The sequence below is a fragment of the Gigantopelta aegis genome, chromosome 6 (genome assembly GCF_016097555.1).
Source record: "Gigantopelta aegis isolate Gae_Host chromosome 6, Gae_host_genome, whole genome shotgun sequence".
Classification (NCBI taxonomy): Eukaryota; Metazoa; Mollusca; class Gastropoda; order Neomphalida; family Peltospiridae; genus Gigantopelta; species Gigantopelta aegis.
The window spans coordinates 75,245,394-75,389,572 of NC_054704.1; the positions used below are offsets into that span (position 1 = coordinate 75,245,394).

The window sequence follows — 144,179 nt, forward strand, 5'->3', positions numbered from 1 at the left end:
ATAAGATTTGGGTCACCAAATAATAAAGTTAATATTTTACCTATAACATCAACTGAAAACTGTAAAGCTAGGTAAAATTAATCTCCATCCATTCATTTGTAGTACATATACCACATGATCCTAATCAGAAAGAAAAATAATGAAACTGTAATTTACCAAAATCAGGAACAAAATTAGGACAAATTAAAAGTAAATTAGCCAGTGGCAAAAACATTTCCATCAGTAAAAGTGAAGTCCCTAACCTACGGCAATTAATATCACAGCTACAACATATTTGCCGTTGGTACTGTCATTAATTTTGATCCCTGAGATGACTTTGTAAATTATAGCAACCAGTATGTTGAGCCTGCCAGCCCAGTATCTTTAACAGAAGAAACACGGACAGTATACCTTCTGGTGCATCTGTGCGCTGTGTTTATAGTTTTATCTACATCACTGATTGAAGGGAATGTTGCTAAACATATTGCCAAACACCCTGCATCCTAGCCAGCTCACACACAATTACACGGCTTGTTAGACAATTCTTTATGGCTGATTATGCACCGATCCATTGATTAATTTATACATGTTAAATGGGTAACAGGCCTGCATCTGTAGGAGTGAATGTTTTTACAGGTAATTAGCATGACTTGTTACGTCTGACCACTGCCTGCGTGCTCAGCTTCCGTGCAGTATTGATTGTTTAATAAGAACCGTTTTAACCGCAATGTTCCTTCAGCAGATATCCCTGACAAATAATGCTTTGATGATATGGCCACAGCAGCAGCAGTAACAGGCGGAGTTTAAAAACATACCTAGCAACTATAGCTACAGAGGAAGGTGCATGGTCAGTATATAGTGAATTATAGTACAACCTGAGTTTAAACATAACAACTAGATGCAGATCTATGAATCTTATGATGGTGGTCAGAATACAGTGAATTATAGTACAATCTGAATTTAAATATAACAACTATAGCTACAGATGATGGTGGTCAGCATATAGTGATCGAATTATAGTGCAGCATGAGTTTAAACATGAGAACTATATAGCTATACAGATGAAGGTGGTCAGCATACAGTGATATATAGTACAGCCCAAATTTAAACAATTAGCTGTATACAGATGAATGTCGTCAGCATATAGTGAATTATAAGACAGTCAAAGTTTAAACATAACAACTGGATGCAGATCTATGATGGTGGTCAGAATACAGTGAATTCCTGAGTTTAAACATACCCACTGTATACAGATGAAGGTGGTCAACATACAGGGAATTATAGTGCAGCCCGAGTTTTAACATAGCAACTATAGCTACTGATGATGGTGGTCAACATATAGTGAATTATAGTGCAGCCCGAGTTTAAACATAACAACTATAGCTACTGATGATGGTGGTCAACATATAGTGAATTATAGTGCAGCCCGAGTTTAAACATAACAAATGGCTTCAGATGATGGTGGTCAGCATATAGTCAATTAGTCACTGGTAAGTAACAAAACTGTGACTGCATGCATGGCTGTGATAGACATGTTGCAGTGATTGCTGCTATGATGACCATCCCGGCACCAGGCGGCTCACTATTATAGGCCCTGTAATGACTGACTATCGTGTCCACTGAAATGAGTTTGGCATTGGTGATCACAAAAATGATTATGCATTGAGGACCGAGATGCTCCCCGGTGTATTGAATGTCATTGGTCTGATACAGCCAATAACAGCAAGAAGAGCGTTACCACGAACACATGCAGAAACCATGGTGATGTTGACTTTCTTTTCCTCGACAAATAACACAATGCCGATGTCCTGCTGAAAATCAAACTCTTTTGTGTGTGTGTCTGTGTGTTTCTATTAATTTTATCATTAGAATGTTTTACAAAACAACATAGGGTGAATTTTTTATTTAAAAAAAGAATCACAACAACAGTGTTGGTGGAAATTATGACGATTACACAGATGTACAACAGTTATTAACTGATTATACTTGGCAGAGTCGTGTTAAAATATTGTTTTTACCCATCACGTCTCATTTTACAAACATTGACTGTCACTAGCTGTTGGCCATTCATCAAAATGTGATCTATAATGTGAGCAGAGTTGATTAATTCCTGCAAACCACACAGATGTTGGCATTCGTACTTAGAATGTCATATAGAGCGAGGCCGAGGAAGTGAATTAAAAGGTGTCAACGCTGTTGCATACAGAACAACACACAAGGCTTGTACTGATTGGAGTTACAAATGTGTGTAGGGGTTCTCTTTTCACTGATGAGTTTTTAGTGGCCTCAGAGGTATAAAAAAAACCCAAGGTAAGCAGAATTGAGTTTTTGTAAATTCATTCATTTATACATGTAGTTATTTCTGTGCTTATATATCCAATTAGATTCAAGCATGCTGTCCTTAGGCACACACCTCGGCTATCTGGACAGTTTGTCCGGGACAGTGGGTTAGTGAAAGAGAAGTCTGTGTAGTGGTCTTACACCCTACCCACTGAGTCGTTAAAACTTGATCACTCTGGGTGGTACTGGGAGGCGAACTCAGTACCTACTAGCCTTATGTCCAATGGCTTAAGCACAACATCGAAACTGGTAGTGTTGTAAAGCTTGCATGCTGAGAGATTATAAATTAATGGGAAATTTGGGGGCGGGACATAGCCCAGTAGTAAAGCGTTCGCTTGATGCGCGGTCGGTCTAGGATCAGTTTCCATTGATGGGCCCATTGGGCTATTTCTCGCTCCAGCCAGTGCACCACGACTGGTATATCAAAATGTGTTATCCTGTCTGTGGGATGGTGCATATAAAAGACCCCTTGCTACTAATCGAAAAGGGTAGCCTATGAAGTGGTGACAGCGGATTTCCTCTCTCAATATCTGTGTGGTCCTTAACCATATGTCAGATGCCATATAACCGTAAATAAAATTTGTTGAGTGCATCATTAAATAAAACATTTCCTTCCTTCTACATTTTGTTTAATTTATTTATTCAGAATAATTAAATCTTTATAAATATGAAGTAGGAAATATCTCGGGTAGAATACAATACTGACCATTGTATAGTGATTAGACATATATTTCAGCCATCATCTATAATATAGCTGTCACTGATTAAAATGTGTACAGGAAGGTGAAGTCTATTCTCGAGGCAGCCACACCCTTATTGAACACTGCAGCCAACAAGATTAGTAATTATATGTTATATTCAGACTTGCTGTAGTTATTATTAACACTATATTAAATCAATAAATAGACAAAAATGCTGCTGATTAACTTCAGAATACAATGTACTAATTGGATTTGTTTTTAGCATTTCAGAATTTAAATTTATATTTGTTTCATAGGTAATTTTAACAAATAATAATTATTAAGGTCTTAATAATTTTAATTTCAGGGATATGAGAGCTACACAGAAACCCGTAAATGCGCTTTTCCATTTTGTCTAAAACAAATCCACAAAAACATGATGTTCAATACTGTTGACCACACAAGGTTCATTTGGGGTTTTTTCATGGTTTCGAGTTTATGATGTGTGTCTTATATTATAAGTTATAACCAGTTTAGATTTGTTAGCGTTGAATGCAATTTTTGGCAGTTCCAGGGGTTGCAAACAACAATTTTCCTTCAGGGGCCCTTGAGCGGCCCCTGGACCCCGGCCGCAGTAAGCTTTTTTTGTTTCAGCCTCTCTCACATTCTTGTAGTTTAAACATATTTCAGGCTTGACCTGCACCATGGGGCTACATGTACATGTATATTGAGGTGAAATAGTCACACTATATGGTATACTAAATGTTGCCATGTTTAATTAAGCTAAAAAGCACAATCTGCCACACCCAGCCCTATATATGCATCTAATTGTTGCACAAGAACACAATCTATCACACCCAATTGATTTTGCTAAATAAAAAGTTATTTAATGCCCTACACACAAACACTGGATTAAGTCATTGTACAAATGAATTCTATACTCATTTGCATAGTTCATTACAGTAATGTGATAGTGTAATTCATTAATGTGATAATGGCCATCACTGCTTTTTGACAATTAATTACACTTTTTAGCTTAGCTAGAACATTATTGATTGTATATCCAATATGCCTTTGGTCATAATTAATGTTTATAATTTATAGCTTAAAGGTAGACTGAACTCCAACAAGAGCCGTATGTGTTGGAAAGATGCATACCCAGATCACCAAGACATACTGACACTTTAACAAATTAAAAACTCGTAATTTTAGAATTAATAAAAAACCGTGATAATTCCTGCTAACTGGGGGAAGCCATTTTGTTTTGTTTTTGTGATGTCCGGTGGTGTAGCTTGGGGCGAAGTGATGTCAGCTCAGGCCAACTTCTCTATTATGCACAGTGTAAACAAATGCTCTAATTTAAGACAAGGCGCTTCGCTTTCATTAACCTGACTTGTAAAACAACATAAATGACTTGATAGTATAATAAACTATTTAACTAAATATATTTCAATTTGCATCAATATAACGAAATGGAGTTATAGTAAAAAAAAAAAAAATTAATCCAAAAAAAAGAGAGCATATTATTAGGCCTATTGGTAGGATACGTTCGAGCAAAAACGACCACTCACGATACCCATGTGATAATTTTCTTTTCTCAGGGACTACGTAATTGGTCAGTTTTGTGATTTTAGATGGGAAAGTCTACTTAATCAAGGGTTTTACAGAATTACTTACAGTAATAAAGCTGGTAAAGTCCATTACTATTTGAGGTTATCACACAGTACCCTGTGATCTTTATAAAAGAGGCATGTCTTTTTAGTGTGTCTAGACACAGTGTTTAGGGACCGTCTAAATATACACCTGCCAATCAAGAACCACAGGTACAGGCCACAGAAAGAAAAGACCAATTAAGCAAGAAAACACTCTGACTATTATATCAGTACGTGGGTTAATTTATATACAAAATATAATAGTTATTTCAACACTTTGACAATGGTGGTTTATTTTGTACTGAAACCACATATTGTCATATACATGTTGCTGTGTTACTGGGATGAATATTATTACAGAACATTGCGATGCATCCACAAATATCAGGTATGTTTTGTTTCTTCAGTTCGAAGACTGATTCCTGACATGACACGTTAGGTATTACGTAACCACCAGCTCGCCAGAGGGCGTATTCACTGGGATGGTACAAAATGGCTGCGCCCGTTATATATAATAGCCGTCACATTTAACCGTTTTATTAATTAACTATACGATTATTCTTGTTGATATTAAGCAATAATGTGCATTATGTATCATTGAATATGCATACCAGTCCAAAAGCCTTGCTTTAGCATTCCTTTAAATTACATTTACTTAATAAAATATTTTTCAATCTATACAAAATTATTAGGATACCCATTGCTAGGTAAAATGTCTGCTAAAATTAATTTTTATTTTGTTCTGGAGTTTTCTTTTTTCACCATGTATATATTTCCAATTTCACTTCCCTTAAACTAATTTCTGGAAATTATCTCACCAATTTATGACTGGAAGGAAGGAAATGTTTTATTTAACAACGCACTTAACATATTTTGTTTACGGTTATATGGCGTCTGTTATATTGCGTTGGTTATATGGCGTCGGACACATGGTTAAGGACAGGATAACACATACCATGACCTTTGATATACCAGTCATGGTGCACTGGCTGGAATGAGAAATAGCCCAATATGGGCCCACTGACGGGGATCGATCCCAGACCGACAACGCATCAAGCGAGTGCAGTACCACTGAGCCACGTTCCGTCCCCTTATGACTATGGAGTTACATGTATAGAAAGTTAAAGTTTGTTTTATTTATCGACTCCATTATACAGCACTTTCAGTTATGAATCATCACAATTTGGTAATTCTGACATATATACAACTGTAGTCTTAGAGGAGACCTGTTACTTTCTTCCATTAGCAGCAAGGGATCCTTTATATGCATTTTCCCTTAGACAGGATAGCACATACCACTGCTTTTGGCATACTACTTAGTAGTGTATGATGTTTCACTGGTTAAAGTCAGTAGCCATCAGAATTTTTTTTTTTTTTAAAGTATGCTGTGCAACTGAAAATTGATTTTGATAACATATATTGATTAAAAAGACGGTTTCATAGAGATTGGTGGTAAAAATGAATATTGGTAAATATAAAAATAAGAAAACCCCCAGACTGATAATTTTGGCAATTTATAAAGAAAAACCAAACAATTTGGAAGTTAAAGTTTGTTTAACTAGAGCACATTAATTTATCAATCATCAGCTACTGGATGTCAGACATTTGTTAATTGTGACATAGTGTTACAGATTAAACCAGCTAATTTTTTTCCATAAGTAGCAAGGGATCTTTTATATAGAACATCCCACAGACAGGAATAGCACATATTATGGCTTCTGATACACCAGTCATGGTGCACTGACTGGAATGAGAAATAGCCCAATGGGCCCATCAATGAGAATTGATCCCAGACCGACCATGCATTAGTCAAGTGCTTTATCATTGAGCAATGTCATGGCCCCTTGAAAATTGAAGATAAATTGATTAAAAAGACAGATTCACTGAGATTAGGTATTAAAAATTAATGCTGGTGGAAAAAACTTATTGTTTTGGCAATTTATGGCACAAGCACCCAATTCTGAGGTGAATCTGAGAGCCTGACACGTGCAGAAGTGATGTCGGTCAGTCTCTTCTGACTCTTATAACATTCATGATGACTGTCGGCTAAAATATGCATTATGGTAATTCCCCTTAATATTTTTTAAAGGTTTCATGTCATGCGCGTTTCAAAGTAATAATGATTAAAGAGAAAAACACAGGCTCTAGTAATAGTTTTCCCATGTTTCGATGGTGAAGGAATAACATTCATTAACTGTGGGTTTTTTTTAAATGGTCCCGAACGTTTCTTATGGAACAGAACAAATTGGTAATTTGGGATACCTCGGATGATAAGGTGTTTTTTCTTGTGTTGTCTAAAGTGGAAGATATTAAATATGTAGAAGATTTCTGATTTCAAACTAAACCTGAGTGCAGTGATTGCCAGCTACAGTGCTAACATTTGTTAACAATTTGAAACAAAACCACCACCACCACCACCACCACCCAAACACACACATACTAAAACCCCCACCTAGGGGCCATATAACAATTATGTAATGCAAAATTTTGCATTTTTATATACCCCCTCCCCAGTTGTAACTTCTGTAACACTAGGGCTATCCTCCTATGAAATTATGTAATGCTTATCAGTAACCCCCCCCCCCCCCACCCCAGCCACCACAACCACCCCTACCCCCACCACCACGCTTTTTCAAACAAACAGCAAAAAAACCCCACCTAGGGGCTATTTAACAGTTATCTGATGCAAATGTTTGCAATTTTATACCCCTCTCCACACACTTTTGTAATACTAGGGCCATCCTCCTCTAAAATTATGTAATGCCTATCAATACCCCCCCCCCCCTCAATTTCCCTGTCATAATGACTTTTTTCAGTAGATACAAAGACTACCATATTTCAAACTTGTTTAATAACAATGACAGTTTTCAATGTTTATTTCCCAGCCCACTCATTGGACAAACATAGGTTTCATCTCCATCCTTCTGTCCATCTGTCTGTCTGTCTTTTTGTCTGTCCATCTGTCTCGCATATAATTTTCCAAACTTTATTTATGATATTTTTCTGTATAGCCTTAAGTTTCACTTTCACGATGATTTACCCATTTTTGATAGAGTTATGGCTCTTGAACTTATGAAATTTTATTGGGCCCAGTAGAATGCTTGTTAGTATTGGTCAATCACTTTCCAGCATTATATGTGCTCGAGGCATTTTTGCAGGGCACAGTTAATTACCAGTATCTGTCTACAAGCATTTTCTAATTTGGTACGTTCAAAACATATGTAGCCATTGATTATGATGGTATAATCAGCTATAAATTGCCAAAACAATTGAGGTGAACCTGAGAGCCCAACACGTGCAGAAATGATGTCGAACTCTTCTGACTTTCCCAGCATTAATGCCTAACAGTCACCTAAAATATGCATTATGGTAATTCTCCTTAATATTTTTTAAACATTTTATGTCAAGCACCTTTCGAAGTTATGATGAATAAAGAGAAAACACAGGCTCCAGTAATAGTTTTCTCATGTTTCAATGGTGAAGGAATAACATTCATTAACTGTCTGATTTTTTTTTTTTTTTAAATGGTCCAGAAGGTTTCTTGCAGAACAGGATGAATTGGTCATTTGGGACACCTTGGGTGATAAGGTGTTTTTCTCTTCTATTGTCTAAAGTGGATGACATTACCATAAATCAGCAGAAGGTTTCCAAGTGAAAACCAAACCTGAGTGCAGTGATTTCCGGCAACAGTACTAACATTTGTTAACAATTTGAACCAAAATCACCACCACCACCACCACCCGACACGCACACATACCTTTTATCCTTCTGTCTGTGTGTGTGTGTATGTGTGTCTGTCTGTCTGTTCATCTGTCCCACATATAGTTCTCCAGACTCTTTCTTTCACAGTGCCTCATAATATTTAGCAAAAATTTTGCGTATAGTTAACATGTACTGTTACAGACTTTCATAGCGACTTACCCATTTTTGCTAGTTAAAAAAGTTTGTTTTGTTTTGTTTAACAACATGACTGGAACACATTGATTTATTAATCATTGGCTATTGGATGTCAAACAATAGTCTTACAGAAGAAACCTGCTACATTTTGTTATTAGTATCAAGGGATCGTTTATATGCACTATCCCACAGGCAGGATAACACATACCACAGTCTTTGATTGGACTGACTGAAATGAAAAATAGTCCAATGGGGCCACCAACAGAGACTGATCCTAGACCGACAGTGCATCATTTGAGCGCTTTACTACTGGGCTATGTTGCTCACTTTTGACAAAGTTATGGCCCTTGAACTTACAAGTTATGCAAATTGTTGGGACTGCATGGTAGGGACATGTATTGCTTTAGCAGTACTCTCAAAATGCTTGTCAGTATTGGAAAGAAGAAGAAGTGTTTTATTTAACGACGCACTCAATACATTTTATTTACGGTTATATGGCGTCAGTGTCAGTATTGGTCAATCACTTGCCAGCATTATATGTGCTCGAGGCATTTTTTGTAGGACACCGTTAATTACCAGTATCAGTCTACAAGCATTTTCTAATTTGGAGCTTTCCAAACATCAGAAGCCATTGATTATAGTGGTATAATCAGCTTTTACTAGAGGGCTGGGGGGGGTTTTAACTTGTAAAAATTGGTATAACCCAGGGTTTTTGTTTTTTGTTTTTTCACTTTAAAAATATTTAAACCTGTATTAGCCTGTGTGTGTGTGTGTGTGTCTGTTTGTGTGGTGTGTGTGTGTTTTGTGTGTGGTTTTTTAATTAAAAAAAAATTTAAACCTTGTATTAGCCAATTTTTTACATTTTGTTTTTACTTTTTAAAAATGTTAAACTCGTATTAGTCAGGGTTTTTTGGGGGGGTTTTGGGTGTGTTTATTTTTTTTGTGGGGGGGGGGTACTTTTAAAAGATATAAAACCTGTATTGGCCTCTTTTTGGTGTTTATTTTTAAAAGATGTAAAACCTGTATTAACCTGTTGTGAATAAGAACCATCAGATGGTGATCTGTCTGTGTGTACATGTATTGTGACAGCGTGTCTGCTTTGTGAGAATCAACTAGAGATATTACAGATGACTGCAGTTTATTAACTTCTGAATTATTGCTCACGTATAGACCGTCTTGACTGCACGTCCATCATTGTGTCCAGTGCCAATTTAAATTAAGATCAGGCTTCAGTCTTGCTGTGTGTGAGAGGCAAGGGTGCTTTAATACCATGACCATGGAGGTGGGGACAGGGTCATGGGGTTTGAATGAATACCTAAATATTGTCAGAACCCAGGCAGTTGATATGACCAGGCATGGAGATTGCTGCAGTGTTTTCAGTTCACCATGGCCATGGAGGTGGAGACAGGGTCATGGGGTTTGAACGAATACCAAAAACTTGTCAGAACCATGTAAATGTGTTCCATTGTAAGGTCTAAGATCTCGTACTGTACCCAGAAACCAGGCATGAAGATTGCTGCAGTGTTTTCAGTTCACTGTGGCATTTATTTTGCGGTGGAATTTCCAATTTTCTGTAACACTTTTCTTCATTCATTCATTTTTTTTTTTTAGAATACTGATGAATTAAAACTTCTCTCATACACAAAGCTGGAATGGAAAGTGTTGTTGAGACTGTTTTACCATGGAATACTTTTTGCTGTAATCACATTCTCTTAATTGCCAGGGTTAAAATTGACCTAAATGGGAAATAACCTGTAATCCTACACACACACACACAAGCGTGCGCACGTGCATGCACCCCCTCACACACACACACATGCACACATGCATACACACACACACCACATGTACACACCACACACATACCACACAAGCACATGCACACACACACACACGCCACATGCACGTGCACATACCACATGCACACATACCACACACACACATACCACACACACATGCACACACACACCACAAAAGTGTGTGTGTGTGTGTGTGTGTGTGTTATTTATGGCACTTACAGTTGACTTACCAGTATGGATCACAGAGCAATAAGTTTCCGATTAATTTATATGTCAAAAAGCAGTCAATATCAAATGTGCTTATTTCATTGGATGGTTTGGCTGTGATATTACAGAGTCATCACCTATGAGCAGCCAATCATGTATTTAAATTGATAAAACACATTGTGTGTATGTTATTACCACTTGATTTCATAAAAAACAAATAAAATGGGTGTGTAATAAAAATAATAAATCTATTAAATGCCTAACAGTAAAGAATATAAATATATGAACTGCAAAACTCATATTTATAAATAAGAAGAAAATTAAGTCTTAAATTAATATTAGTATGCATTTTGTATTTATATATCTCATTCATTTAATTTTATAAATATAATTATTAAGTGTATCATCAAACTTGCCAAGTTAAATGCCAATATTACAGGTTGGTAGTTCCACATTTAATTCCTCCATAAAAAAGAGCCACCACACAAAATCTGCAGTGCACTTTTTAGTGCAGATTACATACCTGCATCACGACTGTTCCTGTAGCATAAAAATAAATTGAAGGATCTCTGATATTTGTTACATTTGTAAAATTCTCTGTTGGATCGATGGAGCTATTCATAATGAAACTGAAGAGATGTTTTACTTCCTGCTCCAGGCTGTGGCTACAGGTTTTAGAATCCATCAAACAGCCCGACATTTAAACAAGAGCCTGGTTCATGCTGGGATTTTTAATACTATTTTTATAGCTTGTGATGCACTGCGGAAAAATGTCTTTTCATACATGATTAATTTTGTTGAAATAAACATATTTTGATGAAAAGTATGAAGCAGTATTAGTTCTGATTTGGTGCCATAATACATGTATGTTTGTGTTTTACATGTAAAGTGATTTAAGTTGACAGTAGTTTGTTAGTGTTTTGCATTCAAAATGATTTGCAATTTAGTATTAAATGATTTTGTACAGTATATAGTAAATTTGTCTTTTGCATTTAAAGAGATTGGCTACATTTAAAGTGATTTGATACAGTAGTATATGTTTGTGTTTTACATTTAAAATTATTTATAGGACAGTAGTATGTTTGTGTTTTACATTGAAAGTGATTTGGTACTTTGTATTTTGCATTGAAAGTGATTTGGTACTTTGTATTTTGCATTGAAAGTGATTTGGGGGGGGGGGGGAGGAGCAGGACATAGCCCAGTTGTAAAGCACTTGCGTGTGCTTTAGTGACATCATAGCCTCCGGGACGGGACATAGCTCAGTGGTATAGCACTTACCTGATGCAAGATCGATCTAGGATCAATTCCCGTCAGTGGACCCATTTGGCTTTCTTGTTCCAGCTAGTGCTCCACAACTATGTACTATCCTGTCTGTTTTATACATTTAAAGTGATTTAATTGGTACAGTGGTGTGTTTGTGTTTTACATTCAACGGTTTCTTTACAAGACATTTTCATGTTGTCAGTGATACTGCCAGCAGTATAATGCCTCATCTTGTTTTCAAACTGAAGGTGGTTATGGTTTATATGTACAAACATAAACAAATCGGTCATTTTTGTAAACACTTTAGCTTAGTGAACATCAACACTGGAAGAAACTGAAACATTTTACACTTGAAATAGTTGTGTTTATAATCAGTGCAGGATTTAGCTCAGTTGTTTGAGTGCTCGCCTGAGGTGCTTGCGTCGCAGGATCAAACCACCTCAGTGGATCCATTCAACTGATTGTTTTTTTTTTCATTCCAGCCAGTGCACTATAACCAAAGTGGTATGTGCTATCCTTTCTGTGGGAAAGTGCATATAAAAGATCCCTTGCTGCTAATGAAAAAATTCAGCAGGTTTCCTCTGATAACTATAAGTAATAACTGCCAAATCTTTGACATCCAATAGCCAATAATTGATCAATTAATGTGCTCCAGTGGTGTTGTTAAACACATCAAACTTTAACTTTATAGAAAAAGAGAAATATTATGAAATTGAAATACCTGTTAGTCATGTTGCTAATACACACACATGTAGCTAATATGTGATTTTGTTTTCTTTTTTAAAAACTTTACTTCAGTTTTCTTGCATGACACCCAATTGCCAATGTATTTTTCGTGCTGGGGTGTCGTTAAACATTTATTCATTTATTCATTCATTCAGTTTTCTTGCAAATCATAGTTTTTTGGTTACTAGCTGTTTTCCAAATTCCACATATTTTTGTTTTACTTACCTGTAAATGGGTGAAGTGTATTTATGTAAACACAAATTATGTGAAAAGCTGTTAGAGGGCTCTGTCAATTAACAACTGTTTCACAAATACATTTGTTCTGACAGTAGGTGGTGTTTGAGGTTGGGGGCCGGGGCAATGACAGCAGAAGAGAGTGATCTTACATTAATTATAATGGTAAAATCTTTCCAAACTGGATGTTTTCATTAATTGGCCATTTGTCTAGGTAAAATTCCCTCTATGCCGTGGAACGCACGTTTCCGCCTTATAAGCTAAGTCGTTTGTCAGTTAGTGCGAGTGTTAAATGGCATTAAGCTGATGGGCACATATTGATTGAGCAGAATTTACGTTTAAATGCCATTAGCTTCAATTGTGTGCGCGTCAGCCGGGGTCCTTGGGTGGGTTTAGAGGGACCTTCGGCTGGCTAATGGCGATATCTGTTACTTGAAGGCACTTGCCACCGCTGTAAACTCCTAAGTGTTGTAAATCTTATTAATTACATTCTGCATCCCAGCTACATGTTTCTGGGTAATCTATGACGTACCTGACAGTATACCCTTAACCAGAACATCGTATCATCCACCCTTCTTAATAAATGAATCCAAGCTACACATTCCTGAGTAATCGATTATGTACCTGACAGTACTCTCAACCTAAACCTCATGTCATCCACCCTTTTAATAATGAATCCAAGCTACATATTCCTGGGTAATCTATTAATTATGTACCTGACAATATACCCTCAACCAGAACATCATATCATCCACCTTTAATTCTAATAATGAATCCAAGCTACACATTTCTTCGTAATCTATTATGTACATGACAATAGCCTATACTCAAACCTCATATCATCCACCCTTTTAATAATAATTCCAAGCTACACCTTCATCCAAAAGTTGATGTCGAAATTACTTTCTTTTTTTAATATTATTAAATAGTCCGATCCTCTCTTCTTTCTCTTATTTATTTTTGGACTGTCCTTCGAAAATGCTCCAAATTGTATAAATATTCAAACGAGCAGTCAATTCTTTTTATTTTTGGCTTGTAACTTTTTTTTTTTTTTTTTTTTTTTTTTTAAATTCTATTAACTTTTTTACTAATTGCCATTTTCAAAATTCTGCCCATTTTCAACTCTACCCCTTCCATCTTATCTAATTTCTTTTTGACCACCCGATCTAATCTAGCGACCAAATTTAATGAGTAGAATTTTCTTTATTAATTATATTAGAGATGCGCATCAAAATTTTAAAGGCCTACTATTTAATTTTTGGATGTAAATTTCTAAATTGTCCGCTTAATTTTTTTTCTGTCCCGGGACAAGCCCCTGGCTATTCAGAGACAGGCCCCGGGACGGATATGCTCGAAACTCTAGTGGTATATGAGCATGTAAAAATTGTTCACACTCGCGCCAAGCTACACATTCCTGGGTACTCTTGATATGTACATGACAGTACCCTCAACCCAAACCTCATATCATCCACCCTTCTAATAATGAAAGTTTTTTAAAAATAATTTAATCACACCACTATAGAATGAATGAATGAATGTTTAATGATGCCCCACCATGAAAATACATCAGCTATTGGGTGTTAAACTATGGTAAATGCAAAATTAAGTGGTGAACAGCATCAATATAAAAATGCAAGAGGTAGACACCACTATACATGTAGCTAAAGCATATTGGTTTATTAAAGGGATAGGCCCTGGTTTTTAAACACTAAGGCATATGTTTCACTTTTAGAGCTGTTTATGATCACTGAAATCAAACATTACTTGTATTTTATTGTTTAGATTATCCATTTCTGTACAACCGAAGTGTTTCTGGTCATCCTGGTGTTTCTAATACCACAAAATGCATTTTTCATATTTTAACGCATGTGCATCAGAAGTAATGGTTTTAGTCTATTTTTAAGTGTATTTGAATGTCACAGACTGTTGTTTCACTTTATTGTATCCAGATTTGTTACAGGTTTGTAAAATAACCAAACTTAGTGTCTATTTTAACAGGTTGAAACTAGGGTCTAGGTGAAAAATATTCTATAGTGTTTAAAAAGTTGGGATTGTCCCTTTAATCATCGGCTATTGGATGTCAAGCATTTGGTAATTGTGAGGTATAGTCTTAGAGAGGAAACCCGCTGTATAGCAAGATATCTGTTACATGTACCATCCCACAGACAGGACAGCACATACATGGCCTATGATACACTGGCTGGACCTAATAATGAAATGTATTTTGTTCTTTTTGTATATTTTATTCTCTCTATATATTCAACCTGAAATGAGCCCTAAGCATTTCCAATCTGTCCAGGATGACATTATTAAAAGAAAACATTTAAAAATAACTTAATAATTATAATTATTGCTTTTACTTTTTACTCTTGCCTATTTATTACATCAGTTCCTCCCTCTCTCTCTCTCTCTCTCTCTCTCTCTCTCTCTCTCTCTCTCTCTCTCTCTCTCTCTCTCTCTCTCTCTCTCTCTCTCTCTCTCTCTCTCTCTCTCTCTCCCTTCCCCCCTTTCTCTCCACATTCTTATTTGTATATATCAAATTATTATTTTTATCATCTTGGCCATATATATACTACTCAAAAGAATTTAAGGGTCAAAAATTGATAACCAAATAAGTTTCAGAGTGTATTAGATTGATGATGTAAACTACACCAAAAATTTAATTTATTGTTCCATATTTACAAAAAACCACAAATAAACGTCACTGTATACAAGAAAGTCACATGACATGCTGTCAAAGTTGAAGGTTGTCAAACATGGATTTTACACATTAGAACATTCGTTTAATAGTGTGTGAATCCACCCCTGGTGCGAATACACTCGACACATCGTTGCCTCATGCTGTTGATCAGACGTCTGAAGAACTCTTGGGGAATGGCCTGCCACTCTGCCATAAGAAGTTGACCCAGATCATGAAGGTTGGCTGGAGGGGCATGGTTATCCCGATCTCTCCTGCCTAATTCGTCCCAGGCGTACTCTATTGGGGCCAAGTCAGGCGAATATGCTGGCCAATCCATCCTGGCGATACCTTGTTGTTTGAGAAAGTCCATTACCACCCTGGCGCGGTGGGATCTGGCATTGTCATCCTGCAGAACTGCCCCGCCGCCAATCTGCTGAAGGCCTGGGAGAACCAACGGCCGGATAATCTCATTCAGATAGCGGATTCCATTCAGATTGCCATCCACCACATAGAGGGGGGTCCTGTGGTGGATAGAGATGCCGCCCCACACCATGACGCTGCCACCACCGAACCGGTGACGTTGTCTAACGTTAACGTCAGTGAAGTGCTCCCCAGGACGTCTGTAGACACGAACCCGACCGTCGTTGAACTGGAGACTAAACCTGGACTCATCAGTGAACATCACTCGACCCCACTGAACACGTTGCCACCGCAGATGAAGTGTACACCAGTGACGTCTGGCCATTCTGTGACGTGGTAGGAGTGGTGGTCGAACAGCCTGGCGACAGCAGCATAGATTATTGGCTCTCAGACGATTGCGTATGGTTTGATCAGACACTCGAGTTCCAGTCGCAGTCCGCAGATTGTCACGTAACCAGCGTGCAGTGGTTGTGCGTTGACGTAGAGCCATATTGGTGATGTAGCGGTCCTCTCTATTTGTAGTGCTTCGGGGTCTTCCCGAACGAGGACGATTTCGAACAGAATTCGTTGCTTGGTACCGTTGCCACAGTCGGCCAACGACACTCTGACTGACACCAAGTCTCAGAGCAACATTTCTTTGCGTATTGCCATCCTGAAGCCAAGCAATAGCCCTTCCTCGATCTTCGATAGTCAGTTGAAGTCGTACCATTGTCGAATTTGGAGTGTGCACCGTACACGAACGCAAGCTCCAATTATACGGAAATTCAGCATTGGGAACATGGAATACACATGCAAAGCGTGCAAATGAAGCGCTTTGTGAAAAAGCAAGTTATGGGCACTTAGCAGACCTTTCGCTTTCGCCCTAATTTACGTGCAAATGTAAGCATGTTTTCGCCATTAGAACTAGTCGACAGTGTCAATGACAGTGGATTTTAATTCATTTATGGGTTGCTTAGACCCACTTTCGTCAAAATGGAACAATACCATGCGTGACATTATGGTCTAGCTAATATAATTGACATTCAGAAAATAATGTCGAAAATATCGTCTGACCCTTAAATTCTTTTGAGTAGTATATATGAAACATTTGTAAACAATTAGGAACAGGCATATAGGCATACACCTGTTTCAAGACTGATAAAACTCCCCCACAAATATGGTGGTAATAAATATTATTTAAATCAAATAAGCCTTTAATCTTCTGCAAGTGACCATTCTTCAGTGCAGTGCATACACATGTAGGTGGCAACAATTTGTTTTAGGTTTTACCACGAGAGCAGACATATAGCACACATTCTTAAAATTATGTCTGCAATCATTGTTCTGTAATAATGTTTTCATCACTGATGAATTGAATCGATATAGATAAGTGTTCTGTTGTTGCATTTTGGTGTAATAGACTGCTTTTGATGGTCAGAAGTGACAGAGTGTATTGTTCTTGTTTGTTTGTTTTTTTGTTGTTGTTGGGGGTTTTTGTGTGCTTTTTTTTAGGGTGTGTGTTGAGGAGTGTTAATAGCCAATGACCAATATGCATCTTGTGATGAGGTGTTTCAACCAGAGGGGACTATAGATTTTATCTCCATCCTTCTGTCAGTCTGTCCATCTGTCCCACATATAGTTTTCCAGACTTTTTTTTCACAATGCCTCAAGATATTAAGCTGAAATGTTGTTAGAGCTTTATCATGTACTGTTACAGATCAAGTTTGACTTTAATGGTGATTTGCCCATTTTTACAGTTATGGCCCAGTTGGGGACATGTATTGATATAGAATTTCTATTAAAATGCATGTTACTTTTCCATTTATCCATCCAAACAATCCAGATCATCTATCCGTCCATCTGTCCATCCATCCATCCATCCATCCATCCATCCATCCAAGATCCAAGATCCATCCATCCATCCATCCATCCAAGATTCAAGATCCATCCATCAATCCACCCATCCATCTATCTATATATCTTTTAAAAATCCATCTATCTACATGTATATCCATTCATTCATTGATTCATTCTTATGAACAAACAGTGAGAAATTTAGTTCAAGGTTTCGCAGTTTTCCAATTTACTTTGGGAGATACGGTACTTGTATAAATGGTACTTGAATATTTTATAGTATATTACATTTATTTATGTGCTCAATTCAGCTAAGTATGCAATAATGTAAAATCTTCAAACATAGTCAAATCTTGATTAGCAGAAGATGGCCTGTTATGTGCCACAGACAGGACAGAACATACATGTACTTCAGACTCATTGTTTTACTGTGAAGTACATAATTTACAACTGAAAACAATGTGTTGCTGGTAGTTAAGCTCAGCAAGTAGGTGTGATCAGTACTGGGTGATAAGAGTAGAAACCCTGTTTTACACCATAGTTATGGGAGTTGGACCCCCTTTCGATATTGCATAACTTAATGCTCAAATCATTTCTGATTCCAACTGAATAAAATAAAAAGGGAAACATTTTGTCAATGGAACTATATTTGTAGGGTTTATTTACTGCTAAAATATATGACAAATGTTTGGGGGTTTTGGGGTTTAAAAAAAAATAAAAATATTTAATGACTCACTCAACACGTTTTATTTACGATTATATGGGAATTGATCCTAGATCGATCGCGTATCAGGCAAGTGCTGTACCAGTAATCTATGTCCTGTCCCTCTAATAATCAAATGCACTGTCTTCTTTTTCTAAATGTTATTCTCTGATGAAATGTTGTGTATTCAACTGACACCATTGTGATACTGGGGTGGGATATAGCCCAGTGATAAAGCACTTGCTTGATGTGCGGTCGGTTTGGGATCGATCCCCGTCGGTGAGCCCATTGGGCTATTTTTCGTTCCAGCCAGTGCTCCACAACTGGTGTAACAAAGGCCGTGGTATGTACTATCCTGTCTATGGGATGGTGCATATAAAAGATCCTTTGCTGCTAATCGAAAATAGTAGCCCATGAAGTGGCGACAACAGTTTTCCTCTCTTAATCTCTGTGTGTTCCTTAACCATATGTCCGACACCATATAACCGTCAATAAAATGTGTTGAGTGTGTCGTTAAATAAACTATTTCCTTCCTTCCTTGGTTATTAGCATGGTGAGTGTTATGAGGTAGTTAAGGTCATTAAGAGGGTGTGACTAATATAGGGTGGTGCAGGTAGAAATATTGAATGGTGTTAAAAGTGTTACTGGCTGTTAAGTTCACCAAGTGGGTGTGATTATTAATAGCCGGTGATGCAGGTAGAAAGGTGGAATAGTGTTAAGTGGCTCTTCAGCCATGTGGTGTGATGGTAAAACAGTCTGCAATGTTCTGCAGCTGTTAGTGTGTCCATCATCGGCCATGTAGCTCCTGTCAATGAGCGAACATATAAACCCAAACAACACGTTTACTACGTCTTTGTACTGTTAGTTCACCTTTTGTCTGCCACATTGTTGTCTACAGGGCAGACAACTCTGTCTTGTGAATAACACCTGAAAGCCTCTAGCCTATAATTTGTATATCAAATTAAAGGCCATTGACATCCACTAGTCGATGATTAATTAATCAATGTGCTTCAGTGGTGTTATTAAATAAAACAAACTTTAAACTTTCATCAAAGGTCATGGTATGTGCTGTCTCATTTGTGGGAAAGTAACTACAAGCCAAAAATTAATAAATGTTTGACATCTAATAGCCGATGATTAATAAATTAATCTGCTCTAGTAGTGTTGTTAAATAAAACAAACTTTAATTTATTGTTGTGGCAGGATTTAGCTCAGTCGGTTGAGCACTCGCCTGAGGTGCTTGCTTCACAGGATCGAACCACCTCAGTGGATCCATTCAACTGATTAGGTTTTTTCTCGTTCCAACCAGTGCACATCACACCTGGTCAAAGATTGTGGTATGTGCTGTGTGTCTGTGGGAAAGTACATATAAAAGATCCCATGCTACTAATGGAAAAATGTGGGTTTTCTCTGACTATGAGTCATCTCTGGCTTCTGAATAATACTTGCAAACATCTAGCCTATAATTTGTATACTAAAGACTATGGTATGTGCAGAATTACCAAATGTTTGACATCCAATAGTCGATGATTGATTAATCAATGTGCTCTAGTGCTGTCGTTAAACAAAACAAACTTTTAACTTTAATTTGTTTTGTTAGTTCACCATTTGACTGCCACTTTGTTGTCAAGAGCAGACAACTCTGTCTTCTGGATAATATGCTGTTATGAATGTGCCCCATAACAACAGTAACTCACAAGCCACTACTAGCCTGTAATGGACGAATTGATGATGATAAATGCACCAGCACAACAATACAAATACTATTGGGTGTTGAATAAAGATAAGCTACATGTAACCTATAATATCAGCAACAATATCACAATATATGCAATGACTAAAGTCAAAAGAAAGAAAGAAATGTTTTATTTAACGATGCACTCAACACATTTTATTTATGGTTATATGGTTAAGAACCACACAGATTTTAAGAGAAAACCCGCTGTCGCCACTACATGGGCTACTCTTCCGATTAGCAGCAAGGGATCTTTTATTTGCACTTCCCACAGGCAGGATAGCACAAACCATGGCCTTTGTTGAACCAGTTATGGATCACTGGTCGGTGCAAGTGGTTTACACCTACCCATTGAGCCTTGCGGAGCACTCACTCAGGGTTTGGAGTCGGTATCTGGATTAAAAATCCCATGCCTCGACTGGGTTCCGAACCCAGTACTTACCGGCCTGTAGACCGATGACCTACCACGACGCCACTGAGGCCGGTAAAGTCAAAAGAAACATGATATTAAGAAGCAATAATTTATTTTGAATAGTTTGGCATGAGTTAAACAGATGATGATGGTGACATTATAGGTGTAAGTTATCCTGTTTTCTAAATAAAGTTGTTTTGTTTAATGATAACACTACATCACACTGATTTATTAATCATTGGTTATTACATGTTAACATTTAATACCGTAATTCTAGCAGATCACCTTAGAGGAAACCAGGAAAAATTTTTCATTAGCAGTAAGGGATCCTTTATTTGTGCTTTCCTACAGGCAGGACAGCACATACCACAGCCTTTGATATGTCACTCATGGGGCATTAGTTGGAACAAGAATAAAAAAAAAAAAATAAGAAAATGGGATAAGAGGGGCTTGTTTCTTTGACAAAGGGGCGGGACGTAGTCCAGTGGTAAAATGTTTGCTTGATGTGCAGTTGGTCTGGGATCGATCCCCGTTGGTGGGTCCATTGGGCTATTTCTTGCTCCAGCCAATGCACCACGACTGGTATATCAAAGGCCGTGGGATAATGCATATAAAAGCCCCCTTGCTGCTAATCGAAAAGAGTAGCCCATGAAGTGGTGACAGCTGGTTTCCTCTCTCAATATCTGTGTGATCCTTAACCATATGTCTGATGCCATATATCCATAAATAAAATGTGTTGAGTGCCAAAGCTACATCCCACTCATGCTTGACGATATACTGATGGAGAGAAATAGGATAACACATGCAATTGTAGACCAAATTTAATTGACTACTAGTGTAATAATCTCTGTACCTCATACAAACTTGTAATGTGAGATTGAATGTCAATAGTGTCCATTTGATTACCAGGCCTGGTGCTTATAAAACTTTTACAGTCTAGACTCGAGACTCTGATAAAGTCTGCAACACTATAATGTCATGACAACGACATACAAATTGTATGTGAGTGACGTCATTAGAGATCGAGTCTTATAAGCATTGGCCCAGTAACATGGTCAGCTTCTTACACTTGAGGGGTTTTGTTGCATGCAGTGACCATTTGCAATTACTATTTGTGTGATCCCTAAGTTCTTTCCATTCAGTATATAATCATACATTACTGAAATGTATGGGTTGCCAAAATCTCAACAACAAAATTGCTATTTAAAATCACATGGCAATCGAGGGACATATTTTGACCATTTTGTTTGTTTTGTTTAACAACACCACTAAAGCACAATGATTTATTAATCATCGGCTGTTGATGTCAAACATTTGGTAATTTTGACAAATATAGTCTTTGAGAGGAAACCTGCTACATTTTTCGATTAGTAGCAAAGGGATCTTGGATATGCACCATCCCACAGACAGGATGGCACTAGGGTCTCCACGAGTACTCGAGTACTCAGGCATGGGTCGAGCCTAGCAAGACTTGAGTCCATTCACATGACTCGAGTACCCATGCAAGGAAGAACACTCATTTAATTATATTTTGTACGTCATTTTGCCATATGCTTGCCACCATTACAGGGCTATGAGCCATTTAGGAAAAACAAAAGTCGAATATGTAGAATGCAATACAGTAGCATGATTCGGCATCCATGTTCAGCGCTGGAATTAAGCTGCACAATGCTATTTTACTTATTCCTTAGTCTCATTATCATCTAGTAAATGGCGGGTACTTGGGTCTGGGTTGGGTTTGACCCTCAAGTACTCGGGTCTGGGTTGGGTTTGACCCTCAAGTACTCGGGTCTGGGTCGGGTTTGACCCTCAAGTACTTGGGTCTGGGTTGGGTTTGACCCTCAAGTACTCGGGTCTGGGTCGGGTTTGACCCTCAAGTACTTGGGTCTGGGTTGGGTTTGACCCTCAAGTACTCGGGTCTGGGTCGGGTTTGACCCTCAAGTACTTGGGTCTGGGTTGGGTTTGACCCTCAAGTACTCGGGTCTGGGTTGGGTTTGACCCTCAAGTACTTGGGTCTGGGTTGGGTTTGACCCTCAAGTACTCGGGTCTGGGTCGGGTTTGACCCTCAAGTACTCGGGTCTGGGTCGGGTTTGACCCTCAAGTACACGGGTCTGGGTCGGGTTTGACCCTCAAGTACTCGGGTCTGGGTCGGGTTTGACCCTCAAGTACTCGGGTCTGGGTCGGGTTTGACCCTCAAGTACTCGGGTCTGGGTCGGGTTTGACCCTCAAGTACTCGGGTCTGGGTCGGGTTTGACCCTCAAGTACTCGGGTCTGGGTCGGGTTTGACCCTCAAGTACTCGGGTCTGGGTCGGGTTTGACCCTCAAGTACTGGAGTCCAATATTTTTGACTCGTAGAGGCCCTATAGATAGCACATACCACAACCTTTGATATACTAGTCCTGGTGCACTGGCTATAGACCGATGAACAACCCATATCTTGACATGGACATGACTACTATACAGTGAATCTCTGTTGTATTTTGTCTGTAGGAGGACTGCCACTATAGGATGAGGTACGTTCTTCTTTCTTTGTCTATGTAGGACTTCATGTCATTCCCTATACTGGTTTCACAAATCTTAAGCTTGCACAAGACAGAGCTTAGTGGATATATACAAAGTGTCATAGTGTGTACTCATAAATCCCTTAAATTGCTTATAAAGCCTAAAATTAGTTTATGACATACCCATTGGTGAGAACACCATTCATTATTTATGATAACACATACCACTAATATACAAACATGTATTATCATGACTGGCTTTTCCTTGGTGATGACCCCATCATGACAGTCATATTATCCAGTGAAAAAAACACAACTTGTCTCAAAATTTATTGTACTGTGTATAAGTTAACCTGAAATGGATTTCACTATGACGTATAAGTTACTGCAAGCCCATTGGCTGTAAATACGCTTTGTTTGAAATTTTTGTTTGTTTGTTTAAACCAGGTTTTTGAGGATATATGTAAGAAACAGAAAAATACATTCAGTCCATATGATACGATTTTCCTTAACACTCACGTAAAAACATTAAACTCACTTTTGCTTGTTGGATAAATTAATAACAGCTCGTAAGATAAATGGTATCTAACGGATACAAATGAAGTATTCTTTAGTTAGCTAATTACTATTTAATAACATCTCAAATACGGCACTGCTTGACAGTACATTTCAAACTATGACATCAAAGTCCCTAATTTAGTGTGAGTGTCAGTGTTACATATGTAAAACTGTTTTTGATTGGTTTAATATGACAACGTGAAGTGTGTTCTTGATGTAATAGTGTTATTGATTGGTATAATCTGCTGAGTTATGGAGTATTATTTGCATAAACTTGATATTGATTGGTTTAATCTGTCTGTGTGAAGTGTGTTTAGGTAATATAGTGTTACAACGACTAGTCTGGGGTGGTTGTATTATAATTAGACTAACAGATGTGTGTATGCACTGGGGCTTGGTGGCACCAATCTACAATTACGTCACTATAGCAGCTGATATAATTTGGTATTCTGTTAATAATGGATTTTTCCTTGTATAGACACCCAACATCTGTGACTGCTTATATAAATGCAAATTTGGGGGGGAGGGGGGGAAAACAATGAGCAGTATGTTTTATCAAACTATAGATCTGTATTTGTTTCTCAGTGAATGGAATTAACAATGCAGTCAGCATCAAAGCTATGTTTGACATATGACACGGTAGGAAATAAATTTAGTAGTGTTTTTCAATTATATATATATATTAAACATTGTTAGGTTCCTATCAATTAACAGTCATGAACACTTTTATTTCAGACAGCTATTAAAATCTGGCCCTCTCCATGAAGGGTGTATACTACCAAATCAAATCCCATAGACGACAATAGTAGCATGTGGCTAAAACTCCTACCTGCAGCATATTAATCGGCATAAACACAACGGATATAAATACTACCATCCCTCATCCTTAAAGTGAATCAGAAAAAACTGGGAGTCAAGATGCTCACCCTAGTTCCGCACAAAATTTAAGTACTTTTTTTTTACAGGTACCCCATACATGTTTCAAGCACAAGGCTACTTGACACAGTGGTACTAGATGAAATAAAATTGCATACATTTTTTGCCCAGATGAAACAATTTTTTTTACAACCAACACAGGACTTGTGGTGTTCACTTCTCTTTCAAAAGTTGGGTGCACCTCAAACTTTGATCCAGCCAGAAGTTATTTGGTTTAGTGCTACCTGAAAGAATTGTAGATTCATGTAAGGCTTTACAGCTGACACAAAAGCATTACAACTGTTCCACAAAAGAACCTTATATAGTAGTTGTGTTTCTCTAATGATTAAAATCTTGTCTGTTAAGTGTGAAGAAATATTTGGAACATCTTTGATTTATTTGTTGGTATCCGATATTCACCAAGTAACTTTGCCAGTTTATTTTGCGAAACGATAATTAGTGTTACGGTCGTATGATTTAAAATGGTTTTCCTCTAAACCTTTACCTTTTGGTATTGTGAATATATTAGATTAATTTTAACACAAATGAGTTTGTTCCCTTAGAAAATCAACAAGTCATCATCACAATTTGACATCTAGTATTTTTAGTGGCTTACAACTGCCTCAGATCTATTGTACTTTTTCAAAGAAAATTACAATTATTTTAAACTAATCGGATTCATGACTAAACTGGCTGATGATCATAGGAAAAACTTAAGGTTGTGATAATAGGTATGTTTGATTGATAGCAGGAGGACATTCATAGACCAGGTTTGTTTAAGACTGCCAATCCTAGACAGGATCATTTAAGTCCTTAGCTGTTTAAATCCTACACCGGGTTAGTGCAAGACTTGCTTGGTCAATCATAGTCTGTTGAACTTTTGTGTTGTTTAGCAGCACCACTATAGAGCAGCGGTGGGGAAAAGCCCTTTTCTCCCGGTCTGGGACCGATTCTCGATCTCTGAGACCGAAGTATAGTATAGGGCACATTGATTTGTCACTAATTGGCTATTTGGTAATTTTTGAAACATACTCTTAAAGGAAACCTGCTACATTTTTCGATTAGCAGCAGGAAGGAATCTTTTAACATGCACTTTCCCACAAATAGGACAGCACAATCCTATTGTCTTCCGGCCTCGGTGGCTTTGTGGCAGGCCATCGGTCTACAGGCTGGTAGGTACTGGGTTCGGATCCCAGTCAAGGCATGGGATTTTTAATCCAGATACCGACTCCAAACCCTGAGTGAGTGCTCCGCAAGGCTCAATGGGTAGGTGTAAACCACTTGCACCGACCAGTGATCTATAACTGGTTCAACAAAGGCCATGGTTTGTGCTATCCTGCCTGGGAAGCGCAAATAAAAGATCCCTTGCTGCCTGTCATAAAAAAGAGAAGCCTATGTGGCAACAGCAGGTTTCCTCTAAAAACAGTGTCAGAATGACCATATGTTTGACGTCCAATAGCCGATGATAAGATTAAAAATCAATGTGCTCTAGTGGCGTCGTTAAATAAAACAAACTTTACTTTACTTTTAATCCTATTGTCTGGGTCAATCCTCTGCTGTGTCAATGTTATTTTGGGACAACCCTATATTAGATGGACATGTATAATTCCAACAGTCATAAGAAGGAAGAGAGGAAATGTTTTATGTAACGACACACTCAACACATTTTATTTACGGTTATATGGCATCAGACATGGTTAAGGACCACACATATATTTAGAGAGGAAACCCGCTGTTGCCACTTCATGGGCTACTCTTTTTTATCAGCAGCAAGGGATCTTTTTTGTATGCACCATCCCACAGACAGGATAGCACATACCATGGCCTGTATACCAGTTGTGGTGCTCTGGCTGGAACGAGAAATAGCCCAATATGGGCTCACCGACGGGGATCGATCCTAGACCGACCACACATGAAGCGAGCCCTTTACCACTGGGCTACATCCTGCCCCAACAGTCGTAGATGCAGGGATCTATCCTAGACTAGATCAAGACAAGCACGGAGAGGATGAATTATCAGCATAAGAGTGGGGCACCACAGTGTTGATTATCTTTGAATTGGACGTTAAATTGTTTTTAAAAACTAGGCAGCTAAATATAGTGTTGTGTATAAGTGTAAGCTTGAAATTTGGATGAAAGCACCTGCAGAGAATAGCCACCTATACCATTTACTGGTGAACATTCTGCATCACTCTGAAGTTGACCAATTCTAGACTGGAACAGTCATACACCAGGTCATTCCAAGACTTGAGTCAATTTTAGAATGGATATGTAATACATCATGGAAAACCAAATTTCTTTGTTAAAATGATACCACCTATAGATCACATTGATTAATTCATCATTGACTATTGGATGCCATACATCTGGTAGTTCTGACATGTTGTCTTCAGAGGAAATCACTACATTTTTCCATTAGCAGCAAGTAATCTTTTATATGCACTTTTTCATAGACAAAGGGCAGGATGTAACCCAGTGGTAAAGCGCTCACTTGATGTGCAAGTGGTTTGGGATCGTCCCCCATCGTTGAGCCCATTGGGCTATTTCTCGTTCCAGCCAGAGCACCATGACTGGTATATCAAAGGCTGTGGTACATGTATGTGCTATCCTGTCTGTGGGATGTTGCATTCAAATGATCCCTTGCTACTAATGGAAAAATGTAGCAGGTTTCCTTTCTAAGACTATATGTCAAAATTACCAAATGTTTGAAATCCTGTAGTCAATGATTAATATATCAATGTGCTCTAGTGATGACATTAAACAAAACAAGCAAAATGTTTTCCATAGACAAGACAGCACATACCATGGCCTTTGATATGCCAGTCATGGAGTGCTGGTTGACACCTCTGAGGAGGTTTGATCCTATGACCCAAACACCTCAGGCAAGCACACTTCCTGCAGAGTTAAATCCTGCCCCTAAAACATCAATAACTACAAATTGAACAACCAACATGTGCCAGGTTTTGCACAACAGACAAATGAAATTAGTGCACCATCTATATTTTATTGTTAACCAATTCCTTTGTAGTTGACAGGTGTTGAAAGATATAGTCCAGTACCAGAATATGTGGGGCAATTATACTTCATAAATTCACTCAATACTGAACAAGAACAAGGAGTCTTTTAACTAGACTGATGTTCAGGCTACATTTACACAATAGTAAACAAGAACAATAAGGGCCGAATTTACGAAGCCTGTTTTTCTCAAACACAGGTGTTTAAACGTTGTAAATGTGTTTTAGTTACACGTGTGTAAGACATAAACAGGCTTTGTAAATTTGGTCCTAAGTCTTCAACTAATGTCACAGCTAGTGCTGGTCTGCAATTTGTGTATACCGGGCTGCAAAACCTGTACCTATATCAGCCTTATGTCTGATGGTGTAACCACGACACCACTGAGGCCGGTCCTAAGTCTTCAACTAATGTCGCAGTGCTGATCTGCAATTTGTGTATACAGAGTTGTAGAGAAAGATAATTATGTTAATTTATTCATACCTCTCTTTCAGCCCTGGGTGGCCTGACGTCCAACCATGGACAAGGTGTATATGCAATACAAGCAGTCGCTGAGCAATGCCAACAAAATGATGGATGAACTCGGGGTAGACGCTGACGGTGACAGTTTCGGGATGGGCATCATTCGCAAGGAACAGGACCTCAGCAATGAGGAGAAGCAGTACCTGCTCGCTGTGGAGCGTGGGGATGTCCCGAGCACTCGCAATGTCCTCAACAACCTGGCCGTCAACAGGATCAACATCAACTGTGTCGACCCGCTGGGCAGGACAGCACTGCTCATCGCCATAGAGAACGAAAATATTGAGATGATAGAACTCTTGTTGTCCTACAATGTCGAGGTGGGCGATGCCTTGTTGCACGCCATTAATGAACAGAACGTTGAAGCTGTGGAGTTGTTGCTGAATCACGAAGTCGCACTCAAAGGAGAAGAGGTAGGTAGTTTTCATTGTTCTCTCTATATATAGCCATGTTAATCTTAAATACTGCTAACTATTTTTCAAACATAGAAGGATGAAATTTATCTCCAGTGAAGACTGTCCTCCTATAGATTAGGCACTAGATAAAGATTCATGGAATCAACCACTACAAATGTATTTTGCCAAATGCCCATTCGATTCTGCATTTTGCAGAGATATGGCACTGATCATGCATAAGTGTACTAATGTGGGGTTTTTGTTTTGTTGCACATTGATACTTGTTACTGTGATGCGTGTCTGGAAAATATGCACAGTAGGCCTAGAAATAAAGACATTTTTTTTACAATTAATATCTTTTGAAGAAGGAGAAGGGAAAGGAAGTATTGGTGAGAAGAGGACAAAGGAATCGGAGCCTATGCTTGTAAAACTCGAGAGTCTAGAATCAAATCTTTAATACATGCAATTTGTATGCATTGCCATAATATTACAGTCTTAAGACACTATTTATGTGACATTTTAATCAATTAAAGTTATGGCACCTTCATTCTGGGTGCAGCATCTGGCATAGCCAGTGACTGAATCTGGGACAAAAAGTAAGTCTACCTGGAGATATTTGTAGACCACTACATTTTTCATTGTTCATAAATAAATCTTGAACTGTATAATTAAGACATTATCTTGTCAATGTTATTGAATATATTCACTAAATCTTTGAATATTTTCATGTTACTTAACACCTTTCACAGATTCTCTGTTAGTACTTTATATTGTCCAGTTGCAGTTCCTCATCATGTTTTACTATTGATTTGTCAGAAGTTCTGTGTTAGTTGTACACTATACAGTACACGAACCAAGTGGCAATATCGGCAATCGGCTCGGCGGTGTCGGCGGTCTTGGAAAAGAAAAAAAAAGGTTTCCAAAAATTCGCCAAACGGCGGATCAGGAATTTTGTACATTTTTTATTTCAACAAGAATTACGTTTGCACTTCATCCGACATGTAGAACTGTTCATTATTATTATATTGACCATGTTTACATGCACATTGTAAACAGCTTCAAGTCATAAAAGTGAAACACCAATTATTTTAAATAAATAAATTGTGAAACTGACTCACGTGCAACTTGCGTCAGCTGTGGAAGAATTCATTATATATAATGACCGGCCTCGGTGGCGTCGTGGCAGGCCATCGGTCTACAGGCTGGTAGGTACTGGGTTTGGATCCCAGTCGAGGCATGGGATTTTTAATCGAGATACCGACTCCAAACCCTGAGTGAGTGCTCTGCAAGGCTCAATGGGTAGGTGTAAACCACTTGCATCGACCAGTGATCCATAACTTGTTCAACAAAGGCCATGGTTTGTGCTATCCTGCCTGTGGGAAGCGCAAATAAAAGATCCCTTGCTGCTAATCGGAAGAGTAGCCCATGTAATGGCGACAGCAGGTTTCCTCTCAAAATCTGTGTGTTCCTTAACCATATGTCTGACACCATATAACCGTAAATAAAATGTGTTGAGTGCGTCATTAAATAAAACATTTCTTTCTTTCTAATGTGCTCTGGTGGTGTCAATAAACAAAACAAACTTGCTTATATACTGTCATTTTATATACTGTCATTTTATATACTGTCATTTTATATCAGGTATGAAAGCCACTAAGGAAAATATTTAAGTGTTAAAAACAATAAAAAAAATTAAAACTTTCACAAAGTACAAAATAATCTTAACCCAACACTAAATCATTTAACCATGTTACCAATGACCATGACCTTTTCTTAGTGTTACATTTATTGGACTACAGCTACAAAATGCAGGTGCAGGACTCTGGAAACTGTGTGAAGTGTGTGTGTGGGGATGGGGAGTACAAATTCATATTTAAAATTCATGTTACTATCAATGTCTAAAATCAGTCAGTTCATAAAATGACTGAAATTTTCAGACAATTAAATTGAAAAGTGACTGATTCACACAAGGAAGGACCACACAGATTTTGAGAGGAAACCCGCTGTCGCCACATAGGCTACTCTTTTATGGCAGGCAGCAAGGGATCTTTTATTTGCACTTCCCACAGGCTTTTTAATTGAGATACTGACTCCAAACCCTGAGTGAGTGCTCTGCAAGGCTCAATGGGTAGGTGTAAACCACTTGCATCGACCAGTGATCCATAACTTGTTCAACAAAGACCATGGTTTGTGCTATCCTGCCTGTGGGAAGTGCAAATAAAAGATCCCTTGCTGCTTGTCGTAAAAAGAGTAGCCTATGTGGCGACAGCGGGTTTCCTCTAAAAAAACAGTGTCAAAATGACCATATGTTTGATGTCCAATAGCCGATGATAAGATAAAAAATCAATGTGCTCTAGCAGCGTCGTTAAATAAAACAAACTTTACTTTTTCATTATATATGATGGGGATCAATTTGACTTTTCGATGTGCCGCTGATTTAAAAAGAAAAGAAAAAATGGGGAGGGGGTGCTTTGAGGGACAGATGTTTAAAACCAAATTGGCTATCAGACTATTTTGTTCCACACCAATAACAACTTGCTGCGATTCTGCAAATTCGCTCCGGTCACTTTGCTGCGAATCTGTCGGTTGTTGTCAACTGCTGATATGTTATAAATTTAATTTAAAAAGAAAAACCCCAAAAAACAAACAAACTTTTATGCCGCAGCATTGACATTTTTTAAAAGCAGAATTATTAAATTATTATCCTAAAACTTATGTTATTGATATGTTCCGATTGGCATCTTAAATCATTCACTCTATACTGACTATAATAAATTTTAAAACCAAACACATGATGTAATTTAACTGACCGACAACCCTTGTAGACAGCTGAAAAAGGAAAACTATTAGTAGTAATAAAGGAAAAGGAGCGTCACTGCATGTGTCGGGGGGGGGGGGGGGGGGGGGGGGGGTATTGTGGTTTCAAGAGAAAAGAAGTGAAATTGACAAATAAATGTGCATGTGGCTTGCCTACGTAACGTCTGTCACAGGCGGCTAACAAAAACTTCAGTGACTTGATGATAGTATTTCTGCAGTTTCTACCATACCCAAGACAAACAGATAGTTTCCTACTATATTTTTCGACCTATTTGATGTCTCTACCATCTTCATGTGATTATACTCTTTAAGACACAGTTTATTAAGCAACTTGATTATGTATTTAACTGTAAAATGCAACTAAGTAGATGGCAGTTATCATTATTCATAACGGATATTATAGTGGGAGGTTACAGCTGCTGTTTGATGATTCCGTGTTGTGTATGAGGTGGTAACTTACCATTAAGGTGTAATGTGCTGTGTCAGTGGTCCATCAGTGTACGCGAGACGCGGGCTGAAAGTGGTGGAACAAATGACCTTTACACAATTACTGGGTGCCAACTCGAGAGGGGCGGAAATCGTGTAAGGAATAAAGTGGACTTGAGGATTCATTGATCCAGTTCATCTTTTGTCCTTTGCCAGGATGTCATTATGTGGGAAGCCATTACGGTGAAGAGTCGATTTGAAATGAATCAGGACCGGTGCATCACAATTTGCTTAGCGGTGAACGTTGCGCTTTTGAAGGCTAACGCACCGTAAACCGTTGCTCATCTCTGCAGATTAGTTCCTGCTGGGAAAAGTCACTTTTCAAATTTGTTTGCTTAAATTAATAGACCTGACCAAACTCTGAATTGTGCTTAAGTCCTTATTTATTACAATTATTAATTATGGCTTGACCACTGCCTACAGCACTCAACAACATTGGCTGCAGCATGCATCCATTACCGTGCCTGTGGTAATAGTAGTCATCTGCTGCTGTTGGCCATAGCACTGAACTATTAACTATCATGCCATATTGGTGATAGTACGGTACTTCTAAAGCTGTTACTATGCCATGGTTATAGTACTCTAGCTACTAATATCATGCCACGATTGCAGTACCTAGCTGCTATCATGCCATTGATAAAGTACTCAACTATTGTAATGTCATTGGTTAACTTTCAGTCAATCTGTCAAATACATTTGTAAAATGACTGAAATATATGTAAGAAGTTTGTAAATTCTTTGTGTGAATCACCGGCCTCGGTGGCGTCGTGGTTAGCCATCGGTCTACAGGCTGGTAGGTACTTTCATGAAGTTCATCATCTAAACGTGACAATGCACTTCATGATACATGCAATGTATTTGTAAGGTGGTTTCTAAATTGGTTCTTTTTGATTAGCAGCAATATTTATGAAATTATTCAAATTTCGTGTACTGTATGTAAAGTTTCTTTTGAACGTCAGTATATATCAGTTCTTATGGCTCACTCACACGTGCTCATGCAAAATGATTCTCACATTAGTTAAAAACTGCTTGCCTCACCACACATGCTGATATCACTGATTTATTTTACTGATAATTACTGTGATTTTGACAGTGAGAGCAATTGCTTTCCGACATAATTTCTGGAGAGCTGTTTATTGCACTACATGTACATCAAGCCAAGCCATAAGTACTGATATATATATATACCATTGGTGTATATTGATCAAGCACAACATGTACAATCCATTTAGGATGTGGTTATCTCCATTTTTCCAAATTTGGTTTCACAAGTTTTGTTAACATTAATTCTTCAGTTATGACACATACTCTACAGGGAGTGAGGTTGTGGAATGTTTTACAAAATGTAGTGTTAGCTGAGACTGTATAATGACTGCTGTATCCAGCACAATTTCAGGTCTCGAATTTGCAAATGAGAATTAAGACACTTGACCATTTGGCCTAGAGATTGGGATATTGTCACCAGAAGGCAGGGTAACAAGGCAAACTTAATTCAATAAGTGTATTAAAATAACACAATAACACACATTTAAAATAAATAAGTGAACAGTTTTATATTTTTGTACAAAAAAAAAAAGGTTTCAGGAGTCAAGTTCGAATTTGATATGACCAGTTACTAACAATAAGGCACACCCAGTTTGACTGTGAGACTGTTTATTTTTCTGGGCATTGGAGCATATGACTAGGGCATTGTGGTATTTTGTTGTTACATTTTAGCCCTGTGTTTTTAAAGCTACACATGTATTTATGCAGCTGTGGATTGAGCTGAGACTGTAATGCCCAATATATGTGCCTCGTTTTTGCAGCTATAGCTATCCATGCGGCACTCATATACATGAAAGAAAGAAAGAAAGAAATGTTTTATTTAACGACGCACTCAACACATTTTATTTATGGTTATATGGCGTCAGACATATGGTTAAGGACCACAGATTTTGAGAGGAAACCCACTGTTGCCACTTCATGGGTTATTCTTTTCGATTAGCAGCAAGGGATCTTTTATTTGTGCTTCCCACAGGCAGGATAGCACAAACCATGGCCTTTGTTGAACCAGATATGGATCACTGGTCGGTGCAAGTGGTTTACACCTACCCATTGAGCCTTGCGGAGCACTCACTCGGGGTTTGGAGTCTGTATCTGGATTAAAAATCCCATGCCTCGACTGGGATCCGAACCCAGTACCTACTAGCCTGTTGACCGATGGCCTAACCACGATGCCACTAAGGCCGGTACACATTAGGACTGAGTTGAGACTGTATAATTCCCAATATATCTAGCACATTTTCCAGCTATAGCTATCCATGAAGCACTTTTGTACATGGGGACTGAGTTGAGACTGTAATGTCACCCCTGCCCGTAGTGCACCACAACTGGTACATCAAAAGGCTGTGGTATGTGCTATCCTGTCTATGGGATGGTGCATATAAAGGTCCCTTGCTGCTAATCAAAAAGAGTAGCCCATGAAGTGGCGACAGCGGGTTTCCTCCCTCAATATCTGTGTGGTCCTTAACCATATGTCTGATGCCATGTAACTGTAAATAAAATGTGTTGAGTGTGTCGTTAAATAAACTGTTTCCTTCCTTCCCCTGCCCACTACTGACCTGGTCAGGCTGCTTGTGCTCACTTACTAAGTGAGGTCCCATTTCCAACCCCCCCCCCCCTCCCCCCAACCCTTTTCTGGCCTGGACAGAGGAGTCATTGTAAGTTGACACCTGCACCCCTTGGCAGGCGTGTGCTACAACAGCTTTCTCTGAATGTGCACGTTAAAACTTGGGACCTGACCTGACTCGACTGTATAATGCCCAATATATCTAGCACATTTGTATAGCTATAGCTATCCATGCAGCATTCAGATACATGTGGATTGATTTTTTTTTTCTCTATTTCCCGTAGTATATATGTCTCATAACATGTGAGCCATCATGGCAACTCGCAGATTTGTCAAAGCTTAAGATGGATCATTGATTTTCAGTAATTAGAGAATCTCTTGGAGTACTAGCAGCCATGCTGATTATCTGGTGATGCAAGTCTCTACCAATTGTTGGAGAACATTCATCAGCAGAGCTAGTCATGCTATTAGATGTTGTTAAGTAAATGCCAGGTGTTATTTTCGTTTTGTTAATTATTGATATCTTTTGTGTCGATACATCGGTGTGTTTTAATAGACAGTCATGACAAAGAGACCTTCAGGATGTTGGCATGAATTAAAGAACAGAATTTAGCTCAGTCAGTAGAGCACTTGCATAAGGTGCTTGGATCGTGGGGTCGAACCTCCTTGGTGGACCAATTGGGTTTCTTCCCATCCCAACCAGTGCCCTAAACTGGTAGGTGAAAGTGCATATAAATGCATATATATATATAAAGATCCCTTGCTGCTAATGGAAAAATATAGCAGATTCCCCCTGAAGACTAGCTGTGTGCCAGAATTACCAAATGTTTGACATCCAGTAGCCAATGATGAATAAATCAGTTTATGTATGTATTCTAGTGGTGTTCTAACAAACAAACCTAAATCTTAGTATGAAGTCATTTATTTTAGGTAAATCATGAAATAGGACATTCATCAAACAGAGTTTGTGAAATAAATCTAATTAGCTGTCAAACTAGGCCACCGAACCTATAGGATGGATGGTTTTCGGTAATTTAGTTCAGTTCGTTAGTGCAATCACCCCCTAGACACTGAAACGGGGAATTAAGTTAGGAGAAATTTCATGCAGCACAATCACCCCCTAGACACTGGGTGAAAGGTAAGGACTATAAGGACAGATTTAATTTTTAATTTAGTTTTGTGCCTACTTGTATATCTGTTTATTGTTGAAACATGCAATCAAGAATTATATTAATCATTGTCTTGAGAGACAAGTTGGTATAGAATGCCTTTCAAATGAGCCATTAATTAAAACCAGGCAGGCACAAAACAAGTCCAGAATGGTCATTCAGGTTACCAGGAGGTTACCACATGTCAAGAAAGTTCAGAATGGTATGGAATCTTACTAAACAAAAACAATACCAGCTACATTTTAATAAAAATGTGTGTTTTTGTCAAATTCAAGTATTAATACAATTATAGAACAGACACACATTAATAAAGAACAAAGCATAAGTAGTTGTAATAATGGGAATTCTAATGTCAGGGACATGTAGGCTGGGTGGCTTCAAGGGATTGGGGCAGACCACCCCCACCCCACTAAGGCCAAAACAGGTTTTTTTCAAAGTGCAATATTAGGAGATATATATATATATGTATATATATATATATATATGTATGTATGTATATATGTATATATGTATATATGTATGTATATATATATATATATATATATATATGAAGAGTTCAGGCCAAAATGCGATATAAACCATTTTCTTTCTAGTTTTTAGTTAAAACCATTATTGCATGTTAGTAAGGGCTAATCGTAGGCTCGCTGATTTGCTGCAAAACGTGATTGATCCTTATGAAATTGTATTGGGTAAATCCCGGGGTTTTTCATCAAAACGCGATATACGCCAATTACAAAATCCATTTTTACTGAAAATGAAAAATGGATATATTGCGTTTTGCGACTGAACTCTTCATATATATATATATATATATATATATATATATATATATATATATATATATATATATATATATATATATATATTCAGGTGTTCAAGAAAAATGTAGATAAAAGGGTCTCTTTTACAAAATTTTGCCATAAGATCACCTTAAGTAATTATGCACTTAAAGGGACAGACCCTAGTTTCAACCCGTGAAAATTAACACTAAGTTTAGTTCATCTACAAACCTGTAACACATTTGAATAAAATTACAAGTGAGTGAAACATGAGTCAGTGACTTTGAAATAGACTAAAACTTGACTCCATAACTGTTACTTCTCAGACACACGTGCACTTTTAAAAATATGAGAAATGCATTTTGTGATATTAAAAACACCAGGATGACCAAAAACACTTCGAATGTATGGAAATTGATAATTTAAACCATAAAATATAAGTAAATTATAATTTCAGTTATCAAAGCCCTATAATAGTCAAAAATATGTCTTAGTGTTTAAAAACTAGGTATGTCCCTTTAAGTTGATCTGAGCATTAAGATTGATTCGTTAAATGAGACCCATGCAGGTCCAGACCACACTGTACTACTGAATGTCTCACCAACTATAAAGGCTCATATAGACTGTTGCGTCTAATGCATCCACATCTTGCATCATGTCATGTCATGTCATAGGGTTTTACGTGTGCACATTCAGAACAAGCCATTGTAGCGCACGCCTGTCATGGGCACAAGAGCTGGCCTTGGCCGGCTCCTCCATCCATGACAGGAAAGGTGATCTTACATCTAGGGCATTAGGCTTATATACACCAACTGCATTCCAGCTGGCTACATGCAGATTGCAGATGCGCACTTCCAGTTTAGACACTCTCTTTGAAACTAATATATTTCGATTTTAATTTAGCTGAACTGCACGCACATGCCACATCCAGTCTATATGATCCTCAAGTTACTAGGTTCACGTTTAGACCAGCCTTGGTGGCGTCGTAGTTAAGCCATCGGACTACAAGCTGGTAGGTACAGGGTTTGCATCCCGATACTGGCTCCCACCCAGAGTGATTTCTTAAAGGCTCAATGGGTAGGAAAGAAAGAAAGAACTGTTTTATTTAATGACGCACTCAACACATTTTATTTACGGTTATATGGTGTTAGACGTATGGTTACGGACCACACAGAGTTTGAGAGGAAACCCACTGTCGCCACTACATTGGCTACTCTTTCCGATTAGCAGCAAGGGATCTTTTATTTGCGCTTCCCACAGGCAGGATAGCACAAACCATTGCCTTTGTTGAACGAGTTATGGATCACTGGTCGGTGCAAGTGGTTTACACCTACCCATTCAGGTTTTGGAGTTGGTATCTGGATTAAAAATCCCATGCCTCGACTGGGATCCGAACCCAGTACCTACCAGCCTGTAGACCGATGGCCTAACCATGACGCCACCGAGGCCGGTCAATGGGTAGGTGTAAGGCCACTACACCCTCTTCTTTCTCACTAACCACTAACCAACTAACTACTAACCCACTGTCCTCGACGGACAGCCCAAGTAGCTGCGGACAGCATGCTTGAACCTTAATTGGATATACGCACGAAAATAAGTTAAAATGAAAATGAATGAAATGGTCTACGTTTTGTCAAAACTTGTACATGGGTTGACACACACTGTGCTCATTTCGATCCCTGTAAGCCTCACTGTGGATTGGAGCCAGCTAGTGCTGGGATATGAACCCAGTACCTTCCAGGCTTTAGACTGATTGATTTCTCACTGCACCACTGAAGCTATTGTGTATAGAGACAGATTCCATTACACAAAAATATATTTCCACAGGAAAAGGCTGGCTATAATGACATTTACATTTACATTTACTGTGTTCTGTAACAGTTTCACAAAAAAAAGGCCTCAGGAAATGAGAAGTGAAGTGTTGAAGGACTTAATTTGTACGGTTATATAAGGACACAGTTGACATCTCCTCTTTGATATTTGCTTTCGGCCAAAGCTAAAGTCATCATAATATTGATTTTCTGTGGCTTAATTTAAATTGATTTTTTTGTGTATATATATGTACTGGGTTTAGCAGGCCTCAAATTTGTGAAATAAGAGGGCAAGGCTATTTGGCATATATTAAGGGAGATTTGGGTGAGGGGGTACGAGTGAGGGGGTGGGCATTACAGCCAGATGACAGGGCAACAGGGCAGACTTCAACAAGTGTCTTAATATATCACAACTGACAGCAACCATTCAGAGTAAATAAGTGTGAACAGTTTCATGTTTTTCAAATAAAACAACTTTCAAAAGTCTGTTTTACATTATTGGATGATGACCAATTACTAATATTCAACATAAGGCACGGCCACTTTGGCCATGAGACACTGTTTTATTTTCAGGGCAGTGGAGCATATGACAGGGCATTGTGGCAAGTTGCCACATATACAGTGCTGTCCGGTGTATCAGCGCACCTAAGCTTTCAAGGACCATTTTCTATGTGAACATTGTGAAATATTTAATAAAATGCGTCTCTCATCAATGAAGAAGTGCATAATCTGAAATACACAACAAACTGTTTTATGTCTGTAGTAAATAAACATTTTAAAATGGTGCATAAATATAGGCACCCCTTTCTATCCAAAACGATTTGCATGTCCGGTGATTCAGCGCAGTAGATGTAGATCGTTGACCCCGCTATTTATAAACCGCCCATGACCTCACTTTTAGCCCATAAACGCTACACTATTGTCCCAGAATTATTTTAGTACTTTTTTGTTTTGTCTTGTTAAAAATATTACTTTGAAAATGAATGATCACATATGACCCATCTCATGATCAGTTTCAGAATCGTTTTCTTGAGTGGCACAGTACTGCAGATGCATACATGTTCATTAATTATCATGCATGGCTAAGATGCCTACATGGATTTTATTTTTCTTGGGTAGATTGTGCACACACGTGGATCTTATTTCGCTTTTATTTTTTATAACAATGTGACAATTGTGAACTGGAATGACTGTCAATTAAGGTGTAAAATTTTCGTTTTGTTTGCATTTGCCTGTGTTTTCTTTTTCGGTTTAAATAAAAAAATAATTACATTTATACTGTTTACTATAATTTTTAAAATGCGGGAAAGGTGTTTTTAGACTGGTTTTAACATTCATAATATCAATAAGGATGTCCTACTTGGCGTTTATAAACACGAAAACAGGTGAATGATTTATTTTGAAATTATTATATAATTATTGATAATTGTAAAAAAAAAAAAATTGCACCCGTAACAATAAATATGTTGATACTTGATTAACCATTGAAAAAGGAATTGAACTTTAATTCGTTAAAAACTCTGACAACATGATAACTTCCTAAGCATACTCAAGCAAAATACCAAGTGTGCCGAATCACCGGACACGCCGATACACCGGACACGGTTGTAGCTGCCATTAAATTTGAGCCCTGGTTTAGGAACATAACAATATATTGTTATTTATGTAAGTATAATAAGTTGTCCCTTAAACTCTATGATTGCAAATAAAATTGCATCTATTTGCTTATACAGTGAAACCGGACCCTCTGTAAACCAGAATTCCATCAAAACCAGATATTTTTCAGTCTCTCTTAAATATCAATACAGAACAGAACCTTTCAAAACTGAAAAAAAAATTGTTTTGTTTAATGACACCACTAGAGCACTTGATATATTAATCATCGGATATTGGATGTCAAACATTTGGTAATTCTGACTCGTAGTCAATAGAGGACCCAGCTACATTTTCTTAATGCATCAAGGGATCTTTTATATCCATTTTCCCACAGACAGGAAAGCAGATACCACGGTCTTTGACCAGTTGTGGTGCACTGGCTGGAACGAGAAAAAACCCAATCAGTTGATTGGACCCACTGAGGTGGTTCGATCCTGCGACACCAGTACCTCAAGCGAGCACTCAACTGATTGAGCTAAATCCTGGCCCCTCTAGAAACTGAATACCTCTTCGGACCAGACTTTTCACTTGGTCCCTTTTGTGCCTGGTTTACAGGAGTTTCAAACATTAAAATTCCACAAAAAGTCTTTGTAATTTAATGTCCCTAAAGATATTACTGATTCTCAAACATGTATATATATATATGTACATGCATGGTGCTGTCATAAGCAAAGCAAAGCAAATCGAATTGAATCAGTTTATTTATAAATGCATGAACAGCATAAATTATTATTAATACATGTTCAAAAGCATAAATCTGTCTGTCTGTGATTCTCTTGTTCCAGCCAGTGCACCATGGCTTGTATATCAATAGCCATGGTATGTGCTATCCTGCTTGTAGGATGGTGCATATAAAAGATCCCTTGCCGCTAATAGAAAAATGTAGCCAGTTTCCTCTCTAACACTATACGTAAAAATTACCAAATGTTGGACATCCAATAGCTGATGATTAATATATCAATGTGCTCTAGTGGTGTCATTAAACAAAACAAACATTAACTTTTTCTATCAAAATGAAATCAAATCAAATCAGTTTATTTATAAATGCATGAACAGCATAAATGAATTGTGCCACATATATATTATTAATACATGTACAATCAAAAATATAATCAGTTTATGTATAAATACATGAACATCATAAATGAATTGTGCCACATATATATTAATAATACATGTACAATCAAAAAAGTATAATCAGTTTATTTATAAATACATGAACAGCATAAATGAATTGTGGTACATATATATTATTAATACATGTACAATCAAACATATAAATGTGTCTCTGTCTGTGTGTTTCAGGCCTTGCACTCAACAGAAAGTGTTCCATCCAGCTCGTTCACCCCGGACATCACGCCCATCATTCTGGCTGGACACCGAGACAATTATGAAATCATCCAGATCCTTCTCAACCGAGGATACCGTATTCCGAAGCCCCACAATGTGCGGTGCGACTGCGACGACTGCGTCCGCGGCATGGAGGACGACAGCCTGCGACACAGTCGGTCGCGGATCAACGCCTACAAAGCCTTAGCCAGCCCGTCACTGATTGCTCTGTCCAGTAAGGACCCCATTTTGACTTCGTTTGAACTCAGCCGCGAGTTGAAGACTTTGAGCAGGCTGGAAAATGAGTTCAAAGTGGATTACGAGAAACTTGCTCAAAAGTGCCAGGACTTCGCTGTGGATTTGCTGGAACAGACTCGTGGCTCCCGGGAACTTCAAATCATACTCAATCACGACACGTCAGCAGCGGTGGCCAATGAGAAGGGAGCAGAGAAAACGAAACTTAGTCGGTTAAAGTTGGCCATCAAATACAAGCAGAAAAAGGTGAGTTCTGTTTCATTTATGATTGATGCCTCAAGAAAAGGTGAATCATTCTTTTTGTTTAAGATTGTTGCCTAAGAACACTGAAGAAGGTGAGTTGTTGAGAATAATCTTAACATGAATCCTAACAAAACGTGAGTTCTTGTGTTGTGATTATAAGACCCAACAATACTAGAGATTCTTGTGTTAAGATGTGAAAAGAAAAGGAATAAAAGGTTAAACTAATTTCAAAACCAGGTGAAAGAGAAAACCTGATGCTCCCAACCAGGTTACTCATACCAAAAGACAGCAAGAGATCCAGCCTTTATATTAAATTTCTTATAGACAGGACAGTACCTACCACATCCTTTGAAATACCAGTCATGAGATACAGGTTGGGATGGGAAAAACTATGTAGATCTACTTAGGGGTGGAATCTAACTTGCTCATTAGAGTGCTCACCTGAGGTAGTTAATTTGGTTCATATATGTAGGATCAAACCCCATGATTGGTATATCAGATGCCATATGTGCTGTCCAATCTGGAGGAAAGTGCATATAAAAGATCCCTTGATGCCTTTTGTATTGGCAACCTGTATGTAATGGGGAGCAGCCAATGGAAAAATGTTACATGTTTTCTGTAGGACTAATGTAATATCAAAATTATCAAATGATGATTACCGGTAATTAATCAATTTGCTCTAGGGGTGTCATATGAAAGAAAAAAACCCCCATTTAATTACGGGTCCACCAAGGTGCGTGGTTGGATTCCATGACCCATACACCTCAAGCTAGCACTAGCTGAATGAATTAGATCTTGCCTCAGGCTAAACTTAGTTCGTTTGTTTTGCTTTTAAAACAACACAACTAGAGCACATTGATTTATTAATCATTCATCAGCTATTGGATGTATTTTGACATACAGTCTTACAGAGGAAACCCGCTACATTTTTTCATTAGTAGCAAGGGATTTTTTATATGCACCATCCCAAAGACAGGATAGCACATACCACAACCTTTGATATACCAGGCTGGAATGAGAAATAGCCTCTAGATAAAGATATACCATGCCTTTGATGCACCAATTATGGGGCACAACGTGCGATATGCTGCCTTCCACCATTAACCAAATTTATGAAGGGTGATAGCTCCCACAATTGATGCCATTGCTAATGCACACTGGCAAGATACACCGATATGAGGCAACATAAAGTCTAGTTATTGTACTTGCTGCAACAGCCTTTTATTGCAATATTGTATGAGTTGTTTTATTTTTATAACCCATCACGTTTGATGCCATTGCTAATACACACAGACAAGACACACTAGTTATATGAAGCATAATAAAGTCAAGCTGTTGTAGAAAGTGCTCTAATATCCATTCACTGCAATATTATATAATGTGATTGGATTTTCCCTACAATCCATCATATTTAATGCCACACACATGATATATATACATGTATAAACTGATATGAAGCACCATAAAGTTACGCTATGTAGTAGAAAATAGTGTAACACCCATTTAATGCGTTATTTTATAATGTGACTAGTTTTTCCTATAAGCCATTACATTTAATGCCATTGCTGATACACAACAGAAAAAGATAACTCTGATATGAAGGAAGGAAGAAAATGTTTTATTTAATGACACACTCAACACATTTATATGGCATCGGACATATGGTTAAGGACCACACACATATTGAGGGAGGAAACCCGCTGTCACCACTTCATAGGCTACTCTTTTCAATTAGCAGCAAGGGATCTTTTATATGCACCATCCCACAGACAGGATAGTACATACCACGGCCTTTGATATTCCTGTTGTGGTGCACTGGCTGGAGCGAGAAATAGCCCAATGGGCCCACCGATGGGGATCAATCCCAAACTGACTGTGCATCAAGCGAGTGCTTTACCACTGGGCTACGTCTCGACCCCTCTGATATGAAGCAACAAGCATAAAGTTGAGCTAATATTATAGAAAGTATGGTGATATGCATTTATTGTGATCTTATATAATATGACAGGGTTTTTCTTTCTTGTAGTTTGTGGCTCACCCGAACTGTCAGCAGCTTCTTGCCTCTCTGTGGTACGAGGGTTTGCCTGGATTCCGGCGTCGGAACATCCTCACCAAGTTGCTCATCACTCAGACCATTGGAATCATGTTTCCTTTCCTCTCAGTCGTGTATCTCATTGCTCCTAAGTGTGCATTTGGAAATATTATACGCAAGCCCTTTATCAAGTTCATCGTCCACAGTACATCATACCTTGTGTTTCTATGTGAGTATAAAAAGTAAATCTTGACTTGTGTTTGCATGGGCTCAGACTTAATTGCAGTACTGATGGCATTTGCCATGGATGCGATGTGAAGTGCCATAGGTCTTCTATTTTTTAATTTTTTTGCTGCTGGATAAAAGCTATTGCTGTCAGCGTAAGGATTTTTAATCTTTTTTAATTGTATGTATAAAAGCTGTTGGTTTAAAATTGCTGTAAGCTGGCTCAAAATTGCTATGGGGCTATAGGAAAAACATTTCAAAACTGCTGTAGGTAACAAATTCATAAGTTCAAGTCCTGTGCTTGTGTTTCTATAGTACATCATACCATCTTTTTACTTTTGAGAATATCTCTACTTTTGTTTCAGTTCCTTTAGTTCATCACATCTTATGTTTCTATGTGAATATATATATATATATATATATATATATATGCGGTTATTACCAGAGTGTTTTTCGGTATCGTCAATATCATATATTAGGAATAAAAATTGTATTATGCAAGGCTCTGGCTAACATTTTTTGTTTTCTGAACACTGGACAGCTTTCAGTGTCAAATTGCCATTAAAATGTTTTTATTTGATGACTATGCATGCATACTTCAATCATGAAGTGTCACCCATGTACATTTGCTTAAATGTCAATAAATCTAGTGCCGAGACCTCGACTAATTTACAGCTAATTTGCAAAGTTATCAAATTCTTAAAGTATGTGATCTGAAAAATATCACATACTTTGATTGCACTAAAAATGTAAGATATTATATGATAAATATATATATATATATATATATATATATATATATATATATATATATATATATATATATATATATATATACTTACTTGTGTTTGCATAATTCTAGGAATCTTATCTTGTGTTTCTATTTGGGTATGTCTCTATTTGTATGTGTTCCTCTAGTACATCATGATATTTATACGTGAGTGCACTCTAGTACATCTAGTCTTGTGATTCTATGTGAGTATATCCCCAGCTGTATTTTTATTTCTAAGTTAAAACTACCTGTGTTTTTCTTTCTCTGGCACATCATACCTGTTAGGAGCTTGACTGATTCAGTATATTGAGTGTACCTCAATGAATTGATCCCAAGAACTCATGGGTTCTCAGCCTTCTGAACACATTACTTGAGGTCCTCTGTACATCTTTAATACTACACCTTACTGTTATTTCTCGTTCCACACTCAGTTCAATACACTCACAACAAGTTACATGTAAGTAAATTCACTGAACATCAAGTTCAGGCCTTATTCCATGAAGTGATCTTAGTGCTAAGGTCACCTTAAGTGCGTAACTATTGTATGCACTTATGGTCGTCTTAGTGCTCCGATTGCTTCGTGGAACAAGGCCATGAATACCATCTACCAAATTCAGTATCACCTCCTCCAAGTCTGGTGCACCCTAACTCTATCAAGTTCAGTATGCACAACACTAATTTCATTATGCACTGCACTAAATTCAATACAAACATAACCAAGTTCAGTATGCAAGTTACAAGTTCAGTACACACTATACCAAATTCAGTATTAATACATAAAGTTTGGTATATGTTTTATTATATTGTACAAATAAACAAAATGATGCTGATATTCTGTAAAGCTGTTAACAATACTGGAATGTCTGACAGGTTTTCATATTTAGAAGAAAAAAAATGGTGTCAAAATTATAAGAAATAATTTTATAGAATTAGAATTAATCTTCTTTTCTTTTCTTATTTCCCCCCACATAAACAGATGCCAGTTTTTGGTATTTGTGATCACTGTAACTGACTCACAGCCTGAACAACCAGTCCTATATCTTAAATCAATTGAGCCCTGCCTACATTAAGTTGAGTACACACATACTTCATCAAGTTGAGTAAACACATACTCCATCAAGTTCAGTACACACATACTCCTCCAAGTTGAGTAAACACACACTCCACCAAGTTCAGTACACACATACTTCACCAAGTTGAGTAAACACATACTCCATCAAGTTCAGTACACACATACTCCACCAAGTTGAGTAAACACATACTCCATCAAGTTCAGTACACACATACTCCTCCAAGTTGAGTAAACACACACTCCACCAAGTTCAGTACACACATACTTCACCAAGTTGAGTAAACACATACTCCATCAAGTTCAGTGCACACATACTTCACCACGTTCAGTACACACATACTCCATCAAGTTGAATACACACATACTCCACCAAGTTCAGTACACACATACTTCACCAAGTTGAGTAAACACATACTCCATCAAGTTCAGTGCACACATACTCCATCAAGTTGAATACACACATACGCCACCAAGTTCAGTACACACATACTTCATCACGTTCAGTACACACATACTCCACCAGTTGAGTAAATACATACTCTACCAAGTTCATTACACACATACTTCACCAAGTTGAGTAAACACATACTCCATCAAGTTCAGTACACACATACTTCACCAAGTTCAATACACACATACTCCATCAAGTTAAATACACACATACTCCACCAAGTTCAGTACACACATACTTCACCAAGTTCAGTACAGACATACTTCACCAAGTTGAGTAAACACATACTCCACCAAGTTGAGTAAACACATACCCCACCAAATTCAGTACACACATATTTCACCAAGTTGAGTAAACACATACTCCATCAAGTTCAGTACACACATACTCCATCAAGTTCAGTACACACATACTTCATCAAGTTGAATAAATACATACTCCATCAAGTTCAGTACACACATACTTCACCAAGTTGAGTAAACACATACTTCACCAAGTTCAGTACACACACACTCCATCAAGTTGAATACACACATACTCCACCAAGTTCAGTACACACATACTTTACCAAGTTCAGTACACACATACTCCACCAAGTTGAGTAAACACATACTCCACCAAGTTCAGTACACACATACTTCACCATGTTCAGTGCACACATACTCCACTAAGTTTAGTAAACACATATTCCACCAAGTTTAGTAAACACATACTCCACCAAGTTCATTACACACATACTCCATCAAGTTTAGTAAACACATACTCCACCAAGTTCAGTACACTTCTTCTTGAATTCAGAACACATAACACTCAATTTCAATACACACTATACACAGATCGGTTCAGTACACACTACAATAATTCAGTTCACATCAAAATTCAGTACTCACACTGGAATAAATTGTGGTTTAACAAACTTTTAAAAATGTAGATTTTTTTTTAATTATTATTATAAAAATGTGGTCAATTTAAGGAATAGGTTATTGGCCAAAACGTAGATGTTATAGCCATTTAAAAACATTTTCTTTTAGCATTTGTCAAATTTGACAATGGCAAGCCTTAGGATTTCAAATTTCATGGGAAACACTTTCTCGGTTCAGTGCCTTGTGATCATGGGAACCCATCGGAAACTGATTTTAGGTTCCGTGAAAACAAGTCATGGGAACCCAATTTTAATACCATTGATTTAAATTATCACAAAAATCGGTGCAAAAAGATTGTTTTCAAACTCAGTATAAAGATGAATTTCAAAACCACTCTCCATTGTGATTTTGACAGCTAAATAAAAATAATAGTTTAGGCCTACATACTTCCTCCAATAATGAAACCACAGGAAATAGTGGGGCTTATTTGATTGTCACCCTCAGTACTCAAGAACATGTGTGATGTCGACTTTTGTTAACTTCAGACAGTGACAGTAGTAAGGTTAAATATTTTCTACAAGATTATTTGAATTTAAATACTATACTCTTCAAAAGAAGAAACGCAAAACCACATTGTCGTAACATTTGGAGAATTGATTTAATTATTGAATGGTGAGTCCGATAATTACCAAATGTTGCAGGATTGTTCACAATTCACTCTAGTCCATTGTGAGTAAGTGATAGGACACACCACCAAGGTCAAGGTCATCTGGAGTCAATACCGGGTGTGGCCTCCGCGTGTGTTGACAACTGCCTGGCACCGCCTGCCCATTGAAGTACGGATGACGTCCCGGGGGATGGTGGCCCACTCGGCCTGCAAGGCTGCTGCCAGCTCGGGCAGGGTCTGGGGCTGTGGTTGTCGCTGTCGGAGGCGTTTGTCCAACTCGTCCCATAGATGCTCAATTGGGTTCAAATCCGGTGATATCGATGGCCAAGGAAGGACATTAATGTTGTTGTTCTGTAGGAAAGCCGTTGTGAGACGTGCTGTGTGAGGCCTGGCGTTGGCATGTTGGAACACTGCGTTGGCGTTGGCCATAACTGGAACGATGTGTGGTTGGAGGATCTGGTCAATGTAGCCCTGTGCATTCAGGTTGCCCTGCACGTGGACCAGGTCAGTTCTGCCAGTGTGTGAGATGGCTGCCCACACCATGACACTACCCCCGCCGAATCTGTCCATTTCCTGCACGCAGTTTGCGCATAACGTTCACCACGACGCCTATACACGCGACATCTTCCATCATGACGTCGGAGCAGAAATCGGGACTCGTCACTGAACCACACCTGTCTCCATCGCAGTTGAGGCCATTGTCGATGAATCTGGCACCACTGCAGTCGGAGTCGACGGTGTTGTGGTGTTAAGATGACACCTCGAACTGGACGTCTGGCACGAATTCCTACCTCACGTAGGCGGTTCCGTACGGTCTGGTCGGATATCCTGCGCAAACCTGGTATTGCTGCGGCTGTGGAGGTGGCAGTAGTCAATCGTTCCCGAAGGTGGCGTACCCGGATGTAGCGGTCCTGCCCGGGGGTAGTGACCCGTGGTCGACCGGATCTAGGGAGGTCACGTGTTGATCCATGTTGCTGGTAACGGTCCCACAGTCTGGAGATGGTGCTTGGGGACACATGGAATGCCCTGGCAACGTCCGTTCTGGATTCGCCTGCGTCTAGTCGGCCGATGGCATTGTTTCTCTGCGGTTCACTGAGACGTGGCATGTCCTGGATTGTCAACTGTCGGCCAGATACAGAGGCCAGGCAAGCGAACACCCTGCACTTTTATACTGTCGGTGTTCATGTTGCACGTGCAGACAACGCACGTGCAGTGGTGACATGGTTTGCACGTGGCTGCGTTTTTGCGAATATTCACATTTTGGAACTTTATTGTACAGTAGCTGCGTTTTATCGAATGTAACCGTGGGAATGTGTTTGGGACATGCAATGACCTTATATTCACAAAGCATAAACCGGTAGGAAACATAAAATCGGAGTTATAACCCATTTGTACCCTTTTGCGTTTCTTTTTTTGAAGAGTATATATTATTTTCGTTGAGTAGTTGTACTCGATATAATAATGGGAAATGAACTTTCGGTTCCTTGATTTTACTGACATGCTACCGATGCGGTACCGGAAAAAATCATTACCATGAAATCCGAAGGCCTGCAACGGACAGGATGAGGTGAAAGTTGATTACACATTACACACTATTCAGTTCGCTACACACCAAGTTCAGTACAAGCTCCACTCCACCACATCAGTACACAGTCAGTGGGTCCATTGGGTTATTTCTCACTCCAGCCATTGCACCATGACTGATACATCAAATGCCATGGTATGTGCTATCCTGTCTATGGAATGATGCATATAAAAGATCCCTTGCTGCTAATCAAAAAGAGTAGCCCATGAAGTTCGGACAGCGGGTTTCCCCCCCTAAAATATCTGTGTCGTCCGTAACCATTTGTCTGATGCCATATAACCGTAAATAAAATGTGTTGAGTGTGTTGTTAAATAAAACATTTCCTTCCTTCCTTCATCTGAGTACATAATCTTCTGAGTTTTGCACACCTACACCACCCTCAAAATCTGCAATGGCTAAAAGTGGTGCTGCTGCTAAATGCATTTGACAAATTAATTGGCAACAGTATTTTTATCATTAATGGGTTATTATTTGAACAAAACTGATGTCAGAAGATGATCCGAATTTCAAGGCCTGTCCACTGATCATTGTACACACAAACTGAAATTGGGGAAAAAGTCCAACAATACCATGCAGACACTCCAACGATTCATTTCCTGTGTAACACACCATGGCAGCAGATTGCCTCTTTTAATCAGTCAAGGCAGAAATGTTTTAATTTCCTCTTAATGTTGACACTTGTTAATGAGATTTTGTAAAAAAACAGAGTGAGAACACCTGCTTATAATGTCACACTTAATGTCCGCTGAGTTATTTCATGAGTTTGTTAATAAGAACATTTGTATGCTGGGAACACAAAAAAAAGTAAAGCTCTAAAGTAAAGTAAATTGCTGTGACTGTAATTCGGTCACATAAACTGCTGTCACCATTCTCAGAAGTCCATTATTTGTCTGAAACTAATACATCATGCTAATACATATATATATACTCAACAACGAAAGTTTAGCAAATATCTTTTACGACGTCTACATTTGGCATGGTTAAATAAACTTAAAAGAAAACCAGGTTCTCCTGTTGTGTTAAGGCAAAGGTTGATAAGTTTATGTTGTGATGTGAATACTAATTAATAAAAATAGGTTAATTTATAAATGTTATGCCATTTCTTTTAACATTAGCTAAACTTTCGTTGTTGGGTAGACATACATGTATATTAAGTTAAGGACCACATGACCACTGCATCTTGGGTAGGATACCAATGGTATGGACACACTTGCAGCCATTGAATGACATTCATTCATTTTAACTTATTTTCATGCTTATATCCAATTAAGGTTCAAGCACACTGACATGGGCACACACCTCAACTATATCTGGGCTGTCTTTCCAGGACAGTGATTTATTTGTTAGTTGTTAATGGTTAGTGAGAGAGAAGAGGGTACCAGTATATAGTGGTCTTACACTACCCATTGAGTCATTAAAACGTGCTCTGGGTGGGAGCTGGTATCAGGCTGCGAACCCAGTGTCTACCAGCCTTATGTCCGATGGCTTGACTACGACACCACTAAGGCTGGTAATTTGAATGATAGAGTTAATGGGTCACTACAGCCAACATCTTGCTACTTGTCTCATGAATATACCATCATTCTGCCATGCCAGGACTCTGCTACGATACAGAATGCTCAGTTTATGTCTTGTTGGCATAGACATATATCGGAAACCAGCTCCAAGGAAGTTTATACCCTCCTGATCCTATCAAACATGAAAAGTGTTAAAGTGAAGAAGTTTCATGTGCACCATGCAGTTTTTAGGCAGTGTCCTGTTTAGTCAGCAATTTGGTTGTTTTTTTTAAAGTCGGTTAATTAATTTTTTTTGTTATGTATTTGCCACACGGCAACCAAACAAGTTACGAGTAAAAGCTGATGTACCTGCAGTCTGTAATGCCTTAACCATGTCTGTAACCTACTTTTTATTAACTATCACTGCCCCAATATATTTCTTTTTTGTTGTTGAAAATGAAAGGCATGCAAAATGTAATACTGGCCCTTAACTTGTTGTGACTAGTATATACTTTACCCATTAGATGAACAAACCTAGGGCTCGAAGGTAAACTGCAGCACCGATGGCAATTGCCATTCTGCAGTAACAATTGCCAGAGGTCAGGGTCTTTATACCAATGGCATTTGTTTTGCCACTTGATAAACATTATTGTCATTGGTTGAAAGGATATATATTTTTTATTACTTTGGTGTTTATTTATTACAAATGTTACAATTAGTTTAAAATTACTATAGCTAAAGGCAGGCTCAACATGGCTATAGCCAAAGGCAGGCTCAACATTGCTATAGCTAAAGGCAGGCTCAACGTTGCTATAGCCAAAGGCAGGCTCAACATTGCTATAGCTAAAGGCAGGCTCAACATTGCTATAGCCAAAGGCAGGCCTATATCTAAAGGCAGGCTCAACATTGCTGTAGCTAAAGGTAGGCTCAAAACTGCTGTAGATGAGCATTTTGACTATGACAAAAACCTTTTAGTAATTGTTGTATATGCAAATGTAGGTAACATGCTTAAATTTGAGCCATAGTTGCAATCCTGTTTCATAAAGTTAACTGTCTCTTGAATATGTCAACCGTTGTGCAATATGTCTTTAATTGTGCCCTTGAATATGTCTTTAATTGTGCCCATGAATATGTCAACTGTTGTGCAATATATCTTTAATTATGCCCTTTAATATGTCAACTGTTGTGCAACAGGTCTTTAATTGTGCTCTTGAATATGTCAACCATTGTGCAACAGGTCTTTAATTGTGCTCTTGAATGTCAACCATTGTACAACAGGTCTTTAATTGTGCCCTTGAATATGTCAACCATTGTGCAGTATGTCTTTAATTGTGCTCTTGAATATCAACCATTGTGCAACAGGTCTTTAATTGTTCCCTTGAATATGTCAACTGTTGTGCAACAGGTCTTTAATTGTGCCTATTGTGCTCTTGAATGTCAACAATTGTGCAACAGGTCTTTAATTGTGCTCTTGAATAGTGCTCTTGAATATCTCAACCATTGTGCAACAGGTCTTTAATTGTGCCCTTGAATATGTCAACTGTTGTGCAACAGGTCTTTAATTGTGCCCTTGAATATGTCTACCCTTGCGCAATATGTCTTTAATTGTGCCCATGAATATGTCAACTGTTGTGCAATATATCTTTAATTATGCCCTTTAATATGTCAACTGTTGTGCAACAGATCTTTAATTGTGCTCTTGAATATGTCAACCATTATGCAAGAGGTCTTTAATTGTACTCTTGAATGTCAACCATTGTGCAACAGGTCTTTAATTATTCCCTTGAATATGTCAACTGTTGTGCAATATATCTTTAATTATGCCCTTTAGTATGTCAACTGTTGTGCAACAGATCTTTAATTGTGCCCTTGAATATGTCAACCATTATGAAACAGGTCTTAAATTGTACTCTTGAATGTCAACCATTGTGCAACAGGTCTTTAATTGTTCCCTTGAATATGTCAACCATTGTGCAACAGGTCTTTAATTGTGCCCTTGAATATGTCTACCCTGCGCAATATGTCTTTAATTGTGCCCATGAATATGTCAACTGTTGTGCAATATATCTTTAATTATGCCCTTTAATATGTCAACTGTTGTGCAACAGATCTTTAATTGTGCTCTTGAATATGTCAACCATTATGCAAGAGGTCTTTAATTGTACTCTTGAATGTCAACCATTGTGCAACAGGTCTTTAATTGTTCCCTTGAATATGTCAACTGTTGTGCAACAGGTCTTTAATTGTTCCCTTGAATATGTCAACCATTGTGCAACAGGTCTTTAATTGTGCTCTTGAATGTCAACCATTGTGCAACAGGTCTTTAATTGTGCTCTTAAATATCTCAACCATTGTGCAACAGGTCTTTAATTGTGCCCTTGAATATGTCAACCATTGTGCAGTATGTCTTTAATTGTACTCTTGAATGTCAACCATTGTGCAACAGGTCTTTAATTGTTCCCTTGAATATGTCAACTGTTGTGCAAAAGGTCTTTAATTGTGCCCTTGAATATGGCAACCATTGTGCAACAGGTCTTTAATTGTGCTCTTGAATGTCAACCATTGTGCAACAGGTCTTTAATTGTGCTCTTGAATATCTCAACCATTGTACAACAGGTCTTTAATTGTGCCCTTGAATATGTCAACCATTGTGCAACAGGTCTTTAATTGTGCCCTTGAATATGTCAACCATTGTGCAACAGGTCTTTAATTATGCCCTTGAATATGTCAACCATTGTGCAATATGTCTTTAATTGTGCTCTTGAATGTCAACCATTGTGCAACAGGTCTTTAATTGTGCCCTTGAATATGTCAGCTGTTGTGCAACAGGTCTTTAATTGTGCCCTTGAATATGTCAGCTGTTGTGCAACAGGTCTTTAATTGTGCCCTTGAATATGTCAACCATTGTGCAACAGGTCTTTAATTGTGCACTCTCTTTGGTAAGCAGAATCACTGGTGATATTGCTGTCAGTGGATATGACATTAATAGTGCTACCTGCCAATCCTCTATGTCCTATACATTATATTGATTGAATCTGTGGAGATAAAACCCTGGACAGGATGAATATATAATGTGCAGTTCATTGTAGATTGTTTACACCAATGGAATGGTTATTTTACTTGATGAACTGGTATATATACATCCATAATGGTTTGGCGATTTGTTATTGCATTGGTTGAGTAAACAAAATGTAGCCTTGGAATGTAACAAATTGCGTTGGTGGTTTTCTAGGTGGAGTGTTTTTTTTCTAATTGTGAAATAACTCTGAATAGGATCTTGTTTCTTTTAGAAGAAAAAAATTACTTTTTAATCATCAGTTTAGTTATGATGGGAACCAGTATAATATTTAGCAAGATACAATGAACTTTCTTTAATTAAATTAATCAATATCATTACTACAGAGCAGTATTGGACCTTAATGGGTTTCTTGGACTATTTTCCAACATTTTCATTTTCTCACAACATTCAAGGTTGACACTGACTTTTTTTTTAACAAATGTGTTTTTTCAAACATGAATACTGCGAAAAATATCGAATATTCATGAGGAAAAAAAAAAAAGACTAATATGCCAGCTGTGCAGACTGATACACGAAGGTTGATATATTATACATGCTGGACAAAAATGTATATTATAAACACTGCATAATAATTTAATTCCTATTCCAATCATTACAATATAATGTAATCCCATTGGTCCAGACATAACAATGGGAGTTTGTTTAATTCTTGATGAACATAAAAATTACGTCGTCAGGAAACGTCATATATCTTATGACGCTGTTTTATATGGGCAAGCATAGTCTTATTAAGCGTTATCATTTATGGACTAAAAATAATTCAGAATAAAGTATTAACTTTTAGTGCTATTATTAGCGTGTATGATTCAAATTTAATTATAAGTATTGTCTGTTATTCCTTTTACATTCATCTGGGTATGAACCAAAACAAATCATCCGCAAACTTATGTGAGAACGGCTTTTCCAATTACTTTGCACAGTTTGCGTGATTATTGTTGTTCATACACCCAATGAACATAAAAGAAATAACAGACAATACTTAAATATTTCTTAAACAGCAGAAACCATTTGGAACTCCCAGAATTGATATTTTACATGTGTAGTAGATACATGTAGATTCCATGTACTGTCATTTATATTTGGAAAAGTATAATGAATTAATTGGTTATAATGGGACATTATCCATCTGTCCATCTGTATGTCAACTGTATGGTTGAATATCTGTTAACTTTTCTTGTGCAAATCATATCTCAAATACCTCACAAACAGGAACAACTTTGGATGGCAGTGTATTGTTTACTAATATTAGGACTCCATGTCCTTTTTTATGGTTTACAGCACATTTAAGTGAATCGTTATCCAGGGTATATCTTCTTTATCAATTCAAAAAAGTTCATCAAATCTTGCATGTGAGTACAACATGGGATGGTGGTGTGCTGCATACCATAACTGTATAGACCTACTGTTCATGGTTTATTGCACATTATAGTAAATGCCCAGTGCATATCTTAGTCATCAGTTCAAAATGAATCATCAAACCTTGTAGGCAACCTGTCCTGGACAGAGGAGCCAGTCAAGGCTGGTACCTATGTCCATGATGGCCCTGCGCTACACCAGCTTGCTCTGAATGTGCATAACCTGACCTGACCTTTCAGGCAAGCTAGTACAACTTGAGTTGGTGGGTTGTTGCCTACCATTACTAGGTCACTGTGACCTATTTTCATCCATATTAATTCATCAAACATTGCTTGCAAGTACAACATGAGATGGCAGTGACTGTTGCATGCCATTACTAAGTCACTAGTTGCGACCTATTTTTCATTGATTGCTGTACATTTAAGAAAATTCTTGTCCTGGCCATATCTTCCTTTTACATGTAGTTAGTACACTGTAATTCATACAGGACCATCAAATATTGCATATAAAACTGTTCCCTTTCTAATAAAGAACAGTAACTTCATTAGTCAGACAGCAGCACCTTCCCCAGAGCGCACAGTATCATCAGTAGTTGGTCCAAATCAAACTGTTATTCCATCTCATTGGACAAATTTGACATAATTATAATCCAGTCATGCACACAAATCGCATATAATATGTGTGCTTCACTATCAAACTACTGACTGACATATCATATACCTCACTGGTTCTCCTATTTGGTGTAAAACAAATAAGTCTTCATGCAGTTATTTCATCTGATCAGAATACCACTAATAAATACCCAAACCATCCCTACACCCTGTATCATCCTTTGTTTGACAACCAATATAGCCAGTTTGTATTTGTTGTGCTGGGGTGTTGTTAAACATTTGTTAATTCATTCGTTCATTTGTCCCTAACCTTATACCCTACCCCACCAGACAAGTTATATTATTTGTCATATATTTAAAACAAATTGTCATGTCATGGTTATATTATTTATAAAGTACCTTATATAGTGGTCTAGAGATTTTCAAATTGGAATTTTACTTCTGAATTCAAACACACACACACACACACACACACACACACACACAAGTACGTAAAACAAGAAAACACAAAAACAGCCCTCCTCTTTAAAACAATAGTCTGTCTGCAGAAAGATTGAAATCAAAATAGTAATTAATATTTTTTTAATTTTCAGCTACAAGCAACTCATTCTGGTATATAAAACTATTTCCTGTAAAGGACTCCACCGGAACTGGTTTTTTGTATAATACTTGAATCCATTCAATGTCCTCTGTAAACAGAATATTGTAATTCATCCTGTACTATCAGGGGTAGATCAATACTTTTGAATAGTTTTTGCCTCAGTCAACAGATTTCAAGTTAATCATTGACAAACCAAATGCCTGTTTCCACAGTGTGAACATACATGTCCATTTTTTATATAACCATGCAATAGCCCATTTTTATGTCTATGTTGAGGTTTTGCAAAAGCAATTCATTCTAGTTTGTATAAAGTTCTATTTTCTATAAAAGACTGCAATGCAAGTCTGTTCCTCTATTTAATACGTTAATCCAATCAACCTCCTCTGTAAACAGAATATTGTGTTTCAACCTGTACCATATTATGAGCAGATCAATATACGTTTGAATAGTTTTTGTATCATAGAGATATGTTAATCATTGACGTCATGCCAAATTCCTGTTTCCACAAAGTGTGAACATTTGAGTAAATCTGGGTTTTCACCATCACATATATACCCAATATATAGCCCATTTGTACGTCTGTGTTGAGGTTTTGCAGCTATACAAGCAATTCATTCTAGTCAGTATAAAGTTCTATTTCCTATAAAAGACTCCAATCAATGCGAGTCTGTTCCTCTATTTAATATGTTAATCGCATCAACCTCCCCTGTAAACAGAATATTGTGTTTCAACATGTACCATATTATGAGCAGATCAATATACATTTGAATAGTTTTTGTCTCATAGAGATATGTTAATCACTGACATGCCAAATTCCTGTTTCCAGAAAATGTGAACAGTTGAGTAATTCTGGATTTCCACCATCACATATATACCCAATATATAGACCATTTGTATGTCTGTGTTGAGGTTTTGCAGCTATAAGCAATTCATTGTGGTCTATATAAAGTTCTATAAAATACTCCAACGCAACTCGATCTGTTCTTCTATATCTAATACGTTAATCCAATGAACCTAGCTCCCCTGTAAAGAGAATATTGTGTTTCAACCTGCACCGTATTATAAGCAGATCAATATATGTTTGAATAGTTTTTGTCTCCTACAGATTTCATGCCAAATTCCTATTTCCACAAAAGTGTGAACAACCGAGTGAATCTGGGTTTCCACCATCACCACCCAATAGCCCATTTTTATGTCTGTTTTGAGGTGTTGTTCAATAGTCTTTCCATCACTCCGCACACCATTTAAGTTGACCCAGCTAATTAAACCAGCACATATAAGGCTTTACCCATTTAAATGAATAACACATTTCTCCATATTTCACACTGCTTGAACACATACAACTGTGTTGATTAATTTCCTCATTCCCGATGTCCGTCCATTTACAACTTAGTATTGTCGGTTTGACTGAATAACAAATACGATGTTATGGACATGGTCAAGCTATAATTTTGCAGCTAATCAATATTTGGGAGTTAAGTGTCCAGTGTGAGTTGGGCACATGGACTAGTAAACATGGTTATTGCATGTGGCCAATTATATTTGATGTGTCCGAAGGAAGGAATTAATTAGCAAAACTATTTACCGATGACTAGCTGGATCTAAAATCCCCGACAGGTTGCCATAGTTCACTTGCAAACATCTTCATCTGTCGGCATTAATCTTCTATGATTTATTTCGTTTAAAACATTTTTTTAATTTGTCTAAATATTCTTAAAAAATAATTTTTTTAAATATAAAAAAAGTGATTTTTTTTTAAATATTCATTAAAACTATTTGTTACAATTGTCTTGGTCATTTTTATTTGTTTTAAATTTTTTTTAAAGTAATCTTGTATGCTTTATTTTGTTAAATATATATTTTTTAATTTGTCTATAAAATTCTTTAAAAAATATGTTTTCTTTAAAATATGCTATAGAAAGTAATTTCTTTAAAGCATTATTTTAAAGTTATTTATTAAAAATATCTTGGACACTATCATCTGTTTAAATATTCTTCAACAAATTACTTGGATAAATATAGTCTGGGACACTGTTTAAATATTCTTAGATATATTGATGTACTGTATTCTAATAACTTTATTTGTTAAAATAATGTTATCATCATTTTTAATGTATATTTACAGACATATGACTTATAATTAGACATATGCAATCATTTTGACAGCATTATACCTTAAACACATTAAATTAGATTTTTCTTTATATAATAAACTGGTGTCCATGTTGACTAATTATACATAACTTCAACTGTATAATGTACTCTGAGAAAGGTCTTTATATTTCTACACATGTTCCATCTGTTAATACTAACAGAATGAAATAATTGTTTAAATCACATATTTAATATTCATGATTAAAATGGTAAACAGTAAACAATGTGGACAAAGGTATTGCCAGAAATCATTTACCATCAAAAGGTTGCTGATCTTAATTTATAATTATACATTGGTTTAAAATTCAACTAAATGTAACATTTGAAATAAGATATACCATATTCAATTTGAACAGTATAATTATATACTTTTTGTACTAATGACATTTGCGGGATCAAATAGACAATAATACTCGCAAATCTAAAAACTCCATATGGTTATGTCCATTGTAAACCGAATAGTTTTTCTACAGAACTAACTGTATATTTGGTATTTCTTGAAAAAAATACCTGCCTACAATCTAACTGTAGACCCTTGAATCATGAACTTCGGCTCTTCCAATTGCTCATGACGTCATTTTCTAATGACGTCATTAGCTTTCCGGGTGTTATATTGTCTATTTGATCCCGGAAAAAGAATGTAACTAACCAATCACAATACAGAACACACTCGCAGTCAGTTTACAATACGTATTGATAAATACTTCGAATGCAATAATCAAACTAATACCTGTATTTTTATATACACTGTACGCCACATTGTAACAGATTTGTTTGTTTCCCTGGTAACATGCACAATAATGTCAGTGCTTTAGCATTTTTGCTGTAGACAAATGAGACTAGATCATTAAAAGAAAGCAAACATAATATGCTTCAAAATCCATTGCCGTTTAAATACTGGAGTACATATGGGAATAACAAACAAAAGAAATTGATGTTTCTCTGTTATGATTATTATTATTATAGGGCCAGAACTTTATTAATGTATTATATGTTTCACCTTGATGAGTTAAAAAGCTAAAGTTTTTGTTTAACGACACTACTAGAGGACATTGGTTTATTAATTGTTGGTCTTGTACATTGTATGTCATCTTTTTTCATTTAGATATTTACCATGCATACAAATGTTTAGCAGCTGTGCAAATGTCCTATATGTTTTCTGTACAGATATAGTTAAGTGACCCATTAGCTGTTATCTATCCAAATATTTACCCAACAGCTGCATGTTTATCGATCTGTCCAACTGTTTTACTCATTAGCTATTTATCTGTTCAGACGTCTTTGCATTCTTCTGTTAATTAATTTGTCCAAATGTTTATTTACCCTTTCAGCTGTTTGTCTGTATATGTATGTATATGTTTTCTCAATCTGATATTTTTGTTTTGATATTTACTCATTCCTCTGTTTATGTAGATATTTACCAATTCATATGTACAAATCTGTCCAGATGTTTGTGTGTCCATTTATTTATTCATCATGTTTCCATAAGGCACACTTACAAATATTCATACAAATCATCTAAAATGGATTTCTAAATTTGCTTCCTTTTTCTTTTAAATAATTTTTTTTAATGAAAATCTAACATGAGTATTTGAATATATATTTTTATGACACCCAACTTATTCAGTGACAATAAAATGATGGACCCAAATGGTATATACATGTATTATGACATAAACATTTGATTCTGACCACATTTTCAGTTAGAATCTCATTATTTTCATATTGCAACATACATGTATTGTTGGTATTATTAAACAGTGTTTGACACTTTTTGTTGTTATTTCAGTTTTATTAGTGTTGGTGTCACAAAGAGTTGAGCTGCCGACATTCTACCCAGAAGAGGAGGCGAGGCGAGTGGCTGGGTCCGATGTTTCATCTGAATTACGTGGAGCACCCGCTTCAACTGTTGAAATGTTTATCTTGGCCTATGTTGCTGGTAAGTTGAAATGTTTATCTTGACTTATGTTGCTGGTATGTTGAAATGTTTATCTTGGCCTATGTTGCTGGTATGTTGAAATATTTATCTTAGCCGATGTTGCTTGGTAAGTTCAAATGTTTATCTTAATTAATGGCCTATGTTGCTGCTGATATGTTGAAATATTTATCTTAGCCTATGTTGCTGGTAAGTTGAATTTTTTTTATCTTAGCCTATGTTGCTGGTAAGTTCAAATGTTTATCTTAATTAATGGCCTATGTTGCTGATATGTTGAAATATTTATCTTAGCCGATGTTGCTGGTAAGTTGAAATGTTTATCTTAGCCTACATGTATGTTGCTGGTAAGTTGAAATGTTTATCTTAGCCTATGTTGTTAATAAGTTGAAATTTTTATCTTAGCCTATGTTGCTGGTAAGTTCAAATGTTTATCTTAATTAATGGTCTATGTTGCTGATATGTTGAAATATTTATCTTAGCCGATGTTGCTGGTAAGTTGAAATGTTTATCTTAGCCTATGTTGCTGGTAAGTTCAAATGTTTATCTTAATTAATGGCCTATGTTGCCTATGTTTAACCTAACTAAGTATGTTTGTTGTAGATTAAACAGTATAACAGGAAATGTTCCAAATGTTCAGTGTAATGACCACAGATACAATGCGGATTAATTGATATGTTTTATCCTATGTTAACTCTGTGATTTTAATTTGTGTAATGTTCTTTCTTGTAGGTTTGATGTGGACTGAGATTAAACAGCTATGGAACAGTGGAGCTAAGGAATATATCTATGATATGTGGAATATTTTAGACTTTGTCACCAACTCGTTATACGTAGCTACATTCACACTCAGGCTTATGGCCTGGGTACAGGTAATTAACAACTAGCTTTAAGACTTGATTTTATCATATAATATCTGACATTTTCAGTGCAATCAAAGTATGTGATATTTTTCAGATCACATACATGTACTTTAAAAATTTGACAACTTTGCAAATTAGATGTATATTAATTGAGGTCACGGCACTAATTGACGTATGCATTCACAGTCATGAGATAAAAACATCTCAATAGCAATTTTACACTAAAAGCTGTCCAGCGTTCGGAAAACAAAAAATGTTAAGCAGTAGTTTATTTTGATGTCAGGACATCTAAAATGACATTATTCAAGTTTGACATCATTTCCATTCAAAAAGACACCTCGCCGCATATTCTTACATCATTTGAATGTCTAGTAATGGCAGACTGGAATTAAAGTTGAGTGTACAGTTTACAAAAACAGTTTGTATTAAGCTTGAGATTATATGATAAAAAGATTATTACCCTCATGTGTGTTGGTATCATCAATATCATATCATATTATATTAGGAATAAAAATAATGTATAATGCTCGCCAGAGGCTCACATAATACAAGTTTTATTCCTAATATAATGATATTGGCGATACCAAAAAATACTCTGGTAATAAACTCTATATATTAATAATTGAAAAAGGGTGGGATGTAGCCCAGGGGTAAAATGCTTGTCAGATGTGTGTCATATCTGGGATTAATTCACGTCTGTGGGCTATATTGGACAATTTCTTCTTCCAGTTACCATGTACATGTAATTCTCCACAACTGGTTTAACAAAGATTGTAATTAGTACTATCCTGTCTATGGGATGGTTCATATAAAAGACATCTTTCTTCTAATCGAAAAGAGTAGATCATGGGGTGGTAGCAGGTTTTCTTATTATCTGTGTGATCCTCGACCATGTGTCCATATAACCATATTTTACATTGTGTTCAGTGCTAGCTCTGTTAAATAAAACATTTCTGGCTGTCTTTCTTTCTTTAATAATTGAACTAAATGTATACTATCAATTTGTCCACATGTGCTCACCATCTCAAACCCACAACTGAACTGTGAATAACTGAATCATTCAAGTTCAGATTCAACTGACTAAAAAAAAAAAATTGTTCATTGTCATATGGGGCAGGACATAGCCTAGTACTAAGGCAGCACTCATTTGATGCATTGTTTGTCTAGAATCGATCTTCATCGGTGGGCCCATTGAGCTATTTCTCATTTGAACTGGTATATCAAAGGCTGTGTCATGTGCTATCCTGTCTGTGGGATGGTGCATATAAAAGATTGCTTTGCTATATATAATGGGAAAATGTAGCTGGTTTCCTCTCTAAGACCATGTATCAAAATTGCCAAATGTTCGACATCCAAGCAAGCCAATAATTAATAAATCAATGTACTCTAGTGGTGTCAATAAACAAAAGCAAAGTTTAACTTTCATTGGCACATTCTCATTGGAAGCAGACTTTACTGTTCAACCTGGACATTCTGTCTGTAATCTTGTGTATGGTTGACCTAGATTTCATTCCACCCATCAAACTGATAAATTTATGCCATAAATTTGAAGTTTCTACAATGTAGTGTGTCTGTTTGCTCTTTCCACACATTTTTCATGTTAAAATAAGTATTTTTATTGTCTCTTCTTGGCCCATAACAAATGAGGCTGCATGGCTGTATTAATGGCAAAAAATATATATTGGCAGTAGAAATGATTGGACTTGTATCATTAAAACATGGGAATTACTTGTCTTGTGCAGACAGTAGTGTTGGAAATTAGTTCAAATTATTTCATCAATCATTGGTTATAATCGATTTGCACCAACTGATCAACGTTTGATTATAGAATTGATTAGTCTTAAAAGAACTCGAGGAGGATTTGAATTATTAGAACCATGCGCCTTTTGTCATGGGGGTGGGACGTAAACCAGTGGCTCAATACACGGCCAGTCTAGGATTGATTTCCTTCGATGGGGCCCATTGGGCTATTTTTCATTCCATCCAGTGCACCATAACTGGTATATTACAGGACATGGTATGTGCCATCCTGTCTGGGATGGTGCATATAAAAGATCCCTTACTACTAATGGAAAAATTTAGCAGGTTTTCTGTCAAAATTACCAAATGTTGACATTCAGTAGCTGATGATAAATAAATCAGTGTATGTGCTCTAGTGGTGTCATTAAACAAAAAACAAATAAACTGTTGTCATGTGGGATAGACCTTACAAATCTCTCATTTTACCGTAATACCTTAATGTATTCAGTATCTGCAACTTACCATAGTTTTGACACCCAATAGCCGATGGGGTTTTTTTTTTTTTTTTTTTTTTTTTGCTCAGTTGTCGTTAAATATTCATTCAGTATCTGGTTTTTTTTGTATGTAAACACAAATCACAGAATATTTATAGCGATTCCATTAATCTAAACGGTAAGAACAATTACGGTTAACATTTTCCCGCCACAGTCGATTATAGATTTCTGTTTATCGATCATCACATCGGTAAGGTCCAGCTGATCAATTGTTGATTATATAATCAATCATTGGAACATCACTAGTAGAGATCAAGTATATATGACCTAATTAACATTGGTATTACATGGAGATCAACAGGTCTCGAGACAATTCGTCCACCACATGTTTCATCCATTCACATTGTGTATGTCGTTTACTCAATTTAATCATCCATTCACTTCATGTATGTCATTTACTCAGTTTATAGATTTACCATTAAATAACCATTAAAATACCATTAGTATGATGTTGAATCTATTAATTCAATCCAGTTGTATAATGAAAAAAATAAAACTATATTAGCAAATGCAGGGGTGGCACAGTGTAAAAAATAGGGGTACAACTCGAAGTTGCCAGACTCCTTTCAAATTCACCTGTGAAGGACATTTTCACAGATAAAACAAATATAACCCTCACGCACACACATAAAGTAGAACGGCCATGGTCACACCGGCTGTACCATCTGCGCCACCCCTGAAATGCCACTGCTATTGAGTTCCCATTTATTGGTTGTCTTTCTATTACGGTATATATAATTCACAAAATGTTCATCTACCATGTATTTTTCTCCTAGGTTTGTGTATATATAGTTATTATCATCATAGGTATTAGATGTCATCTGTTTGGCATTTCATATAAGCTCTATATTCTGATTGTTTAGTGGCAAACAGTCTCTAAGAAAAGACATTTAACTAATCATTCAACTTCTGATTACGGTAGATTCTGATAGCAGACCTCCTTTTAACTTTGCTGGAATTTAACAGGGCAGTTAATTTCTATGTTAGAATTAATTCTGTTATTTTTCCCATCTCAACTGTGCTCTATAACTGGTATACCGGCCTCGGTGGCGTCATGGCAGGCCATCGGTCTACAGGCTGGTAGGTACTGGGTTCGGATCCCAGTCGAGGCATGGGATTTTTAATCCAGATACCGACTCCAAACCCTGAGTGAGTGCTCCGCAAGGCTCAATGGGTAGGTGTAAACCACTTGCACTGACCAGTGATCCATAACTGGTTCAACAAAGGCTATGGTTTGTGCTATCCTGTCTGTGGGAAGTGCAAATAAAAGATCCCTTGCTGCCTGTCGTAAAAAGAGTAGCCTATGTGGTGACAGCGGGTTTCCTCTAAAACACAGTGTCAGAATGACCATATGTTTGACGTCCAATAGCCGATGATAAGATAAAAAATCAATGTGCTCCAGTGGCGTCGTTAAATAAAAAAAAAAACCCATAACTGGTATATTAAGGACTGTGGTATATGTTCTGTACTGTCTGTGGCAAAATGCAGGTAAAACATAACATGCTACTAATGAAAAATGTATCATGTTTCCTCTAAAGACGTATCAGATTATCAAATATTTGACAAATGATGAACTGATTATTGTACTCTAGTCATGTCATTAAACAAAACAAATTATTATCCTGTTTAATGTCAGTATTAATTGTATAAAACTATTATAGCAAGGGAATCATGTAACTTATAATTAAGTTTGTTGTAAGTACAAACACTTGCAGTATAATTTTACAAAAAAAGAGTTAGAATTATCTACCCTTTATAGCCCTGCTATACAGATGTTAGCTTGTAACCTGGAGTCGGCAAAAAAATTAATTGAAACTGCATTTCTGTATTTTATATTAATTTTATGACAGCCTGTTTCCTAAACCAAACTATTATTAAGTTATATCAAAGGGATTGGTGGTGTGATGCCTTTTGCTGAATGGTGTGGTGCCTTCTGCTGAATGGTGGTGCCTTCTGCTGAATGATGTGATGCCTTCTGCCGATTGGTGTGATGCCTTCTGCCGAATGGTGTGATGCCTTCTGCCGAATGGTGTGATGCCTTCTGCCGAATGGTGTGATGCCGTCTGCTGAATGGTGTGATGCCGTCTGCTGATTGGTGTGATGCCTTCTGCCGAATGGTGTGATGCCTTCTGCCGATTGGTGTGATGCCTTCTGCCGAATGGTGTGATGCCGTCTGCTGAATGGTGGTGCCTTCTACTGAATGGTGTGATGCCTTCTGCTGAATGGTGTGATGCCTTCTGCTGAATGGTGGTGCCTTCTGCTGTATGATGTGATGCCTTCTGCTGAATGGTGTGATGCCTTCTGCTGAATGGTGTGATGCCTTCTGCTGAATGGTGTGATGCCTTCTGCTGAATGTATTTGGACACAATCTTTGAATTATCAATGGAGGGAAGGTGGTGGCGGTGCTTGAAGGGGTATAAATCTTGAATAATCATCAGCATGAAGATGGAAGTCTGCAATTTACATAGGAATCTAACTGAGGGATGCTCCCCTATTAGCTTTTTAATTGTAAATTGTGAAAAAAGGTGTATTTTAGAACATAAATAATTTCCTTCATCAGCGGAGCAGATAATTTTGTCATACTCATATACTACGAAAGTTTCGAGCATTTCTGTCCCGGGTCCTGTCTCTGGATAACCAGGGGCTTGACTTGGGACAGAACTGAATTTGGTTACTACATTAGTTGTTTTATTTAGCTCAACATGATTACATTTTGTCTTGATTTACAGTGGGCAGGGTGCACCTTTTGTTATTCTGTTATTCTTTATTGCTTTTATGATCTTGCCCCAGTAGAAATGTTATTTATGGAAACCTCTCTGAGATAAAGAAACAAATTGCTTCAAAGAGATTTTATCTAAACATTACATTTTAGAATTATTGCATTTAAATGCACAGTGCATAACTATCAAGAACATTATCATGATTAGCATTAACATCTAGGCCAAATAATAATGTTTAATCCACAGTAGTTTCCTCGATGCTTAAAACACAAAATCCCAATCACTATACATGGGCATTATTGGACCGTGTACCACATATATCTTCATCAGCAAATTACTACCATAGGCTGTCCACCTGGCTCACTCAATTTGCTTCACTGCCAACAGGCATATATGACTTCTATATCAGATGACCAAAATGCCATCGGTAAATGACAAAAAGATCAGGGTTAACATCTATTAATTAAAAATCCATACTGGAAACACACTTAAGTCCCAGACAGTTCCTTCCCTTTTTAGAAGCAGCAGACTTTGTTTAATGGAGAAAGTGTGTTTGTTTAGCTGAGTGTATATGATATGTCATTTCCATTAATTGATATGATCATGTGGCCAGCAATGGTGTTTCTGATATCTGAGGATCTTCTGTGTGAAGGCTTGCAGTCGGCGACAATCTCCCACTAGCTGGTCCAGGGCGGAATGGGGCTCAGTGACCGGACCTCGGTGGTGCCGTGGTTAAGCCATCGGACATGAGGCTGGTATGTACAGGGTTCGCAGCCTGGTACCAGCTCCCACCCAGAACGAGTTTTAACGACTCAATGGGTAGGTGTAAGACCACTACACCCTCTTCTTTTTCACTAGCTACTAACAACTAACCCACTGTCCTGGACAGACAGCCCTGATAGCTGAGGCATGTTCCCAGGACAACATGCTTGAAGCTTAATTGGATATAAGCTCGAAAACAAGTTGAAATGAAATGAAATCTGCTATCTGAGAATCTTCTGTGGGAAGGTGTGCAGTGACAGTCTCCAACTAGCTGGTCCAGGGTGGAATGGGGCTTAGTGGTATAAGAAGGAAGGAAGGAAAAGGTTTATTTAACGACGCACTCAACACATTTTATTTACAGTCATATGGCATCGGACATATGGTTAAGAACCACACAGATACTGAGGAATAAAATCCACTGTCGCCACTTCATGGGCTACTCATTTCGATTAGCAGCAAGGGATCTTTTATATGCACCATCCCATAGACAGGATAGCACTTACCACAGCCTTTGATGTACTAGTCATGGTGCACTGGCTTGAGCATTGGTGAGAGTGCTCATCTGAAGTACGATGGGTCACAGGATTGATTGTCCTCAGTGTCCTGCGGCCATTTTTACAAAGCTATCTTAGTGATACAATATTTTAAGCCATCGTAGACTATGGCGACTGACATAGTGATGCCATAGCTAGCTAGTCTATGAGGGTTTTATGATGTCATAACGATAAGATATAGCTTCAAAAGTCTGTAGCCAGGTCAATGTCTGGGTCAGTCATACAAATTTCATATACACCACCTGTTGTATATTAGTTGCTAAATTATGTCATTTTGGTTAGCAATGTTATCATCCTCCCTGTATGGTCTTTGCTTTGTGCACATTCCCATGTCTCAGTCGACTATGTTGGAATTAATAGGGACATTTTACTTTAATTCAAAAATACAACACATTTTTTCTGCATATCATTTTTACAAAACTCATGAACTTCTCGTGGTATCTGATGTGATTTTCGTTTGGTCAGATGCCATGAGAAGTTCACTTGCTTAGTAAAAATGATATTCATTTGAAAGTGAGTGTTGTATTCTGTATTTCCCATCTCAACCAGTGCTGCATGACTGATACATAAAAGACCATACTAAGTATGTCCATTGAAAGTGCTTGTATGATGGCAGCACAATTTCTCTCTTTTTGGAGGGCAAGATGTAGCCCAGTGGTAAAGCGCTCGCTTGATATGCAGTCGGTCTTGGATTGATCCCCATCAGTGGGCCCCATTGGGCTATCTCTCATTCCAGCCAGTGCACCACGACTGGTATATGAAAGGCCGTGGAATGTGCTATTCTGTCTGTGGGATGGTGCATATAAAAGATCCCTTGCTACTGATGAAACCAAAATATAGCAGGTTTCCTCTCTAAGACTACAGGTCAAAATTAACAAATGTTTGACATCCAATAGCTGATGATTAATATATTAATGTGTTCTAGTGATGTTAAACAAAACAAAAAAAACTGTTTCTCTCTTTCTCTGTATTGACCAAATGTTGATAGACACCAAATAGACACCAAAAATGTGGTTAAAATGTGCTGAGTTATCATTTAATGAATATTACTGTGTATACCAACCAACGCCTGGTACACCAAAGGCCATATTAATTAAGATTGTACTGTTCTGTCTGTTGGAAAGAACTTGTATGTTGGCAGTGGGTTTCTTCTCATTATCTCTGGTTAAAATGTGCCGAGTTGTCATTTAAGGAATATTACTTTTCATCCCAATAAGTGCCTCACGACTGGTACATCAAAGGTCATGGTGTGTACTGACTTGTCTGTGGGAAAGTGCACATAAAAGATCACTTGCTACATTATCAGTAGGAAAAGCCTATACAGTGGCAGCAGGTTTTCTCTTTCTTTCTCTCGAGATATTAATGTCAAAATAGTACCAAATAAGCCATAAGGTGGGACAGCCCAGTGAAAAAGTGCTAATCTGATGCAGGTTTGATCTGGATTCTATCCCTGTTGGTGAGCCCATTGAGCTATTTCCCATTCCAGCCAGTGCTCCACAACTGGTGTAACAAATGCTGTGGTTTCTACGATCTTGTACTGCTAATCAAAATGTACAGCCCATGAAGTAGTGGCAACTGAGATTTTCCCTCTCTAATTAGCTCTGTGGTCCATAACCATATATGTTAGATGCCATATAACTATAATCGAAATGTGTTGACTGCGTCATAAAATAAAACAATTTCTTCCTTCCATTCCTTCCTTCCAAATGGCCATATAGTATAAAATATGCTACGATGTCATTAAACAAATATTCCTTTCCTTTACCATTAGCTTGCCATGAACGATGGCGTCAAGATTTCCTCTTGATGAGCGAGTCGCATTATGTTGATGCTCACAGCAGATCCCTTGCTGCACTGACATGATGGAAGTGACAGTTCCATGCCAATAAAACTTACCGTGAAGATAGAATTGTCTGCAAACAACCTTTCACATGGGAGAACCTATATATGCCAATTAGTATACAAGTACAAATATTGACTGCTCGGGCAAACTGTTGTGGCTATATCACGGGCTGAGGGCATCTCGGTTCATTGGTCTTGGTTTCAGGACCGTGATTGTTTTATTGGTCTGTTGTGCATGAAGGATATGTGCAACGTATTTATAACAGGGTAGAACAATGTGCAATAAAGATGAAACCATAATATATATGTGTTGTAAAGCAGTGAATATATGGCTCTCGGGCCCAACCTATATATTTACTGCCTATGGTCTGGGGACAATAAATCTTTAAAAAAGAAAGAAAAAAAAAGAAGATGAAAACCATATCATCATGTCTACTCACATAATCACTCACATTACATGTATATGTATAATATATATTTGCATTCTATCATTGTTTTGTGCCATGAAATCATATTCGATCACACTTTGTTATTTTGTCTGAATGCGTGAATACACTGATTCTCTTAATGTGCGTATCATGGTATGATGGGATATGTGTCTGTGTATGTGTGTTTTAATCATAGCTAACGTATTAATGTCAAGTTTGATTTATGACCAGTCACAAGATGGTCTCTTGTGGAACTATATAGCAAAAGCTTTGTCAGCTGGCCTTGAATCTGTTAGAGGAGGTAATCCATAATTTTATCAAATTTCTTCAGTTGCCATAGTGAATATATATATTTATATATTAACACACAAATTGTCCTTGTGGAATAGAAATATATGAAAAATTAAAGGTTTTAGTCTGTAGCTGTGGATGCTTTAAAATAATAATATTTTTAATGATTTTTTTAACACATTAATTTTTAACATGGTTTGAAGTCATTGCTAAAATGTAATAGTAATTTTAACATTAAATTGTCATTTGTAACTAGCATTCACTTGATCGACCCGTGTCATTAGGCCCATTGAGCTATTTCTCATTCCAGCCAGTGCACCACGACTGGTATATCAAAGGCCATGGTATGTGCTATTCTGTCTGTGGGATGGTGCATATAATAGATCCCTTGCTGCTAATAGGAAAAATTTAGCAGGTTTTCTCTGTAACAAAAAAAAATCTAAATTACCAAATATTTAATATCCAGTAGCCGATGATTAATAAACTCTAGTAGTATTGTTAAACAAAACAAACTTTTTTGTAACAGTGGCTTAATTTGTAACACAATATATTGTAACAATGTAACATTGATTTATAGCAATGATATAACAGTAATTTCTAATTATAATGCTGTGTAACATAATGGTTTATAACTTACATATATAACACAGGCCTTAGAAAAGTGTGAGAACAATTCTTTTGTTCATGCGTTGCTCACACAAATTTAATGTTGCGTAACCTATTTTTTGTTTGCGCAGAATTTGGAGCACCATTTATACCATGGAAATAGCGGGTTACGCAAAATAAAAAATGGGTTACCTGGATTTATTTCTTCGTAAAAAGGTAAATGGGTCACACAGATTTTCAATTCTCACAGGCCTGTAACATAATGGTTTATATATAGATATATATCTCATACTGGCGGTTAGTAACACAGTGGTGTGACTCATTTTTCAGGTTAAGCATGAGCGGGACCGAGAGGACCCACGGGCCGAACTACAGAGAAAGGACTGGGACGCGTACGACCCAAACCTCATCTCGGAGGCGCTGTTTGCCGCAGCCAATATCTTCAGTTCTCTCAAGCTGATCTACATATTCACGGTGAATCCCCACTTGGGGCCGCTGCAGATCTCCCTGGGCAGGATGATAATGGACATAATGAAGTTTGGCTGCGTCTATCTCATCGTGCTCGTTTCCTTCGCGTCAGGGCTCAATCATCTCTACTGGTACTATGCAACTGTACGCAAGGACGAGTGTGAAGCGGGAACCGAGGAGTCGTGTGAGAGAAAATACAAGAGTTTTGCAAAGTATGTACCGGCCCATGCAGGAGCTAGATGTTAAAGGTGTTATCTCAAAGTTGCATACTTAATAGTGGCTTCCTGCCAAAATTATTCATAACTTTTGCTTTGAAATGTAAATATTACAAGAGTTTTGCAAAGTATGTATCAATGCCTACAGGCTAGATGTTAAAGGTGATATCTCAAAGTTGCATAATGGTGGATTCCTGCCAAAATTATTCATAACCTTTTCTTTGAAATGTAAACATTACAAGAGTTTTGCAAAGTGTGTACCTACATTGCAGGAGCTAGATGTTAAAGGTGTTTTTTCAAAGTTGAATAATTAATACAATGTAGTGGCTTCCTGCCAAAATTATTCATAACTTTTGCTTTGAAATGTAAATATTACAAAAGTTTTGCAAAGTATGTACCCATGCCTACAGGCTTGATGTTAAAGGTGCTATCTCATATTTGTATAATGGTGGATTTCTGCTAAATTTATTCAGTAACATTTGCTTTGAAATCTAAATAATACAAGAGTTTTGTAAAGTATGTACCCATGCAGAAGCTAGATGTTAACGGTTTTATCTCGAAGTTGCATAATTAATAGTGGCTTCCTGTCAAAATTATTCATAACTTTTGCTTTGAAATGTAAATATTACAAGAGTTTTGCAAAGTATGTACCCATGCAGGAGCTAGATGTAAAAGGCATTATCTCAAAGTTGTATAATGGCGGATTCCCGCCTAAATTATTCTGCTTTGAAACATTACAAGAGTTTTGCAAAGTATCTACCCATGCAGCCATAATGGTAAAGTTGCTATCTTGATGCTGTAACAATGGTGGATTCAAACCAAAATGATTGATTAACTTTGGCTTTGAAATGTAAACATTACAAGAGTTTTGCAAAGTATGTACCCATGCCTACAGGCTAGATGTTAAAGGTGCTATCTCAAAGTTGCATAATGGCAGCTTTCCATCAAAATTATTCCGTAACTTTTGCGTTGAAATCTAAACATTATGCCATCAACTTTGTATTATGCCCATAAAAAAATTTACTACAAAATAATTTAATATAATGGAATTGTTTTAATTGGATAATCTTTAGAGGATAACAAGAATTGAGTGTGTTCAGTTGAATGAACACTCTGTAAAGTTATATGCCAGGAGGATGCATGTTGCTGACAAGGTTGCTGTCTGTGCAAGTCATCTGCCCTTGACAGCTTTATCTAGTTGATTGCCAGATGTTGTGGATTCTCCAATTTAATAAGATTTAATAGGACAGGAATCTGTTCATATTGTCAGAGACAGTCATTGTTTGCACCCTTGTTTTGGCTTTATAAACAATAAATATAACATATCCATTGGTAATGTTTTGATATGATATATTTGACAAAAAGTGATTTTTATTTCTTTCATCATTTAAAACTTAAACTTACTATTTTCTCCTGAATTATAAAAAATAAAAACGGACCGACCTGTGAACAGCTGTGTCTGCTCATTATAGAATTTTGACAGCGGTCAAGGTTAGTAAAATAGTTTTGTTTTAATGTGGCGACCCTTTGTTATAATACATTGAATTTAATATTCCAATGACATCACTTTACATCTTCATACAATAACAATAATTAAACTGGGTACATGATGTTTCCGTTTTGAAAATGCTGAAAAAATTCCAATGCCAAATTGCTATTGAAATTGTTTTGCGCCTGAATGTGTTTGAAGAAAATCCTGTAATTAAATTTTTTTAATATTTACGAAACATAGATGTCAGTTGAAATTACGGTGAGATCTGCTATATTTAAAACAAGGGTGCAAAAAGTGACTGTCATCGACCTTACACTTTTTACATGGTGTACATAACACATTACAATTTCAACATTACCAAGTTGTTTATGCAAAGATTATGTGTGGGATCAATTAATTTGTAATTATTTATTACAAATATAAAAATAGCAGATATATGGGTACTCCTTTAGAAATGGTACCTTAAGGCCACCTATTTTTTATTAAATGGTTTACGGATTTTTTTCCACAAAATAAAAATAAAAGTTTTGGATCCATTTTTTTATAAATTTTTTCTGACCAATTGTTTTCTGTCGGAGGAAAAAAAAAGAAAATTTTCAAATCCAGATTATTCATCATGAACACACACACACATATATGTTGCAAATGGATTTTGTGGTTGCATGTACTTTCTCATTCACTACCATTCTGCTTCCTGGGTTTTACAGTATTTATATCTCGTTTAAATAACTAATGTGGATATATTCATGTTATTTCAAAACAATTACACTAATAAATATATAATCGGGGCGAATTGACTTACTTTTGGGGCGAAACGACTCCGTACGAATAAGATTTTAGAACGAACCAACCCTGGGTGAACGGGTCTATAAGGGCGAAACAACACAGGGTACGAAATGGTTTTAGGGCGAAACGACCCGGATTCAACAGAAATTGGTCTGCACATGTCGTAATTTTACTGCTTTGGCATTCAGGCATATAAATACTTTATTATACATAGATGCTTATTGATTTATACTTTTGATATGTATTTATGATGTTGAATTAGTTAATACAGACATACTATGATAAACTGTTCAATTCTGCTACTTGAAATTCTGATTTCGACATATAGCCGCTTTCTGCAAGTATCAATAACAACAACAAGAAGATGGTGGCCATACACCTGTGCACCCGCACATACACGGCAAAGTCAAAACGCAACGTACTTCTGAATAAATAATTTAACAAAGACAGAATATGATTTGACAAGTATAATTTTGGGAAAAATACCCTTGAATTTTTTTTTTTTTTTTTTTTTTTTGGTCAGAACAGCGGTGAAAAATAAATAAAAAATGTTTGCATTTTTATTTTTCCAGCGGGACTTTTTAATGAACTTCGGCGGATCCGTAAATCTATTAATCAAAAATGACTGGCCTAAAGAGTAACATAGCCTCTAGACCAGAGTGCACTACTGGGGCTGTTAATTATTCAGCATAATTCAGGTCACCTGGTCACATATGTAGTACAAGATAGTTCTGTTCAGGTTGACTTAAAATAAACATTCATAGGTGTTATTTTCAAAATAAGATCCTGATGTAACAAAGCTAAATAAAGTGTGTTTTTCAAATATTTTTATTTCTGTGATGAGCATTTCAACGAGAATGCATATATTAATATGCATGCCATGGTGCTTCAATGAATTGAATCATGTAGCAAAATATATTCCAACTTACTTGTGCTAAAACTGTCTAGTTCCATAAGACACTTGAAGTGGACACCACTGGTTACATATAGAATGCTTACGTATAGCACATTCAGTCCAAACCTGGTGAGATGCATTACAAAAATCAACATAAACATCAGTTTTAAAATCTATTCCTTTTTCTTTATGTAGACAATATTCCTTATTTACATTAGTGTTTTGTGTAATTTGGTTCTTATATTTATTGGTAAATAACATTCAAACAATGGTCATTTCTAATGTCCCAAGTTTTGTCCTAATCTTTTGCTAATTATTTTGGAAAATTTGAGAAATCTGGTGTGTGGTCTGTCTAAGGATATTATTTTTTTCTATGTTATTTCACACATATCGATGAAATATTTTAAAGGGAATAGAGACAAAATTGCTGTCTAATTAACTGTGTATTCAGCTGACAAAATAAAAAAAGGGTACCATTTTCAAAGGGCTCGTATGGCACTTGTAACTATGATATATAGCACCTTTAATATTTCATTTATTTATACAATTTTACAAAGTATGCATATTTGTCCAGGCTACACTGCCATGTCCTTAGATAATTTTTAATTTATATAATTTTACAAAATATGTATCTAGACTGTACATATAATTGTCACATTGTTATATTTTAATATTTATTTTATCTACACAACTTTACAAAGTATTTGCTTGATATAAGTTTATATTCACTACATACACAAAGGTTTTACAAAATACATAATATATTTAACATTCTTGATGAACAGTTGATATCTGAAAAGAACAATTGAAAAAAAAAAACCTTTAGTATTCAGTGAGAATGGCAATTTTTTCTACTTGTTACATCTTGTCTCTTAAGTATCTGATTTTTAAAAATTTATTGATTTTTTAAAATCCCACTAAACCTTTCCTTTTCCTCCTTTGAATGCCATCTCATTTCATCTCAATGTGGCAAATCCTCCTATCTTTCAGCTTCTTTTGCTGTCCATTTCCACATCCCAGTCCTTGTCTCTCCAACTGTTTGTCTTTTATGGCTATCTGTGCCACACACCTGTCATTCCCTATCAGCTTTTAGCTGTGGGCTTAGTCTGACCACTCTGGAAAGTGTTCAGTAGTTACTTCTGGCATTGTTAAAAGGTACTTGTAACTACCTATTATGCTCCCCTGCTACCGGTGGTCATTAGTTAGTGCTGTGGGTCAGAACAGCTTTATTAGCAGCAGAGGATACCAGGTGGGTGCAGGGAAGTACACAGCGACTGCACTCGTGGAGGAAGTTAAGATAGGTAAGTGATGGTGTGGACAGCTCAGAAGACAAGAGTTGGAGGAAATGAATTGTAGGAGAAATTGGAAAGCTGTTTTTTTATATTAAGATAATGAGAATGACAGGCAGATGGTAATAGATGAGAAAGACAAATGAATATGTGAGCCCACTTTGAACCACTGTCATCAGCTTGATTGTCCAGCAGCTTATCCACTAGATCACAGAGCTCACTTAATCATTGATGTTTAGATATATAGAGACTCTGCTGGTCTGTAAATGTCACTTTGCTTTATTGTTTCATACAATCTGTACTGATCTATTTACTCACTTTTGCTTCATTTTGTTTTTCAAATTTGGACTGTAGATGTTTTGTTTCATTTTGTTAGTAATATCCTATAGTCTGGACTGATGTTCTCTATTCACCTTTTTATTTCAGTTTGTTTGAAATTTCTCAGAGTTTATACTGGTCAATCTATGGCCTGGTTGATCTGGAGTCAGCTGAATTGCGACCTCGGTTTAAACATGAGTTTACAGAATTCATTGGAAAACTCATGTTCGGCACTTACAGCTGGATCGCTTTTGTGGTTCTCCTTAACATGTTAATAGCAATGATGAGCAATTCGTATCAGATAATATATGTGAGTATTACTTTTTTAATGTTAAGCAATCTTGAGCAATTTTTATCAGATAATGTAGTTTTCAACTTTAATAGCAAAGATGAGCAATTCTTATTAGCTAATGTATGGGAGTTTTAGTTTGTTCAATGTTAATAGCAATGTTGAGTCAGATAATGTATTAATGTTAGGTTTTAACATGTTAAAAGCAATGATGAGCAATTTGTTGTCAGATATGTGAGTATTACTTTTTAATATGTTAATAAAAATACATGGTAAACAATTCTTATCAGATATTATAATATCCCTTACGGAAATAAGTTATACAAACTTATAAGTGAAGTATACTTGACTTATATGCCACTTATATATGTGAATAAAGAAATGATGAGCAATTTTTATCATATAATTATGTGAGAATCGGTATTTAATATAAATAGTAGCAGTGAGTAATTTTTATCAGATAATATATGTGAATATTAGTTTTTAACATGTCAAATAGCAATGGTGAGCAATTCCTCAATGGTTGACATATGATAGCCACTAATTATTTGCTCAAGCGATGTCATTAAACAATTCATTTCATTTCAACTATTTCCGTGCTTATATCCAATTAAGGTTCAAGCACGCTGTCCTGGGTACACACCTCAGCTATCTGGGCTATCTGTCCAGGACAGTGGGTTAGTTCTTAGTTGGTTAGTGAGAGAGAAGAGGGCGTAGTGGCCTTACACCTACCCATTGAGTCCTTAAGAATTCGCTCTGGGTGGGAGCCGGTACCAGGCTGCAAATCCTGCACCTACCAGCCTGTATTCCGATGGCTTAACCACTGCGCCACCTAGGCCAGTCATTAAACAAAACAAACTTCAACAGATAATATAGGTATGGTATTAATTTTCAACATGCTAGTTATAGAAATGATGAACAGGATTTTATAAAAGAGAACAAATGAGTTGATTACCACCAGTTTTTATCACGTTTATATCCCAAGTGAAATGATGGACACTTGTTACAAGCTGTTGTAAGTAACAGTAATATTTAACATGGTATGAATTAGCAATTTTCTGATTTGGTGTACACTCAGTCTTTACATGATATTTGTTCTTGTTTCTGTTAAAATGTGACGGCTACATAATTTGGTTCAGTTTGTTGGGCTATATTTAACTAGCTAGTGCTTCTAGATATGGTAGCCCCACTCCCATGGCTAGTGATATTTAATGTTGGGCTAGTAAATAACTACTATTACCATGCCAGAGGGATAGTGAATTTTTTGGGTCAATTGTTGCAGTTTAGTCTATTTTGTAAATATAAATATCCTGCTCTCACTTCCCCCCAAATGTTAATGTTTTTAAGCTCTATCTGCCTCTAGGTGACATATCCAATTATTACTATTATTTAGTCAAATTGTATTAACTTAAAGTAAAGTTGGGCTAGTGAAATTGTAATTGTGGCTAGTAAATATTTTAAATCACTGATCCCATGGCTAGTGAATTTTAATACAAATTCCAGAGGTCCTGATTTAACACATTGTTGTATTGTATTGCTTGTATAGTTTCAGTGCTAGATGGACATTTTAATCTTTAAAATGTATGTTTTTATAGTGAGATAGACGAAGAGTGGAATTTTTAGTGTTATTTGTATGTTTTCAGAGCCAAGCTGATGAAGAATGGAAATTTGCACGTTCCAAACTGTGGATCAGCTACTTTGAGGAAAGTGGAACATTACCTCCACCTTTCAATATCATTCCCAGTCCAAAGACATTTTATTATGTTTTGTTGTGGTTCAAAAACAAACTTTGTGCCTGCTCCAAAAAACAAAAACGAAGTCGATGGCAAAGTATAAAGGTATAACATGGGTGAACCAAATCCTTGCTTTAAGGTTTTCTTCTTTGATGTAATTTCTTCCATTTATTTTATGGTAGGCCTACCTAAAGAGGAGTTCTGTATTCTGTATTCATAAAAAAATTGTTTTATTTAAATGACAGGGCTCTAATATTTAGAATAATGGTCATTTTGTTTGCCTGCCACTAAATATTGTCATGGTGGGATCTAGATCTGTCAGCTGAGTGCTTGCATTCTGTGCATGTATGGATCGTAAGATTAAAACCCCTTGATGGATCCATTTTGTGGTTTCTTCTTTCCTAGCCAGTGCCCCATGATTAGTATACTAAAAATCATGGTGTATTCTTTTCATTTCAACTTACTTTCGTGTTTATATCCATTTAAGGTTCAAGCACGCTGTCCTGGGCACACACCTCAGCTATCTGGGCTGTCTGTCCAGGACAGTGGGTTAGTTGTTAGTTGGTTAGTGGTTAGTGAGAGAGAAGAGAGTGTAGTGGCCTTACACCTACCCACTGAACCCTTAAGAACTCGCTCTGGGTTGGAGCCGGTACCGGGCTGCGAACCCTGTACCTACTAGCCTGTAGTCCGATGGCTTAACCACTGCGCCACCAAGTCATAGTATATACTGTCCTGGTTTTTCAGATCATTCCAGTTTATAGAGGATCTATAGTTTTGATGGCTTTCACTGTTCTGGTACATGTACATCAGAGCCGAGGAATCTGATTTAAGAAATATAGTATGCAAGCATATTATACACCTTTACTAGAGTCTTTACTAGTTTTAGGGGTGCTTTTTTTAATTTACAATTCTGGCCTGGTGCTTATAAAACATTTAGAGTCTAGACTCGAGACTCTAATAGAGTCTGAGACAGTAATGTCATGACAGCGCCATACAAATTGTATGTGACATCATTAGAGATTGAGTCTGGACTAGTTTTATAAGCATGGGCCCAGATGTGGTGAGATGCTGTATTTTGATTCTATTTTAATTTTTCTCAGAAACTGTGTAGTGGATCAGCATTTGTAACGATTATTGCCAAATGTCAGATCGTAATATGTTGAAAATGTACTTTCAGAAAATTGTCAAGAAAATAAATGAAAAGGAACTAAACTACCAGGTAAAATTATTTATGAATAATAAATTACATATATATGTCTGTATATGTGTACACAAGGATTTGACCAGGCTTTCTGCAGTACCAAACATAGATAGCCCCTTCCCAAATTCTCCAATTCGATGCATAAATACTTTTGTAATTATGTCTATTCAAACGATATAATTTAATAATGGTGCATTGCATCATTCATTTTCCTAAAAAAATCCAAATTATGATTAAATTGTGCTAATTTTCCAATTCCATCAGACATAGGGCCCTGACCAAAAAAAGGACCAAACCTGGAATAAATCCTTGGTATTTGTGTGTGTGCACATGTATATGATGTGTTATTAATTACAAGTATGTGTGTATACATTTATTAAACATTGAATAGTCCGTAGTGCAATAATTTACAGTAATCATTCATTCATTCATTCATTCATTCACTAATATTTATTCACCCATCCATGGGGCGAGACGTAGCCCAGCGGTAAAGCACTCACTCGATGCATGGTCGGTGTGGAATCGATCCCTTTCGAGCTATTTCTTGTTCCAGCCAATGCACCACCACTGGTATATTAAAGGCCGTGGTGTGTACTACCCTGTCTGTGGAGTGGTGCATATAAAAGATCCCTTGTTGCTAATCAAAAAGAGTAGCCCATGAAGTGGCGACAGCAGGTTTCCTCTCTAAATATCTGTGTGGTCCTTAACCATATGTCTGATGCCATATAAAAGTAAATAAAATGTGTTGAGTGCATCGTTAACTAAAACATTTCTTTCTTTTTTTTCTTTCAGCCATTCAATTTCACTCATCCTGTGATATAAGTTGCCATAATATTCATTCATTCATCTATTCATTCATCCATTCATTCATTCATTCATGTTAATCTTGTACATTTATACATGTATGTATTCAGACATTCATATTCACTCTATCAGTCCTATGATATTAACTGGACCCCTGTGTTACCCTATGTGTGTGTTGCAGGTTGTGATGCGAGATCTAGTGAAGCGCTATATCATGCAGAAACAGCGCAGCCCCGACCACGGGGATGGCGTCACCGAGGACGACATTAATGAACTGAAGCAGGACATCTCATCGTTCCGCTTTGAGCTTCTCGAGATCCTCCGCAGCAACGGGATGAAGACTCCCAACCCGAACCAGCAGAAACCGACAAGTAAGAAGATGCGATATTGGAAATCACTGGCTGGCAATACTCGCAACATCAGCTTTGACTCTGTGCACACGCTTGATCCCGACTGAAGATGCTTTCGGTGTTGTCTTGCTTTTCATTATGTAATGTGTTATGAATAAGCTAAAGCAACCATTTCATCACCCTCATTCATGTGGTTTTTCAGTAACGTAATGTCCTAAGAAACAAGCTGAAAGAACCATTTCATTATCATCATTAGTGTGTCAGTTCATGTGGTTTTTGAGTAATTTAATGTCCTAAGAAAAAAGGTCAAGCAACCTCATTAGCTTGTCCTTGTCAGTTCATGTGGTTTTTGAATAATGTAATGTCCTAAGAAACAAGCTGAATTTAGCACCCTCATTAACTTGTCAGTTCATGTGGTTTTTGAGTAATGTAAAGTCCTAAGAAACAAGCTGAAGCAACCTCATTGGCTTGTCCTTGTCAGTTCATGTGGTTTTTGAGTAATGTAATGTCCTAAGAAACAAGCTGAAGCAACCTCATTAGCTTGTCCTTGTCAGTTCATGTGGTTTTTGAGTAATGTAATGTCCTAAGAAACAAACTAAAACAACCATCTTATCACCGTCATTAGCTTGTCAGTTCATGTGGTTTTTGAGTAATATTACATTACTCAAAAACCACATGAACTGACAAGCTAATGACGTCCTAAGAACAAACTGAAGCAACCTCATTATCTTGTCCTTCTTAATTCATATGGTTTTTCAGAATTATCATCTTCAGCAAGTTTAAAGGATCATCAGTTAGTAAGTTATTTTATATGTAGTTAAAGTTTTACATGAGTTTTGGTTAATAACAGTCTGTCTCATTAACAGGATTACACTTAACTTAGGCAACCATCTCGTCACACTCATTAACTTGTCAGGGTTTTTAGCATTATCAGCTTCAGCTGAAACATGTCTTATACTAGTTTCATAGTGTTGACGTTTAAAGGATCATCAGTCAGTAGTTATTTTGGTTATAATTTTATATGAGTTTTGCTAATAATAGTCTATATCTCACTTGCCTCGGTGGTGTAGTGGTTATTCCATCAGTGTTAAGTATGGTAGGTACTGGGTTCATATCCCACCTGAGCCAGTGGTGGATTTTTCATGCCAGTGTATACCGGCTCCAACCTCAGAGTGAGTGCACTGCTAGGCTCAATGGAGAGGTGTAAGACCACTTCATGGGTGCAATTATGTCTTCCGAGTGTATGACCTCACATGGGGTGTGATTACATCCAGCATACACTGCAGGTTTGTGTACACTGGGCTTGGGTGATTCCGAGATAGCTCAACTGACAGCTACTGTGGTCCATGTATATATAGCAAAATGGAAATACTGTGGTTTTACTGTTCATCTCATCATCCATGTTTGTAATGTCCACAACAAAAACAACATGTTTTTGTCTGTTCAATGTTTGTGGTATTTTTTTTAATTTGTTAAAAGTCTGTTTACACTTGCAGCTAGCAGCATGTTTATGATATGTTAAATAAACTTTGGCATAATGGTAATGTATAAATATTATGTTGAATGTTTGTGTCCAAAATCAATAACATTGTTGTCCATTGTTTAAAATTTATTTTTGGCACAAAGTTTTTATTGCTTCTGTTATGATAAGAATTGTTTCAAATTATAAAGTGGAACATGGTTTCTATTTCCCTGACAGAACTTCAGGTTCTTATTTTCATTTTAAAGAAGTTGAACATTCACCTACAAAAAAAAAAATCCAGTCTAATTTTAAAATGTTTTGTCTGTGTGTGTGTGTTTGTGTGGGGAGTTACACATAAAGCAGCTAGTACACAAAGTATTAATTCCTTCTGTTAAATAACAAGTAATTATAAATAGGAACATACTTTTAATTTTGCTGACAGAAATTCAGTTCAGGGTGTTTATGTTGTCTCTTTCTCAGTGCATAATGGTTATGACACAGTGTACTGTATTTAAAACCTGCAAGAACTGACAGATGACCAATGGATTCAGTTTTATGGTTGCTTCAGTGTTTGCCATCTGAGAAAAGAAAAGAGAAAATGTGTGGGTGCTAGATGAAAATTTAAAAATTGTTATTATTTTTTTTTTTTTAGATTTCATGCAATACATGAATATGCAGTAGTGTGATAGTTAGATATTAAAATTAGGAATATTATGTTTCTCAATGCCTACATTATACATGTATTATACATAAAAGCTTAAAACTCTTGTAATACAGAATACTCATGTTAATTTGATCAAACATTCATGTCCAGCCAATGACATAGGGTTACCAATGGGAAGGGAGACAATTCTCTGAACTAATATTTTGTTTTTGTTGAGGTGAATAATCTATAAACAATGCATTGTAAATAAATAAATAAATAAATAAATAAATAAATGAGTATTAAAAAAACATTAGGCTTTCTATCAACAATTATACACAAAGCACTAACAGCACACTACATTGTAATTAATGAGTAAAATTGTTTTAATTTTTGACATTAAATATGTCTTCTTTGTGTGTTTTTAAATGCTTAATAATATGACTAATGCTGTCTTATTTTTTATTTTTAAATAAAGAGCTCAGTACATTTAATAATCAGTAAACTTTAAACAACAAGTTTGATAGTTAAAATATTTCATGTATCAGATAAATTTTCCACGTTTATAATATTGAACTCTAAATTATAGGTATAAAATAAACAGAACTTACTTTTAACATTGCCATTTGTGGATGCACTTTTTAAAAATTGGTGGTAAAAGCAAAATACTAAATCAAAACCCACATAATTTTGATGAGAAAGCTTATTTTCATATCTGCTGAGAGTTGCATTTTTTAAATTTAGGTATTGTAAGTTTTCAAAATTCCAGTCATTGTTAGTAAACAGGATCAAAGTATGTTACACACTGACCACTGCCAAAACTGGACAATCGTATTAGTGCCTTGCGAGTTTACTTTAATCCCATGCCTCTTCAACCTGATCAACCTCATCAATTACAATAACTACCTGTAAAGTTGAGATGCCTTTCATAAGTGATTCTTTACATTTAACCTCATCACAAAGCAATTATTACTCCACTTTCCATGTAAATATCTGAACCAATTTGTTAAAGACGTAATATGTTCCATGTGTATAACCTGCATGTAAATATCTGAACCAATTTGTTAAAGACGTAATATGTTCCATGTGTATAACCTGCATGTAAATATCTGAACCAATTTGTTAAAGACGTAATATGTTCCATGTGTATAACCTGCATGTAAATATCTGAACCAATTTGTTAAAGACGTAATATGTTCCATGTGTATAACCTGCATGTTCAGGTGTGTGTGACTCAGTGTTTTGTTTTTCATAGACATTCACATGTTTTGTTGTTTGTTTGCTCCATTATGCTTTTGGTGTCTTCGTCAGTGTTGTCTTGTAATCTCTTCTTTTTTTTAAAGTTTTCTCATTTCCATGCTTTATGAGTAGCTAATTTTGATCAAGGTACTGTTGTTGTTAAACTTGTTGGCTGCAATAAATTAAAAAGTTAAACAAAGCTGAGAACCAGCTTATGGAAGTGAATGAAAAACAGCTAGAGAGATCTTATTGTGTATTTAGTACCAAGAATTTGAGGCAATGAAAACCACTTCTTGAATCCTGTAAAAATATACAGTATTGTCATTTTGTTAAAGTGTATAACCTATATCAGTCTTGTGGATGCCACTTAGTAGTTGTGTTAAAACTTGTATATTGTGGACAATCAAGAATTGTGTGAAAACATGTGCAGTGTGCAATGAATCCAACTGGAAATCATCATGTTTTATGGCTAATATTACATGTACATGTTTTGAAAGTCAAGAACTGCCAAAAAAGAAAGAAAAAAGATGGACACATCATGACTCGTTTGGTACATGTATGGACATTTCATAAATTGTGTAAAACGTGTACAGTATGAATACTTATTTATGTTTGTGGACACATATATTGCATACAATGTGTACATTATAGACATTTAATGGATTATGTAAAAGCTGTACATTATGACCGCTTGATGAATTTTGTATAATTTATATAGTATGAAAACATGTACAATGTATACTGTGTATACCAATTCTATAAATGTGTACTCTTGTGTAGACATCTTCATGGATTCTGCAAATGTGTTCAGTGTGGACAGTGCACATTGATGAAAATAGTTCAAGACATGTGTGGTACTGACATTTCTAAATGGAGGACAAAGAAGAAACAGGTCTCTACCTTGGACACCTCTGAATGAGAGACAAAGTTGGTTTCTTAGTATTTTTTAAAGACTGTTTTAAGCTATAGTGATTCCTAGGATACACTTTCTAACAGGCGGGACCTTCTGAAGTGTGATGGTTTGAGTTATGTTTTAATACATTTATTATATGTTGTTTTCTTAAACTGTATTTTAAGAAATATGATGATGTTTTTTAAAGTTTTCTTTTACAACATTGTCTGATTTTTATGTTTTGATTTTTATATATATATATATATATATATATATATATATATATATATATATATATATATATATATATATACACACACACACATACACATACACACACACACACACATATATATATATATATATATATATATATATATATATATATATATATTCTGGGTTTTTTTCACTTAATATACACATTATTGTCTGTGTTTTAATACATATTTTACACTTTTTATGCACACCATTGTTTTTCACTGATGCAGTAATATTTATCTTATCATATACCTTTTCATTGTTTTTTCTAAACTTTTAATTCTAATTTGTCTCGTTATTATGTATCATTGTTTAGTATTGTGCTGTAAATAATAAACCAACTAATTAATCATATCTCAAGCCAGAGGTACTGTTATTTATATCCCTTGTTATGCACTAAAATATTTCTATATCAATTTTCCCATTGTGAGTTAAATGATAATATGATTAAACAGTTCAAATATAATGCCCTCCAAACAAATACATTGACTGAATTGAATATTTTTATATTTACTGTAAACAATATTTAAACCTTGTTTGTCTGCAGTGAATTGTGATTCTTAATACTTGTATAAGCTGTCAGAGTAAGGCACAATAAATTTGTCTTGGATTTGGATACTGTATTTTAATTCATGTTATTATTATTAGGTACTATAGCTTGACACTGGCTTAAATTTGCACTACATTTGTTTTTATACTCTGTTGTATTAATATTTACCTGTAGCTATTTCATATTCTTAATTTATTATGTAACTACTAATTTGTAATGTCAAATGTAATTTATTTTATTATGATTATTGTGAGTGTAATTATCCTATTGTAATTTTAGTGAGGTTTTTTTATGCCAATATTAGCTGTTTGTGTTAAGGTGATATTAACGGTGTGCATTATTGTAACATATTATCTTTGTGTGTTATGGTGATATTAGTTGTCTGTATTATGGTGAAATTAGCTGTGTATAATAGTGGTATTAGCTGTGTGTATTGTGGTGATATTAGCTGTGTGTATTATGGTGATATTAGCTGTGTGTATTATGGTGATATTAGCTGTGTGTATTATGGTGATATTAGCTGTGTGTATTATGGGGATCATGTATTAGCTGTGTATTATAGTGATATTAGCTGTGTGTATTATGGCAATATTAGCTGTGTGTATTATTGTGATATTAGCTGTGTGTATTATGGTGATATTAGCTGTGTGTATTATAGTGATATTAGCTGTGTGTATTATGGTGATATTAGCTGTGTGTATTATAGTGATATTACCTGTGTGTATTATGACGTAGGATATCAGATTTATCCTGTGAAGGTAAGAATGAAAAATTCTGCTAGGCAAGCCTTGCAGAATTTCCCATTCGGCCTGAACAGGATAAAGCTGATACCCTACATCATTAACTAGTTATTATCTTTATCCTGCAGACCATAAAAATTAAGGGGCAAGGTTTTAATTTCTGTTATTTCATCTACATTGTATAATGACCTTGAGGTCAAATGAGCAATTTTGTAATGTAGCTATGCATGTGACATCACATGAGTGATGTGAAAAGTCATATGCTACTACTATACATTTATGACTGCTTTATCTGTCATCATAATCTGTCAGTAGAAACAGTGGTTGCAGGATAAGTGAACTCTTAACTGTTTTAGTGGTATTAGTTGTGTGTATTATGGTGATATCATTTGTATGTTTTGTAATATTAGAAGTGTGTATTGTTGTGACATTAGGTGTGTGTAGTAACATTTTGTTTTATTGTGATTTTAGTTGTGTAATGTTATGATGTATTTTAGCTGTGTATATTATGCTGCTATTAACTCTTCTTTTTTTTTGAGTTGGTATTACCTGTTTTCTACATAACATTATAACTGTGTGTATTATGGTAGTATCAGCTGTTTTTACTATGATAATACTGTCATGGGTCTATTTTTAATTTAAGAGCATCTGTATAATTGTAATATGGACTTGTGACTTGTCAGAGGACTTGTATGTTTTAATGTGGTGTGTACCTGTATTCGTGTGATATGGGCTGTATGTATTGGGCCTATTAATTGTTGATATAAATTGTCTGTATTATTAATTGTTGATATAGGCTGTCTGTATTGTCAGTTGTTATGGGCCATCTGTATTATTAATTGTTGATATGGGCTGTCTGTATTATTACATGTAACTGTTGATATGAACTGTTTGTGGTCTTAATTGTGAGCTTTGTGTATTTATTTATTAATTGTTGATATAGCTTGACTGTATTACATTGTTGATATGAGCAGTCTGTATTCTTATTTGTTGATATGAGCGTGTCTGTAATATAAATTGTTGGTATGGCCTTGTCTGTATTACATTAATTGTTGATATGAGCTGTCTGTATTATTAAAGGCTGACGTGGGCCGTCTGTTATATATTATATTAATTGTTGATATGGGCTATCTGTATTACTCTTTATTGATATTGGATGTCTGTATTATTAATTGTTGATAAGGGCTATCTTTATTGTTTTTATATCAGCTGTTGGTATAACGTTGACATGGGCTGTCTGTATTCCAGTACAGTGTGACATATTGGTAAAATGTCTGTTCATATGATCAATTTTGTTTTAAGCCTGCTTTCACACAAACTGATTATGATCAACGTGTTGCTGGAATGACATTCATTATTCTTCACAATCCAAAGAAAATAAATTATATTTGTGTTGTCAGCTTTTACAGAGAGGTCACTTCAGCAGTTGACAGTCAAATCATACTAATATTGCATTCGGTGTTTAAACGTGGACAGAAAAACAACTAGAATACTATACTAACATTGCATTTGGTGGTCAAATCTTGATAAACACTAAAAAGAAGAGGAAATTAAATGTTAGGTGTCCCATGACCATTATAATAATTTGAAAGGTGCTGCTTACTTCTGATAAGCAATTATATATAAGGGCAGCAGAAAGTGTGGGGGCACAGGGTCATACCTTTCCCATTTTTTTTCTTGTTACTGTGTTCAGAAAGCAGGAAATGCTGTATTTTTTCGCCTGAAATTTGAAAAATGTCTCGGCTGAGTATGTCCCTGAATCCCTCCGACACGTTCACGCTCTCGGTTATATGTATTTTCATCCCCTTACCATCAAACTGAACGTATCCTAAATTCCGTGGGGCCTATATCAAGATCAGGCTCTATGTGCTAACATTGTTTTGATTATTATGAAGATGAGTATTTAATATTCAAAGCATCGTGGCTCTGTGGTGTTTTATAAATGTGCATGTCAAGGCCATAATAGTTTGATACTGCGTGCCCCACGTGTGTCTGTTTTGTATTGATTGTGTTCGTGTAAAAAATAGAGGTGTATCCATTAATAAATAATTTAACACAAGAATCAAAGTGTTACAGTTCAGAGAACTGACTTTGTGTTTTGTTTATAATTTACAAGCAGTAATTTTAAAATTATAGAGAACCCAAAACAGAATGAATTGAGCTTTATCTATGTAGCGTTTGTATTTAATATTAGTCTTTAATATTTGTGTTTGTTCATTCTTTCCCTGTGTGATGTTTGGTATCCACATGTTTTTGAGTATCTGTTGGGAATGGAAAGATAGAAACATACCCATTTTTACAATAGAGCTTTTTGCTGCCTGGTATATGGTTATTTCTCTAGAAAAAAAACGTGCTGCACCACATCGGTACTTGTACCGAATAGCAGTATTTCCCAAAGACCAGGAAGTGCATATCATAGCTTTTTGATATACGAGTCTCGAGGCGATGGTTCACATGGGAGAAACCCAAAATATCTACTGAGAGCGATCTATCACAGAGCAATATCCCTCCCACCCCATTGGGAATGGATTTCACAAATAAACTAAATAGTTCTGAAGCCAAGGGGTCGAACCTGGATTTGTCAGATAAGTTGTGTTTTTTTATGTTTGAAATATAGTTTAGGGGTAATGCCTCATGATGGCTGTAAGCAACCCTTGAGCATTTCTAAACAGTAACCCTTTTATCTCCGTTATGCCTAAATAATTAAATATGCAGATTTGTTTCTTTTTTTGGTAAAGTACGCATGCATAGCAAAGGCATTAATTTTGCTTGTGGTATTGTTATAACAATTTATAAAAAAATATTATTTCAAAGAGTATATCAAAAAAGCTATTACACAATAGCTTTCTGCAATATATTTTCACCCATTAGCTTCAGATTGCATCCCAATGAAGTGCTCACGTTGTGATCAAGTTACTGTGTTTGTCCATTTGTTGTTAATTGCTGTATATGTCTTTGAATATGTCATGAGTGAGTTAATATGTCTGTCCCTTTGTCGCTAATAGGTCACTGTATTTGACTACTTGTCATTAGTTTTAGTTTCCATGTTTCACTTGTGGTGTATTTATATTTGTCTCACATGTGTGTTGGTATATATATATGTATATTTGTACATACTTCCCTGTTGGACATAGCTGCTGTTGCGTGAGGCTGGATCTCGGTTAGTTATATTGTTATTAATAAACTCCCTCAGTATTATCTTGTGGGCAAAATATCAACATGTGTTTCTTTTCATACCAGTATGTTACACATAGCACAGTTTGCTAATGTTAAGAGCCACACCATTTTGACGGTTATTAAAGCATGCAATGGCAAATGTTAAACTGTCTTATACAAACTTAAGACTGGTCGGTATTCTTAATCTCCATCTTAGGTGCTTGGGTAGATCCATTATTTGATTGTTGTTTGTTATTCCAGTCTCATCCAGTGGCACATGACTGGTAGGCCATCATATGTGTTGTTCTGGCTGTGTGAAAGGGCATATAAAAGATCCCTTGCTGCTAATGGGGGAAAATGTAGTGGGTTTTCTTGAAAACTACATGTCAGAATTACCAAGTATTTTACATCGAGTAGCCGATGATTAATAAATCAATGTTAAGAAAACACAATATTTTAACGACTGGACAATCTTCAAGTTTATCTTTGTATTATTAAGTTATAACACATAAAAACATAAAATAAATGATCATGACTACTGCTATATTAAATACATTGTATTCTCTTTTTTTTCACAATGATTCACATTGTTAAAAATACCTTTCTGAGCAAGTAACATTGAATGTAAGTCGAAATTAGTGAATTAGTGTCTTATTAGGGTCTGTGGAATGTTAGCTTAAAAACATCATTCGAGACTAGTAAACCAAGCTGATCAAATAATTTAGACTTCAGAAATTCCATTGTTCCACAAACGTTCCATTATAGAGGTGGATAAACCAAAACAAAACGTACACGTTGATATATGATGGCAGTGGAGTTGTCGGGCTGCTATAATGAGGGATGGTCTGAGGCTTGCTTCCCAAGGTTTTAACTTGTAAATACACTTGTGGGCTTCCTGATGTATTTTATCCTCTTTTTTTTTTACCACTTTGACCATGCATTGGGTAAATTTAGGATTTCTGCATATTCCCCGTCCCTCCAGTTTGATGAGATATATACTCTGGTATAACAGAATGTCCAGTAGATGTGTTGATCGCTGAAGTCTACCAAGTTTAAGGACTTGTTTGTGTAGATATGCGCGTGTTATTGACACGCGCACACACACACACACGCCATGTTCGCGAATTTTAGCAGAAACCTTGATGCATGGACATCGATAAAATTTGGTGTGACCAGTTCATGCCAGTAGTTTGTCAGCTGTGGGATTGTTTGTGCTGTCGCGCACTTACCTATAGTTTTATACTTTATTTGTATCACTGATGGTGTAGTTGATGCAGCACTTGAGCAGTCTGGATTTGGTTTCTTTATACCGCTGTTTTCTTGCACAGTCGTATGGACTTGGTTTTGTTCATGTAGATGCTTAGACAACACTCACGCTGCAGGCATCTGAAGCATCTTCTAGCTGTGGTTGGCATTGTACGAGAATCGTGTCTTGTTTCATGCAGATGACCACCAGGTTAGCATTTGTTCGCAGTGTTCCGCTAACCTCGTAATTGTAGCATGTTCCTTTTGGTTGAATTCTATTGTTCTGTCAATTTTCGTTACTGTAAATCATAATTCTTTTGATTCAGATCTTGTTTTAGCTTTCTGTAGATAATTGCCCATTCGCTTTACGTATTGAACTACCATTCTTTATCCCCATATCGCTTTTGCTTTATATATTGTGCATTCATCATTTTGGTCATTGACCTGTTCGTTTTCTAATTATGTACAATGTTGTTTTATTGGTTATTGGTCTAATGCTTTATACATGGCCACCATCTTTGACATAATATGTGATATAAAAGGTATTTGGTCAGTGTTTGCTTGGAGCATACCAGCAAATTGGACCTCGTATACAACAATAGTAACAGGTAGCTATGTGTCTCGGTTCAGACAACATAATTTGATCAGTAGATGTGAATACTACAAGAAAGTAATTTTTTGGGGTTGGTGGGTGGTGATGTAACATAACACCTTAGTTTTGATCACATATTTTAATGGCACCACAGTCGTTTTAATCACATAAGTCGCCAGTATATTAATATCAGTGAGATCAAATTGCATAAATTTATGAAACACTTTAGCGGACTACTGGAAGGCACGGCCGTATTCAATGTTCCTTTTATAGCTGGGAGGCAATTCAAAGTTTGACACAGTGATACTCATGTATTCTGTACAGAGCTACAAGCGTAGATGTACTGTGACTTTTGATTTCTAATCAACTTTGTTTTGGACATAATATGTTAATGCAGAAGTTTTGTGGCAGCATGAAACCAGGGCCGTAGCTAGGATTTTTTGTTGGGGGGGGGGGGGTGCAACTGAGTAGTTAATAGTCTAAAACTCCTTAAACAGTTAAGAAGAGAATTTTCTTTAAGTTTCTATAATGCTTTCCGGATTTTTTCCCTTGTCCCCCCCCCCCCCCCCCCCCCCCCCCCCCCCCCCCCCCCCCCCCCCGCTAGCTACGGCCCTGGAAACCCATACTATTTTAAAGCATGCCCTCTTACTGATAAGTGAATAAAGAGTTGTTTTATGTGCATGTAGTTCAGAGTGATTGTCCTTTACACGAGAGACAAACGATGAAGTGTTCCGTAGTTCTGAATATAGTGACAGTCCTGTTATAAATGGAACAAGTGATGACTTAGCAATTGTCAGTATCTGGTTTTAGTTGTGCATGATAATTCTTGAAATTTAAAAACTTCATTACCATGATTATTACCTCTTCGTTATTTACTTTTGGGTGATTTTTAAAATAGGTGCACATTTGTACAAGACGGGGTTAATCGATCTGTTTTGATAAAGGTCTGCTAATGGCATGAATCATTAAAAACACCACTTTTTTATTATTGAATTTCTGTGTATTGTTTATATCTGAAACATGGCTATTTTATTAAGTCATAGTTGGCATCTGTTTGTAGACCAGCCAGCAATGATACAGCTATGTCTTTTTGCATTCACTGATAATTGCATGCGTCTGTTTTGTATTCATTAATAATTGCATGAACCTTTGTTTGTGTTTAATTCCATGTTGATGATGGCCTATTATTTGTAAAATATTTGTAAATGTGCACTGTGTATGCCAGCAATCTAGTACTACTAACCAGGGCCCATATTTTCGAAGCTATCTTAGCCTACGAAATCGTGAAATCATCGTAAGCTATGACGTCACTATGGCGTGCGATGTAGTGACGTCACAACCTACGACGGTTTTACGATTTCGTAGCGCTAAGATGGCTTCGAAAATAGGGCCCCAGTATATTTTGTCAGTGTAACTATAATAAATATAGTTTTTTTTAAATGTCTGCTCACTGTCTTAATGATCTTATAGACCAAAACATAATCATTGCCACTTAATTTGTTAGAATTATCAAGTAAAACAAAATGTTTTACGAAATGTTATGGACTAACTCTTGTGACTTTATTCTTTGAAAATTCAGATCGCAGACTATCCCGAAAGCGGAGTCTTATGTCTCTGGATCGGATCAAGAGATCTTTATCTATGGAACCCCTGCATGAGTTGTCGACCACACAGGGAAACAAACCCTGGAAGTCGAGTTCCCTAAAGATGGACACACTGAGTGTGGACAGGGCCTTCATTGCATCCACCGTACCTCGAGTGGAAGTCACCAATAACACGGCCATTATTAGAGAATCAATTCCCGAGGAAATGGAACGTAAGAGGAGAGAGTCCATGAAGGCCGCCGACCTTGCAGAAGAATTTGATAGAAAACGAAGAGAATCCATTAAGACGGAAGACCTGGAGAAAAAACGAAGGGAATCCACAAAACCTGACCTAGCTGAACTGTTGCTGAAGCCAGCTGATGCTGCGCGAAACGCATCATCGCATCAGGAAACCAAGGCCGATCCCAACACCAGCGAATTTCAGGTCTGGGAGGAGAGACCTCGTTTAGTGAACGAGATAGCACAGTCAGCGGTGGATAGGCCTAACTCGACGGAAAGCAGTGGATCACACAAAAAGGATGAGGGTTTGGGCGAGTCATTCGACCAGTATTCAGAACTCAGTGATTCATTATCACGTAATGGTAACCATGCAACCGGCAGTGAAAGCACAGTCAGCGACAGGTTCAAAGCAGGCGCGTCCACGCCCTCTCTAAGTACAGGCAATGGCAGTGAGGTAAAGGCGGGGTCTTCCTCCTCGCCCTCTCTTCAATCGGTCAACGAATCGCCAGTTGATGTCCTTGCCAGCATTTGCTCAAGCAAAAGAGTCACTTTTATGTGACTGTCGACCTTGTGATATTGGAAAAACATAGTTGTCCCGTTTACTGAACTTTAAACATAAATTGGAATTTAAGAGATTTTAATGACGAATGAAACAGTGGAATTAGGGTACCTTTACAACACAGAAAAACAGTACATGTTATGAATTAATCTGAAAAAGAAAAGCATAAATATTATTTATTACAAATACATTTTGAAACTTAATTGAAACTGAATCACAATATGTAAGTTATATCTACATACACATATGAAGAAGTGGATATTAAAATACACACGCACGCACGCAAGCTCGCGCGCGCGCACACACACACATGTTAAAAATACAATTTCCAAATATTTCTTAAATTCCAGTATTAAAAGGTTTCACTAAATGGCAATTATATTGATGAGTATGCCTTAAGCTTGTTATTTGTTTGCAAATTTTGTTAACTTGTTCATTGAGGACCATTTCTAGTGCTCTTGGTGGCAGGCCGGCCGGCCGGCGTGAAGCACACCTTGGCAAACACTTTGTTGTCTTTGTGAAATGTGATTTGATTGTATGTCTTTTCAAGAACTCCTCTTAAACATTTGTTTGATTTATACGCACATGATGTCACATGGTTTAGTTACATCAAGTCATAGACAATATATCATTGTGGCATTTGGTTTGGTTAAACTCAAGCCATAGTACATTTTTGTTTAGTTTATATCAAGTTATAGACGGTATATTACTGTGGACATTTGGTTAATTTAACACCAATCCACCTGTTTTAGTTGACATCAAGTCAAAGAGTATATCAATGTGGGTTCGTGGTTTCATTAACATTAAATTCTAGACGGTGTATATTTGTGAGTCCTTTGTTTAGTTAACATCAAGCCATAGGCAATGGCAGAACCATAACTAATTTATGTATCAATATGTGCACTATGACTACGTTAACACAAAGTCATAGACAATATATTATTCTGGGTACTTGTTTTAGTTAATATCAAACCACAGACAATGTGGTTACATGGGTTAATCGACAGAACCATAGACAATGTATCAGTGTGTGCACTTGATTAAGTTAACACGGAACTACCGACAATAAAGCAATGTGTGCACTTGGTTTATGTAACATAAAAACATCATGTCATATAAAATGTATCATTGTGGACAATTGGTTTAGTTAACACCATGTCATAGACATTTCTTACACACTTGTATGTGAGATGGCCCATTGTACATCAATTTTGTCTCAAATATATCTTGGAGATCGCTTCCAAGGTTTGTGTTAGCGGTTCCGAGGTCATGACCCAAGTGTCTTTAGTAATCATAAATGTATGATATAATTTTAGTATGTCATATGAATCTATGATGTCATTAACTTGTACACTTTCAACTTAATGTTCAAGGCTCAATTTCACAAAACATCGTAAGCCTAGTTTTTCACATAAACGTAAATCTACGACTAAACCACAATTCGTATTATTAATTGTATATTTGTTCATAGTTTGAATTACACATATTTTATATTGTTTTGTCCTTAAAATGCTCCATATTCAGAAATTATGTAATTTTCTGTGTGATGTAGATGCCAAACATTTCGCCAGTATAACTGCTACTCACAGACGTAAATTTGCGATGTTTTGTGAAATTGGCTCGTCTTTTGTTCAGTGTTTGTTCATTAAACTATAATAAAACTACTTTTTCAGGGTGTTTAATAAATATAATAATACACTCATGCCCGTTGGAGACGATTTATCTTATAAGTTTTCCAACCGTATCTAACTCGCTTTCACTTGTTAAATACATTTGGCAACCACTCGCAAGATAAATCGTCTCCAATGAGTACTCGTGTATTATTTTCTATATCAGTGCATTTGGTTTAGCTATAGATACTATATTATTGCGCTTAGTTCAGATAACACCAAGCAATAGACAGTGCATTTGATTTAATTACATTGGGTCATAGTTAATATATCAGTGTAGACACTTGGTATTATTGAAACCTCAGTCTTGCCCACCCATTATTTAATATATTGTACTAATGCACATTTGCATATACAAGCCGGGACGCAATATTAATGCATTATGCAACAACACCGAAGATGGGGCGTCATAATAACAAACACAACCTATTCAAATGGCCAGAATTACACATATCAAGAGACTGAAGTGGATAAATGGCAGATGAAAGGTAGGGAATTAAACTATAGGTGATCTGTTGAATATTAAACATACTTGAGATTTTGGACTTCACCATCAAGCCGCAGCCAATGTGATAGTGAGGACAGTATCTGTTGGTATAGCTGATCGAAATTAGAGACCTGTTGTAATCCAGCAGACGACCTAATCTGAAGTTACGTGATGTGTGCTATATTAGCACGATTAATAATCGTTTGGAGCAAAATAACTGAAGTGATGGTTTCAACCTGCCTCGCAACCTACGAGGCATATCGAAAGATATCCGGTCATTGTGGACTAGCACCAAACATCGTGTCAATGGAAGTACACGTTTTAACTGATGCAATTTATAAAGTGGCTGATTCAATGAGGCAGTTTACAAATTGCCTAACATTTCCAGTCATGTTGAATGGAAAAGCATACCCTTTATTTGACAATTGACTAGAAATTGTATTCATGAAAGCTATATGTATATTTTATCATAACTTTAAACATCTAATACAAATATTTGTTATAAGAATACGAATTCCGTGGAATTAAACGTGTTGTCTGCCATAACTAATTATTTAAACTCATACATACGTTCATCTTAAATTGACTGATTTTGGACATTGACTCTTAACACACATTGGTTAGCTGACGTCACAAAGTGTGTGTTAATGTGACTATTTCGTTATCAGTGTATATATATTGGTTAGCTGACGTCACAGAATGTGTGTCAATGTGGACATTTGCTATCAATGTATATGCATTGGTTAGCTGACATCACAGTGTATGTTAATGTGGACATTTGCCATCAGTTTGTATATATTGGTTAGCGGACGTCACAGAGAGTGTGTTAATGTGAACATTTGTCATCAGTGTATATACATTGGTTAGCTAACGTCACATCGTGTGTGTTATGTGGATATTTGCCATCAGTGTGTATATATATTGATTAGCTGACGTCACAGAGTGTGTGTTAGTGTGGACATTTGCCATCAGTGTATGTACATTGCTTAGCTGACGTCACAGAGTGTGCGTTAATGTGACTATTTCGTTATCAATGTATATACATTGGTTAGCTGACTCCACATAATGTGGTAATGTATGCATTACTGGTGTATCGGTGTAAATAGCTGGTTTAGCTGATGTCCACCAACATACTGGGTTTCAGTGTGGGATCATCATTATCGCTGTATGTTCTATTCACAAATCTGATTTTGAAAACTGGCTGGGTTTACATAAATAAGATGGAACTACTGAAAGAAACGTCGTATATAATAGGTTCTTGAAAACAATCTTTGATTGTGGTATTTGTTTCTGGTTTTAATGTTTTAGAAACTTTTTTATTTTAAAAGGTTTTATTTCAACTGCAATCAGCTCATTGTTTTGCAGCAGTGTTATTTTCAAATTGTTGCACCTAATGATTTTCATTTAACTATTATACCTTCACGTAAATACGATGGAACTACGAACAGAAATTTCTTGAAAAGAATCTTTGATTAAAGCACATTGTCTGGTTTTCAATTTTGTAGAAACGTTTATTTAAAATGTTTTATTTTGATTACAATTAGTTCATTGTTTTGTATTGGTGTTATTTTCAAACTGTCACACCTCTTAATGACTTTCATTAAACTGTTATATCTGCTGATGTCTCTATCATTATTTGTCAGTATTCTCGAACCTAGCACAGAGATGAAAGAACCGAGGAACCTTTACCTTTAAAATAGTCTGAAATTGTCATCCAAGAAAGTGCATGTAAATAAAACGCGTTTGACATAATTAAAATAAAAATTACAATTTCACAAATTAGTTTACCGTCATACGCACTATATACCTACTGCCTCCCAACCACCCCCAATTAAAAAAACAATGTAGCCCTATCTGCACATTAATAACATGAAAAGTATTAATAACAGGATAATAATGTTTTTGCAGTTGGTTTTATTAGTGGTAAAAAATAATTCAAGTATTTAGGTCAAATGCTTTTTAAATAGTGATAGAATCAAAACTGTATGTCAAAAGATAAATATCGGAAGAATAATTCCAGTTTATCTACTATTATTTAGCTAAAATCGATGATCAATGTGTCATCCATCCTATTTACACACTGACTTTGGTCTTATTGGTCCAATCTCTTTAATATTGATAATATACTTTACAGAATTAATCTTTAAAAGTTTTGTACAAAATTCCTTCAATTTGTTTTTTAGCTCACCATTCCTCTTCGGTAAAACAAGCTTCAGTGATAGCTTTGTCAAATTTACTGAACACCATTTTAAACATCTTGGGGGTAATCTGTGCCATTGGAGACTTTCTAAGGTAAATAAGTAGAAACAATCTTGACAGACAACCTAGATTTGACAGGTGGTATTTAACAAACGTGCAATCACAGTGAGACACGGTGGTACTCGATGTGCACAAGACCTGCACCACATTAAATGCATGTGACTCTAGCATTACATCTTTTGACATGCAGTTTTGATTCTATTACTGTTTATAAGTCATTCGACCTAAATATGTGACGTTTTTACTACAAAAGGGTAATGCCCATATGATTTTAAATGCAAAATATTATTATCCTTGTATAAATATTAGTACTTTCCAAGTTATTATTATAAACTAGGGGTACATTGTTTTTTAAAATGGGGGGGGGGGGGGGGGGGGGGCAGACACTCAATATATTGAAATATCCTGAACATTTTAGATGCAATTTCCAACTAAAAGTTATTTATGAATGAAGCTTGTGCAGTTAACGGGCAAAATACGTAGTGGTAGCGATATCTCCAGTGGCCGGTTTGGTCTTGAGGTCTAGGTGATGCTCATGGATTGGCCAACACGATATCTTTAAAACGACATTCACACATTTTGGATATGGCCGTATGACTTGCATCTGCATTCTATATAAACTGTATTCGGCCAAAAATATATTGCTTGTCTCTAAAAAAAACTTCATTCCTTAATCAATGGTTCATTTATTACTAAAACGTGAACAGAGATACAAATATACAACTATCTTCAATGGATGTTGACAATTTGTTAAAACTAAAACTAAATCAAATCCGTAATGTACTGAGACAGACATATGTGAAGTGCTGAACTTCCTTATTGACAGCGTATGTGTTAAATTTGGAGATAGGACATGTATAGCCATGGACACCAACTGCTCCATTACTCGCCAATTTGTTTCTCTATGCAGATAAATAACATTTTCTAACTAATCTGGCTAAATCAAAACAAAAGAGTCTGGCGAAAAAGTTTAATTTCACTTTCTGATATTATTGGAATCAGAATATATTATAAACTGTTAGTTTTTTTAATTAAAATATTGAAATCAGAATATATTATGAACAGCTGATTCCTTATTAAAATATTATGACATTCAAATACATTATGAACTCTTTTTTAAAATATTATGATATTAAAATAAACATATATTTACTGTTATTTCTTCTTTAAAATATTATGTTTCTTTTAAATTTAAATGGATACTGCAGAACCAATCTTTAAATTTTAGAATAGTGTGGTTACCAGAACTGCTACAGTATTTTTTTCTTTAAAATATGGAAATTAAAGGTTTTAATTTGTTAAAATATTGTTGTAATCTTGATTAATACAGACTATTTTCTTCGTTTAAAAGTGCTGGTTTTCACGTCTCTCTACTGGTTAATTACAGGGTTGTCAGTTCTCACTTTTCATTGATTCCTGTCTTAAAATGATAGAATATCCAATTGCAAATAGTGTAGAATGGACCAAAGAAAATCTGCAATTACGCTTTCAGAGAATATAATGTAAATATCAAAGTGAAACTACAGTACAAATAGGCTTGAAATCACCAATGTCATGAATAACGTGCAACAAGTCACAAGATAGAGTGTGTGTGTGTGTGTGTGTGTGTGTGTGTGTGTGTGTGTGTGATCTTATTTGAAACCCCTATGCAAAATAAATCTGAATGACAAAACCGTAACACATGGTCAAGGCTTCTCTCTAAACAACGCAGTCGAATGGGAATTTGGCAAAATAGTAAAAATAGTGAATGATTTCATTAATATCTAACCAGTGTATCGTCTATAGGACAGCCACTCCCGAGGAGATCCTTTACTGGAGATTTGATCCCTCTTGCATCGTCACAAAGAGGACTGCCACTCTCATACTGGTTTACTAAAATTGGCACCGGACAGAGCTAATTAGAATAAGAACAGCTATGATGACATGCACTCATGAATCACTGTCATAACAGTAATGATATCAGGTGTTCTCGAAAGTTGAACATATCCTGCCCCACCGGTGGTACCAGTCATGAGTACTGCCAACACAACTGCAAAGTCCGTCACTTCATCTAAAACGATAAAACAAATAATATGTGTGAAAGAGTTTCACCAAAGATATGGGAAACCATGCATAAGTTCAAAATATGGACTAGTATCGGCTATAATTTTGGTTTGCGATGCAACGTATTCTACAAACACACGCCTCAACAATTGACCATATATAGCAGTATTGGGACACTGGTTGCAACAGGAAAACAGATAGGTATATTCATCGATGGGGCCGGTGATACCATCTATCAAACATTAAGCAAACATATTTCCTTCGAGTTTCCTCCCGCTTCATGTAAAATAGAATTTTAAAAAAGGAAGAAAAAATGGTTTAATCCGCAGTGGATCATTTAGCTGAGAAAACAGCACCTGATAGTAATTGATGCAGCTGTAGGTTCAGTAACGTGATCTATACAGTGTTTGATATTGTGAAGTTAGTGCTTATTTTGAAGTATGGAAATGAATTAATGCCATGGAAAGAAATGCCATTCCATCACACTTATGTTAACACCGAGTTTTATTGCGCGCACACACACACACAGAGAGAGAGAGAGAGAGAGAGAGAGAGAGAGAGAGAGAGAGAGCTAGAGAGGAGAGAGAGGAGAGAGAGAGAGAGAGGAGAGAGAGAGAGAGAGGAGAGAGAGAGAGAGAGAGAGAGAGAGAGAGAGAGACAACCCACAAGTAGACGTGTCAATACAGTGTGGATTTTCCCAAGCTTGTGTATATTTGTGTTGAATCACGTCATCGAATTTCATCTAATTGCTATTTGCTGATAGTGTTTGCCAGTTCACTATCAGTTTTCCTTTATCGATATTTTTTATGCTTCCTTGTTTTTCATTATCTATTGTTTTTTCGATTTACATCAAGGTAACGATTAGAAGTAATATACCTTATTTGCTGTGAATGTAAATAGTCAGGCAGTTGAAATTCGTTGAGAAATATGAGTATCGCATTCTAAAAAGCCACACTTGTTACAAGTATCAGAGTGTATGGACAACAGGAACTAAAACCGCCATGCGTTATTCCGTGCAATTTGACAAGCGAAGTGCAGAATACATCGCCAATAACATTGGGATCTCTGCTTTAAAATATGTCTTAGGACAGGGTGTTTCCAGACTTCGAAGGTGGGTAAGCTATAGCATTGAGTTTTACTTTATGCAACACATCAATCCATAAAACTATGGAAAATTGTATAAATTAAAGTTCTTAATTACTTAAAATATATCATTGAGAGAGAGAGAGAGAGAGAGAGAGAGAGAGAGAGAGAGAGAGAGAGAGAGAGAGAGAGAGAGAGAGAGAGAGAGAGAGAGGGGGAGGGAGGGAGGGAGGGATATAAAAGGAGAGGGGGAAGGATTGAGCGAAAGAGAAAAATGTTGCATTTAATGACGCACACACTGACCGCATTTTATTTACGGTTAATAAGCGTTGGAGAGAGACAGATAGACAGACACACGGATATACAAAATCAAGACCATAGAAGCATATACAGTAAAACTACGTTATTTGTGTACTAGGTTCGTCTGGCTTCTTGTTATTCTCCTGGCGTCTGCGTGGATGATCTGGAACATTCAGGGCCGTGTCAACTACTTCCTGTCTCGACCTTCCGCCATCACAACAGAAATGAAGTTCAAGGACAAACTTATGTTCCCAAAAGTCACGATATGTAACCAAAACATGTTCAGGTAGACTCGAAATGTTTGCGGGTTTTTTTTCTCTTTAAAAAAATCCAGTTATTCATTTTATTACTACATTTACATTCTTACTGGCTTAGTATAATAATGCTTAATGCAAAGTAATATGCTTATTTTACTACACCAGTTTAGTGATTTTGCATACCAAATAAAAAACAAAATATAGTATGTTGATTTGATTCCACCAGCTCTAGTATAAAACGTAATATGTTAATTTGACTGCACCAGACTAAATAACAATCTAATATGTCGCTTTGAGGTCAAGATAACAATGCAGTGTGTCGGTTTAACTTCATCAGGCCTGATAAACGGTCTAAATATGATGGATAACTCCAACAGGTCTCGTAAATAATGTGAAATTCTGATTTTACTCCACCAGGTCTTATAAATAATGTAATATTCTGATAAATTTAACTCTACCAAGTCTTATAAATAATGTAATATTCTGATAAATTTAACTCTACCAGGTCTTATAAATAATATAATATTCTGATTGACTCTACCAGGTCTTATAAATAATGTAATATTCTGATAAATTTAACTCCACCGGGTCTTATCAATAATGTAATATTCTGACTGACTCTACCAGGTCTTATAAATAATGTAATATTCTGATTTCACTCCACCAGGTCTTATAAATAATGTAATATTCTGATAAATTTAACTCCACCAGGTCTTATAAATAATGTAATATTCTGATAAATTTAACTCCACCAGGTCTTATAAATAATGTAATATTCTGATATTTACTCTACCAGGTCTTATAAATAATATAATATTCTGATTGACTCTACCAGGTCTTATAAATAATGTAATATTCTGATTTCACTCCACCAGGTCTTATAAATAATGTAATATTCCGATATTTACTCTACCAGGTCTTATAAATAATGTAATATTCTGATTGACTCCACCAGGTGTTATAAATAATGTAACATTCTGATAAATTTAACTCTACCAGGTCTTATAAATAATGTAATATTCTGATAAATTTAACTCTACCAGGTCTTATAAATAATGTAATATTCTGATATTAACTCTACCAGGTCTTATAAATAATATAATATTCTTATATTAACTCTACCAGGTCTTATAAATAATGTAATATTCTGATATTAACTCTACCAGGTCTTATAAATAATATAATATTCTTATATTAACTCTACCAGGTCTTATAAATAATGTAATATTCTGATATTAACTCTACCAGGTCTTATAAATACTGTAATATTCTGATTTGTCTCTACCAGGTGTTATAAATAAAGTAATATTCTGATAAATTTACTCTACCAGGTCTTAGAAATAATATAATATTTTGATTTGACTCCACCAGATCCAGTAAAGTGTTTGAGAATGTAGACAGACCGCGGATGTCCCCCACTGTGTACGAAGCTGTTGACCGCTATTTGTTTAGTCTTTGGGACGATATCGACAGCACGTCTTTGAAGTACCACGACATCAACAAGTACGACTCCATCCTGTCTGACATCAACGTCACTGAGTTCTACAAGAGGGTCTCACACCAAAAAACTACGCTCATTCAAAGGTATTCTCTTATATCCTAGGCTATGTGCCCGCAATACTGTCATGTTAAACATTTCTGCTTGGTAAAAGAGACACTGTCTACTATAAAAAGGTTGTGGTAAGCGATACACTGTCTACTATACGGACGTAGTGGTATTTATATTAAAATAATGAAAGTGTTTGGAGTTTGGACTTTGAAATGCAAACAAACAACCAAAAAACAAGAAGATAAAGTTTATCTTGTTTAACGACACCACTAGAGCACGATGATTTATTAATCATCGGCTATTGGATGTCAAACATTTGATAATTTTGAAATACAGTCTTAGAGAGGAAACCCGTTACATTTTTCCATTAGTAGCAAGGGATCTTTTGTATGCACCATTCTACATACAGGATAGCACATACCACGGCCTTTGGTAGGATAGCACATACCACAGCCAATCGTGGTGGACTGGCTGGAATGATCGTAGACCGACAGCGCATGAGGCGAGCGCTTTACCACTGGGCTACATCTCGCATCATAATAAGAACATTTACTGTTGCTACATTTGACGTGTATGGGCCTACTCCCAATATTTCTTGTCTTCGCCACATGGCTTTGTTTACTAGTACATAATAAATGAAATATTCTATTGACAGCTATTTGGTTTTTTTTTCCTATGGAATGTTATTTTGTGTAGGTGCGTGTGGAAAGGTGAGCTGTGCGGTCCAGAAAACTTCACGGAGGTCTTCACTAACATGGGAGTGTGCTACCAGTTCAGTATCAGCCCAGATGACAGACTCACTGATAAAGCAAGTACGATACCAATAGACTGCAATGCGTTTGTGTTATCTGGGTAATTATTTTCTTGTAGGTGGGGGCGTAGCCCAGTGGTAAAGCGCTCGCTTGATATGCGGTCGATATAAGATCGATCTACGTCGGTGGGATCGTTGGGCTATTTCTCGTTCCAGCCAGTGCACCACGACTGATATATCAACGGCCGTGGTATATGCTATCCTGTCTGTGGGGTGGTACATATAAAAGATCCCTTGCTAGTAATGGAAAATAAATGTAGCGAGTTTCTATATGTCATATTACCAAGTGTTTGACATCCAATAGCCGGGGGCGGGACGTAGTCCAGTGTGCAGCACTCGCTCGATGCGCGATCGGTGTGGAATCGATCCCCGTCGGTGGGCCCGTTGGGCTATTTCTCGTTCCAGCCAGTGCACCACGACTGGTATATTAAAGGCTGTGGTATGTACTACCCTGTCTGTGGGATGGTGCATATAAAAGATCCCTTGCTGCTAATCGAAAAGCGTAGCCCATGAAGTGGCGATGTCGGGTTTCCTCTCTCAATATCTGTGTGGTCCTTAACCATATGTCTGACGCCATATAACCGTAAATAAAATGTGTTGAGTGCGTCGTTAAATAAAACATTTCTTTCTTTTTCCAATAGCCGATGATTAATAAATCAATGTGTTCTATTGGTGTTCTGAAATAAAACAAACTTTGTTTTTGTCGTTCAGGGGGTGGGATTTAGCTCAGTCGATTAAGTGCTTGCTTGAGATGCTTGCGTCGCAGGATCAAACCACCTCAGTGGATCGATTCAACTGATTGGTTATTCTCGTTCCATCCAGTGCATCACAACTGATCAAAGGCCGTAGTATGTGCTTGCCTGTCTGTCGGAAAGATACCTTGCTGCACTAGGAAATATTTAGCGGTTTTCCTCTGATTACTACTTCTCAGAATCACCATATGTTTGACATCCAATACCCGATGATTAATGTGCTCTAGTGGTGTCGTTTGAGAAAGAAAAAACAAACTTCTCTTTTTGTCGTTCAGAACCGGTTAAACAGGTATTCTTTCACGACCCCTGCGCGTGCTGTATCCTCACCGTCGTGCAGGGATGTAACATTCTCTTTGAGAATGACCAATACAGCACAAATCCCCTTGTTTTCTTCGCGATACAATTGAAATTTTAAGTAAAAGTCAGTATCTATCTGTGATATTTGTATTTTTGAACAGTTCTTTACACTGTGTTTTTATTTAAATCTTGAATTTTTATATTGATATATTTGTTTGCATTACCATAGTTTGACATCCAATAGTCGATATATTCTTCGTGCTGGGGTGTCGTTAAACATTCATTCATTCTTTCATTCATTCATTCATTCATTCATGACAGCATGTACCAGATGTGTCGTTTTCTCATATTAGCAATACTGACCTTAATATTTAAATGCCGACTTACCTACTGTCTTATATTTTAGACAAAGATGGCGGCCTGACCCTTGACCTCTTCATTGAGCAGTATGACTACATGCGAGATCCTCAGACCCAGGCCGGAGCACTTGTGGTTATCACTGATCACAACGAAACCGAGGCCTTAGCCAAGGAACAGGGCATTGGAGTTAGCGTCGGTCAATATGTATCTATTGGTCTTCAGCAAAGAGAAGTAAGTAACAATATTATGTGTCAGTTGGTTTTTTAAAGATAGAAAGAAATGTTTTATTTAACGACGCACTCAACACATTTTATTTACGGTTATATGGTGTCAGACATATGGTTAAGGACCACACAGATTTTGAGAGGAAACCCGCTGTCGCCACTACATGGGCTACTCTTTCCATCTTTTATTTGCGCTTCCCACAGGCAGGATAGCACAAACCATGGCCTTTGTTGAACCAGTTATGGATCACTGTTCGGTGCAAGTGGTTTACACCTACCCATTGAGCCTTGCGGAGCACTCACTCAGTGTTCGGAGTCGGTATCTGGCCGGTCGTGTTTTTAAAGAATGCACTACAGCCATGTTAATTTCAGTGATATTGTATATTGGAGCTACATCCGTTTTATGCCTTTTAAATTTGACTGATAATATGCATTAGCTAGACAGAAACACATAACAATTATTTAAAGGTCCTTTTGGTCATGTTTTGCTAGTGTTGTGTTATGCTAGTGTGTTTTGATGACATTGTTCAAATACACAATGTCGAAAATATTTACTGGCCCTTAAACTTTGCTATATTAGTATATTAATCACAATCTAGTGTACTTAAGTATAACTGCTAATGCATATTTCAGACCATCGACCTTCCACCCCCACATGGTGAATGTGGAACCACTGAATTGGACAACTACCCCGATGACGTCCCTTACAGCTACCAGAAATGTCACCTGAACTGCCTGACGTCATTCATCAAGAGGAAATGTGGCTGCGTCAGCGTATATATGCCTGGTAGGACTCGTCAGTTATTTTTACAATTTGTGTTGAAAGGAACTGTAAGTGATTCATAAAACAAGAACGTAATAGTTATCCACGACTGATAAATCGTTAAAATGTACACGAATGGTGTGTCTTCCAGACAGTAGAATTGTAGAAATTATTTTTTAAATTGTAGAACATATTTTCCTATTTTACGTTTGTAGCGTTTGTTACCATGGAATATACAATCCATCAGATATGACATCAATGTGATATTTAATCAATATGGATGTGAAAGCAATGTGATGTAAAATCAGTAGCATATAAAATAAATTAAAATTTGACATTAACAGGATATGGAATGAACAGGATAGAAAAGGAGTATGGATATGCAACTATATAGTGAAACCTTATCACACAGTTGCCTACAGTAACTGGATATTGTAAGACCAATTAAAATCTGATGGAAACGGCCATTTTATAGTGTTACAATGCAGCCTCTTCATAGTCCCTTATCAGCAGATGCGTAATTTCATGACACTGATTGGCAAAACGTTATTTTCAACGTTCCCGTATTAAAACAGGATTACAAACAAGACACCAGAGGCGGATCGGGGGGGGGGGGGGGGGTGGTAGTGTTCCGGGCCCCCTAAATTTTGCGACAGTTTTAATTTTATTATATATATTAATTTTCATTTTTTACGATCCCCCAATTCAGACCTCCCCCAAAGTTCCCTTGGCATTCCGCCTCATGTCATTGCCCCCCCCCCCCAATGGATTTTCTGGATCCACCACTGCACATTATTCATTTTACCCCACAGGAGATGACGTACCCAAATGTACTTTACTCAGGAACGTAGAATGTGTCACACCTAATGAAGGTCAGTCTTCTTTATTTATATTTAATTTGAATGCAACATGGTTTAAATTTAACAACGGTTGGCTTGTAGTAGTTTTAGACATCATGTTAACGGACAATGTTGTGTACGAGTGAGCGTTTAGTATTCCACTTAAATATTTTATTTAACGACGCACTCAACACATTTTATTTACGGTTATATGGCGTCAGGCATTTGGTTAAGGACCACACAGATTTTGAGAGGAAACCCGCTGTCGCCACTACATGGGCTACTCTTTCCGATTAGCAGCAAGGGATCTTTTATATGCACCATCCCACAGGCAGGATAGCACAAACCATGGCCTTTGTTGAATCAGTTATGGATCACTGGTCGGTGCAAGTGGTTTACACCTACCCATTGAGCCTTGCGGAGCACTCACTTAGGGTTTGGAGTCGGTATCTGGATTAAAATCCCATGCTTCGACTGGGATCCGAACCCATTACCTACCAGCCTGTAGACCGATGGCCTAACCACGACGCCACCGAGGCCGGTTTCAAGGAAAGGATTCAGCATGACTGTGTAAGCAAGCGTAACGTTTGAGTGCGAGTGCGAATAATTTTTACATGCTCATATACCACTAGAGTTTCGAGCATGTCCGTCCCAGGGCCTGTCTCTGGATAGCCAGGGGCTTGTCCCGGGACAGAAAAAAAAATAAGCGGCCAATTTTGAAATTTACATCCAAAAATTAAATAGTGGGCCTTTAAAATTTTGATGCACATCTCTAATTAATAGAATGAATCAAGAAAATTCTACTCATTAAATTTGGTCGCTAAATTAGATCGGGTGGTCAAAAAGAAATTAGATAAGATCGGTGGCCTGACTCGGGATGGGGGGTGGGGCGTGGGGTGGGTGGGTGGGGGGAGGGGTAGTAACGTAGTAACGTAGAGGAAACCCGCTGTCGCCACTTCATGGCCTACTCTTTTCGATTAGCAGCAAGGGATCTTTTATATGCAACATCCCACAGACAGGATAGTACATACCACGGCCTTTGATATACCAGTCGTTGTGCACTGGCTGGAACGAGAAATAGCCCAATGGGTCCACCAACAGGGATCGATCCTACATTGACTGCGCATCAAGCGACCGCTTTACCACTGGGCTACGTCCTGCCCCCTGTGTTACTAATAAAGACAAGAGTAACGTTTGACAATGTGTGTAATTTGCACTGTGTGCTTAATAAATACAAGAGTAACGTTTCACAATGTGTGTAATATGCACTGTGTACCTAATAAAAACTGATTTGTTCAAATTTCAGAATTATTCTACCTCACTGGTCAGATCACGCAGTGCACCTGTCCGTCTCCCTGTGAGTCTGTCATCTACTCCACATTGCTATCGCTCGTTAAGTTCTCCAACCCGTTTAGACAAGAGTCGGCGCTTCTGGAGGCTCCGGTGTCCCTGTCTGATGTGAACAGAGCCAGATACATCCACGCCTGGGCTCTGCTCAACATACTAAACCCCGACTTTACTGACCATTTAGCAAAGTTGGGTATCGCACTCGACGAATACAAGAAGATTAGACAAAAATATTATACTGCGATGGACATGGTTCTGGCTGAAGTCCAATATTTGATGGATGTTGTTTCAGAGCACGACTTGGTGAATGACATGATGATGGGGATAAACCCACAACAAGAAGCAAACATTACACGGCAGGAGCTCCACAAAGCTCTACAATGCATCAAACGGAATCACTGGGAGTCAGCATATGGTCACAAGAAAATTAATTCGTGGATGACAGCAAATGACGATATGGACATTGACTTCGTAATGGTAGAAGACTTTATAAACCATGATCCGGTTTCTTACGTTTTGTTTGAGGAAGAAAATGTCCAGGAGAGCATTGCATGTTTTCTAAAAGATCAGAAACTGTTCTTCAACTGTTCTCTCGCCGCTATCAAGATGCAGGATCTGAATCTCTCACACTGGAACAGTTCCTCCTTAACCCAAGACACACTGGACCTTGTGTCTGAAATGGACATGGTTTACAAGGTTTTCGACACCAAAACGAGACGGGCCGTGGACGAATTTGAAAATTATATGAACGACGTGCGTGAAGTAGCTCTAAGGCCATACCGGAAATTCACGTCCAGCTTCTACAGGTATGTTCATCTTTCGTTTTTATTATATTATTTTTTTAATGTAAATGATCATTTTTAGACTTACTTTCGCTTAGACCCAGTAGCCTGTGTGTCTTTTTGTGTCGGGTGTCGTTATTATTGATTGATTCAATGATTTATTGATTCATTGATTCATTGATTCATTGCTTCATCCATTCATTCATTTTTTAAAATTAATTTCCCTCCATTTTGTTTTTTGTTTTTATTATATTTTCATAGCTTAATAATAAATGGGTTTGTATATCTTGTTTGGTAATGGGTTTCCATTTATTATAGTCAATTGCTGGTTACTTAATTTTACCTGTGCTTTTTTCTTTTCTTTTTTCTTTCTTTTTTAATTTATGATTATTTTGATCAAGTTTACCTTTGTTTTTATGTGGAATATGACTAACTGTATTTTTGTTATGTTTCTACTCATCGTATTCTACACAAGAGGGTTTACCTGAAATTGTAATAACTGTCGATCGTAGAGGAATTGGAAGGAATGTTCACTTTGTTTAACTATTCCTCGGCACCTTCATAAGTTATGGTTATTGGGATATTTGGTTCTTTTAGAGATGTTTGTACCTGTGCTTTTGAGTTTGTACGCACGTACATGTATACACGCATATGCATGTGTGAACTTACGTTCATGTATGTGTTACATTATTTCTTTAGAAACGAAAATGTTTTAAATATTAAATACTAAAACTTGCTTTCAGTGACAATTTGTTGAAGATTGAAATCTACTTCAAAGATCTTGGCGTGCAAGAATCGAAGAAATCGCCATCATATTCTGCAGAAGGTCTTGTGTGTACGTAGACATATTTAATATCTTTGCTTTCTCCTGCCGACAGAATTTAACCGTGTCATTATATTCCATGAAATGTTATGTGTCTGATGTCTTGGTGGCAGTATTCTAATACTGGTTGATCCTGTAACATGCTCTGTTGTTACGTGTCTGATGTAGAGTTTTTATTCATAAGGTAATAATGGAGGTAGTATCAGCTTGGACGTAGTACTCTAAAACTGTTTAATTCCTTCGACATTTTTTATGTATTTGTCAGTAGGGGTGACTATTGCAGTCAGTTTTATTATTGCAATAGTATTGCGATAGTTAAAATACTATTGTGATAATATTGCAATACTATTGTGGATTCTTAAATCGCTTGATAACAGTAATATGAATAGCTATTTCGCAAAACTATTATGTATGTATGTATGTGTGTGTGTGTATGTGTGTTTGAGTGTGTGTACGTATGTTTATGTCTGTATGTATATATGTGTATGTATGTGCCTGTTTATTTGTAATAATGTCACTAGGTAGTGAAATCATATTTAATAAACTTATAATAGAAAGACCACACATTGTTGTTGTTGTTTCATTGTGCATACTATCAAAACTATCGATAGTTGAGCAAATAATTGCGATAGTTATCAATAGTTGAATTGACTATCGATGCATTGCTACTGAGGCACTGACTATCGCAACATATCGATAGTTCGATGTATTGTTACACCACTATTTGTCAGGTGACAATGGAGGCAGTATTGACTTGTGTCTTAGAGACAGTTTTCTTAACATTCTACACCATGATCTGTTATTGTGTCTCGTGTTGTTTCTCTGTTTATCAGCTGATATTGGCGACAGTATTGGCTTGTGGTTTGACAGTTTTCTAACACTTTGATTCTGTACTATGATCTTGTGTTGTGCATCTGGTGATGTTTCTCTGTTTATCAGGTGATATTGGAGACACTATTGGTTTATGGTTTTGTGAAGTTTTCTAACATTGTGCGTCTCTGTACCATGATCTGTACTATGATCTGTTATTGTGTGTCTGATGTTGTTTCTCAGTTTATCAGGTAAAATTGGCGACAGTAGTGGCTTATGGTTTGACCGTTTTCTAACACTTTGATTCTGTACTATGATCTATAGGTGTGTGTCTGATGTTGTTTCTTTGTGTATCAGGTGACATTGGTAATAGTATTGGCTTGTATTTTGGTGGCAGTATTCTACCAATACTTGATTCTATACCACAGTATGTTGTCGTGTGTCTAATTTTGTTTTTCTGTTTATCAGGTGATATTGGTGGCAGTATTGGGTTGTGTCTTGGTGGCAGCATCTTGACCCTCGTTGAGCTTTTTGACATTATCGCTGTTATATGTGGAGAACGGAAGAAAAAACGGACAGGTAATTACCTAAATGCGTTTCTTTCTTTTATCTTATACATGGCTTTTAACAAATTGCATCAACATTTCTCTTGGTCCTTTAGTCTATGGTCAGTCTCAAACTATTTAACATCTGTTGTGATGAATTTTTTTTTTTTAAATTGCTACAACGAAACAAGGTCCAGGAGAAATAGTTTGAAACTAATTTATAAAGTACTGAAGTTTGAGGTTTTTGTAAAGAAACAGATATTACAGTAAAATTAGCACCTAACATCAAACAATACTACAGTGTACTTGTCTAAGTCATTGCTATCTTGCAACGTTATAATCATTCTATGACGCTTACTTTAACATAGACGGTATAAAATATAGCAGTTTTCGCGCCTGTTAAACCGTGTCTTTTTTGTTTTTTTGTTGTTGCAGATCTGCCGTTAACTGTGAAGAAGGAAGCTGGTTAGAACTTCCCCAACTCTTGATTGGATAATTTTGCATAGAAACTACGCCACGGGACAGAATATCCCACGTGACACATGTATATTACTATATTTCATTTATTTTACAGTCATTGGCTGTTAAGACATTTACATGCAAGATTATTTCACTGTGGATATTTGGTAATAAAGCATACTATAGCTATATTATTATTATTATTATTACTATTATTATTATTATTGGAAGGACAATGATTTGGATTTATTAATCATCGGCTGTCGGATGTCAAACATTTGGTAATTCTGACAAGTAGACATCAGAGGACACCCGCTACATTTTTCCTAATGCAGCAAGGGACTTTTTATATGGTCCCCACGATATCGGGCAAAAATGATATAGATATGGCAACACTTGAGGCTTATTTACCATGTATTTCCATCATTCTAACCGCAAAATTAGTTAATATATATAAAGAAGAAACAGATACTACATAAACAGTAAAATAATTATTAATCCATTTAAACCACGAGCCCTTTCATTATTATCAGATGGTTTATATCTTATGTGGGTGTTTTATATATTATATATATATATATATATATATATATATATATATATATATATATATATATTCCTGCAGAGGGTTTTGCTTGCATGTTACACGAATATGTATATTCTTCTACACATATTACTTGAATATTACTTGGATGTCCAGGTATTATGAATTAAAATCTAATTACTACTACGACATACCATATGCCAGAGAACTAAATCTGTTTTTTAACAACAAAGGCACACAAACAAATTCCACCCGGAACTCGTTAAAACAAAGTTACGAGTTTAAAAAGCCATACTTGTGATATTTGAGTTTTTACAATTCTCTTCAGGGAGTTCTAGCTTACATTATATATCGATGGGAATCGTTCATATTGTTTTCCATACATCTGCCATTATTTGAGAACCCATAACCGATACAGTGTCCATGCAGGGGTGTATAAATGCTTTAATTTAATCAAATGAACAAAACGATAGGCAATCATACAATCTGAGTTATACAACATGGAACTGAGTCACTCTATTTTAGTCACATAACATATAATTGCATCGCCTTATTTCACTCATACAATATACAACATACAACTGTGTCACCCTATTTTAGTCACAAAACATATAATTGCATCGCATTATTTCACGCATACAATATACAACATACAACTGTGTCACTCTATTTTAGTCACAAAACATACAATTGCATCGCCTTATTTCACGCATACAATATACAACATACAACTGTGTCACCCTATTTTAGTCACATAACATATAATTGCATCGCCTTATTTCACTCATACAATATACAACATACAACTGTGTCACCCTATTTTAGTCACAAAACATATAATTGCATCGCATTATTTCACGCATACAATATACAACATACAACTGTGTCACTCTATTTTAGTCACAAAACATACAATTACATCGCCTTATTTCACGCATACACTATACAACATACAACTGTGTCACCCTATTTTAGTCACATAACATACAATTACATCGCCTTATTTCACGCATACAATATACAACATACAACTGTGTCACCCTATTTTAGTCACATAACATACAATTACATCGCTTTATTTCACGCATACAATATACAACATACAACTGTGTCACCTTATTTTGGGCACATAACATACAATTACATCGCCTTATTTCACGCATACAATATACAACATACAACTGTGTCACCCTATTTTAGTCACATAACATACAATTACATCGCCTTATTTCACGCATACAATATACAACATACAACTGTGTCACCCTATTTTAGTCACATAACATACAATTACATCGCCTTATTTCACGCATACAATATACAACATACAACTGTGTCACCCTATTTTAGTCACATAACATACAATTACATCGCTTTATTTCACGCATACAATATACAACATACAACTGTGTCACCTTATTTTAGGCACATAACATACAATTACATCGCCTTATTTCACGCATACAATATACAACATACAACTGTGTCACCCTATTTTAGGCACATAACATACAATTGCATTGCCTTATTTCACGCATACAATATTCAACATACAACTGTGTCACCCTATTTCACTCCTACAACAACTGCGTCACTATATTTAATTCATACAGCTAACGATTTGATCACCATTTTTGAGGCACACTACGTACAGATACACCCCAGTGGAGGATCCACAAAATCCATTGGGGGGGGGGGGGCAGTGACATGAGGTGGAATGCTAAGGGAACTTTAGGGGATGTTTGGAGGCCGGGGATCGTAAATAAAGAAAGAAAATTAATATATAATAAAATTATAACTATCGCAAAATGTAGGGGTGGGAGCCCCCCCCCCCCCCCCCCCCCCCCCCTAGATCCACCTCTGCACCCTATGTTAATCATACAATATACAACTGCATCACCCATTTCAGTCATACAAAATACCATTGCATTATCACATTTCAACGATAAAACATGCAAAATACAATTGCATCACCCTATTTCAGTCATTCAACATACATCTTACAACTATGTTCCGTATTTTAATCAGACAACATACAGTTACATAACCATATTCCATCCGCATAACACACAACTACGTCCACTTATTTCAATCATACAATATACAAATGCGTCACCCTATTTACTCATATACAACGTACAACATACAAATGCACCACTATATTTCAATAATACAACAGACAAATGCTTCACCCTATTTGAGTTATACAACATATATGACACACAATAGCATCATCATATTATGGTCATTCAACATACCCCATACAAACACACTTCCTTGATTCTAGACATACAACACACATACGCCTATTGTAGCCATACAACATGCATACATACCACTATTTTTCAGCCATACAACATATACATGCATCACTCTGTTACAGCTATAAAACATGCAAATGATTGATTCCACAGTAAAAAGGGCCAATTTCAACATTTTCTTATCTTTACTCACTCCTTAACAGTAAACCTATTATATAATAACCTGGCCCAAGTCTGGTGAAAGGAAAGTTATTAATTATCAGCAGCTATATACTGGGTTTTATGGGAGAGGGCCTTTTCTGGCCAAAATGCAACTTTTGCATGTCTCTTTATATGGGGCGTCTTGTTTAGTTACCAGTCTGGCATTTTGGTGCATGCCACAGCAAAAAGACAATCATTGTACACACGATTGGAAGTTGGTACCCATAACATTTATCACAATCTGCAGTATCTCAAACGTTGATGTCAACTCCGTCACAAAAACATAGCTTAAGCAGAGAAGTGAATTTTTTACACATTACAGATTAAAGTATCCAGTTACGTTTATACTTTGGGAAGGTTTATGTGGTAAAACTAACTCATAGTTTCAATTGCTACATTATCAACCTGCTGAATATAACATAACACACTACATATTCGCGAGTAGCAAAGTCTTCCAGAAAAGACAACTTTCCTATATATTATACTGAATAACTATCCAACCACACCAATAGTTTATTATGTACCTGAATTTAGTAAAATGTCAACCCCGTTACGGTCAACTCCGTCATGTTACGTAGTTGACATATTCACTTTGTTTTTTTCTCCTTGCTTTGTATAAGCATTATTCATCATAGCATTTTTAAAAAAAAATTTTTTTATTATTATTAAGAGGACAAATCAAGAAAACATATTAAAAAAACCACAAATAATAATAATAATAAAAAAAAACTTACATCCCCTTTCGTTTTATCTTAAGTCCTACCTTCTTCCAGTCTTAACATGGCCCCATTTCTCTGTTAGGTTTTTGCTATAAACTCAGCAACTCTCCAACTGCAACATTTTATGCTTGTAAATATAATTTTTAGAAGTTGGATATTATATGCACGGTTGGCATAACAATATAATGTTATTATTATACATATATTTATTATAATACTATATTATTATTATTATTATTATTATTATTATTATTATTATTGCATCTTTGTTAATGTTATATTATTGTAGCCTATTTCGCAATCGTCATTTAACAATAATAAAGAAATAAAAGAATATATATCTATCTATCTATAAAGTGTGTGTGTGTGTGTGTGTGTGTGTGTGTGTGTGTGTGTGTGTGTGTCATAATAATGTATGAAATGGTCTAGGTTTCTTTCATTTTTAAGGAGCATATTGCTTGGCTACCAATACTTAGAGAGTACATGTAGTTAATAAACTGTCCCTTATACATATATCGCTTTAACAGCTACTAAAAAGCAGAACAAAGATGTCAAAACTACAAATGAGGACAGAAAGTCAAATCAAGGACATTGATTTTGAAGCAGCATGGCCTATAGTCGTGAGGATAAATGTTTTGTACTACACTCGAAAGCTACAAGGAAATTTTTCTTTATAGATAAATCTGACATGTAAAAATGCAAAAAGTGAACATGTCACACGGCAAATGGCTTTAAACATGCATCGGAAAGGAACATGGGAAAGTATACCATACTTATGACTGAAGACATTTTAAAAATTCTTGATGCTTGATACACATTTACTTGACCTTACAACATACACGTACATGTTTGTGCAAAATTGTCTTTATACAATAAACAAATTGTACATTTGATTTAAATGATTTTGCAATTTATATAACTAAGAATAATTAAAAGAAATACAATTTATCTTAGTCAAAGTTTACTTTTCAATGTTTTATACCAATTAATGCAACTGTATATATATACATACATACATATACACATACATTTTAAGTGCATTCAAATTAGAAGCAAATCATAACTGACTTTGAAACTTTGAAACTTTATTTCGGTACACTCAGGCCGTCAAACGACAGCCTATGAGGAAGTATTGTACAATAGTAATTTTCAGTGACAAGAGTTCTTTGTAGAATACAAGATATCCAAATATACCAGAGTGATTGTTACATGTCAGTACCTTTAAAAGTATCAAATAATATTCATGATGTTTATCAATGGTTTACTGTTCAAATTTACTTGTAATTTAAGAAATGAATTTTGACATTTTACGGAAGGTGCTGATGCTATTACAGTTAAACAGTTCTTTGAATTTAAAGGGATAGTAAACTCAAACATGAGCCTTATGTGTTGTAAAGGTGTATACCCGGACCACCAACACATACTGACACTTTAAGAAGTGAAAAACGCGTAATTTTAGAGTTAATAAACTGAATTCTAGCTTGGGGCGTAGTGACGTCAGCTCCGACCAACTCCTGTATGCACATTGTAAACAAAGGCAGTCATTTACAAGGCGGTTCACTTTTATCAACCTGGGCCCCGTTCCACGACGATCTTAGCCCTAAGATAACCGTAACTGCACAGCTAACATATGCACTTAAGGTGATCTTATCGCTAAGATCGCTTCGTGGAACGGGGCCCTGACTTGTAAAACAACATAAATGACTTGATAATATAATAAACTATTTAACTAAATCTATTTCGATTTGCATGAATAGAACGAAATGGAGTTATAATATTTTCTCTCTTAAAAAATCCAAAGAAAAAATGCATATTATTAGGCCTATTGGTAAGGTACGTTGGAGCAAGAGATACGACTCACGACACCCAAGTGATAATTTTCTTTTCTTTGGGACTACGTAATGGTCAGTTGTGTGATTTTAGATGGGAAAGTCTACTTAATCAACGATTAATAATAATTTACAGGAATAAATCAGGACGGCTGATAATGTCCATTACGAGTTTAGGGGTGGCCGCGCTGTTATTCCAAAATACCCTGTGATCTTAATTTAAAAAAAAATGTGTCTAGATCGTCCAAAATATACCCATGCCAATCAGGAACCACAGATTGGATTGGATAACATATTAACGTTCCTATATCAAATTAAGGTTCAAGCACGTCTCTCCCGGGCACAATCTCTGACTTCGCCAGTGACAGGGTCCGGGACAGAATAGGGGGGAGGAGGTAGAGTTGAAAATTGGCATACTTTTGAAAATAGCAATTAGTAACAAAAAGGTAATAGAATTTTAAAAAAGTAAAATAAAAAGTTACAAGGCAAAAAAATACAGGATGTTATGCATTGATACATTTTCCTGATAATTCTAAGGAATTTGTCACACTGAACACAAAAACAAAATTCGAAGCGCTTAAATAACTTCCTATTTTGTCCACGTTTCTGACGTTACATAAACTGGTACCGTGCGCAACGTCATTGTATTTTTATTAGTAGTATCTCATGTTGATCTTTTGTTGATTTATTTATTTATTTTACTAGTATTATTAAAACTATTATAATCTATAATCATGTTAGGTCTGTTAGATTTTGATTCGTGTCGGCTGAATTTTGAGTTTGATAGGCAAATCAGCGGCAGGAATTTCAGCCATTGTTGACCCCTGACCTAGGCCGGTCAAAGTTTGTTCACAGTGGCCAAAACGATCAATGAGTGGAAACCAAAAAAGTGGTAATGACAAATATTTCCTGACAATTATATTAAGCTACATGTAAATATGCTTTTCTTTTTTTGTAATTATGCATCAAACACTTGACATTTTTGTTCCCTTATTAATTCTCTTGGAATATATCTGAAAAAATTGTTGTCTTTGCTGAATTGCGTTTGAAGCAAGACCATAACTACTAAATACATTAATTAGCTAGTGCGTCTTTGTAAGAAGGGAAGATATCGATGTCGAAATAATTACAGGTAATATTCCAACGCAGAAGGTTATCATTAACACAGATGTTTAGCAAACAAAACGCCGAGGATCGTCGATATAGCCGAGTGGTTCGTCTACTTGACCTTTAGAAATCTTCTCATGTTTTCTTCCTGACATTTGCGTTCAGTGTTTGCCAATGGACAATTGATTCCTATTCATAAATTACGTTTATTCTAGCTTTTTAAAAAGTAGACCAGGTGTAAACTATTCATTTTCTCTGTGAGTGTGTCAACACGCTGATATTGGTTACTATATCTCGCATTCATTAGTTTTCATACCTAAACATGAAAAGTGCAGAATATGTCGCTAACAATATTGGGATTTCAGGTTTTAAGTATGTTTTAGGACAAAACATTTCCAGGCTCCGAAGGTAAGTGGATTCTATATAATTCTGCTTTAGTTGTCTCAGTTGTTTAGTGAAAATGACAAAATTAATAAATCAGACAAAAAGAAAAGAGAGAAAAAAAACCAAACAAAAGAAACTTTGGATATACGTACTTTTAATAGCAAATATATCACTGTCGTAATGTGTATGTATTATGGAGAAGGCCTAATAATTTGGAAAACCTGTACCTAATTCATTTGTTTTTCAAAAGCAATAAGATATGTTTCAATCAATCAAATCAGTCAATAGCAAGATACTCGCATTTTAAATCCCTGTTAAATAATTTGATTGGATACAGTTGACAAAATGTCTATGTTCAGTAGTGGATCCTGAAATTATGAATGGGGGTGTCGAAATGGAATGTCAAACACCCTTTGCCCTTCAAAACACAAAAGAACCTAAGAGATGGTCGTTTAACATGAACTAAATAATAATAACATAATGGCATTGGTTTAGACATTAAAATATGACAAACTCCCAAATCATGTAATAGAAAACTCGCTTTCGATCTGCGATTGATAAATATAAAACTTTAAAAGTAATATTACGCTACACTGGTAACACTAGTTTTCATCATTTGAAAGGGTCAAAAATGCAGTTATGGAAATATTGCATAATAAAATGTGGATTTGGGTCTTTGCAAGTATATTTTGTTTAACGATCTTTTTTCTGTCAGGTTCGTCTGGCTTCTTGTTATTCTCCTGGCGTCTGCGTGGATGATTTGGAACATCCAGGGCCGTGTCACCTACTTCCTGTCTCGACCTTCCGCCATCACAACAGAAGTGAAGTTCAAGGACAAACTGGTGTTCCCGAAAGTCACGATATGTAATCAAAACACGTTCAGGTAGCCTTTCGAAAATGTTTTAACTAAAGTTAAATTTAACAATATTATTAAAAATTATTAAAATTAGAAGTCGATATCTGTAAATAAAAAATATGTATATATTATATTAATATTATTATGTGCTATTGAAACCCGTCAGTATTTGAACAGTCGTTTCATCAACAACAAAAAACCCTTCTCAATGTTAACTGATAACAATTTAATATAATGAAAGAGTCCCTATATTTTAATTATTAAACATAACAGACCAGTATCCGTATGTTAATTACCTTATATAGTCAACGAGTATGGCTATTGATAATAAATGTCTCTGCCTATAGTGATATCATCATCATCATCATCATCATCATCACCATCATCATATTTAAGAATTTATTTTTTTAATTCAGGAATGCCAATCATAGCATTGTTGCCTTTATGTAATCCTGAACTTCACATACATTTACCGTTATTGTTGGCGTCGCTGGTCGTTATATTTCCAGTTTCAAACATAACGTAATAAATTGTATTCAACAGGTCGACTACAGTATTTGATGAGACCAACGGACTACGGGTTTCCCCTACATTGTATGAGGCTATAGATCGGTATTTACAAGGGCTGTTTGATGATAGTAAGGACCAGTCTATTAGACAGAACATCATCGACAAATATGGAAGCATCCTCTCTGATAACAACACGAAAGAGTTCTACAAGAGAGTGGCTCATCAAAAATTTACGCTCATCCAAAAGTAAATTTGTTCTGATAAGTTATAACTAACATCAGACATAACCTCAGATTCTTCCACAAATTGTAGCCTTGACGTCACACACACACACACACACACCCACACACACTCACACTCACACTCATACAGATATACATATACATATACATATACATATATATATATATATATATATATATATATATATATATATATCCTATAACTTATCCATGATATCCATGCCATAATCCCATGTGATAATTTTAGTGTATTAACAGGGTTAATAATGGTATGCAAATTTGCAAGGTCTCTAAATAATGTGTTCCTGTGGATGGGTCATTTCCTTACAAGCCAACAAGACCTGTGTACGTGAGCGTAACGTTTTCAAACTTTTTGTTACAATGCGTGACGTTGAACTAATTTGTGTTAATCATGATGACATTATATTATCGATGGCGGCGACTTTAGTACTGTGATTTACTAAAAATTTAATTAAAATGTTATTTTAGAAGTGTTTTTTAATATGTAAAATAACCTCTTCTAGTTAATCGCAATCTGATTAAAATTAGCTCTACTGGGTCTACCAGTAGATCTAACAGCATTGCGTGGACTCCCATGCCCAGGTGACATTTCATCTATAAATAACAATTTAAATATTGACCAATTACACTTCGCCTTTTATAGCGTTATTCGGGAGCATACAAATTCTAAAAATATCGGGCGAGACTATTTATGCAATAGGCGAACTTGTTGGTCTATTTCAACATTGAAAAAACATGGGGAAAAGTGCAGTAATAAACTCTGGATTGTATACTAGTATATACAGATTTTATGGCTATACCATCACGGGTTTTTTTTTCGTCTTGAAACGAATTTTAGATTTAAATTTTTTTTATATTGCAATTAGTTTCCTGCATACTTCGTAATTCACCCGAATCATTTCTTATTCCCTCGCATAATCCCGAATGTTTTCAAATTCTTTTCAAATCACTGGCATGATTTTGCAAGTAAGGTTTTGATTTGAAAGGTCAACTGGATATGAGCTCCAACGGGCTGCTGTTAGATCCAAATGTAATAGTGGAGCTAATTTTAATTAGATTGAGTTAACCGGTATTTGTCGAGGCAGAGTCTCGACAAATACCGATTAACATGGACTCGCTTGATATTTTCCATATTAAACAACACTCGTGACGAATCCTTTCTATATATATATTACTCAAAACAAAATAAGGTTCAGTAAATATATTTTATATACAAGTGCATTTCACCACATTATACTGAATCCAACAGAAATGTCACTGTGTTAACATTGAACACTATATTTGTGTCTAATATTAAACAATAGAAAACAATCCTTGATATCTATAATTGTGGCACTGATCGTCCTATTAAAAGTAACAAAAATAACGAAACAAACTTCTTTACTTCGTATTGAATATATGCATGAGCTTAATGTTGACTAAAAATACGGTTACCACGTTAAAGTTAGCTTGATACAAGTTTGAAATGCGTTATGCCTTGAAGGAATATTGAATATGCAGATATGTGTAGAGCTCCTGACTGGTTCCAAGATTAAATCTCTTAAATATGATGTGACCACATATGAGGTGCCGCACTTTTTACTGGTGTACTGCCTGGGTGTGTTGATACGTTGCTTGTATATGAAGTTTATTACAAACTGTTAATATATATCTATATATACACTGGATGTGTGTGTGTGTGTGTGTGTGTGTGTGTGTGTGTGTGTGTGTGTGTGTGTGTGTGTGTGTGTGTTAATAGAGATATACCGGCCTCGGTGGCGTCGTGGTAGGCCGTCGGTCTACAGGCTGGTAGGTACTGGGTTCGGATCCCAGTCGAGGCATGGGATTTTTAATCCAGATACCGACTCCAAACCCTGAGTGAGTGCTCCGCAAGGCTCAATGGGTAGGTGTAAACCACTTGCACCGACCAATGATCCATAACTGGTTCAACAAAGGCCATGGTTTGTGCTATCCTGCCTGTGGGAAGCGCAAATAAAACATCCCTTGCTGCTAATCGGAAGAGTAGCCCATGTAGTGGCGACAGCGGGTGTCCTCGCAAAATCTGTGTGGTCCATAACCATATGTCTGACGCCATATAACCGTAAATAAAATGTGTTGAGTGCGTCGTTAAATAAAACATTTCTTTCTTTTAATAGAGATATAATTATTATATACAGGTGTATTTGGAAAGGCCGAGAATGCGGTCCAGAAAACTTCACGGAGGTGTTTACCACCATGGGCCTCTGTTACCAGTTTAATATCAGCCAAGATGACATGATCATAGATAAAGCAAGTAAGACTAAATTTGTTTATATTAAAACACGGGAATTTAAATTAAAACAAAATGATTTTAATCTGTATTTAATAGCTAGCATCAGCGAACGCTTATGACAAGGTAAATTAACCTATACAGACTGAGTCCCTGTATGAAAGATATGAAAAAATTTTTTTTTTTTTTTTTTTTTTAACGGAAGTGAAATCGCATAAAAAACGACAACAACATCGGAGTAATGGATAACAGACCTGCAACGAATGTAGAAAAAAGTTCATTGATCTAACTTACGTAATACCTTATGATAGGGATAATATTGATATATTTTTAGAAAATACGTTCGATACATTACCGTACAAAACCAGAATGCATTTTTTTTTTTTTAAAGGATTTTGGTCAGAATAAAACATGGTGTACTCGCATATGCATTGTGGTCGAGACGATTTAATAAATGAACAAACAAAATAACATGACAAACATACGAATATTTACGAAATGTTTTGACATGGTTTCATTAGATACATTTTAGTTCACGATAATTTAAAACAAATACTAGTTAATGTAAATTGTACACAGCCAAAATCATGTCAATGCTTTTTTCTTTAAACATGTATTTTTACACAAGGAATCTAACAATATGTATCTCGTATCAAGACTACCAGTCCACAACGCTGCAAGCGTCACTTCTTACTATAGTATGTATTACAGTGTTATTTATTTATTTATAAACCGAATATTTTTATTAATTGTACACAAAAATGGTCATTTTTTGTTATTTCCAAAACACTTTTACTTTTCTTCTTACGTCAAACAAAACTGAAATTATCTACAATTTTTTTTATATATAAAAGGATGGGATGGACTATAGTTAATATTATTTCTGATTGAGAGGAATTCGTTTGCTGGATGTATTCATACACACGTTTTTTTTATTTCAGACAGAAATGGAGGCTTGAAGTTGACTCTGTTTGTTGAACAGTTTGACTACATGCGAGACCCACAGACCCGAGCCGGAGCTCTTGTCGTGATCACTGATCAAAACGAAACAGAGGCTTTGGCAAAGGAGCAAGGAATTGGAGTGACGGTCGGCCAGTCTGTCTCTATTGGTCTGCAGCAAAGTGAAGTACGTAACACATCAGTGCATTTAGGTGTATATATATATGTATGTGTGTGTGTGTGTGCGTGCGTGCGTGTATGCGTGCGTGTATATGTATGTATGTATGCATATATATATATATATATATATATATATATATATATATATATATATATATATATATATATATATATATACTGTGTAGATGCGTCGTTCTGCTGTACCCTCCTGTCATGGGGCCAGTCGATGACCATGCCAGAGACTAGACCCAGGGTAGACGTGCCTGAACCGTAAGTGCATATGGACATAGAAATCATGTTTTATCTGATATGATTTCTGCTGTTCATTATCCATTCACGTTTTCAGTGGTAAGGCCTTCGCTTGATGCGCGGTCGGTCTAAGATCGATCTCCGTCGGTGGACTCATTGGGCTATTTCTCGTTCCAGCCAGTTTTCCACAACTGGTGTAACAAAGGCCGTGGTTTGTACTATCCTGTCTGTGGGATGGTGCATATAAACGATCCCTTGCTGTCAATCGAAAAGAGTAGCCAATGAAGTAGCGACACCGGGTTTCCTCTCTTAATATCTGTGTGGTCCTTAACCTTATGTCTGACGCCATATAACCGTAAATAAAATGTGTTGAGTGCGTCGTAACATTTCCTTTCTTCCATTCACGTTTTGTTTTGTGCACACAGAGACGGACTTTGTAAACAAATGCGGTCCACACCATTGCTGGTGATAATGATTCAGCAACTTATTAACATATTTTGACGTCCATTTTTGATGAAGTTTTAATCTTCCAGTAACATGGCTTGATATTTCTGTATTGTCAGTAACGAAAATATCAACTCATCAGTTATAAATTATAATCTGATTTTTACCCGAGCACTACATGGGTTGTACCCCTGCGAGTGCTGTAACCTCACCGTGGTGCAGGAGTGTAACATTCTCTTTGAGTAAAAGTCAGTATCTAGCTGTGATATTTGTGTTTTTGCACAGTTCTTTCCACTGTGCTTTTGTTTAAATCTTGAATTTTTATATTGATGTTGATCATCACTTTATTTGTTTACATTACCAATAGCCGATGTATTTTTCGTGCTGGGGTGTCGTTAAACATTCATTCATTCATTTACATGGGTTGTATGTAATATTATGGTGTTTGAATACGTAAAAGTTAAATGTTCAAGTCAACTAATCCTTACATTGTCTGTCTGCATAAATGTTATGTCCAGGCACGGATCCAGGATTGTTTTTGTAGAGGGGGTCCAAAACCCGTTTTTGTCTTTAAAAATAGAATTTAAAGGTCCTTGACAAGTGGACGTGATAATTTTGGATTGTTTTGTGTATTCTGTAATATGTATTGTTTGACCTACCTGAATCCGCGCCTGCAGTTGAATCTGAAGGAAAAAAAAACGAATAAAAAAAGAATAACACTTAGTATACAGGTATCCATTTTCTTTATTTAGCTCATCGACCTTCCGCACCCATACGGTTCGTGTGGAACCGCTGAACTGGATAATCTCCCCCCAAACGCCTCCTACACCTACCAGAAATGTCACCTCAACTGTCTGACGTCATTCATTAAAAGGAAGTGTGGTTGTATCAGCGTCTATATGCCTGGTAAGATAACAGTTGTGGATCAGGCATGAAATCGTACAGCGGTCACAAAAACACGGGCGTTCGGTTCCTGATTTGAGTTTTTAGATGTTTCTAGTAGGCTACCAGTCGACGAAACACTCATACGCGCTACGCTATATTGTCTGTATTCAGATAATATAATATAACTATGAACAGACAAGCGTAATAAAAGCATGACCGTCGGAGCGTTTTTTTAAGGGGGGGGGGGGGGGGAGCAATGATCAGGGTCTTTATTAAGTATGGCACGAAGTGCCTTGCCCGAGGAAGCGCAGCACACGGGACGTGTAGGGGGTGGGGATTGGGTGTCCGGATGCATGCTCCCCCGAGGAATTGTTTTTTTAAATTGGATGGCTTTAAATACCTTTTCTTGGCATCTGAATCGCAAAATTAGTCATTTTAAAACAACAATTTTAAAACTATTATAAGAATTATTTTGCATAGTATTTTAACCCAAGAATGTTTTCATTTAGACGTCCTTAAACTCACTAGACATTACCGGTTAAGTGAGTTATCAGGTTCCGAGACGTCTAGGGAGAGTCATCAGGTTCCGATACATCTAGGGGGGTTCGTGTGTGTGTGTGTGTGTGTGTGTGGGGGGGGGGTATGCTCTTCAATGAAATGTTGGATGGTTTTAAAGGTGATTTCTTGCCATCTGAATCAGAAATGTCGTTTGGAGGGAAACAGCAGGCGCGAGTGCAGGCGAGGGGATTCGAGGGTCGAACTCCTTCCGGCTCAAGCAAATTTTCTGTTTTCTATTCCATACATTTTCTGGGGGAATATAGTTCGACCCTCCTCCTCCAAATAAACTTCGCTCACCGGTATAGATCACCCGCCCCCTGCTTAAGTTCCTGCACACGCACCTAGACAGCTGTAAATGTAAATAATTATATACACATGTATAATTATTATGTAATTATCAAGTGAAGTTATCGAACACCTCGTGTTATCAACTCTATATGGAAATGGTCATTTTTCGACAGGGATAGTGTACTTGATGACTATATTGCACTGGTGGAATTAAACACTCAAAGGCTTTAAATATAGTGCTCAAAATACCATATTGGTTTGGTAAAAACAAACAACAACAAACAAGCACACAATAATAACCAAACAGAATTCACCCTGCTGAACATAGAGGATAATAAACGAGTTACCAGTTATTATCAAATCTTCCACAGAAATATAAAACTGACCATTGTAAACACAAAAAACAAAAACAAAAATAAATGGCATGCATTATGTTCATCTGGTAAACACTGGATATTTCGGGTCACTTCGAATTTTGGTTCCTACGATTAAATTAATACATTAAACTGAACTGAAATGAACTGAACTGATTTAACCTCGCGAAATTTTTTTGTACAGTCTTACTAATATGCATTAGCGCCTCCAACTTCACCGGTCGTGAGAAACAGACAATCAAACAAACAATCATTGAACACTTACCTATATTTGTTATTATGTATCCACTCAGCGCTTGTAGAACATCGCAGTAGTTATCTGTCATCTTTAGATCCAGACCGGCCTCGGTGGCGTCGTGGCAGGCCATCGGTCTACAGGCTGGTAGGTACTGGGTTCGGATCCCAGTCGAGGCATGGGATTTTTAATCCAGATACCGACTCCAAACCCTGAGTGAGTGCTCCGCAAGGCTCAATGGGTAGGTGTAAACCACTTGCACCGACCAGTGATCCATAACTGGTTCAACAAAGGCCATGGTTTGTGCTATCCTGCCTGTGGGAAGCGCAAATAAAAGATCCCTTGCTGCCTGTCGTAAAGAAGAGTAGCCTATGTGGCGACAGCGGGTTTCCTCTAAAAACAGTGTCAGAATGACCATATGTTTGACGTCCAATAGCCGATGATAAGATTAAAAATCAATGTGCTCTAGTGGCGTCGTTAAATAAAACAAACTTTACTTTAGATCCAGTAGTAGTAGTTAGGGGCATTGTGTCATGATATATCGTCCCGTCCCACCTGTTTAAATACCTTCTATACACCTTAAAGAACAAGAAAAACCATGATGGCAAAATTTGGGGGGGGGGGGGGGGGGGGGGGTCTGAAGGCGGCCATCTTGGTTTTCAAAATGGCCACCATTTGTGAATATTTTTTTACCATAACTACAGTTGTGGATGTCGTATGAAGTTAATTCTGGCGGCTACATCCAGATTTTCAATGCCAAATTTTTTTAAAGCACAAAATGAAGACCATCAAGGAACTACCTTCAACAGTCACTGATCTCCTTCCCTGTACAATGCCAAAAAATCCCAAACCACCAAGCCCAGCTTACTCAACATTTGCTCTCAATAAAGAACCACAAGCAGGCAGGGACTACATATATGAAATGGCTTGGCTGCTAGGGAAAGCTCTCTCTAGTGAAACAACCCAATTCAGCACAGAACAAGAGGAAGTAACGCATGCATACCACATTCCAGGCTGGGCAGCTTACAATTCTCTTTTGAGTAAGTCAATGACTCTCACAAGTGTTAACACACCTCCAATACTGGCTGCTTCGGCTCATGAATAGCAGACGCTGCTGACAATCTTAAAGCAAGCACAAGACATATCTGCCAAGGTTGTTGACCCAGAACGCAAAACAGTGATAACTCTTGACTTGGGCTTATACAAGCCAGCCAAACAACTTCAAATGGCTCGGGAGGATTGCAGTCACCTTATCTTCCGCCCTGGGGAACTGCATATGGTTATGGCTCATCTCCGAACAATTGGCTCATACATAGAAAATAGTGGGCTAGATTTGGGAGGGAGGACATGTCAAGAGGGGTATTGCAGCACATTTAACTACCCTACAGGCTTTGTTCACACTCTATGCAGAAGCTTTATTTAAAGACAACACAGATTTGCTCCGTGCATGTGCTAGTAAGGTGGACCATCTCAACCAGGCTTGCAAAAATGGTAATGTTGAAGACATACAGAAAGCCCATGCAGATATGATGCATACCATTGTATCACTGGATATTGTGAACCAGATGAACATGTCACAAACAATCCACTAGCCAGAGCCATTCGTCAGTATATGCAGATGGTATTAGAAATGCTCATGTACGGACTGGTGATTGGAAGCTTCATCTTGACACCACAGAAGTCTTTGTAAAATACTTCTTTGCTCACGACAAGTTGAATTATGCACGCCTTACTCCTGTGTACTTGGGAGATATGAAAGCCTTAGCTCAAACAGATACCGAGGTATGGGAAGAGTTTATGGAAGGCAACTGGGTCGTCAACAAGAATATGGTACCTTTCTGTGCTATTGGACCAGATCATGCCTTGGAGCAAGTAAATCGGATGATGAAAGTAGCTGGAGGCCTTATTGGCATCACACTAAATCCATATGCCCGCACCAAATTCTTCCTGGTTGCACCCGAGCTTGCACGTCTTGCAGAGGAAGCAAGGAACATGGCTGATCTACCCAAGACCAAAGCGAAACATCATCATGAGCTCACAGAAGCAAAGGTCAAGCAACAGGAGAAGAATGGTATGGATTTCAAACACACCATTGACAAATTCACCAATCCCTTTGCAGATGGATGTGACCAGCTGATAAACATGGTTACCAAAGCTGTTTTGCCTGAGAAGATCCAAGCAGATATCAACAAGAGGATCGAGATTGGAGAGGAGAGATTTGTACAGTTTGTGTCACAGAGAATCGTGACAAATAATGTGAATCTGTGGGCTCCAATGAAGAAACTTAAGCTACAGATGTGGTCATCGGCAGGGAAGAAGGTTACCCTGAAAGATGGGGACAAACTTGTGGAGGTCAAGGAAGATAGAGCACTCTTTGCCGGTATGCTTGTAGTCTCCAAAGCTAGAGATACTGATCTTAAGCAAGTTGTTGGAACCTATGAATTATCGGTCGTACCACGAGCACTGTTTGCAGCAGACGGTTCTATGCTCCATGCGACATCAAAGAGTGATTTGATGTCGATTCTTGAGGGCCTGCCAAAGGACATACAAGTGTCAGAGAGAGATCCAAAATATGATACTCGAGCTGACTCCATTTGCAAACGTGTCGCAATTGTCGATGGAATGGCTGATCTGCAATCACTAAACAAGCCAGAATGGATATCCAACTGCTCTGATCTAGCAAACCACTTCATTGATAAACATTGGCAGAGATACAGCGAACAGGTATAACATTGGTGAATCACTGAAAACGTCTACACGTGAGAGAAGATTAGGTGGTACCAAGGCTGTAGCATATCACATCACAGATACAACATCAATCGCCACAGTTAGCATGCACACTCTTCTAGCTCATATAAAGACAAAAGATGAACTCACAGCATATCTAGCCCACAAATACTAGCGCATGCCCTGACAAACGGAAAGAATATTGTAGTAGCATGGGGCGATCATGCAGAAGCCACTCACAGAAAAGTTAATCTTTCAAGTATTCAGGAAGAGGCAGACACCAAGCTAATTCTTCATTCTGTTGACGCCACATCAAATGGGGCCACTTCAATTAGGATCCATTCTCCGGATACTGACGTTCTTGTGCTAGCTATCAGACGTTATCCAAATTTCTGTCAAGACACATGTTTTGTGACAGGAATTGCCCAGAAACGTAGAGTCAAACAACTTCAACCTATCTACAATGCCCTTGGTCCCAACAAAACTGCAGCACTGCCGGGTTTTCATGCACTATCTGGAGCAGACATTACTGGTAGATTTGCTGGCAAGGGGAAGACGACATGCTGGAAAGTGCTACAAGAACTTCACGCAGGTGAAGATATAGTGCAGGCATTTGCACAGCTTGGTGTATCGGAGAAACCATCCGAAGCCTTAATTGCCGCTCTAGAAGCACATGTCTGCAAGCTGTATTTGCCTCTCACAGAACTGACGAATGTAGCAGATGTGAGGTGGTGGCTGTTCAAAAAAAAGCAAGCTGAATCTGAGGGTCTACCTCCAACTAGGGCTGCACTGATACCTGCAATTTTGAGAGCTCATTACCAGGCTATGGTTTGGTACAATGATGTAGTGGCCAACCCCGAGCTTCCAGAACCTCAGCATTATGGTTGGGATTTAGTTGATGGACACTTCCAACCAGTGATGACTTCCTTGCCTCCTGCTCCTGATGCAGTGACTCATCTGGTGAAGTGTTCATGTGCACAGACACGGTGTGCAAACAACCGTTGCAAATGCAGAAAAAATGGACTTCACTGTACAGACTTATGTAACTGTTCTGATGATGAACCGTGTGAAAATTGGGAAGAAACTATCTTAACAGATGATGAGGATGAGAGTCATGAAGATTAAGATACTGGAATTAATGTTGACAATACGAACAATAGGCAATATCTGGCAATAATTCATCAATCAAGAAACATTGCTAAATTTACAGGACATTTCAAGATTTCATGATCCCCCCCCCCCCCCCCCCCCCCCCCCCCCCGGCGAGGCTCATGATATCCACTAAATGAAGTCTTCTTTAAACTCATTACCATTGAAAATCTCGGTTTTGCCACCCAAAACAGCTTCATACGATGTTCACAACCGGAATTATTGTTGAAAAATGAGTGTGAATGGCAGCCATTTTGAAATTCAAGATGGCCGCTATCGGCCACCCCTCAAAGTTTGCCATCATGATTTTTCTTGCTCTTTAGCGTGTATAGAAGGTATCTAAATAGGTGCGATCTTCTAATCATTTATTTCCCACGGGATTTCATAGTCCCCTTGACTATAGGCGATTAGATCCATGCACAAATATTTTACATTTATACACATTTAACAAATATGATTATAAATGTCAAAAAGCGCAGAAAAAATATCCAGAAAAAATGTACGCAGTATCGCTTTGACATCAATAAGCGTATTAAAACGTAAACGCATTGTTGACGTCATGCCAAAGCATTGTTGACGTCACATCAAAGGAACGTTGACATTTTTGTGATAACATTTCTGGCCATTTTTGATACTTTACAGAAAATATTAAAATATAAATACGGACCTTAGCATCCTCACCTTGTAGGACTGTAGGAATCGGTGGAGTGGGGATGGGAGGGCTGTGCCCCTCCAGTCGAAGACAAAAATATAATTGTTTTGTCCTACTCTATATAAGTAAAGATACAAATCTGGTTTGTGCCTCCCCTAAAACAATACTCCGAATATCGTCCCTATGGGATTGCCTTGATCTGCGCCTAACAGGGAGTAAGGTAGCGCAGGACTATGTACAGTAATAATCTATTGTCCATTAACGGCAAGATTGATGATGCAAAACACATATAGTGCATAACAAAAACACGGGCGTAGGAAGGTGCCAAAAATGGAGGGGCACTTACACATATATATCTATATAAATACATGTATAAATATATAAAAAAAACACAATAAAAAAACACATCGCTGCGGCTACAAAGTGGGGAGCACAAGCTTCCCTTGCCCCCCTCCTCCGTGTCCTACGCCAGTATAAAATATTCACATAATTAAGCATTATTTAGTTTTTATTTCAAATATAAAATGTAGCGTCACATCTTTGCCTAATATACATATATTTTTTAAATGGTAGTATATAAAATTATTTGGATGAGAGTAATTTAGCGTAATTTTAATGGGATTCCTAATTTAGGTCTTGCACATTTTGCTGGGCTTAGACTGATGGAACAAAAAATATTTAGGGGTCACAGCATGTTTTCCAATTGAGGGGTCACGGGACCCCGGTGATTCCTCCCCCCCCCCCCCCACACCTGGATCCGCGCCTAGTTGATGTCAGATAATACAAATCAATCAGTTATCAATCAATATCGGAAATATCAGAATTTTCGTGTAATTCGTAGATTAGTGCAGAAAACGAATTTAAGAACACAACGAACATATGGGTAAAAAAATAAGGTCTAATTGTGATACTCAAAACTTATATTTTTCTGATGTATAATGTTTAAAGTTTTAAAGTCCAAACATTTGTTCAGAAAATATCACTGACAAATTAGTTATGACTCTTTTCCAGCTGACAACAAAGGGTGGTTACAGACACTACACTGACAAAATTAAAAACAAAACCCCTATAAAAACACAAACAAAATGAATGTTTATTTACTTCTTGTAGGCTAATGTATTCCAACAAATTAAAGGTGTAATTATTGTTGTAAAACTTAAATATTTTATCTTTGCAATAAATTTATTATTATGGTATGCTTTATCCATATAGTGTTTAACACTTCATTTCTGTTTGTATTAACAGTTCATGGTAGATCTAACTAAAGTTTATTTCAATAAAAGTACGCCCATTTCACTATTTGAAAACGTACCAATGGGAATTGTAAATCAAAATTTATGCTTATGACAATACCTTATTTCTTGCTCACATTAAGGTTACGGACACTACAATCCTATATGTAACAAGACATTGTGGTATTTATTTACCATGGAAAGAAATGTTTTATTTAACGACGCACTCAACACATTTTATTTACGGTTATATGGCGTCAGACATATGGTTAAGGACCACACATATTTTGAGAGGAAACCCGCTGTCGCCACATAGGCTACTCTTTTACGACAGGCAGCAAGGGATCTTTTATTTGCGCTTCCCACAGGCAGGATAGCACAAACCATGGCCTTTGTTGAACCAGTTATGGATCACTGGTCGGTGCAAGTGGTTTACACCTACCCATTGAGCCTTGCGGAGCACTCACTCAGGGTTTGGAGTCGGTATCTGGATTAAAAAACCCATGCCTCGACTGGGATCCGAACCCAGTACCTACCAGCCTGTAGACCGATGGCTAACCACGACGCCACCGAGGCCGGTTATTATTTACCATGGTGTCCGATTCATGAACAATTGTAAATATATTTATTTTATCTAAAATTTAACTGTTAAAGAACCATGTATGCTTTTATGCATCACATGACTTATACATATGCATGTAAGAGAGAGAATAAAACTGCCAGTTGTGCTGAGATATTTGTAATATAGGGTTATGTTAAGGCACAATATACTGAAATAGTAAAGTCAATAATATTTGGTTATTGACAATACCAAACAAAACCTGGGTTGTAGATTTAAAACCATAATGTACATACATGGTATGTAAACATTATATAGTGTTAAACAAGTAATACTGTGCATTCTTTAGCTTAAAATGTTCATGGAACAGTTAGAAAATAAATGGTATTTTTGTTAACACCTAGTAAACAGTAACCTTATTAATCATAAATTTGAACAAAATCATTCAACTATGAATATAACTATAAAATGTTTAAAACAAAACAAATAATATTTCCCATATTTAAAAAATACGGTTTTAAAATCATTGAGATAATTATTAAAGGTTTCCATTCATCTACTGTTCATAGCCGGGTGTGACATCTTGTAGTATCCATAACCAATCACTTGAACATATTTATTTTAAAAATATGAACATTTCAGATGTGAGTATCAAGTTTGCTACTTGTATTATGTTTCAGTGTAACTTAATTTGTTTACTATATAATAATGACTATGTAAAACTAAATTTTAGAAATTATTTGATTAAAAAAGGTTTTCTCTCCAAATTCCACCTTAAACTCTAAAAACAGAAGTAATAAAATGGTAAAATGGTAATTTGCCAAAAAACCAAAACAAATATCATATTAATATGAAATAATATATATTTTATTAGTATTAATGTTGACATTTATTCACTTAGTTGTGGGCAAGTTCTATTTTACCAGAAAGTTTCTATATTGCTTGTTTGGTTACGGACACTACAGATAATCCTTACTGAATATAAAGCACCCCTAGTAGTATATTTTTGGTATGATTATATTTTCAATGTTATGTATCAATGTGAACTTAATTTGTTATACAAGTTAAAAATTAGCTAAGCACTCAACACAATTCGGGGCGGGACATAGTCCAGTGGTAAAAACGCTCGCTTGGTGCGCGGTCGGTTTGAGATCGATTCCCTCAATTGGATGTATAATTCTTTTGATAAATTCAAAAATTATTAATTCGTTACGGATACTACAGATTTTTTGTGACAAACCTATAAGTTGCCTTAATTTTGTTAAATTTTTGAAACATTAAAACATATTGCACTTTTTATGGCTAAATCATAAATACTAATTATTTGTGAGAAAATTCAGTGCAACGTGATTTATTTTCACTTAATTGTTAAGACTTAATGTCCATATAGCATGAGGTATAGACTGTCATTGAAAAAAGCATAACGAACTAGTACATTTCCATAAATTGCGATAACTTCTGAACCTGATAACCACTTTTTTATAAGTTAACTCATATTTTAAATAGAATTAAATTATATGCAAACCACTGTCATTTTAACAAAAAAACAACAAAAAAACATGTTCAATACATGTTTACAACAAAGAGATGATTTCAATGAAAATTAAAATGGAAATCTATGATGACAAAAAGTATCCGAATTTGATCCACTAATTGACTCTGTGAGCAATTTTTATTGAAATGAGAGACCTGAAAAACACTACACAGTTAGGTGTGACCCATATGCATCAACACAAACCACAAACCAAACATTGATGTGTTGGACCAAACTATTTCATTATAGGATAGCACAACATACTGAATCATGATTTCGTCCCTTTATATATATAAAGATCCCTTTATATATAAAGCCGAATACAATATATATACAGTACGAGTAATATTATACCACTTTTTCTATTAATGAATTTAAGTACCCAACGAAATATGTGGAGGGTGGGGTGGGTGGCGGATAAAGCAGAACCACGGATATTTATTCCCACGAAAATAAAGTAGTTCACATTCTTTTACTTTTAAAATACTACAGTCCTGTTCAATTGTTTAGACCCTAAGTTTTTTTTACACATGTTAAGTTTAATCAATATTCAATCCTTGTTTTCTTTATATTTGCTTGAAAACAAACCCAAACCCCGACAGGTTTTATATACAATTCATCATCTAAAATGAACAAAGTTGACTTATTTCCATTTTACAAACATTTCTGTATGTTTTTACTGTCGTTTCGTTATTCTGTAAATAACTAAGGGTAAACAATTGAACTTAAGTACCCAACGAAATATATGGAGGTGCAGTGGGGTGGGTGATAAAGCAAAACCACGGATATTTATTCTTACGAAAATAAAGTAGTTCATATTCTTATAATTACTTTTAAAATACTAGCTGGTGTACCATAAAAAGTACAACCAGCTTTTGCAATCATTAAGTTACACTAAGAAGCTAAGATTCTTAGCTAGACTTCGGTGGATACTGGGTATTATTATTTATGTTATATACTGAACAACAAAAGAAACGCAAATATTAATTTAGTTTTCTTTAATTGATTTACCATTATTCAGTTTGATTTACATTAGTTTTATGTCTGTTAAAATTATCAATAGGCCTATTTTGACAGTCAATTTACCTAATTAATATTTTAATGAAAAAATATATTAATATATTCGCGTTTCTTTTGTTGTTCCATATAGTATCATAAGTATCTGCATTTTATGAATTGTTTGCAACTAGTTTAACTAAAGTATTAAAGGTATATATTTCTATAACATAGTGGTGAATTAAAATTTAAAAATATGCAGTACACATTCTATAGAGAAACTGTAAGGTATAGCTTGTGCAAACACTATTTTTCTTCAGTTAGTGAAATATATTTATAAGTTTGTATCTTCTCGAGGATAGTATTTCCTAAAATGAATACTTTTTTACAATATTTGTTTTTATTCCACTACAAATTGAAACCTTAAAATTATTGCTGTTTATAGTTAAAGTTCATGTTCTAGAATAGATATCAAAATTGTTCATTACGTCTCCTCGTGTCATAATAATTAAAACATTTTATCGAACAAGGCAATATATAAGTATACAGAAAATAAAGCAAAATTAAAATTAAATTTAATACAGTGTCATAATTTTAAGTACGTTACAATACATTGTATATACATTTCGATTTGGTCTTTTGTTTTGAATTATTAAGGAATAATAATAAATATGCTCCTTGTGTCATTTCTACAAAGTAAGAGAAATGCTTAAAATACCACTTAAAGCGCTACTTCCACACAAGAACAGACCATAAAAAGCAAAGCAATGAACAAGAAAAGGGAAACAAATGTTTGTAAATATCTAGTAGTACAATTCATCACATTTCAGGAAAAGACATGCCAACCTGCAGCTTTCTTAGAAACCTGGAATGCGTGAAACCAAATCAAGGTAATTCAAACGCAGGCCTTTTGTATTTATTAGCAGCAATTTTAATCTGAATATAGCATAGCCACTAGCAACAAATTATAGTTTGATCATAGCATGGTCTCTTAACAAGTTGTTGCCTGAACATAGCATAGTAATATCTATTTGAAGAATATGTTGTTGTTTTTTGCCATATTTAAAGAAAAATGCAATTTTTTTTTTATTGGCCCTTAATTAATGATGTTGAATCTGTGATAAACGTGGAGTGTTTCTCTAAACCACAGAACGTTTTTTATTTGTATGTTTCATTTTTATAGTAAGTCTTCTCGTGATGACGTTAATATTATTATTGACAACTCCATAAGACTTTAGCCTTTGGACGACTTTAAATATAGAATAGTCCATAGTTTAAGAAGTGGTTTTAATAGTGGATATTTTCCTTTACTTTTATACATTTCAGAATTATTCTACAAAACTCGACGGATTAACACATGCAACTGTCCATCTCCTTGTAAATCTGTGAGCTACTCCCCATCTCTTTCCCTCGTTAGGTTTTCAGATCCGTATAAATTGAACCTTGCCTTGACCAAAGAAGCAGTATCTTTGTCTAATGTAAACAGAGGGATAGATATCCAGAGCTGGGCGTTGCTGAATACAGCAAACACTAACATTACCGACAGTCTGGCACTTCTGGGTTCTAATTTTCTAGAATACAGGGACACGATGAGAATATATTTGTATACTATGTATAAGATTATCTCTGAAGTCCGGTATTTGATGGACTTGGTTTTGGAACACAACATGGAGGATGACATAATGGTAGCGATAAAACCGGAACAGGAAGTAGATGTCACGTGGGAGGAAATCAGTGACGCTATAGATTACATAGAAATGAATGTCGAGAATGCCGAATTTAGCGATTTATTTTGGCTAGAAGGAATCCCTAATGACGACTATTTTGACTTGGCCTTCGTCGATGACCTTATACGAGATGACATGTATTCATTAGAAGCATACCTTGTTTACGAGGCTATTGCTGACAGCGTTACAGGTTTCTTGGAAAATCACGAACTGTTCTTCAATTTCACGTCTGTTGCCACCGCCGAGATTCACAACCTGAACACTTCACATGTCGATGATTCTGGCTTGACACAAGACGTATTTAAACTGGTCATAAATATGGCTGAACTCAACGATAAGTTCTATGATGCATTTGCCGACGCCTATGACATATACATTGACGATACGGATGCTTTTAACAAAATAGCTCAAACACCTTACTACAGTTTGACGTCAGACTTCTACAGGTAGGTTCAGCCATGCTCTTGACACACAAAAATATCTTTACCTTGTCACATTAAAACGTTACAATTTATTATTATTATTATTATTATTATTATTATTCTCTTTAAACAATTTGGTTTTTGAAACTTAAAGTTCCGGTAATTTCTGTCATATATATATATATATATATATATATATATATATATATATATATATAATCAGCGTCACTATTGAAGGGTCACTCATATTGTTAGTACTACACATGTTAACGATGCCCGTCCAACACACTAATTATGAAACAAGGAATGTATGGCCTTTATAGATTAGGCCCAGGGTGAGGTTTCCTAAGTAGCATTTGGATTTTAATATGAGTAATGGTACTTCCTGTTAGAGGCCACAACAAAATGGTAAAAGTAATGCAAACACATGTACCTACTATCACCCCAACAAATGGGTTGTCTCAACGCACCCATGTCTGAAATTATGTTTGTTGTGCCCGTGCAATGCGTTATCACCATGGGTATAAAAGTGTGCATGATTGCCATCCACATTTTCACGCACACTTCAGTTGAAAATGCGTCATGTTTTTGCTTTGCTTAGTGCTGGCCCTGGTCTTTGTGCACAGGAAACGGATCCAGTCATTTGAAGTTGTTGCCTCATCCGCCCAATCACACTCTGACTGACATTAAAGTACCTCGCGACTTCTCGTTGACTGTGTTCAACCTGTATCCGACCTACTCCATTGCCCTTCTCAACATTAGTCAAAACATGACAGGTCTGTGACTGGCTTGGCTGGTGTGTGATTGACATGACTGTTGTGTGACTAACATGACTGGTGTGTGATTGACATGACTGGTGTGTGACTAACGTGACTGGTGTGTGATTGACATGGCTGGTGTGTGACTAACATGACTGGCGTGTAACTAACTGTGTAACTAACATGAGTGGTGTGTGATTGACATGACTGACGTGTGACATGTCTGGTGTGTGAGTAACATGGCTGGTGTGTGATTAACATGACTGGCGTGTAACTAACATGACTGGTGTGTGATTGACATGACTGGTGTGTGATTGACATAACTGGTGTGTAGTTGACATGACTGGCGTGTGACTAACATGACTGATATGTGATTAACATGATTTGGGTGTACTTGACATGACTGGTGTGTAAGTGACATGATTGGTGTGTACTTGACATGACTGGTGTGTAAGTGACATGCTGGGTGTGTGATTGTCATGACTGGTGTGTGACATGACTGGTGCTTGATTGTCCTGACTTGTATGCGATTTAAATGACTGATGTGTGATTGACGTGACTGGTGTGTGATTAACATGGCTGGTGTGTGATTGGCATGCCTGATGTGTGATTGACAGACTGGTGTGCGATTAACATAACTGTTGTGTGACATGATTGGTGCTTGACTGACATGACGTGTATGTGATTTAATTGATGGTGTGTGATTGACATGGCTGGTGTGCAACTGACGTGACTGGTGTATGACTGACAAAATTGAATCCTACATCAAAGGGGGTCTTGGGATGCCAAATAAAGTGAGTGATAGCTTTGTGATTGCTTTCGTTTATTTTGATTTAAAGTTTCAACATATTTCATTGCAGCAATAATTTGTTGAAGCTGGAAATCTACTTTAAAAGTCTTGGAGTACAAGAATCAAAGAAATCGCCGGCATACTCTCCTGAAGGTCTCGTGTGTGAGTGCACGTGTTTATTATATAACATTTAGTGAAATATCTTAAAATATCAGTGAAATAAAAGTATTATCAGTCACTCAGTGACGATAACACATTTTAGAGTGAAAATTTCACTCGTGAAGTTTGCAATCATATCACACTCGTCACGCAAACGCGACTCGTGAGATATGATTGCAAACTTCACTCGATGAGATATAAATCATATTTGACAAAAAACATGAAGTATCCTCTATTCATTATATAATGTATTCATACCAAGTGGTGTTGTAAGTAAATTGAACACACCAGGGTTTATTCGAATTTTTACCATTATTAAAATTAAACTGAATAATGGTTGGGTTTTTTTGTTGTTGTTTTTTTAGTTTTGTTGTTTGTTTGTTTGTTTTGTTGGGGGTTTCTTTGTGGGTTTTTTCATAAGGGACCAACCACAACATGGCTTAAATCAACCACCACATAACAGCACTGTTGTTGTTGTTGGAGTTAACTTGATATCATGTCAGTTTGAGTGTCTGCTTTCTCTCTCTCTCTCTCTCTCTCTCTCTCTCTCTCTCTCTCTCTCTCTCTCTCTCTCTCTCTCTCTCTCTCTCTCTCTCTCTCTCCGTATCAGGTGATCTTAGAGGCAGTATTCCAATACTGATTGTGTATCATGATCTGTTGTGTGCCTCGTGTTATTTTGTTTGTTTCTCATATGATATTGGAAGTAGCATTAGCTTATGTCTTGGCGGAAGTATTCTAACACTACCTGATTTCATATCATAATCTGTTATGTCTTATGTTGTTTCTTTGTTTATCAGGTGATATTGGTGGCAGCATTGGCCTGTGTCTTGGCGGCAGTATTCTGACCCTGTTTGAATTTTTCGACGTCGTGGCTATTGTGTGTGGAAGCTGGAGGAAGCGAAATTCAGGTGTGTAACGTTAATGGTGTAGGAGCGGAATCTATCTCAGTCGGTAGAACGCTCGCCTGACGTTCGTAGACCAAACGGCGGGACATTGCCCAATGGTAAAGCACTCGGTTGATGCGCAGACGGTTTAGGATCGATCTCCGTCGGTGTGCCCATTGGGTTATTTCTTGTTCTAACCAGTGCACCACGATTGATATATCAAAAGCAGTGGCACTTGCTATCTTGTCTCTGCAATGGTGCATATAAAATACTGCTTGCTACTAATGAAATAAATGTAGCGGGTTTCCTCTCTAAGACTATATTCCAATGTTTGACATCCCATAACCGATGGTTAATAAATCAATGTCCATGGTATGTGCTGTGCTGTCTGTGAGATAATGCAGATAAAAGATCCCTTGCTGCTAATGAAAAGGAGTAGAGGGTTTTCTCTATTTGATAAAACGTTTGATATCCAACAGCCGATGGTTAACAAATCAAAGTGCTCTAGCGGTGTCGTTAAACAACACAAACATACGTCAATGATAATATTTAAGCAGATATTACAAGGGAGTTCGTAACATGTTTTATTATTAGCGAAAGTTTTCCCAAAATCGTATCTGTATACTGCATATTGTTTTATTAAAGAATGTTTATTAAATTAAAAATGTTGTACTTTTAGAACTGATCGATAAGGGTGTATACCACCAAATCAAATCCCATAGACAACAATAGTAACATGTGGCTAAATCATCTACCTGCAGCGTATCAATCGACATATACACCACGGATATAAATACTGCCACCCTTCGCCCTTAAAGTAAACAAATTGGGGGTCAAGCTGCTCTTTTTAGAGATAACAGGTAATATCTATGACTACCCTAGTTCTGCACACAATTTTATTACTTTTTTTACAGGTACCCCATACATGTTTCAAACACAAAGCTACATGACATTGTGGTACTAAATGAAATAAAATTGCATAACTTTTTTGCCCAAATGAAACTAATTTTTGTACAACTAACACACTCACATTTATCACAAATCACAGGACTTGTGGTAGTAACTGCTCTATCAAAACGTGGGTGCTCCTCGAACTTTGACCCATAAGCAAGACCTACATTTCGCGATTCTATTAGTTCTATGCATTTGTCGGGTCATTGTAAACTTTACTGTTGGCCTCACTGATGCCTGTGTCAACTTGAATGTGTTTGCTGTTTATCTTGCAGATTTGCCTGAGAAACAAGCTGTTGGTTAGACATCCATTCGAAGTCGTCCAGCATTGAAAATTAGGTCACGTCAGTTACACACCAGTTCAGTTATGCTGTGTACTTCACATGGCAAGAACAGACAATAATCCATTGATAGTATTTTGCATTGTCGTCGAGCCATGTAGCTGTCTGTACATATATGTATTAAAATGTTTTATTATTTGTACAAATTTGCAATAGTTATCTTCTCTTATCATTAGCCTGTTAGTATAATTGTCTAACTTTTAGTGCTTTTCAGAACAATGGTAAAATACCTGGTTTTTATACAAACAGAAATAAATTCTTATAAAATTATTTGAACGAAAACAAGAACAGCTATTTAATTAGTAAGGCAGTTATTAAATTTATGCTTAGACACTTACGTTATGTTTTTTTTTTTTTTTTTTTTTTTTGCACAGCATACGTTTTGCTTTAGTATTTGGTTTCCATACTTTGAAGGTTATAAAATATATTATATAATATTCTCTGTTTATGTTATTTCATACAAATATATATTGACATTGTGTTGTAGACATCACAATATGTGTCATCACTGTCATAATTATAAAAAAATTACATGACACAATATATATATTTGACCACACTGTAACACGAATGCAGTTCACAAACGAAACGTCCTCGATGAGTGTCACAAACTCATTTGGATATTATCACAGTTCTAACAGTCATTTAATGGATATCCGCTGTCATAAATACTCCCAAAAAATCTCAGTTGTAAGAAGCGTAATTTTCATAAGTGTTAGAACTGGAGAAATTCCTAAAATTCGGGCAAAACCGATAGAGATATTCGGGCCAAATGAGCTAGCCTGAAGCCTTTTCAACATGTATTTCCATTATTCTACCTACAATATTAGTTATAAGCCATGTACAAAAATACGCAATGATTCGTTTGCAACCCCATATACAGCTGTTTGGCAGTAATGCTAATATGAATAAATTCTGTTATCCAGATTCGGGCGCTTTTGATCAATTCGGGCAAAATCAGCTTGCCCCCTACAAAAACGGGAGCCCGTATGCCTATGTGAATTTTTAATATGTGCATGATTTGAATGTCAGTTTGCTAAAATATGTATTCTGATATAATTGGTCCAAATAATACCATGTGGTTTATAAAACCGACGTTCATAGCTGCATGAATATCAATTTTGCACTAATTTCGGCGATGCTTAAAACACAAAATCTGTAGATCGTTTCATCTGTTTTTCTTTATCTCAAATTAATAAAATGACTATTTACGTTATTAGCGTTGAATGTTAAAGGGACACACCCTAGTTACGGCTAGTTGTTAACCATTACGGCGTTGTGTTTCGCTATTAAACCCATTTTTCACCAATAAAATTGCACTTTACTTACCGTTTATTATTTAGAATATACATTTCCATTCACCTGAAGTGTTTTTTGGTAATCCTGGTAATCCTGGTTTTTGTAATACCACAAAATGTATTTTTCGTATTTCATAAAATGGCACGGGCTTCTGAGAAAAAACCGTTGAGCAGACAAGGTCTAATCTATTTTTAGAGGGGATATTTCAATGTCACAGACGTTGGTATACCACGTGACCGTTATCATTTTTGTTCGGTTTGTTTTCTCGTGCACGGTTCGCGCAATCAACATCCGATTTGTTGTTGTTCATTTGTGAGATTTTTCTTCACAGTTCGTGAATATTTTCAGTAACAATAAAGTTCAGACAAGTAAATGTCTCAATACAAAACGTTACAAACCCTTAAAACCAATAATTTTGCTAAGTCTTACGATATCTGGAGAGGGGATACAACCAGGACAGAACAGTTGGAACATGTCCAGGAGAGGTGAAAGGAACGCACCCCAAGTCTGTGAAATTTGTCGTGACGTAGGCATTGTTGTGCTTCGAGCGACATCTACCGGTGACATCAGAATACTAACTTTCAAAATTATTTCAAG

At 36.5% G+C, this 144,179-nt stretch overlaps 2 protein-coding genes across 2 annotated transcripts; both read left to right on the plus strand.

Moving 5' to 3' along the window:
* Positions 1 to 28,056: 28,056 nt before the first annotated feature.
* Positions 28,057 to 97,642, plus strand: LOC121374204 (short transient receptor potential channel 4-like). Its single transcript, XM_041501190.1, has 11 exons — positions 28,057 to 28,477; positions 41,091 to 41,615; positions 43,639 to 43,873; positions 60,366 to 60,515; positions 61,242 to 61,381; positions 71,200 to 71,549; positions 76,441 to 76,642; positions 78,265 to 78,459; positions 79,532 to 79,573; positions 80,541 to 80,730; positions 93,066 to 97,642. The coding sequence occupies exons 1-11, from the start codon at positions 28,064 to 28,066 to the stop codon at positions 93,866 to 93,868; spliced, it is 3,246 nt and encodes a 1,081-aa protein (XP_041357124.1). The 5' UTR covers positions 28,057 to 28,063; the 3' UTR covers positions 93,869 to 97,642.
* Positions 97,643 to 101,328: 3,686 nt separating this feature from the next.
* On the plus strand, positions 101,329 to 112,456 carry LOC121374724 (acid-sensing ion channel 2-like). Its single transcript, XM_041501832.1, has 12 exons — positions 101,329 to 101,438; positions 101,829 to 101,996; positions 103,339 to 103,551; positions 104,213 to 104,328; positions 105,355 to 105,420; positions 105,783 to 105,967; positions 106,594 to 106,747; positions 107,536 to 107,595; positions 108,869 to 109,715; positions 110,435 to 110,526; positions 111,793 to 111,903; positions 112,305 to 112,456. The coding sequence occupies exons 1-12, from the start codon at positions 101,329 to 101,331 to the stop codon at positions 112,337 to 112,339; spliced, it is 2,157 nt and encodes a 718-aa protein (XP_041357766.1). The 3' UTR covers positions 112,340 to 112,456.
* The last annotated feature ends 31,723 nt before the right edge of the window (positions 112,457 to 144,179 follow it).

Coding starts and splice junctions, on each gene's coding strand:
- LOC121374204 (XM_041501190.1), top strand. CDS start 28,064: ATGGACAAGGTGTATATGCAATACAAGCAGTCGCTGAGCAATGCCAAC. Junction 71,550..76,440: donor AAATACAAGAGTTTTGCAAA/GTATGTACCGGC, acceptor TTTTTATTTCAG/TTTGTTTGAAATTTCTCAGA. Junction 78,460..79,531: donor GTCGATGGCAAAGTATAAAG/GTATAACATGGG, acceptor ATGTACTTTCAG/AAAATTGTCAAGAAAATAAA.
- LOC121374724 (XM_041501832.1), top strand. CDS start 101,329: ATGCGTTATTCCGTGCAATTTGACAAGCGAAGTGCAGAATACATCGCC. Junction 106,748..107,535: donor CGTCAGCGTATATATGCCTG/GTAGGACTCGTC, acceptor TTTACCCCACAG/GAGATGACGTACCCAAATGT. Junction 109,716..110,434: donor TTCACGTCCAGCTTCTACAG/GTATGTTCATCT, acceptor ACTTGCTTTCAG/TGACAATTTGTTGAAGATTG.